Source organism: Ammodytes marinus (assembly GCF_949987685.1).
Source record: "Ammodytes marinus genome assembly, chromosome: 8".
NCBI classification, from domain to species: Eukaryota; Metazoa; Chordata; class Actinopteri; order Uranoscopiformes; family Ammodytidae; genus Ammodytes; species Ammodytes marinus.
The window spans coordinates 10818677-10919929 of record NC_137212.1 but is presented as its reverse complement, the minus strand read 5'-3'; the positions used below and the strand labels follow the sequence as shown (position 1 = coordinate 10919929).

Sequence of the window (101253 nt, the reverse complement as noted above, 5' to 3'; positions counted from 1 at the left end):
GGGTTGTCAGACGCAATTGCAAGCTGGGTCTCCTGTTGAACCAAAGAGGAAAATATCTCACCTCTTTATCAGAATATAACAGAAGCTAATATTATTAGTAATAAGTGGAAACAAGCTTTGTTATGGTATTTGATGACAGAATCAAAAATGTTTTTTGAGCATGGCCCCTCTCAGCTTCCAATCTGTATATGGAATGATTCACACAGGAATGATATAGAAAGATATAGTTAGCTTTCATGCTATGTTGGCTAGATGTATTCAACCAGAAAAGCAACATACAAAGTTGGACAAACTTTAAAAAAATTGAAGAAATTGAAGAAAAATATATTTTTTTAATTATTTTATTATATTGTCTCTGGTTCTGGAAAGACAATACAGGTGCAAGTTCTTTATCCTATCAACCACTGACTCTACAGCGATCGATCACTCACACTTTCATACCACTGAAACCTTTATTAGATTCAGAGCAGAGCATCTCTTTCTGCTGATGTCAAATGGAAAACAGGATCTATGTCAACCTTACACCCACAGGCCGACAACAGTGTGGTATATGTGATTATTAACACACACACACACACACACACACACACACACACACACACACACACACACACACACACACACACACACACACACACACACACACACACACACAGCTATTATTTCCACAACACAAAGGCTTTTAGTTAATGTTATTTGTTTAGCTCATAACGTACTTCTAATTATCAGCTATTAAGCAGCTATCTATTCATTAATGTATCATTTACAATGATAAACAATGTTACCACATGATGTATTCTGCTACAGACAGCATAAGGCAATTTTTTCCTCTGCAGGTCACAATGAAAACATATGCACAGTGACAGAACACCAAAATGCAAAGTACACAAACAGGGCATGATATACAAAACAAAATGTATGTCTGCAGTGAGTTTATGTTTGACAAAATAAAAGCAAGGATATTAGTTGTACACAAAGCCAAGCTAATGCCATGTACAATCAAGGGTTAAGTTTTAATTTAGCTTTAAAGGAATGGTTATGTTATATTTTAAGCTTGTTGCATCACTCTCAGGTCCAAGACTAGGTGACAGAAACTATTATTGTGTGTGCATTTTTGAAGCGGACATTTTTCTGCACAGTTTTCATGATAAAACCATTGCAGATGTGCTTGTCAGTAGGTCAAAGGCATGTGTTTTTTTCCGGACAGTGCAGTTGCACTGAGAGACCTTTAGTTGGCACCAAAGTCCAACAAATGGAAAAAGTTACATATTGTTGCTTTAAAGCCATTGATGGAACTAGAACTCTGCATGTCGTCTGGTATCTACTTTTGGCAATTTGATAATTGAAAATTAATCGTTTTACTCGTAATAATTAAGACACAAAAACGTACACAACATTGATTATTATTCATTAATTCAATGGCTGGATGCATGGGACATTGTGGTGGCTCACAGGGTAGAGGTCATACCATTAAGGCCAAGTCCTATACAGCAGGCTCAACTGTGGCCCAGGAGTTTACTGAATGTATTCACCAAGTCTCTCTCTTCGATTCCACCCTGTACTGATGGATGGATGCTTATTACAGCAAACTGAAAGAGGTTGCTGATTCAATCTTAACCTGGGGACCCATCAATGGCTCAAAAGATGTTTGGAGTGATAAAATGGTTATTCAAGTGATAAAAGAGAAGGAATATAAATCTTTAGTATGCAACCGTGCATTTATTGTTAATAGTGTATGTGCCTCTAAGAATTCTTCAAATGAAACCAAGTAAAATGGAAAAAAAAACGTTTGTCCTTATCTGCATTCATCATTTAAATGTTGCTGTTTGGAGATGCAACAGCTCATGGCCCGGTAATGCAAAAGCAAGGTTTGTTCATGAGAAACCTCAGCACAATGCAGGTGGGTGTTATGTTTATGTTTGCAAAGTACAGAGACATTATGTGTTGTGAACAACGGTTCACTTGAGTTTTTATCACTTTTATGAAAAATGGATAGTGGCACAGAAATTAAAATCCCCCTTTACTGTAACTTGGAGATTTGCTTATGATGCTTGACCTTCACTGTAGGCTATGAAATCTGAGACATCTTGTGAGCAAAAATTAGATTTAGAAGAAAAAAGTAGACGCTGAATTTGTGTATTCATGGATTCAGCACTTTTTGACTAAGTGATTAAAACTTGTTCTTGTTGAAATACATTATAATGCAGCAGAAACATACCAAGCAAGCAACATCTGTGGAAGCAAAAAACACATGGGAGTCAAATTTATAGAATGTTGATGTTTCAATTGAGGTACTTATTTTATGCCAAGTTTATGTTCTAGTTTCACAAGGTGATGTATTGTTTGCCCACAGCAAAGCAATATTAAAAGCTGTTTATTTTTCTTTCAATGGGATGTTATTACTTTCACCCTCTGCAAGAGATATGGGAAATATTGGGAATACTATTCTCTGTGTGATCAGGGCCAGAGCCAACTGTTCTTCAACCCAGCAGTATTTCCTTTGTACAGCCTGGCTCATTTGCAGTGTTTCAGTTAATTACGCATTTGGTGCGTGTCACCAAACAAGCGCAGTTTTGTCATTATGTGAGATGTTGTAACTGACATTTCCTTTTGTTTCCGATGTCAAATGACTAACGGACATATCAAACTGAAGTAAAGTGATCTATCTCCTTTATTACTTTCTAATATTCTTATATTTCCTGGTGTGTGCTGCTTATCCATTTATGAAACCCTGGTACACACAGAGACAAAGAGGGACTTGACAGCTATGATTTTGGGACATTTCCTTCAGGACACCAACCATTTCACAAGCTGATCATGCGGGAATACTTTACTATTATGACTAAAATCCGCTGTGAAGCATGCATAATGTGTTTTTACATCATCACTGCCATTAAAGCATAACATGGTTTCTGTTACTTACATGAGAATCCTGGGTAAAATAGTGATGGACAAAGGACATCATGCAGACACATTTTTATTTAGTTTAGTGCTGTATTGACATTCATTTACTAAAATAGCATGTGCATTTCAAGGAGAAGCAGTTCAGTTGTATGTAGAACAATAACATCAGACAGTATTAATAATAATTGTGTCAACCTAAAAATTTACATTCCTGAGTAAAAAACAATTTCCGGATTCATTTTTAGAACCGCTTATCTGGAGAACAGAGGAAGTGGGTGACTTTTACTCAACAAAAAACATGAATAAAGCACATAGATAATATCAATATATGGCACTGAGAACATAAAACAATACTTTGTCTGACAAATCTATAAAAACATCAATAATAACCTGCCAAAAGAGAACTTCAGAGGCCATGCAGTGGAAAAAGGCAGCGAGATAGTGTCAGATAGTTGATGTATGTGTAACTGGTGTGACAGTGTCAAACTGTCCCCATACAGTGAATGGAAAATTCCACCTGTGAACATCTATGAACATACAGTACTGTTTAGCCGTTAACGGTTTTCTAATCTAAAGATAAAATGTCTCCATTTCCTAAGACTGTTTCATTTCGCCGTTGGTTCTTAACAAAACGAAGATGATGAGTCAAAATCGATGAAAAACTCTGACAGAAAAGATGAAAAGGACTAAACCTGATTCTCAACGAGAGCTTGTAACGATAACATGGCTCCTCACTTGGGATACAAAAATATCAATAAAACATAAATGTCAATTGGCTTTCAAGATTACATGCTGGATATTATAATATTGTTAGTCATCCGTCATCGCCCCACACCCTCAGAAGGTTATTTATACATTTGATCGACATTTTTAACTGCTGCTTAAAGGTTATAAGACAGGTCTTGCTCTATATGTCTAGTTATTATCAACAAACCCAATGAAAAGCACAAAACCAACCTTACAATTCTTCCAGACCTCCCTACTCTGTCTGCGGCCCCAAGCCAATTCAATCATACTTAAGACATACATTTTTTTAAATTATTATTTGCAGAAGCGTATTAAAACCCATTTTTGGTTCAAATGACTATTTACAGTCGCAGGTTCAGGGGGTTGTGGGACTGACTCAAATTCAACTACAGTTTCCATGTTCTTCATAATGATGTTTTTTTTTTACATTTATAGAGGACTATAACATATAGGAATACTGTATAATAGAACAAATACTGAAACATTTAAAGAGCAGGCATAAACCAAAAAACCTGTAACAGTACATGGGCTGGATTGTCGTTTACCACAGAAACTCTCAAGACCACCAAGACAAAACTTATGGCCTGCAGGACGGATAAGCTATAAGCTGTGAGGATGCATCATGGTTTTATGATGCACTTATCACACTTACAAGAAATACATTTTTTATATTGTATAGAAGTCATCTATAGAATGCCTTTACTCAAACCAAGAAAGACTGGTTTACATTCGGTTGTATGTCACACTCTATGTTCAGGGAGATAACTGACAGCAGCGTACTCCGTATCACTTGAATTCATCGCCAAACCTGCTGGAGGTCTTTTAGGAAAGTCTAAGACGCTGTAGACCAGTGAGGGTGCAGGCACATTGTTGGATGACACTGTTTCCTGCAAAGACGACCAGAGTCAACCTGATGCATTACATTTTTACACTGATTGCACAATTTTAAGGCACTTAGAGCTCACTCATACTAGGCTATTCTTCCTTCTAAGGGAAAAGCCGGTTCTTACTTGTATTGTGGCAGTAGAGCTTTCTTGCGGCGGTTGTTGCTGTTTGTCTGTATGAGAAGCCAACATAGAATCAGGTGAATTATTGAGTCAGTCAGGCAAATAATCAATATCATCACGACATACGTGTCTATTTGAGGTGGAGAGAGCAAGAATATGTGGCATTGAACATGATCACTTTGAAGGAATATTCCCACATTCAAACAAACACAATGTAGGCTATTACATTTTGTTTTTCAGTAGAGATGTAAAGATAGATATTGCAGTTATTCCAAGAGTGTTGTCATTTAAGTGTCAAGTTTGGTATCTAATGCAAAGCTTTCCGCAATTGAAATTGAAAATATAAAGATAGGTATTATTTAGCGAGCATTAGAGGTGCTAGCACAAAGACCCCATGGAAGAACACAATAGAGGAAGAGTGACCCTGCCCGGAGGAAGCCCGGGGCCCCCGTCTGGAGCCAGGCCCAGAAAGGGGGCCCGTCTGCGATCGTCTGGTGGCCGGGTCTGCCACGGGGCCCGGCCGGGCACAGCCCGAATAACCTACGTGGCAACACACTCCTCTGCAACTGATGGGTGCGCTGCCTTAAGGGTGGCAGTGAAGGGCGGGGACCACGACGGACCAGACCCGGGCGACCGAGGCTGGCTTTGGGGACGTGGAACGTCACCTCGCTGTGGGGGAAGGAGCCGGAACTGGTGCGGGAGGTGGAGCGCTACGAATTAGATCTGGTGGGGCTTACCTCCACGCACAGTCTTGGCCCTGGAACCGTACTTCTGGACAGGGGTTGGACTCTATTCTCCTCTGGAGTTGCCCAAGGTGTGAGGCACCGGGCCGGTGTGGGGGTACTCACGAGCCCCCAGCTGGGCGCTACTACGTTAGAGTTTACCCCGGTAGACGAGAGGGTCGCCTCCCTACGCCTCCGGGTTGTGGGGGGGAAGACTCTGACTGTTGTCTGTGCGTACGCACCGAACAGCAGTTCGGAGTATTCGGCCTTCTTGGAGACCCTGAACGGAGTCCTGCATGGGGCTACGGTAGGGGACTCCATAGTTCTGCTGGGAGACTTTAACGCGCACGTGGGCAATGATGGAGACACCTGGAGAGGCGTGATTGGGAGGAACGGCCTCCCCGATCTGAACCCGAGTGGTCGTTTGTTGTTAGACTTCTGTGCTGGTCATGGTTTGTCTATAACGAACACCATGTTCGAACATAAGGATGCTCATAAGTGTACATGGTACCAGAGCACCCTAGGCCGAAGGTCAATGATCAATTTCGTGATCGTATCATCTGATCTGAGGCCGCATGTCTTGGACACTCGGGTGAAGAGAGGGGCGGAGCTGTCAACTGATCACCATCTGGTTGTGAGTTGGGTCAAAGGATGGGGGAAGACTCTGGACAGACCTGGTAAGCCCAAACGAGTAGTGTGGGTGAACTGGGAACGGAGGCCCCTGTTCAAGAGATCTTTAATTCGCACCTCCGGCAGAGCTTTTCTAGCATCCCTGTGGAGGTTGGGGGCATTGAACCCGAGTGGTCGATGTTCAAAACTTCCATTGCTGAAGCTGCGGCAGGCAGCGGTGGTCTCAAGGTCTTAGGTGCCTCAAGGGGCGGTAACCCTCGAACGCCGTGGTGGACCTCGGTGGTCAGGGAAGCCGTCCGACTGAAGAAGGAGTGCTTCCGGGATATGTTATCTCGGGGGACTCCTGAGGCAGTTGCAAGGTACCGACAGGCCCGAAGGGCTGCAGCCTTTGCCGTGTCAGAGGCAAAGCAGCGGGTGTGGGAGAAGTTCGGAGAAACCATGGAGAAGGACTTTCGGTTGGCACCAAAGTGTTTCTGGAAGACCGTCCGGCACCTCAGGAGGGGGAAGCGGGGAACCATCCAAGCTGTGTACAGTAAGGATGGGACGCTGTTGACCTCAACTGAGGAGGTAGTCGGTCGGTGGAAGGAGCACTTTGAGGAACTCCTGAATCCGACTAACACGCCCTCTATGTTGGAGGCTGATGGGGGATCATCGTCAATTTCCCTGGTGGAAGTCACTGAGGTAGTCAAACAACTCCACAGTGGCAAAGCCCCGGGGGTTGATGAGATCCGTCCAGAAATGCTGAAAGCAATGGGTGTGGAGGGGCTGTCTTAGATGACACGCCTCTTCAACATTGCGTGGAAGTCGGGTACAGTGCCGAAGGAGTGGCAGACCGGGGTGGTAGTTCCTATTTTCAAAAAGGGGGACCAGAGAGTGTGTGCCAACTACCGGGGTATCACACTTCTCAGCCTCCCCGGCAAAGTCTACTCCAAGGTGCTGGAAAGGAGGGTTCGGCCGATAGTCGAACCTCAGATTAAAGAGGAACAATGCGGATTCCGTCCTGGCCGTGGAACAACGGACCAGCTCTTCACTCTCGCAAGGATCCTAGAGGGAGCTTGGGAGTTTGCTCATCCAGTCTACATGTGTTTTGTAGATCTGGAGAAGGCTTATGACCGGGTTCCCCGGGAGATACTGTGGGGGGTGCTGCGGGAGTATGGGGCAAGGGGGTCCCTTCTCTGGGCCATCCAATCTCTGTACACTCAAAGCAAGAGCTGTGTCCGGGTTCTCGGTAGTAAGTCGGACCCGTTTCCGGTGGGGGTTGGCCTCCGCCAGGGCTGCGCTTTATCACCAATCCTGTTTGTAATATTCATGGACAGGATATCAAGGCGTAGTCGTGGTGGGGAGGGGTTGCAGTTTGGTGGGCTGAGGATCTCATCTCTGCTGTTTGCGGATGATGTGGTTCTGATGGCATCATCGGCCTGTGACCTTCAGCTCTCATTGGATCGGTTCGCAGCCGAGTGTGAAGCAGTTGGGATGAGGATCAGCACCTCTAAATCTGAGGCCATGGTGCTCAGCAGGAAACCGATGGATTGTCTACTACAGGTAGGGAATGAGTCCTTACCCCAAGTGAAGGAGTTCAAGTACCTCGGGGTCTTGTTTGCGAGTGAGGGAACAATGGAGCGTGAGATTGGCCGGAGAATCGGAGCAGCAGGGGCGGTTTTGCACTCGCTTTACCGCACTGTTGTGACGAAAAGAGAGCTGAGTCGTAAGGCAAAGCTTTCGATCTACCGGTCGATCTTTGTTCCTACCCTCACCTATGGTCATGAAGGCTGGGTAATGACCGAAAGAACTAGATCGCGGGTACAAGCGGCCGAAATGGGCTTTCTCAGGAGGGTGGCTGGCGTCTCGCTTAGAGATAGGGTGAGAAGCTCAGTCATTTGTGAGGAACTCGGGGCAGAGCCGCTACTCCTTTGCATTGAAAGGAGCCAGTTGAGGTGGTTCGGGCATCTGGTAAGGATGCCCCCAGGGCGCCTCCCTAGGGAGGTGTTCCAGGAGCGTCCAGCTGGAAGGAGGCCTCGGGGAAGACCCAGGACTAGGTGGAGAGATTATGTCTCCACGCTGGCCTGGGAATGCCTCGGGATCCCCCAGTCAGAGCTGGTTGAAAGAGAAGTTTGGGGCTCCCTGCTCAAGCTGCCGCCCCCGCGACCCGATTTCGGATAAGCGGTTGAAGATGATGATGATGATGATGATGATGATAGAGGTGCTAGTGGGCTTACAATCTTCACGCTAAACTAAGCTAAACTGAGCTAATTGTCACCTGAGTCAGTATGTCTATTTAACTCTCAACATGAGAGTTGCATTGGTCTTCTGATCAAACTCTCTGCAAAAATGCTAATATCAATAATTATACATAACAAGGTTGAAGTAAACCCATCTTGTTAGGGTTTGATTAAGTCGGTTTTATTTCCCTTTTAACACTAATTTGCAACACTTGTAGCCTACAATTAAAATGATCTTTTAGGAACTGGCAGCGCAAAATAACAAGGCGAGAGAAGAGGAGAATGTAGTTTATCTGCCACCATCTGTCATTTTGCTGAGCAGCTATAGCCCTGTTTGAGCAGCACTATCTGATGACAAAAGTTGGACCCGGGTAGCAAAGTCAGCAAAAGACTGCATTTGTATACATGTACGGGAAATCCTCGATTGTGGTTTCTGAGGTCACATCACGGGGCAAGTCAGAGTATTTCAGAGAGGCAGTGTTCCTACTCAAAGTAGGCCGAGGGGGTTGTTAAACGAAACCCAATCGGTAATACTGAACAAATAATGCTGGTACATTTTTTTTCACCCATCCCTCTTTGATAGTAGCATTTGCATGCGTGGAAGAAGGACTTATTTTCAAAAGCTGTGAATCATCACATGTATCAAAAGGATGTGAAACTGCAATCGGTTTGCATTTTTGAGCATCTTACCACACAACTGCACATTTTTTCCACACCATAACAATAATTATTCTCACCTTCACTTTGTTTGCTTGGAAATGTAGAGAACACTGACTATAGCCTTGCTATTGCTGACACGGTCAGCTCATTTAAATTAGGGCTCAAAACATTACTGTTTAGTGTCACACTTTCAATAAACATGGTTACACAACCCCCTATTGATCTGAAACGTTTTTTGCTTTGTTTTTATTGTCATTTTAATACAAATTGGTATATTATAATTGTATTATACTATTTTCATACTTTTATGACTATCTTTTGGTTGTTTTAGCCTTTTTTGTACTTTACTTCTAATTTAAATGCTTTTTTTTAATTATATATGTTTTCGTCCCTATAAAGCACTTTGAATTGCTTCAAATCTGAATGGCTATATAAATACAATTGCCTTGCCTTGAACAGATCATTTCACACAGTTTAAACAAATCCCAGTGATAACATCCAATAAAACATTATTTTAGATCATAATAATGAGCCTAAATTCTTATTAGAATTAGACTAGGGCCAAGACTATTTTGACTGTGGGTTTCTGTACCTCTGCTTCTCACAACACACCAGATCAACCAGGGAAGTGCTGCAGCCAACAGCACGACAGGTGAAACCACAAGGACAGTGACGATGTGGAAGGAACTGGAACTTCCACTGCCTTCACTTATTTGTTTTGGGATGTTATCTTGCATTGGAGGAACTGTAGGAGTAAAAGGAAATTATGAAACTGTTGGCCTGTCTCTGTATATGTGTATAATAAGTTATGTCATGGCAACAAGTGTCCAAAAGATATTAAATTAATATATAACACCATGGAAACTATATTTTCCCGGTACAACTAGAAGAGTACAACATATACTGTATTTTTTAAATTAAATACAAAGTAGACAGAATACACAGTAAATTTTGAAGTGTTAAAATAACACTAAAAGAGTTACATTTAACACCATTTCCGAGTGTATTTGGTCCCACTCAGAATTGGAGTTAAATTAACTCTCTTCAAAGTGTTACAATTTTAGAGTTAAATTAACTCAAAATAGAGTTAAAAATACACTGTATAGTGTTATTTAAAGCCTTATAGAGTACTTTCTACACCCCGTTTTTAACTACCGAAATTGACACCAACACTAGGAGGCATTCTACTCCAGCTGTTGTTATATTAACTCAGATAGAGTTAATGGAGTTTGACACTGCATATTTAACACTGGGGAATTTACTGTGTAGTTGCGACGTAATACTGTTTTGACAGGCCATCTAAGAGGCCTTGAGCCTTTAAATGGCATTAACACTATTGAGAAACAAATAGCATCTCTGATACAAGCCAATTAACCAAAGTAATAATAATTCTATATTTTGTTTTTATCAACAATAGCTGTGAAATGACAAATGGTGAAACAAGGGAATGTATCATTGTGTTAACTGTATGCTGCATAATTTGCCCTGCACCGGTTTTTTTCATCTATTTTATGCGAAGCTGCCATTTTCAGGCACACACATTGTGGAAGTGGGAGTGTGTCTATGTTCCTACAGACCGATGGTCCCACATTTCTAAATAATCTAGCTATATAATAGAGAATATGTCTGTCTGTGTGTGTCAGGCTCACTCCTATTCTAATCTCTCCCTGTCCCCTTAACCTAACTCTAACCACCCAGCTGTGATGCCTGAACCTAATCTCCAATTTATGGAAAATAGGGCTGTGGGACCATTGCGATGACCCCCAAGCAGTGCGCGTACTACCCCACGTGAACATGCAGACGCTGTTTTCTTCCATTTCGATTTTCCAATTTCTATTTTAGAGTCGACTAAAGCGCAAGTCGAAAGTCGGTTCACATATTTGTTCACATCCCTATTAGTATTAATCTACCTTGACTGGGGTAATTTCCACATTTGGAGTGTGACCTTACCTGTGCTGCTTCTGTTAGCCTCTCGGACAATCAGCTGCACCGCTTTACTTGGTATGGGCGTCGCATTCATGAACAGAGTGGCTGAGTAATTTCCACTGTTATTAGGTTCAAGACTTGTAATGTGTAAAAACACAGAATTGTCTTTAGGGTAAGTGTAAAAAACATCTGCTTGTTGGTGTTTGCTTGGGTACTGTGCAATCTTTTTCGTTTCCAGGCCAGCTGTTATATAAACTGAAAACACACTGTCATTTCTGATAGTGACGTTAAACGGGAATTGAAGGGTGATGTTGGTGCCGAGGATCCCGGGGACCTCTGCTCTGCTAGGGCCTGTGTGGAGAAAAAACAAGATAGATTTGTCAAAGTAAGAAGATGCCTTTCCCATAGGCCTACTTCAAAAGCAAAAACTGAGTTTAAAAAAGTGGTCTAAAACCAAAGCTAAACCACAGTACCTAAATGTAATTACTGCTTGCTGGCTCTGTATTTTTGCCCAGGATGCAGCACACGCTAACATTATTTACAATAGCCTAAGCATAGCTGTTGAAATAGCCACTATCTTCAGCTTATGCTAAAACTTAAGTTGGTTTCAGGCTTCTCTGTATTTGAAAACTTTTAATTTCAAAAAACATCCTGGTAATTCAGTTTTTTTTAATCCTAGGTATTCACAATCAAATTCAATTGAATAGTAGCCTAATGGAGATTTATTTAGCCTGATTGAATTTTGTATTTATTATTGAGTGTTTTCTCAACGTGGTAGTCTATTAAAAAAAGTACTTGGTTGGCAAAGAGATAAAAACCAGTAACCAAGCTTGTATGGGTTTGCACATTAAGCTTTTAGTACAAATAAACTCAAGTGGGCACAGATAACCCCATATGCTTAGCTGACTAGTCATTATAATACTTCATAGTTTTAATAATACGTTTATTAATTCAATTAAGTTGCAACTCAAGCCTAACTGCACTCCGGTTATTAAATTACTGCTCTCTGACTTTGTATTTTGGATAGGGTTGCAGCACATGTTAACCTGATTTCAGGTTAGAGCAAGCTGCTGAGTAAGCTCCCACTAGCAGCAGCTAACCTTTAAACTTAACTACACGTTCAGGCCAATACCTTTTTTTTAAATATCCATTTGAATGTGTTATCCCACATAACTTAATGACGAAGTAGCTCCATTGGATCATTATGGAGATTAAAATCCTCATCCTGCTGTGCATAGACTATAATACAGAAATAATTTTACCTGAAAAAGCATTAAAGGATGCACTTTTTTGCAATGCATTAAACAATGAAAACATTTCGTGAAGAAAATGTCAAAAAACTCATGACGCATAGGCTACTTTTCTAAAGCAAATTTGACTCTTTTTAATGCCCAGTGGCCAAAACAAAAACCGTCACCAAAGCCAAACTGAGAACACATCCCCTCTGAAATAGATAAAATCATGGCTTGACACCATAATTCCTCAATACCAATCAATACAGTTCATTCATTAATTGCCCTGAGGATATCTAGGTACCATTAGCAGCATACAAACATGTTTTAAGAAAAAAAATATATGAAAGAAAGTTGGAGGAAGGAGTATAAAATGAACCTTAGTAGGTGAAACACCCCAAAACCTGAATAACATATCACCCATCAAAAGAAGAAAGCTTACCGTTGCATACAATGTGAGCCGCGATGATCAAAACTAACCCTATAGGCTTTGTGATGATGTTGTCAACCATGGTAGAACAGCTCTGTTGTTTTCAGGTCTGGCAAGAAGGTTCCTGAGTCTTTACTGATCTAAACTGATTTGTATGAGCTGCCTCTGCGTGTGGAATCCTTTGGTTGGATATTTCTGTAAAAGTTGCAGTAGCTGACAGGAGGAAACTGTAGACAGGAACTTGTACCAACACCGATGTATCTACCTACAGCATCACAAGCACCTCCTGTAGCAGAAGACTTCAAAGAGGTTCATGGACATGTGGTGCAGACTAGTGTGATGAACTGGCAACTCAAGAGGCTGTCACTCTCATGATGTGTGCAATTTCAGGAAGGAAGGTTTCCTTTACTTTCTAAGGGACATTTTGCAGTTTCAAAACTCAGCCAGGAGTGGATTTGGGATAACATTTTTGTTAGCTTTTGTCTATACGTCACTAAACATGTGCTCTAACCACTAGACTGTGAAAGATTGTCAATAGTTGTACCCAGTTTTTTCTTAACATTTTGTTTCACATGAAATACAAATACAAAAACCCCGTATTTTTCCAGCTATTCTTAGACTTGTAAATAGTTTCGGTTTTGTCTGCAGAGGTTGTGAGGTATCAGTCTCTGAGGCATTAAGTGAAACACCGGTGCAAAATGCAAACAACATGCTTTCAGAGCTACTCAAAATAAAGTCCTAACCTGACCTGATCATTGAAAAATAAATAAAATATATGAAGACATTAAAGAATCCAAGAGTAATGCCCAGACATCACTGTGAACAGTTTTGGGATTGAAACCAAAGAAATCGTCACAAATACAGCATGTCTTCATTCATGTTTTTAAAGTTAGTTTTCTTAGACCTGTTTCTTACTATCAATCAGAGGACACTGCTCAGTCAATTTAAAGCTGGTGCTCAGCTGGAATGTGTTTCCGTTTATTTAAAAATTAAGAGTGCACAATAATGGATAAAGGAAAAATTAGCTGCAAATTTTTGTTCAAATTGTATTTATATCTTCAAGTCACATTTGTTGATGCAATGTTATAAGTATTTATCCTCATTAATCTTCTTGTGTTGTTTTAAATATCTGGTGGTATGTTTTGTTTTGCAATGGTTGATTCTTGACATTTAAAGAATTAAAAATGAACCCTTTTTTTTAGTGCAAACAAAAACTAATCAGTTCAAAGTTTAGACTGCTAATAACATACATCGAAATATACTGTATCATACAGTATAGTTCGATGTTAATGGAGACGTCAGTAAAAATGTGGCACGTTTAGTCGCACACACAGGCAACACTTCAACCACAGCAGGAAGATGGGGGCTTTGAAGTAACAATTTGATGACTGTAAGACAATGCACTGTCAGAATGTATCTTGGGGGGATTTTGTTGTTTGTTTGATTTTTGGTTTCAGCGGTTGATGGGAGCTCCTGTAGCTCCTGTTCTCAGCTATCCCACGGTATCAACACTGCAGACCTAAGTGTGACTTTGTGCGGAGGAAGGAAGACCCTGTGGCTTAAACCACTAGAGCTGACGACTCAGCAGTGAGGGGCAAAAACACCATCTGTCACAATCATGATGTGGTTGTTTTTGAAATGTAGAACAGAGATTCTATCTAAAAAATTTTTTTGTCAACCAGGGCCCTATGTGGTTGCTTACTTAACCAGCAATGAGAACCTCAAGGATGAGGAAAAGTAAATATTCTTTATAATCTTTTTTCTTTTTACTAAAATGATACAAGTAGAAGCAACGTTAAAAACTGGTTTGACAACAAAAAAATAGACAAACCAACACCTTGACATGTTGACACTCAAGTGTCTTAAAATCATTTTGGGGGATGTCACTTTGAGTAAGACTCTGACTTGGAATTTAAATGCATTTATTTGTTGCATTAGAGTCTGCATTGAGTCTGAAAGTATCAAACCCAACACTCCAATATCAGGACTTTGTAATGAGTATAAAAACAATCTCTACTGTGTTTCTACACATTTGACCATACTGATTCAAATGTGATGTCTTAGTGTAGTTTGTCTGTGTTTTGTTTTACTGCAGATTATATTTCTACATCTGTCATAAAGAGCATTTTCTGTCTGGTCACGTTCATTTGGATTGTGCATTTCTGTCAGGAGTTACTGTAGAGTGAGGTAGTGAAGAGATAATTGTATTTTGACGCCATCTTGTGGACTGAATAGAATGATGCAAATCACTTGGAAAAGCCCCAGTAACACGGATCACACACACAAACCCATCCCTTCCTAATTCTCTCACAGACACAAAGACTTGTGCAGATACACACAAACACACATGCTCAAACTTATTGCCGCACATTTCCCCCTGTTGCGATCCTCATTTCCTGCATCACAGCGTATTGAAATTATTTCCTTTGAGCATCTTGCACAGTGTTATGTTGCTGTTTCATTAGTTTAATCACTGTGGCCAATGTGTTGCTCTGGTTGCTGCTCAGCTTAAAATAATTGGTCAAATTATTTGTATATTTCAATCATTGTTATCGGTTTGTCGTTGCAATTTCCTTTCATTAGTTGTTAACTTTGTAATCTGGTGCAGCATCCATGATTTACTATGAACTCACTCTACTTCAATACAATTGCAGCAAATACACAACAGACGAGGTTGAGGTGATTTTGTATTGGAGCCAGTCAATCGAGACCTCAGGTTTTGTGCCTTGACTGAAGGCTGGAGCCATTATGTCAAAGTTTGTCTGTTTTATGTATGTGTGATGTTGCAGTTAGATCTGACTGATGGCATGCATTATCAGCTGATATTATATTACTGTGCAATTTACTCTGGTTAGCATTAATCCTGTATGTGCACAAGCTATTAGTCACATTCCTACAGCACCAATCTCCAGTTATAGTCTCCTCTTCTTTTTCCTCCCAATGCAGCAGCACCGACTGAAAGAATGCCTCACCTCACCCTTCTCATATTTTGGTGCGCAGTGAGTCTTCCTCTCGCCTGTTATTGAAAACCTTCAGTAGGCTATCTGTGGGTGAGAATGTGCGGCTGTCTTTAACGTTTCTTTTCAGAATCATGTTGCAGCCTTATTTGATGACACGTTGCTCCACAGCTGTTTCTGTTGTTTCAGAAATATGTGATATATAGCCTACTTACATGTTCTTTGCAACCATTTACTGTACTCTCTACAGCTTGTGACACAATTTAGGCCTACTGTTTTTTTTTTCAACCATGGTGGCTTCAGCAGCGAAGAAAAAATCAAACATGATGAAACAGCGTTTAGCTTTGCTTCATCTCACATCAGCAGAGATGGAAGCACACATACTGATGAAAAAGGACGAGCAGGAAAGCCCTCATTGCCATGGTAACTGGGAAACCGACTCTCCTATGACTTTCCTTTGAAATGCATGCTCTAAGAAATCAATTACCAAGCATTCAGGAATGGGAACCCCCCCCCCCCCCCCCCACACTCACACAAACCCCCCCCCCCCCCCACACACACACACACACACACACACACACACACACACACACACACACACACACACACTCACAACCACAACTCACTGGCTACCAACGAACCTCTGCACAAACCAGATCTCCTTCTGCACAAAGGAAAATAGGCCTACATTCTATAATTTCTTAACGTTGTTTTCAACCACATACAGGCGGCTGTTTTCAGAAACAAAGGTCTACAAAGCCACTGTACATCCCCTTCTCAACGCCAAACAGCAGATGGACAGTTAGCAACTTAAGCTGGCAAACATAGCAGAGCATTTAGCAACTAAAAAGCCAAATATGTCCCTAGGAGGTGGTGGCTGCTATAGTAGCCTACTGCTAGGCCTACTACAGTTAATAATAAACTATAATTGCAGATTATGTAAAAGTTATAATAACTAGTCAGTCCTATAGAGAGTCCTGCTGAACAATATATGAGAGTCCTGCTGAACAAGTCAGAGTATGTGTGTGTGTTGATCCCTGTTGCTAAGCTTAGGTCAAGCCCATGTCCTAGCAACCAGGCAAACCATCACCAGCTCCCTAGCAACCAGTACACTGGTGTCATCACCGTCGCAAGTTGATATTGGAGATGCAGGCATTCCACAGAAACCAAGCTCACACACGCGCGCGCGCGCACACAGACAGACACGCAAAGAGCCTATATGCTTGCAAATTGACTTTCAAGTGCAGTTATTGGACATCACAGACCCACCTGTAGGCCTAGTAGCCTATAAGTAGCTACAGAGGAAAATTGACTTCCAATCGTTCACTTGCAAACACACATAGCGTAGGCCCAGGCTACACCAACGCGCTCACACAACACACTCACATGCTTTGGGAAACGACTGCACGTGCAGAGACAAGCAGCAGCGACTTAAATGCGGATGATCAGTATGAATTTGATGTAGGCACACACACACACACACACACACACACACACACACACACACACACACACACACACACACACACACACACACACACACACACACGCAAGCACGCACACACACCGCGCGGCAGAGGGTGAGAAACGCATCCTGCGAGGCAGCTGTCTCGGATTGCAGCGGAGGTATTCCCCATGCCTCCTCATCACGACCAGCAGCCTGCAACTGGTTTAGCGACTATGCAAAGACCATATCCTATTCACACATGAAGCTGACATCTCACATCAAACAATACTGATGAAAACCTTTCACTGTGGTGTTAAACAGATGGAGAAAAAGAGTAAAACACATAGGAGTCATAGCATATAGGCCAACTTTAAATTATGAGAAATTGTGTTAAACGAGCTGACCAAGCCCCATTCCCCTTCCTGCTATGAACGCCGCCAAGTTTCCCTCCATCATCGCCCAACCTGCTGCCTCTGTTGACAGTCTGGTCACCCACCGCCAAAATTGATTTAGCCACCTCCCCTCAATAGACCCCCCTCCCCTACCCTCCCTTCCCCACCAGTCACATGGAAGTTTGCGGTGACCCGTCACTGCCTCGATTTTGTGCCAGTCGCTCTCCGGTGCGCATTGGAGACAGATCTAGATGCAAAAGCCAAACGCGTGCGGCTGCGCATTTTTTTGTTTTGTTGTTTGTTTATAAATGTTACTGCGTTTCCTTGTGGGTACTCCCACGGCACAATCTCCACGTCATCCGCTGAAGCCTCCGGTAAACGATACTCTGTCAAACAGGTTATTTATAGTCAGTCTACCGCATCGATGAGTGGCTCGAAGCCGGCTGCGAGAGCCAGCGGTGGGGCGCTCTGGTAAAGGAAGTTCCCCGCTCTGTGTTCAGCAAGAATGAAATCGAGGCGAGATAAACTGAAGATCCCCTCTCTGACTCTGGAGTAAGTTTGGCTTTTATTCATTTATTGTTTAGCCTACATCTCCTTGTGCATAGTCTATGTGGAACTGCAAGCTGCCACATTAGCCTGTTTTTTTTCCTCAAGTTGTAATAAGAGGAAAATAATAGTTGCCTATGATGGTATACTACAGCTATGTGCTCTGACTGGTAGTGTTCATGGTGTGGGCTAATCAAGTGTCAGCACAGACTTTTTCAACTCTCACACACAACCACTAATAGCTGAGACCTAACAGCCTGCCAGCTTGACATTTCCCCGAGGCTCAATTTTCTAGTTAACAGCTCAACTTTACTCTGGTGTGTAGTGGTTTGAAGACAGACACATCAGCTGAGAGAGGTTACAGGTGTCTCAGCGGTGGCCTGTTTCTTAATATAATTACAGTAGTATGGCCTAGTAAAACCCCCAGGCTCAAAGTGAGCAGTTTTCCAATTCATCTTTCAACTAACTGACACCACAGGATGTTCAGAAATCCATCTTTCCAACCTTGTACTGTGCATGCATAATTCATGTCTGGTTATTTATATTTATAAGAGTTATTTTGTCTTAAGGTTTTAGACACTTTGAATGTCAGCGGAATTACTCCCTTCACTTTGTCAACACTGTTTCACTTTGACAGATTTTTTAATCAGACCATGTTTAGTTTCAGAGGTACAGCTCGGTGTGAATTCTGTCCTCGTGATTTTTCTGTTATTTTTCCCAGCTCTGTTGTGTGTGTCCTTGTTTTTCTTCTTCTAAATTCTTCCCTCCACTCCTGGATTCCAGCATGAATCACCTGCTCCCCCATACAGACGGACGGCTTTCAGTCTTTGGGAGAACACATATTTTATGCCAATGTAATTGCTAACCCGTGAATCCTCCCTCCATCAAAGGACATGGCTGCGGTCTTACATCCGCCCACTCTTCCTTCAGAGCGAATCTATCCTTTGTGTGTGTGTGTGTGTGAGTGTGTGTGAGTGTGTGTGAGTGTGTGTGTGTGTGTGTGTGTGTGTGTGTGTGTGTGTGTGTGTGTGTGTGTGTGTGTGGAGGGGAAGAGAAGAGAGGAGAGGGGGGCTACCTGCTGCCCATAAGATGCTGATCCATAAGGCGTAGGAGCTTGTTGCTTGCACTACCCATTCTCTGATCCATCCATCGGCCTCCTCCGTGGATCACCTCAGCAGAGCATGTGCCGTTTTTTTTAATTTATTTTTGGTTTCATTAGAATTTTAAGCTCTTGGCTTCTACTGCGCAGAGATACAAAGGAGTTGAGTTTTTCTTTACACTGGGCGGTAAGGGAGGGGATTAGGGTTCTACCAGTGGCTGTTGATGGATGATGCTTCAAGTTTGATTGAAATCAAATCTATCACATATAGGGTTTAAGGGCTCTTTCGTCGCCAGCATTGCAAAAAATTACAAACATTTTTGTTTGCATTTAGACTCATTTATTATGTATGTGTGTCTGGGTACACAGCTCCATACAAAGTAAACATTGTATGCCTTGTTTGAATTTGGGGAAAATAATCTATTTAATCAAGTTTCCTGTTCCAGATTAAGGTCCTTGTTTTTGTGATTTCTTTTGTTCACGATTTAATTCTGCAAGTGAGGTGCAACTTGGGTAAAAAAAATATCTTGCAACAAACATAAACGTCTGACGACAATGCAACAATTGCCTGTCGTGGTTGTTATTGTTGCAGTAGAGAGACATACTGCTGCCGCCCTGTCACTGAAAGGTTGTAGCTGCCACTGCCCTGCATGTCAGAAGGTCCCTGATCTTCTAAGCAAAGCCCAAGCTCAGCGTGAATGTCACGAATGAGTCAGCCGAAGATTTTCTACCCAGTTTACACTCTGGTCAAAGAGGCTCCATGAAGTGCCAAACAAACATAAATGCAAAATGTAAATGCCAGACGATTACTCACTCAAGCACAGTCGACGGGCTTTGCTTTAGGGGTCTGAATGAGGAAATGTGTCCAGACTAAACTCAACATAATGAGTTGCGTACATTGGGCAATTATGAGACGACACTACAGACTGAGGTGTCTTTGTGCGAGGAGTTGTTTTTCCTCCCGTCCTCCCTGTGCATTACTATGACAACACGTTCATTAGGGCTTTGTTAGTCGGTGCCGTGTTTAGCACTGAGAAGCCTCTGCAGCACGGAGACAATAGCAGCACTGTGGAGCCCACAAGGCAGAGCTTAGCCTACATCTGAGAAGGGAAATCAATAGAACACAGCTCCGGCGCTGGGTCAGCATTGGGGAGATGGAGACCTTAGGAAGGCTGAACATGCATATTCTGATGCAAAAGTAGTGCATTATGATGTGAAAATGGCAGGTTCTTCTGGGGTGGGGTGCACAAGAACCCAAAGAACTTTAAAATACACAACCCTTCAAGCCTAAACTCAAGCCTGCATCAAAACCAAAACATGCAGAGTATTGCAAGATGCCAGGCACTCCGCTAGCTCCACTGTTGAAGGTTGCCTTAGATGTTCTGTAAACATGGGCAGGGCGATGAAACTCCCTTTCCGTCGTGTTGACAGCCGGCAGCCGACTTCCTGTGGTGTAACCATACAGTGTATGGGTGTAACAGCTCATGAGTGATTAGAAACTAATCAGACACCCCCTTGTATTGCATCCAACAAGCAACAAGTAATTCCAGCGTGTCTGTCACCGTTGGCTGTGGATGTCAACCAGCAAGGCAGCTCACACCTGTAACCCCTCGATCAAATCTCTGCTGCGGACTGACATCGGGTGCTGAGTCTGCTCACTAATCCATGCCAACATGTCTTGCCTTACAGTTTGTCGCCCTCATGCCAGAGCCCCACACTCCTGAGTCCATGCAGCCCTTGCAGCCCGTGCAGCCCCCTACAAACCCTTCATCCCTGGAGGTAAGGCATCCAGGACACACACAGACTGTCTCTATGGACTGAATATGTTTAGTGTCTTTAAAAAAAAGATCTTGCCTTGTATATTTGTGTCACAACTGGAACGAACTCCATCTTCTGAAGAAGATGGTGCTAAATGAAAAGCTGCTAAATTGGCCTTTTGGTGTGATTTATTTCACTAATTGAAGACCTGTTTTAAAAACATGGGAAGCACTCTAACCAATAGGCTACACCATGAGCGACCTCAAAGCTTTATGTTTTAACCACGTTATAAACCCATAACAGTAAATGCATCAGTGATTTCTGCTGAGTGATTTTTCCACAGAGGCTACGCTAGTATGAAAAAGCATTAAGCCTGAGTTGTCTTTGTATATTAAGGTGCTTGTGTTCTCTCCAGTGAAGACCTATCATTTATTGGTTGTCTCTAAGTCTACGTGGGTTGCTTGGCAACGGTGCTGGGTGGAGGAAGGCAACACTGCAAACAGAGGCGGCTGAAGCATGTTTTTGGTGTGTGAACAGCTCTTGGCTCTAAAAGCACACAGATGACGAATCTCATTTTTCTCTCTTTCTCTGAAAACAGTGCAAATTTCTAGGGGGAAGTCAAGAAATCTCTCATGTCCGATGGAATGGGAATTCCTAAACAAGACGCAGTTTTCATACTATTATTCTGATGCCACAGTATAGCAGATGACACATCGATGAGACCCCACCATCCAGAAACATGTTCATTCTCCTAAATCAGTCTATATTTTTTTGCAAGTACATTTCTTCCCTACATCAACCTTTGATTATGATATAATGACTGCACAGAGACTTTGCAAAATAGAAGTTATACACTTACAATGCAGGCTCGGTCCAAAGTAAAACTGACATTTCTAGAGTTCTCCTTGAATGGAAACAAAGGGCTCCACTTATTTTTTCACCTTTGTGACCAGGCTAGGGCGGGGAAGAGTAAACATTTGTTTGGGCGGAACGGGATGATAGTTGTTTTTCATAGAGAGGGATACCACAACACTCTGAATTTGGGAGCTAGACAGAATGGATTCATACTGCTGAAGAAATCTATGTGGTCTTGGAGAGATAAAAATGAAAGAATCGGGGAGGGGATCATTTGACAAAATGAACTTGACAAAATGATTGCATCAAATAAGGTTTATACAGTATAGAAGAAAAAAGCAGAAGCTAAAAGTCAGTGGCTTTTGCAGTGATGTTTATGTTCATAAAAGGATATTAATCCTCTTTAGAAGCACACAGACCTACTGTTCTGCTCACTTTGTTAATACATCAGCTTTAAAAGCTAGTAAGCATCATCTATGCTCTTTTTAATTTAGGCATTTACACATTTTTAATGTGTCTACATTAACAGTGAAATAATACATTAAAATAATAGGCCATTTTACTCTCAAATTTAGGATAACAAACACATAAATACATTTAAATAACATTTCTTTAGATGTTGTGTGCTGGTGCGGTTTGTAACTATATGGACTAAAAATAGACTACATAAACAGTTTAGGTGCTTCATGCAGTGGAATGTACCACTGTTTAAAAGTTTTGCTAGGATCCTCCCTCTACCAGACTCCTCTTGGTATATTCCAACAACATATTAGGCTGCTTTCATGTCCTGTAGGAAATTGTCACTACAGTAAGAACGCATAGGCGACCAAAGAGATAAAAGTGAATAGTGTTTCAATGGCGTTGACTATTAATAACTTTGACTCGATAGTCTGCACCTTTACCACACAACCAACCATTACATCATGGTAGTGATACGCCATGATGTGACATTTGTTTTTATTGAAGATTTGCTGCACCTTTTTCAAACTAGGCTATTGCAACAGAAATTGAACATCAATCAATTTGAATCCGTCACCCTTTGCCATTGCCATTTTTCAACCAATTATCTGAGTTTATCATTTTCTGACACTTTTGACCATTAAATGGTACTCAGCCTCATTTAGCAGACTAATAATTCGGCAGCAGTGATAAATCCGACGTAACGAGCAGCACTTGAACGCAGCGTCAGTTTCCAGCTTCTCTCAAATCGGATACTTCACGCAACCAGGAGCAGCGTCTGTCTGGTTTTTTGTCCCATAGGCTGCTTTGGCCAAAAGTGTACCACGACTGCTGCTGTGTTGACGGTATTACTCACGCCTAGCTTACCGCCATGGGTGCTGTGTTACTGGGACGGTACCGGGATGAGAGAGCCGACCGGAGGATGTAACAGCAGCTCTGGAACCGTTGGCACCACACGAGGCAGACGGACAGACTCGGGGTGAATACAAAGGAACCGCCGAGGAGGAGAGACGATGGTGGGGACTGGGGAGAGCGGGTTTCTCGGTGCCCTAAGGCTTTAGTTTCCTGAAAACGAACATTAACTTTGAAACGGAGGTGATACCGCTCTAGCATGTCGGACCCCAGTCACTCGTCCGCGGCCCCGAGCCAGAACAAGTCCCATTTTGCTCCTGGAGCGTTGCTGAAGCGCTCAAAAAGGTAGTTATCAAGAGTTGGTGGGGAGTATGGAGGTTAAAACTCAAGCTAGTTTAACTGTCTGTGTTTGGCTTTTGTTGTGTAAAAATGCTTATTGTATCGCTCACAGCGGGTCTTCGTCTGATCTTGCTCGTGTAATTTAAATGCGTTAAAAGAGAAAATAGCATAACCAACACAAGCCAGCTCACTTCTGCTTCGCTCGGATCCTCTATCTATGTCTATCACATAGCCGATTGTTCCGACGCCAGTTTAACGTTTATCCCGTGTTTGTTCGTCTATTCGTCTTTTGTCCACTATAACCGGAAGTTCCTAACACAATTTGTCGACAACATTTGCACACAATGAATAGCCTATTCTCAAAGGTAATACCTCTAATATCAGTTTTCTTTGTTTATGTTGTAGATGTAGAATTACAACATGTCTAATGTCACATCTAGTCGACCCATAGGCCTACATACGTGTGCATGGAGCAACATTTATTGTCAAACTTATTTGTATGTGAGGAAAAGGCGTTTCTCTGTTTATATAAGGGGTTGATGGTGTGATGATAATTGCCTGGAGGTCAGAGAGTTGTTTGTTATGTTTACTGAAAGAGGACTGGAGATAAAACCTGCAACTGTTCAAGTAGACACTGAATGAACTGAAATGTGGCATGTTCAGTGAGACTTATTGTTGCAACTAATTATTGATTTAATCCACTCAGGCTATCTCTTTGTTTAGTAGGCGTTCTGTCCAACATGCAAGTGGAAACACTCATATGTATTCAAGTGTCATGCTATAAAAAAATAAAATCCGCAAATATTCCCATATGAGAAGCTGCTGGAACCAGACAATCCTTGGTATTTTGCTTAGGTATTAATTGACTTCATCATTTCAGCACCATTGTGGAGTGGACTTTTCACCCTGGTGTCACAATAGTTTAAAGTTATTGCCCCCAGAACCAGAGGATTATTCAGCAAGCCCTCCCTTCATACACACAAACAGAGGCTCGGACATCTGTGGCTCAAGATGGGCTTGCCTTTGCGCTCCCTGCAGCCCTGAGTCTGTTGACAGGAGGTTTCCTCTTTGTTTTTTGGCTCACGTCCCGTTTTCGCTCCTTATCTGACACAGCTGTGTCGGTGTGTAGTGCCTTCTCCGGCAGGTTACAGTTGTAGTTACATAAACATGTCTCAAGGCAGAGATGCTCTGAAGGCGGATATAATCTCATCGGTTGAGTTAAATCTAAGACAAAGAATTCCCTGCTCTCTAGCAGTAGATTAGTATCATAGGCCTCATCTTTACTCTGCTGTGAAATGTGTTTTTTTAAAGAAAATGTAATGGCTCAAAAGAGTTCCCGAAATGTTTCAATTAGCACCACTAACTCATCGTATTGGACACATTTTGAATGCCAATCCATAGCACTATTATGGTAACGATGTAGCCTACTAAATTTTGATATTTTTCACATAACGTGCATAGTTATTTACATCAGACTGACACAACAGCTTCAGTCTTCCATACAAAAGTAATGTTAAGTGCTCTGCGGAAACTGTAGTCAGTATTCATACATTTGACATTGATTTTTCAGACGAAACAATTAATTGAAAACATTATCGTTGAAGGAAAAAATTATGAGTTGCACTTGCAGCAGTAGAAAATCGGAGAGCACTGACTGCCATGTATCTTAACAAAACACAATTGAGTTTGCAACAGAGCCAGTCTGCCATTGCCAAACCTGTGTATTTAGGTATCAATGAGGTGCAGCACACCTTTGTTTACCTGGTGTAAACCAGCAAAATCTGTCCATCTGGAGGTAAACTGGTTTGCACGCTTGCAGGACCACTGTCTGCTATGCACCCTCAATAAACCTGTTTATTATTTTAAATAACAAAAAAAAAAACATAAACAAAACAAACATTATGCCAATCTTTCTGTCTTTCTCTTTTGGACTTAATAGCCTCTTGTTTAAACAAGGATGTGATGCCTTTGTCAATAGTCAAGTGTCTTCTTATTCCCTGCCCCATGTTACACTGTTATAATGTCTTCAAGTTCAATATACATACTCAATCCTCAGACAAGTCAAACATTTAATCATATGTGGCTAAACCAAGTACCACAACGAATCAACTTACAAAGTTAGAAAACGAGAACCTTTAACCGAAGCTCTGTTACGTTATGTCAGTGAAAACTGTAACACTGCAACCTATATGGCAAAAATGGAAGACCGTTTTCATCTTGAATTTTACAACGTAGCTCACTTGAAATACAGGATACACCTGCCAAATTGGGGGGGGGAGGGGGGAATAATCACAAGTGGCACTGGTGACAATCACTCACTATGCAAACAAACCACAGAGAGGTTTTTCACGCAGGTTGCGATGAGGCATGCAGATGAATGATGCGGGCTGATGTCTGGGCAGTCTTTTGAATCTCTCTCTTTCCCTCTTTGTGCTCCAGCTGTCGCAGCAGCAACAGGAAGAGCCTCTGTGTCGGAACGCCGTCGCCCACACTGTCCCGGCCACTCTCCCCGCTCTCCCTCCACACTGGTAAGACCTATTGCCATGTTTCTGTTAACCTTCAACCCTGACAAGTCCCAACAGGAGCCTTTGCTGCTAGCTGGATCTGCAGCGTCTTACAGCAACGTACTGCATTGGCAAATCAAATGAATGCAATGGTTTGTATTTTAAATGTGCTCTCTGGAAACATGTCCACACCCAATGCAGCCCATTGCAGAGTGTTTCCCCCGATACTGGCGATTGTAATATAAACTCGGCATGATGTACTTCTCTGTGCTCGTCTGCATCTTTTGTTTAACAATTGAGATAATTATGCACACATGAGTGATTTGATGTCAAACCGGCCCAGTGCGACCACTCACTCAAAATCAGCGTAACACAGAGTACGGACAGTTATCGGATCGTAAGGATCTTGACAAAGTGATTTTGTCAACAAGCATTTTTCCAGAATCGCTGACTCCACCATTTGATGTCAACGCAGAAAATAAAGCTGAAATCTATAAGGGAGTAGCCTTACAGATTCAGATGTTGATATCTGGGGAAAACTATTGGCTGGTGATAAGGTATCTTGTTATTTTCATAAAATAAACAAATGATCTGATTAGGTGTCTCTCCCTCTTGTCCTAATTGGTACTCAACCACTCGCATGTCATCGAGCCACAGTCTTTGGTGTAATGAGGGTTTCTGTGTAGACATGATGTCATCCTTTTTCGGAACATTTCCACTTTGAAATGAATGGAACCATGTGGTCTTCTCTCTTCTATTTTCATGAGTTTGTTATTATTACAGTTGAGAATAGAACCAACTGGATGTAACTTTGTCTTTCCTGTTTCAGCCGCAAGCAGCCCTCTAGACAGCCCTCGAAATGTGTCGACCGGTGCCTGCCTCAACTTTCCATTCGCCCGAAGGTATGTCGACGCTGCTCTTCTGAATACTTCTCCCCCTGGAGTATTACATTTGTTTGATCACATCTAAAGGATCTCTGGTTCCGATGACACTTGAATTTACAGATCTTTAATTTTCAAACGTCTTTTTTGATGTTGTTAACATTAACTTGATCTTTGTAAATTCACTATGTGAGCAGTTCAGGAACTACGTTATCGCTCGTGCCCCAGACAAATCTGACCAATGATTGAAATTAACCTTCTCACTTGGCTTATGTTATACCTCTGCATTTTAGTGCACTTCGCCCACTAATACAGACCGATTCGGATAGACTAAACGATAGGTGTGAATGAGAACTGAAGGAGGAGCACAGCTATAGAGGGTATCCCCCCTCCCCCCGGAACCCGCTGGCACATCATTCAGCCCTAGTTCCCATGGCAACAAACTCCCATCTCGCCCCAGGCATGTGTAGGATACGAGTGAGGCGGTGCCTTGAAGCAACAATGAATAGTTGCTGAAAACTCATGAGCCGCTCAGGTGCTTAGTCCTTAAACTAGACAGAACATTTTTACCTACTATACTCTGAGAAAATGACTGCTGGCATTGGTGTAAAACACATCATCATCTGCTTACTGTCACGGTTAAAAGTAATCTATGAATACAACTTTAACCTCGAACATTCAGTGTTTTCTCTTATGAATGAATTCTACAGGCAAATATACCACCATGCATATATTGTGCTGAGGATATATTTTCCACACTGTCTGCTCTAAAAAAAAAAACATTTGGGTCACAAACTTCCTCAAGGATTCCTCATATGAACATAACTCTAAATATCTAAAATAATCAGTAGTAGATGAGTGTTGATAAATAGTTGTTGCTTTTTTTAAGCCCTTATTGAGGACTTGATGATTGAAGTGGTCTTTTTAAACAACACAGTGAAGTTGTTCTGGTTTTATTAAACATCACTCATCACTGCAAATGGATTTCATCCTGAATGTGATGAAGCTGTTTGAGCCTTCATTCAAACTTTGATTTTCTTTTGGGAATTCTTTCTCTAATAATTTCATAAGAGTTTCCTTTGCTTGCCAACAATAATGCATTTTTTGTGTTATTACATAAGTATTAGTTGCTCTTGCAAAATCCATACTGGAGACACAGTCATGCCGACGGTTACACGTTTGAAGTGAAATTTTGTTCCTGTTATGTAAACCATATCCTCATATTCATTAAGCTTCCTAGCTACTCTTCATATCTGGACAAATGAAAACTGGCAAGGCATGCAACATTGTCAGTACTAATCCCTCAGCTGAATGCCAGGGGTCACAGGATCACTTTCCCAAGATTACCAAAACTCACTGAAGCTCTTTCTTTGCTTCTCTCTTTGACTCTTCTGCTCTCCTGATCCCAGCCACCTGGCTCGTGCTGACAGGTAGCTTTTTTTTTTTAAAGAATCTTGCACCATATCTGTTTGCTTTTGAAGCATCTATGTGTTTTGTGTTTTATATTTTTTATTCCCACAAATAAATGCTCCTCCTCAAAAGATAGCTTTGATGTTCATTATGCAAAATAGCCTGGACACAGAGCCCTTTTTATATCCGATTTTGAGAGAAGGACATTCATTTCACGCTCTAATAGTCACAGGGCTCCTCCATCGCAGCCATGACACTAACGGTTGCCCGCTTGCCCGGGGCAAGTGAAAATAATGTTCGGGCAGGTTGAGATTGCTTTTTGGTTGCCCGGACGGGAAAGTGGATTTTAGAGGGGATGTCAGTAGTCTAGGCTATTTATTCATGTGTTTTAGAGTCAGCAAAACTATTTTTTTTCCCGCTAACCCACACAAAATAGATATGCTTTATTTGCAATTGAGCAGCTGCGCACGGCAGCCAGCAGCATCACGCTCTCTGTCGCGCACTCTATCTCTCTCTCACACACACACACACACACACACACACACACACAACAGCCTGTGTGCGCAGTTTCGCTGTCTACGTTCCGAAAGCCGGCTCTAGTTAGGCTATACAGACCTGGTTGGTTCCGCTATATTCAAAACCCAGAAATCAATAGGCCTAACGTTTGAGCTTTCGATACCGCTATGGAGTCCAGTAGGGCACATGATGTAATTTTAAATATTGAGTAGAGTTGGGCCATCTTCAACTAAAGTGTTGTACCTTCGACTGTGTTGAAGAAACTCCTTCAACCCGCTTCAACTCTGTCTCCAAAAAAAAAAGAAAAAAAACCCATCCGCTGGCGTTGCAGACGGGCTCGGCACCGTCTCATTCATTCAAAACCGCGGTGATCAACAAACGAGAGACCATTTAGCAAGTCCCTAAATCCATATTAAAATCTGCAGGATAATAACTAGTTAGCTTAAAAAAATTATCGCAAGCGTTCAAATGTGATGTGTTCAGGTCGGCTCAGTAAAATGATTATTAGGCAAATGTCAATAAAAGGACATCATGATGTGTTCAAATGTAACCTCAAGAAAAAAGAATTTTTAGTTTTTCGCGAGAAGCTTGAATAATACAGTTTGGGTGAAAAACTTGTTTTCCCAGCAATATAAACTAATTAGTATGCCTAAAAATGGAATTATGACATGTTTAAAGTCCTATCCTTAGCTCTGCTCATCTTATAAGCAATTAAAGCAATAATACCAGTTCTCTTTTAACAAAATAGTAGAAAAGTATCAATAAAGATTTGGTTTGTGGAGTCTTTCTAATGGTATCAATATGAAAAGAAATTAATGATCCCCCTCCCTACTTACAGTATAACTGGGCAATAGCTTTAACATGGTGGACTTTAATAATTTTATGGCAGACGATCACTTTTTGGCACAATGTGACCGTTTTGAATAAGTAAAATAAGTCACATTTTTCTGAACACATTTGTGTGGAAGCTAACATTCAGCTTGACTCTGAGCTAGACTGAGTTTTCTGAGCCCCCCAAAACCAGGCCAGGTGCATGGCAAAAAGAGGCCCTTTCAGGATGCTGCGGCAGGACCAAGCTCTTGGCTGTATGTGTGATGTCATGATATCTAGGCTTATATGAATTGTTGTTGGTTGTATGTGGTCAGGATGAGACAAGTAAGCAGTGTTTGCATTTAAGAGATAAGGTTTGCTAAAATGTATATTTTAATAAGCATATATCACTGTTTAACATTTGTTTTTTTGGGGCAAGTGAACACGACATTCGGGCAAGTAAAACATGACCTGTACTTGCCCTATGGGCAAGTGCTTTTGAAACCTTAGTGTCAACCCCTGCATCGTCTGTTATGTAAGGAGCTTAACATATGAAATGCTAAATGCCAATGAAGCCGAGGCTTGTGTAACATGCATGTCCATCTCTCTCAGAGCTGAGGGCCGGAGATGGTCCCTGGCATCCCTCCCCTCGTCCGGCTATGGAACCAACCCGCCGAGCTCCACTGTGTCGGTAAGTCATCCCAGAACATGGCACTGTCCTCCCCTGCTGATGAACGGCGGCCAAGGCAATTCTCACACCTCTCTCAACCCAAATAGCACGTTCACGCTTATGCCAAGCCCGAGATGACAGACTGCTAATTGTTTTCCTCCATCATCTGCTTGGATTAGTCATTCCCCCAGTCTGTGGGACTCGGTGTTAGATGTGATACACACAGTCTGTCTGTATGCATGTTAATGACGGGATTTCACATTATATCACATTATTTTATCATGCTTTGAACCAAATCATCAAAGTACATATTTTCACATTAACAGCTAGACTAAAACATTCATCAACTATGATGGCTATGTTAACGCTGCCTTAAATATGATATTTTCTATTTAGCGTTTTGAAAAGATGATTGTCTAAATAGGGAGGATGAATGTCAAAATATATTTAAATGATTTTCAGACCCTGTCCTTCCATAACCTTTGTTACTTAAAGTCCTTTCAAAAAGAGTGTTTTGTTAATACATCAATCAGTTGTCTTCTTACTTTTAGAAGGAAGCTGTATTTGTATTAGTTTTAAAGAATGACGTGCAGTGAAGTTGCATTCAAATGAGCAGTGAGAGGGGGAGTACTGCTAAGTCCCTTTACTGGGTAGGCCAGGCATAGGCCCAGAGGTCAGGAGGGACAATAGGGCTCTTCAGTGGCCCTCAGTTCCCTCCTTATTCTGAGGCATTCGAAAGGGACTTCACAGATGCTGTCCCTCTGGCCCTCTTCTGTTCAGCACACATGGGCTGCACAATTTAAAACGATTGCCTATAAAGTACACGGTGTCCCGTTTCGTCTGAAAAGAGTTTTCTCATCGTACCAGCGGACATGGAACATAACTCATTTGTGTAAATAATGATGCCTCTGTGGGCTTACCTATATTTTACATCGTCACCCGGATAAATATTTTAATTGTTGGCTAGACATGTGTTAAGATCATTTTCAACTCTTTGACTAACAATTTTAAATGTATACATGAGCTAACTATTTGTGGCTCATTTAAAACCTCAACAGGTGTATGATTAGGACAACACCAAATGGGGAATTGTGGAAGCCACTTTTATATTGATTAGTTTAATTCTACTCTTGTCTCTACATTCATTGTTTGATCATTGTATGAAGTGTATTTTCTATCATCTTGACTACTGATGTATCCTGTCTGGAGTTTATATTGTAATTAAATCAGTCTGATGGGGGCTGACACCCTAGGTGTTGGCCATCCTGGAAGCTCCCAGACTCAGATTAGCATTGATGTCATCAAGAACCAAACTTGATTGATCCATTGTTATTCTACCTATCTGACCATGTCAACCAACCAAGCAGCTCATTTTGTGTATACAACAGACAAGACCCTGGCATTGCTCTGAGTAGGAGGCTCTGGTCTTCTCTCCATGCATGCATGCTGACCATAATCATCTGTATTGTCTTTTGAAACCAAGTAAAGAATTGTTTTCATATTGGATTGGGCTATATTGGACTATAGTGAAGTTCTTCACCAAAAAAAAACTTCTTCCACAGTAGTCTTTAAAGGTGCTACACAGAACATTTAAATATTTCTGAAACTGTCTAATTTGTCCTCTGATCATAAATGACATGTAACAGCAAATGAGACCAGCAATGCAACAAATGCTATTTTTATATAGTTTTTCTTAATGCCTTTGTCATGGGTATGCTCACCAAGGGATTAAAGCTGGAGCAGTAAAAACACTACCGCTTTTGTCCAAAGGGGATGCAAGAATGAACAAAACCTGAAAGTTCCTCGTGGCACCTTTTTAAGTTTGTATACAACATATTGAATATAGAAATGACCTTATTTTCTCATTCCCTTTGTTCAGTCCTCCTCATCATCCCAGGAGCGCCTTCACCAGCTTCCCTACCAGCCGACACAAGACGAGCTGCACTTCCTTTTCAAACACTTCCGCAGCGACGACAGCATGACCGACGAGGACGGGCGGCCCCCCACGGTCATGCGAGCTCGGTCCCGAAGCCTCAGGTAGCTGATCACAATTTCACCACCTTGTGTTTGAATGAGTCTCAAATAGACAGTTTCCTTCTATAGTTCTACATAATAAATATTGTAAACAAGTGCGTAACGGATAGTTTAAGATTTAGACGATTACATCTTTTTCTCAGGCAATTTTTCCTGATCCTAGAGTTTGTTTTTCGTCGTTAATAATAATAAAGCAGAAGGACACTAAGAGTTGAAATATGATACTGTATATTATAAGTCATAATGACAATGTTTCCTAATTTTTAAGGCTTTGTCAATATTGATCAAAGGCTCTCAACTTGTAAACTTTGACAACTGTTTTTAAACGTTCAAAGACTTGGTCCATGTTTACTCAGTCTTTTCAACTTCAAAACAAACACAACATTTTCCCTTTTTGTGGCTGTCCTTTTGCCATAGATCAATTGTGATTACCATCAAAACTTATTTCACAACCCAGCCTGAACCAAAATCAAAACATCTGTTTTATATTATGTCTTGGCCTGTCATTAAACTAATGAAAGTCCCATTTTATTCCGATTAAATGCAGTAAGCCTCCCTCAGGGATTAACCTTTTTGTTGCGTAAATTGACATTTTAGATTAAGTGTTCTTTTAAGAGGAATTGCATGTTTTGCACAGTTCAGCAGTTCCCTGGTGTCATTATGTTCTGTCAGATGTCTGTGCACCGGTTTGACCAAGACAAATTCACAAGCAAACGTGGCATTTGGCGCCTAGAGTGCCTTGAATTTGATTACTCATGCCAGTTGACTGCAGAGCTGTGTGGTCTTGACAAGTTTTGTCTGTTGGCTTTGCTCTGCGCTGTTTGTGAGATGCCTGAGTGCTCTGTGTTCTGGCACCATGGTGTGCTGTGCGTGGGCAAGCTAGCTAACAGAGCGCCTCAGGGATCTAGCTGATGAACTGTAGTCGAGGGCGGGGGTGGATCCGGGGGATGGGGGGGACTGATGCAGAGAGCCACGGTGAGCTGCAGCAGTATGCGTTGGGCAGCAGCCATCCAGTCTAACAGAGGCGTCTTTCATGACAAAAATGGCTTAGGGAGCCTGTTTTGCATGTGATAGCTTTTTCCTCCATCTGTTTTGTTTGAAGCTTCATCAAGCAAGATATTTTTTGTTTAGTAAATTGGCCTGAATACTGAAGTGATGTTGCTCTAAACAACTGATGTTGATGACTCGCGCGTTTTGGCAAGAAGAAACCTCTGCTGTAGATGTAGAAACATCTAGCAGAGAAACATAAATACCAGACGATGAAATCCACTCTGATTATAGCTTTAAAAACTGAAGAGCTGCTCGAAGCGAATGTTGGCTCACAGTATTGCTTTTGGCAGGTTGATATCAAAAGTACAAGTGTAAATGTTAAGCTAGAAAAACCTCTTTCGTGTTAACATAACCTATGAGTTTGGAGTTGAATAACTTAAAGTGTTATTTTATCCCCATTACACTATGATTTCCAACTATTACACTTTTTTATACTGTGTGTGTCTGAACTGAATCAGCTTTTGGTAATCCCTTCATAACAGCGATGCCCTCGATGACATAATCACATCCCATCCCATCTTAATGGCTCAAATGAGTTGTATTGCCAACAATTATGCCAAAATGCATTTGTTGGTCCAAAAAAGATACTGTACTGTCATCATTATTTTACTCAGATATTTATTAATTCTTTAACATGCATCAATGAATCCTTTTATATTGAACTCGTAAGCAACTGACCCCCCCCCCTCCTATTTTTATTAATTTAATTTCTTCATTATAACTTATTTATGTATTTTAACTTTCAGATTTTAATTATTTTTTTTTAATTTTTTTTTTTAATTATATAATTTCTGTTTTGTTTCTGTTGCAGCCCCGGCCGGTCAAGTGTCTCCTTTGATAATGAGATTGTGATGATGAACCATGTTTACAAAGAGCGTTTTCCAAAGGTACATCCTTCCCGTTCCACTTTGTTGCACACATGTGTTGTCCCACCTTACTAACATAGCCTAAGCTTGGAAAGCTACAAATCACAGCATGTGGCTAGGTGACTGTTAAATCGTCCATAATAATACACAACTATATCAATCCACCCACAGAAACAAAATGCACACTTTCATAATGACAGGTCCTTTACATGCCTGAACTGTGCGCTTGTCCTCTCTGTAGGCCACAGCCCAGATGGAGGAGCGCTTGTTTGAGATTATCAACCACTGGTCTCCAGACAGCTCCCTCCCACTGGCTGACGGGGTCCTGGGCTTCATCCAGCACCAGTTGGTGGAGCTTGTCAGAGACTGTCTGGACAAGGCCCGGAAAGACCTGGTTACTTCACGCTACTTCGCTGAGCTGCAGGAGAAACTGGAGAAGCTGCTTCACGAGGTAAACAGCCAGCTGATGATGTGGGTCAAAATAGGCTTTTATTGGTTGCCAAAAACATTATGGGAGATGGACTTTTAAGAGTGTACTACAGCTTTAAGCATCAGCTGATGAGCTATGTGGGAATGTTAATGCTTTCTCTAAAGTTATGAAAGGGGATTGATTGAGCCGGAACAAAATGTGCATCATCAATAACCGTCTGATAGCCAAAGGCACACACAATAGATCCGGTAGTGGAAATTGTCAGCAATGGTGAAAGCTACCTTTGTCACAGATCTTATCTCTGTGTTGTGATTTAAAAAAAAAATCAGTTTCTATAGCAACCCTTTTCCCTGTTCTTCGGCATGCTGTCAGACAGAAGGCATGGCCGACCTGCTGTGCCTCCAGCTGAACTGATAAGTCTGTTCCCATACAGTGGAAAATGTACACACACACACACACACACACACACACACACACACACACACACACACACACACACACACACACATAACAGTTTGTTATTTAAAATCTCTCTTTATCTTTTTTTTTTTAACTTTACAATTTATTTTTTATATACGGTAGCTCTTGCTTTGGAAATCTACTTGTGCGCCTCTCTCCCGATCTCTACAACAAAATAAACTTTTAGCGAAACATTTTGGCAGGTACAGAATCGTCAATCTCATGTCATTGTCTAAATGCCTGTGCCTCCTCTCTCCTGGTGCTTTTCTCAGCAGCCCCCCGACAGCTCCACTTTGACCTTTTTTAAATCAAATAGTTTGAACAAACATTTACCTTGGTCCAGGCCGTAAGTGCAAATCACTTTGAAACAAATGCATAGTATACCGTGCAGTAACTGTTTCACAAGTACAAAGTCTTACTCCAGTCGTCAACATAAAGGCGGGAGCTGACTCATTAAGACTCAACTAACCCACCCACCTACTGATTATTCTTATACTTATAGAGTGATGTCTTCTCTGACGCAGTTCTGTCAGGCAGCGTCTGTTTTCTTATTCCTCCTAACGTCGTCCCCATCTGCTTCGAAACAGGAGTCTTTTTTTCAGGGGTGGAGGAAGTGGCATTAGGTGTGCTACTGCTCTTCTCTTTTTTTTTTTGACATGTTTTCATCTCTCGGGGCTTCTACTAAGAGCTAGTTGGTTAAGAGTACAGCATAAATGAACATGACAATTTTTCCCGTACTGTTTCTAAGGCCTACGACCGTTCTGAAAGCGAGGAGGTGATCGTCATCACCCAGATGGTGAGGAAGATCCTCATCATAATCTCACGACCGGCTCGCCTCCTGGAGTGTCTGGTAAGATGACGAGGAGGAAATCTCTTCCTGATTTGAAAATGAGATTACTTTGATTGAAATGGGTTATGTAAATTCACGACAAAAGTGGGACTGAAAGACAAACCTGACCTGACTTTATTCTCTCTTTTAAAAAAAAGTGGATTTCTGTCACCAGAATGTGAAACATTTTGGATGATTTTTTATTAATTTCCTTTGTATTGGTCCATAGCAGATATCTCAGAGGCTCAAAGATAAAACCAACATCATCTGCACTAATCTTTGAGTGATTCAAAGGGTACATTAATTCAAACCACAAAGATAAAACCAAATAGTTTCTTTCTTTGTTTTCCTTCTGTACACTACACGATGGTTGGATAACCCAATTTAAATGGGTGTCCAAACATCCGTTTAATTAAATCACCAAGTCTGATTACAGGTCTGATTTTAGGATTAGGGCTTGAAGCCTGTTGGATGACAAGCTAAACACTTTCAAGGCTACAGTTACCTTTTGATTTGTATCCGTGTCAGGGATTAAACACTTGCTTCTGGCTTTGAGTTCAGTGCTACAGGACCTTTGCGTTACATTAACGAGGCTTGGATGCTTGTCGGCAGGAATTCGACCCGGAGGAGTTCTATCACTTACTCGAGGCTGCAGAGGGTCATGCCAAAGCCGACCAGGGAATCAAGACGGACATCCCGAGGTACATCATCAGCCAGCTGGGTCTGACGCGGGACCCGCTTGAAGGTAAAGGAACAGAAATGAAATGAAAAAAATTAAAGGTATCTTCATCTTGACTCTGAGAATGTCACTTTGAACCATTGAACTTACATTGTAGGATAGGCTTGTATGAACAATTTCTTCTGTGACTGCGATTCAAGAAACAAACCAACACGTTTGACTCTTAATTACTAGCTAGCTGGTTCAATATAGACAGAAAATACAAGCACATGCAGGATACAAGGAGAATATATATATACTGCCAGGACATTCTGGCCTCTTGATTATATAGTCTGGTCACTCTAAGTCTCCCAAAGAATGTTTCCTCAAACCCCGAGTCCATGAGCATCCTACAATGTATGGTCCTTTACATCAGAGCATCCTGTGTCACCGGCCGGTTCAACCACCATATGTGGTCAAGGTTGACCCTGGTTTTACTGCAACATTTAAACAACAATTTAACATTTCAACATGTCAGCCATCAGATGGTCCAACGGCACGGGTCCCCTAACTATGTCTGAAATGAGATTAGCAGTCACGGAGGAGGATGAGTTAAAGGTGGGAGCTGTAAATTATTTGCAGAAAAATCAAACACTGTCTGTCTCTCTGTTATTTCTAGACATGGTGCAGCTCCAACAGTATGATGCCAATCCTTCAGTGTCAGTGGAACCAGACGCTAATGTGGAGGTAAACTGTCACTCTTATCATTACTTACAACCCGTAAGTACACACCGTACGTGATGTCTGAAGAGGACATTAGTTTAAGGGCGCACTCACACAAGGCCCAGTTGCCCCATTCCCCCGCTGGCCTGTACTTAATTAAACTGCTCCTAAAGATCCGGACCTAGGCATGATTGCTTCCTGCCAATACGTCTTAACACTCGCATGTTTTGGAATTTGAATGTAATTGTATTGTTTTTGAATATTTTTATCCAGCAACATTTGCAGCAAACATTCCACATGTCAGAAAAACGCGAACATGGTTTTAAATGTCCTATGCGTGTGTCGGCACATTAGCATATGTAGGTGCCTGAATACACCTCTCCCAACTGTGCCGGAGCCGAGGAAGTGTGCCAACAGTGACCTGACTTGGGCACTGCACAGATGGCCTAGTGTGAGTGCGCCCTAAGATTAGAAAAGATGAGAAAGGATGCACGATAAACACACACTTTCTTCATGTTTTTAAATGTCTTCTTTGCCCACCTCTGAGTGCCGTGCTAAATGTGTCTCCAGATGATCAAGACTTCCGATTTCTGTGACCCATTTTTGTGTGAAAGGATGCCATTAGTATTACAAGTCAGATTGTTATTTCTTTTCTCGGTTTCTTCACTTCTAGTGTGTTTTATTTTGAAGTTAACTCATTCAGAGCCAGTAGCATCATGTTTCTGCTTCCTCTCTACAGAACAAGGCTCCACAGCCGCTGACACCAACTCGAAGGAAACCTTTTGAGAGTGATTTTGAAACCATCAAACTCATTAGTAACGGAGCTTATGGGTAAGAAGAAGGGCCTATTGTTTCAGTTTTATTTGCTTTTTTCATGGCCATGATGTATATTAACTTTCCAAAAGATTTGTTGCAAACTTTATGAAGGTCAAAAATGATCTTTGCGGAAAATACTGTATATCTCTTAAGCTTAATTAACACTTTAATTTTAGTTTCCAGTGGGAATATACCTGAAAGTCTTTTTAAAGCCTTTTTTTCAGTTTATTGTGAACACAATTAGTCTAATGTTGGCGCACATGGTTTTTCACAGGGCCGTGTATCTGGTTCGCCACAAGGAGACCCGCCAACGGTTTGCCATGAAAAAGATCAACCGTCAGAACCTGGTCCTGAGGAACCAGATCCAGCAGGTTTTTGTTGAGCGAGACATCCTGACGTTTGCCGAGAACCCCTTCGTCGTCTCCATGTTCTGCTCGTTCGAGACCCGACGTCACCTCTGCATGGTCTTGGAGTATGTGGAAGGTAAAGTAGAGGAAGAGACGGCCGCGAGTGATGGATGTTGAGAGACTTAGACATTTGGCTCTATCTGATCTAGGTTAACAGTGAATGATTTCAGTTGAACTAGAAAAGGCTTGGAAATGATCCCGGGCCACAGAGATTAAAAATGAGTGCAATGTTTTCGTTCATTAAGGTGGAGATTGCGCCAACCTGCTGAAGAACATGGGGCCACTGCCTGTAGAAATGACCAGGTTGTACTTTGCTGAAACAGTCCTCGCCCTGGAGTACCTTCACAACTATGGCATCGTGCATCGGGATCTCAAACCTGACAAGTGAGAACATAAACCAACACCAGCTGTTACTACTACTGTTTTTTTATACAAATACTGTCTTTTCTTTTGGAGCTGAGTATGTCCAAGCTCTGAGCCATTACTGAATATTGAATTAATAATCAGACTGCTACTCATGTGCTGTTCTGTCTGTAGGAATTTTCTTTAGTCTCCCTTGTATATTTTAATCTGGGTATTAACATCTGATAGCAGGATAATCCATTCAAAAGCGAAACACACTTTTGAATAAAAACAGTTTCTGTTCATATTGATGGATATATTTTTTCATTTTAATCCACTAGTTTGTTGATAACTTCCATGGGCCACATCAAGCTGACGGACTTCGGCCTGTCTAAAATTGGCCTGATGAACATGACCACTAACATTTACGAGGGTCACATGGAGAAAGACACAAGAGAGTTTATCGACAAACAGGTGAGACTGACGAGTAAACACTGTTTCTTCGACAGCAGCAGTTTATCCCCCCCCCTCCCAAACTCACCTGTGTTGGTTTGGTTTGGCTTGGCTTGTGCAGGTGTGTGGCACCCCAGAGTACATAGCCCCGGAGGTGATCCTCAGGCAGGGCTATGGGAAGCCGGTGGACTGGTGGGCCATGGGCATCATCCTCTATGAATTCCTGGTCGGCTGCGTTCCTTTCTTTGGAGACACAACCGAAGAGCTTTTTGGACATGTTGTCAGTGGTGAGTGCAGAACTGAGAAGGAGATCATTAGAAGAAGTAGAGGGGTCATATGCACATACATATTATATTTATTTGTGCAAATAAAATAATGACATGTTGAATGTTGTCATAATTTACCAACAGAGTTGTTCATCTGACTCAGTAGTTCTATTTTTTTTTCCATTTTTTTTTTCAGATGAAATCATTTGGCCAGAAGGAGACGACGCCTTACCGGCTGATGCCCAGGACATGATCACCCGCTTGCTGAGAACCAGTCCTTTAGACCGACTAGGAACTGGTACTGCTCAGTCTACTGCCGATTAACACAAGAAAAAGCGGCAGACGTTTAGCTTATTGAACTGTACATATCTCATATTTTAAACCTTATCCATTGCTCTGATTGGGTGTGTTTTGTAGGCGGAGCTTCGGAAGTCAGACAGCATTCTTTCTTCCTGGGTTTGGACTGGAATGGACTCCTGAGGCAGAAAGCTGAATTCATCCCTCAGCTGGAGGCGGAAGACGACACCAGCTACTTTGACAGTAGGTTACAGAGATGATATACATTTCCTTCTAATGAGTGTAACATCATGATTCCAGGCTTAAAGAGTTGGTTTTCACCTACATTTAAAAGCCATTGAACCAAAATACTTTATCTACGAGTGTGACTGCACACAACAGCATTTGGGATAGCTGTTAAAGACTCTGATGTGATGTACACATATTACATTTCACAAATGCAGTGATGTGGGGGCGCCTTTAGCTCAGTCGGTAAGGCGTCCCCCTCCCGGGCCGGGCCCAGCAGCAGACCCGGGTTCGATTCCCGCCCGTGGTCGTTCTCTGCATGTCACTCCCCTCTCTGCCCCATTTCACCTCTGTCTCTCTGCACTTTCAATAAAGCATAAAAATGCCCAAAAAATATCTTTGAAAAAAAAAAATGCAGTGATGCAAACATATTACTTTTTTTCCTAAAATCACTGTTGTGAAAAAAAATAAAATTAATATTATATATAATTTCAAATGCGCCTCCTTCCCTAGGGGGTTGCAACTTTGTCACCTTTTTCACCCCTGATGAGTTTAAATTCCTCCAAATGGAAATTATTATAATTATTATTATTATTTTAAACCGTACTCCCAGTGGAATTCCTCTATGAGACTTTGAAGGACTTCTCCTGTGACTGTTTTCAGCTCGTTCAGAACGTTACCATCATTTAGCGTCGGACGAGGATGAGGAAACCAATGATGAAGAGTCTTCCTTGGAAATAAGACAGTTTTCTTCCTGGTCGCATCGCTTCAGCAAGGTAAGGGCTACGTGTGTAGGAGGACTTTGGAAGTTCATAAAGCCTCTGGTGCAGCTGCTGGAAGGCGCATTACATCTTTTGGAAGCTCTTAAACACTCAGTTCGGCCCTTTGCCTAACCCACTCTCTCCTGTTCAACCTCACAGGTTTACAGCAGCACCGAACATCTGGCAACACCTTCCAATCTGAGCTTCTCCTCTGACCGCAGCCACAGCGAAGACAAGGAGGACCGCGGGGACATGACAGGCCCCGGTCCCTCCCCGAACCCAGCAGAAGGCAGCGTGGAGCACAGGCATTCTGGACGCATGGCCAGGTAGGCACACAAGTGAAATATGTTATACTGTAAATAGAATAAGCTGCTTTTATTCCTGTCATAGCTATTTGGATTTCTTTGAGGTAATCTTTTTGTGGATTTCTTATCTGGCTTGCATTTTGTTGCTAGGTTACGTGTAAAATCGCTGCTTTAAAACTGTATGACATTAAGTTAAAGGTGCCCTGTGAGCATTCAATTGAGTTTGTGTTAAAGTAGAATGCAGTCAAAACAGTGTTGGTGTGATCACTTGGACACTTGTACCCGTTGACTTACCCGTCCAACTGGTCTGTGGTTGTTTGTAGCCTCCGCCCTCGGGCCTCCTCCAGCTCCTCCCAGTCTGAGCGGAGCACCAGTCCTCTGGTGATGAGCAGCACCCACAGCCTGGAGACCATGCCCCGCTTCGCTCTCTCCACCGACGACGAAGGTAAATCTACACTGACATGGCTCCGGTGCTTCTATTAGAGGCATGAGCATTGAGCATATTCCAACAGGTTGCTTTTTTCTGTTCTTTGAACCATGTGACCTGTAGCCGAGGTAGCAGTGTCTAACCTCCGGAGGATCAGAATGCGCAGCAACAGCACCGGGGCCAAGCACTCGTCTCCTAAGGAGCCGGCCGGCCCTCCACGCTTTGGTAACCAGCTGGAGACGCCCGACAGACAGAGGCTCCCCTGCGGGGGGAAGGTCCCCAAGTCGGCCTCCGTCTCAGCCCTGTCTCTCATCATCACTACAGGTACAGAAGGCCATCAACAACCCCACAAAGTCAAGCATTTACATTTACATTTTCATCGTATTTATAGCACCACAATCACAAAGTCTTATAAAAAGCACTTTCTGAGGAAAGAAGCTATGGAGCGGTCTGTTGACACATTCAAAGAAAAAATCCGTTGGCTTGTTTCAGATGATTCCCCCGGCTGCCTCCAGCCCAGTCCCATCTCCCCGCGCTCTCTGTCTTCCAACCCTTCGTCCCGTGACTCGTCCCCCAGCCGAGACCTGTCCTTCAGCCCCGGCAGCCTGAGGCCTCCCATTGTCATCCACACGTCTGGGAAGAAGTACGGCTTCACCCTGCAGTCCATCCGGGTCTACATGGGAGACAGCGACGTATACACGGTGCATCATGTGGTGTCGGTGAGTGTCGCCATGAGACTAGAAAACCCGGTGTCTTCCTAACAAGGCACACAGCTTTAACGAGTTGTTGGCTGTTTTGAATGTCATGTGTTCGTGTGAAGTATTTGCCATTACGGGTGCTTTACTCCCAAGACACAAAACCAAAAGAGAGGTTTTTCGAAGGTGGTTAGGCAATGCTCAAGTCTGACTCCACTCCTCACGCTCGCTGTGTTTTTAACAGAGTGTGGAGGAGGGCAGCCCGGCTCACCAGGCAGGTCTCTGCACTGGAGACCTCATCACCCACGTGAACGGAGAGTCAGTCCAAGGCCTGGTCCACCCTGAGATGATTGAACTGCTGCTGAAGGTACAGCACTCGATATCTTATCGCTCACTATAAGTTTGAGTTGCACTTGCTTTGTCCTGAAGCCAAAAGTAATCATTCTTTGCCGTATTTGCAGTGTGGCAACAAGGTGGCTCTTCAGACCATAGCACTTGAGAACACGTCAATCAAAGTGGGTCCGGCTCGAAAGACCAAACACAAAGGCAAGATGGCGCGACGCAGCAAGAAGAGCAAGAGGAGAGATAATTACGACAGGTGAGAATCTGAGGTTTGGTTTGACTTTTTATGTAACTTACTGCTGAGCTGCAGTGTTACTCATTGCTTGTTTACTCGGTGAGTTTGGTAACTGGTGGATGACGTCAGAAAACTACCAACCTGCAAGAGTGAATGCGCTGTCTCCCTCTAGTGTTCGGCGCGTTAAATTGATGTAGCGACGCAGTATTATTTACATGACATTCATCAGTAATATATGTAGGAGCTGCTTTATGTTTTTGTTTTATTTTAAATAGTCTTGTGATTATCAATAATCAAAATGAATGCAAAAACATTTAGTGTCTCTGCTGACCTCACTAAATTAGACAGTGCGACGTAACTCTCTCTGTTGTTCTTCCACCAGGCGACGAAGCATCTTGAAGAAGCTTTCCAAGCAGAGCACGGTGATTCACAGCAGTCGCAGCTTCAACTCAGGTCTTCACCACTCCGTTTCCTCCAGCGAGAGTCTTCCGGGCTCGCCAACACACAGCCTTTCCCCCGGCCCGTCCACACCCTGTCAGAGCCCCGCGCCCGACCATCAGGCCCACGGTGAGCTGGGTGTGGCTCTAGAAGTTCTTATGGGGTTACTAACTTATACATTAAACCACAGAAAAGGGCGTCAGTAGAGGTTTTATAGCTGCATAGTTAATCCCATAACATCTACCAATGGTGCCATTGTGAGCATCTTTTAGAGAACTGGCTTTGTGTTTGTAAAAGCTATAGTCTGTAACTTATGTTAACTTATGTTTTTTTAACCTTTTTAAAGTGAAATGCATGAATCTGGTGCACTTTGAGAGGAAAATTAAGAGGCTAAATCTGAGAAATTGTGTGAACAAATAATTTGGAGACACTGGGTCAGATAAATTAGAAGCTATTGAAGAAGGACACATGGATTTTCCATGAAAATATTAATATTAATATAAAATAAAATATTATGGAGGGTCCTCTGGGTTGGGCTTGGAGCTCTTTTTCTTTTACGGGACATATTTCTCTGTAAAATAATGAATGCATTTAAATGCAGTGAGAGGAACGAAGCAGAAGAACTCTGTTGTCCAGCTACTGTATCTTTTTTTCCACAGACAAGGCTGAAATAGGCTATAGACTATACACAGTGCATGGGCAACTGAGGGCAGCCCCATTTCCAATTGTTTTTAAATAAACTCAATACACACTGTGCATGGATGTGAACGTGACATGATCAGATAATTTCTGATTACCTCCCAGATGAACTAATTACCTTTTTAGGCTATTAAAGCGGCAACGAGTAACATTTAAATATCTTTTAAACAGCCTCATGTTTCCTCTCATAATCATAAATTACCTTTAACAGCAAACGAGACCTTCAGTGCAAAGAAAGACGTTTTTATATAGTTTTTATTACTGCATTTGATCTGGTCGTACACCCAGTCCGATTTTCGGTTCACGCGTGCATGCTCTATGGTCACATATCCGCATTGGTCGCAGATTTCAGTGTGGCGCAGCAACGTGAATTGAGAAGCCTATGGCTCCAGGTGAGGGAAGGGGAGCGGGAGCCTTGTTTGAGACAGTTGTTTGTAGTCATAATGACTGATAACGGGGCTGAACCATCAAAGAAAAAAAAGAAAATGCAATGAAGCAAAGCTAAAAGGGAGAGTGATAGGCGGGCGGGAGGGCGTTGCCAAGCAACGTATACACAATTTCACGGAGCGAACCTAGACTGCAGTGTTTACTCCTAAATGAATGAGCGGTAGCCTACTAAAACACAGTTTACTTTGCCTCACCAGCATCATCAGATGACCATTATTCATCTGAAATAGTCATTATTTACAACAACATAAACACATTACCTCATCGTGATCCATAGACTACTAACTAACTGCCATCTCACGGACACGGACTCGTTCAGCTACGTGAGAGGTGACAATGCATTAACTCATTGCAATCAGGTGTGTGTTTAGCACTTACTGGCATTAGTTGATGCTGTGTCACTAACCACTCTCTGGAAGCCGAAAAGAGTCCGGTGCCCTCACACTTTCAACACACGGACACGCACCATATTGCTTCCTGATTATTTGAATCTTGCTCTCCCCGCACGCGTCGTAAAAATACTACCGCTTACTCGTAGTAGCTTTAATTATCTAGACCAAAAAATGTTATTCCTTTTTTTGTATGATAACTCACATTTGCATAATATGCAGGGTTCGTCAGGGCTGCCTTTACCTGCCACTAGGCCCCGGGGCTGAGAGGTTTCGTAGGCCCCCCCGGGCGGCGGTCTTACAATACAGATGCGTTAAAGCCACGTTTGTCTACACCACAATATCTCTATTGATGAAATACAAATACTCTTAAGGTAACATGTACTCAGGCCCCCAGGATGCTGCCTTCTCCGAGCAGCCAGCATGGACTAGTGGCCAACCCATTAGTACTGCATGCTGTGAATGGGAGCTCATTTTCATGAAAGCCCTTTAGGCAGATTTTCCCGTCCACACCAATACAAGCGGCGAACAAGATTGTGTCGCCGCAAAATTTTTCTGGATATCAATCATAGGCTCAAACTTATCTTTAGACCATATACTATTACAACTGAAGTGTTTTCATTTCAAAACGCCACATCAAGCGTTTTATTAGCCCAACGGCTTTTAACGGCTTTCAGTTTGTTTTCGAGGGAGGAGGAGCATGGTGCCAGGGCTCTCATGAAAGCAATATGGCAGCTTCCTTGTTGCTTCTCTGCGCCAATGAGAAGCTTTCATAGGAATGTATGGGCGCCATTTTTCAATACGGTGTCCATTTCTTTATATGTCCATGCATGTACTTTAACCCCCTTCCTGGTCTAATGACTTTTAATAACCAGACACACATGCTTGGTTACAGTGTTTTTTCAAGTTATTGAGGAGACCACGGTGGGGACCCAGGACCTTCTAGGGGGGTCCGGGGGCATGCCCCCCCGGAAGAAAAAATGTAACCTTTTAAAGTAAAATGCATCAATCTGGTGCACTTTGAGAAGAAAACTAAGGCTAAATCAACTGTGTCCTATGTGAGCTATTTTCTGGAATCATTTGGAGACACAGAAATACCAAAAAGCAGAAACAAAAATATACAGGTTTAAAAAAATCCAGTCATTCAGCATTCCATTTTTTTTAAATAATCCCTTATCCTAAAGCTACTTCTCTCTTTGAATTCTTTGTTTTGTTTTTAATGGCTCAACTCAATATACAGTATCTCACAAAAGTGAGTACACCCCTAACATTTCTTCAAATATTTCATTATATCTTTCCATGCGACAACACTGAATAAATGACACTTTGATACAATGTCAAGTAGTCAGTGTACAGCTTGTATAACAGTGTAAATTTACTGTCCCCTCAAAATAACTCGACACACAGCCATTAATGTCTAAACTGCTGGCAACAAAAGTGAGTACACCCCTAAGAAAAAATGTCCAAATTGGGCCCAACGTGTCAATATTTTGTTTTGCCATCATTATTATCTAGCACTGCCTTAACCCTCTTGGGCATGGAGTTCACCAGAGCTTCACAGGTTGCAACTGGAACCCTCTTCTACCCATTCATGACGACATCAAGGAGCTGGTGGATATTAGAGTCCTTGCGCTCCTCCATCTCCCGTTTTAGGATGCCCCAAAGATGCTCAATAGGGTTTAAGACTGGAGACATGCTTGGCCAGTCCATAACCTTTACCCTCAACTTCTTTAGCAAGCCAGTGGTCGTTCGGAGGGGTGTTTGGGGTCGTTATCATGTTGCAGTACTGCCCTGCGGCCCAGTTTATGAAGGGAGGGGATCATGCTCTGCTTCAGTATGTCACAGTACATGTTAGAATTCAATGAAATGTAGATCCCCAGTGCTTGCAGCACTCATGCAGCCCCAGACCATGACACTCCAACCACCATGCTTGACTCTAGGCAAGACACACTTGTCTTTGTACTCCTCACCTGGTTGCCGCTCCACACTCTTAACACCATCTGAACCAAATAAATGTATTTTGGTCTCATCAGACCACAGGACATGGATTACTGCAACCATGTCCTGTGGTCTGATGAGACCAAAATACATTTTTGTTTGTCTGTTTGTCTTCAGCACACTTTTTGTGGGGTTTCTTGTGCATCATCTTTAGAATAGGCTTCCTTCTGGTATGACAGCCATGCAGACCAGTATGATGCAGAGTGCGGCGTATGGTCTGAGCACTGACAGGTTGACCCCCCACCCCTTCAAGCCCTTCAGCAATGCTGGCAGCACTCATACGTCTATTTTCCAAAGCCAACCTCTGTGTACGACGCTGACCATGTGCACTCAACCTTCGTAAACTGGGCCGCAGGGAGGTATTGCAACATGATAACGACCCCAAACACACCTCCAAGACGACCAGTGGCTTGCTAAAAAAGCTGAGGGTAAAGGTTATGGCCTGGCCAAGCATGTCTCCAAACCTAAACCCTATTGAGCATCTTTGGGGCATCGTCAAACGGAAGGTGGAGGAGCGCAAGATCTTTAATATCCACCAGCTCTGTGATGCTGTCATAAATGGGTGGAAGAGGGTTCCAGTTGCAACCTGTGAAGCTCTAGTGAACTCCATGCCCAAGAGGGTTAAGGCAGTGCTGGAAAATAATGGTGGCCACACAAAATATTTACACTTTGGGCCCAATTTGTAAATTTTTTCTAAGGGGTGTACTCACTTTTGTTGCCAGCAGTTTAGACATTTATGGCTGTGTGTCGAGTTATTTTGAGGGGACAGTAAATTTACACTGTTATACAAGCTGTACACTGACTACTTTACATTGTATCAAAGTGTCATTTCTTCAGTGTTGTCCCATGGAAAGATATAAAGAAAAATGTGAAGAAATGTGAGGGGTGTACTCACTTTTGTGAGATACTGTAGGCCCTTGATCTGCGTTGCCCCGAACAATGTTAATTAAACAAAAATGTACTGGTGAATGATAGGCCCCTTGATCTTCATAGGCCAAAAATAATGTGATTTTTTTTCCTTTTTCTTTACTGGTTCATGATGGGCCCCTGATCTCCGTTAGCCCCCCCCCTACGAAGATTAGGGGCCTATCATGAGCCAGTCAATAATTTATTGTTTTAAATGACAATGTTCGTGGCCTTCTTAGATCAGGGGCCTATATTGACACAGTAAAAAAAAAAAAAAAACATTTTTTTTTTTTTTTGGAGAGGCCCCCTGATCTTCGTAGGCCCTGGGGCTTCAGCCCAGGTAAGCCCGTGCATAAAGGCGGCCCTGCGTACAGATGCTTGAAAGTCTGGAAAATGCTTGATTTTCAATCGAGTGTTTTCAAGGTTTGAAATGTGCTTGAAATCTGAACACTGTGCTGGAAAATGCTGGATTTTCTCTTTATTGACCAGTGTCGTAATTCATCAAATTCTTTCATTTTTTTATTCTGTAAATTAAAAAAAAAATCTGTCGCAATGTTTTCTTCGCCGCCGTCTTGTATGCACGAGTGCAGTTGCTCCCCGTGTTTTCTTTCCTGGGACACGCGCCACACCTGGCGATCGCTCCAGGAATTATCCAGAACCACGAGTCGCTGCTCATGGACCTATTGCTCCCGATACTTCCATATCAGATATCCGTTTCCATTTGGTTATGACGAGGCCCTAATAACCGACAGGCATAGGCTACTGTACGGTCTGCTTAAAGTACCTCCAGCTGTACACAATGGGGGAATCGGCACTTAGAGTTCCTGCCAAAGGTAATCAGTTGAGAATTTTTTTTCGTTAAAACGTATCGGACTATGTCACTCTGGTTGACTGTTCAATCATGTTCTTCTTTGCAAGTTACACCAAATCCCGAGTTTGTATGTGTAATTGACTTGTTGATACAAATAAATAGCATGCTAAATGCTATTTTGACATATACATCTCATAGAGCATAAGATTCTGAACATTTCAAAAAAAAAGTAAGTCTCTACCCCATTCCTGTGATGAGTTATGGTCGTTTAAAGAAACCACCGAAATTAGCTAAAACGGCTAAAGCTAGCTAATACTCCGCTAGCTAGCGTTAGCTCTATAGTGTTCTGTCTTTTTTTCACCGCATCATGTCATCGGCACTCACCCAGACAGATCCGGAGCTTCTCCTCCTGAGATCTGAGCTCAAGTCAGTGGAGAGTCTCATTCACGATCTCCTCCAGCGGCAGTCCTTCCTGGTCTCCAAATTAGCTGTGCTTGAAAAAGCTCCTCTTTCAAGTTCTCAGGCACCGGTTAGCGGCGTTTCTACTGCTTCTGCTGCCCAGCCTCCCGACGCTGCATGGACGTCTGTTGTGAAGAAGGGCAGACGATCTTCTACACGATCTTCTCATCCTCTTCCTCCTCCTCTGCTCTCCTCTCCATCTCCTCCTCCTGTGTTGACGCGCAATCCATTTGCTCCGCTGGAGGTGCTATGTGGAGCTGCTGAACCTGCGGCTCGTGTTGCCGGCTCTCCATCTGCTTCGCCGGTCCAGACCTGCTCCAGGGTGGCACGTGGACGTCGGGGTTCCACTTCCCAGTTTGGATGTCAAGATCGCCGCCGTTTACCAGCTCCATCTGGAAGTGTGTTTCCCTGTGTGCACCCCTCCGTGCCTCCTCGAAGTGGTGCCCCCGATGTTGACATCCGCTGTACAGGTGAGGCTCTCTCTCGCGGCTGTGCCCTGCCCTCACCTCCTCCCCTCTCATCGAAGCTGTCTCTCTACTGTGGGAGCTGCTTGAATCGCCAACCTGAGATCCTCATCATCGGTGACTCTATTGTCAGATTTCTTTGTCTCCCTGGTGCTTTCACCTATTGCCTCTCTGGAGGAAAATCATCTGACATTATGGAGCTAACACCTGCCCTCGTTGCCCTCCACCCTACTGCCCACACAGTCATCCTGCATGTTGGAACTAATGACGTAATGAATAAACGGTCATACCAACTATTTGACAATCTTCAGAGTCTGGCCCTCACCCTGGAGAGCCTGGGGAAATTCTGTATATTTTCCGGCCCCATTCCCACGTCATCCAAAAGCCCTGAGCGCTACAGCCGTCTTTTGGATTTCCATGAACGGCTGGAGTCCTGGTGCTCGGGCAACTCTCTGGGCTATATTAACAACTTTGACTCTTTCTCTAGACACACACTACTCAAATCTGACGGCCTCCATCCCAATGCCAAAGGTATTAAAGAACTTACTAATCACTACATTCATCACATCGCATCTTGGCATAATTCGGACTGATATTTACCACAGCACGACCCTACCAAATCATCCCCCATTAAAAAAGATCTCCCCAGGGATCCTGCTGAAATATCCCCCAATTTAACTCATAACAACACCTCAAATTGTCCTTCATTCATCCCAGACATCACTGACCCCCTTTGCTCTAAACTAAATTCCCCACAAATTCTTAAATCAAGAAAGGGCTTGGGTTTTCTTCATCTAAATATTAGAAGTTTATTGCAGCATGATAAATTAGACCATGTAAAGATTTTAGTGTCCCAGGCAGATCCAGATGTCTTGATTCTGACTGAATCCTGGTTAAAGAAGAGTACAGATGACTCTATTGTGGCAATTAATGAATACAATTTATTCAGAATAGACAGAAACGCAAGGGGTGGGGGAGTGGCTGTATATGTTAAATCCTGTTATTCTGTAACACTTTTACATGCTGTCTCTGTTCCAAATTGTTTTGAATTTATCGCGCTAGAATTATCTTTATCATCAAATGATTGTTTTGTTGTAATTGGTGTGTATAGGCCCCCTTCTGCTGTTACTAGCTCCTTAAACGATCTAGCACATATGCTCTCCAGTTATGTAAATAGAGAGGTAATTGTGATGGGTGATTTTAACGTTGATTGGCTTTCTGGTGCCTCTGAACCTTTCAAAGAAATCTGTAGCAACGTTAATCTTACACAATTAATAACTGAGTCCACAAGACCCAATCTAAAAAACCCAGCAAAATCAACTTTAATCGATTTAATCCTATCAAATAAAATAAATAAAATAGTCTCAGCTGGTGTTTTTGAGCTCGGGATTAGTGATCACTGCCCAGTGGCCTGTATCAGAAGTATTCATTTAAAAAGATCTCAACCTAAAATCATAATTAAGCGTAATTTTAAAGGGTTTAATGAGCAAGCCTTTTTAAGTGATCTCCGTCATAGTGACATTCAACTCACTACGGAAATTTCGGATGTTGAGTTAGCCTTAGACTATTTCATCAATAGTTTCACCTCAATTATAAACAAACATGCGCCCCTTAAAAAGCATAGAGTAAAAAATAGATCAAACCCCTGGTTTACAAGTGAACTGTCTGATTTATTTTCTGAAAGAAATAAAGCATGGTCTCTAGCTAGACGCTCTGGAGATAATACCAATTGGACTATTTTTAGACAATTTAGGAATAAGTGCACAGCCATGGTCAGGAAAGCCAAATCCGAATATTACCTTGAATTAATCTCCGACTGCTACTCTAACCCTGCACTATTTTGGAAAGCTGTGAACTATAATAAAAACAATTCTAGCACAGTTCCCACTCAGATCAAATTAAATGGTCACACTCTCAATGATCAAAAAGAGATTGGCTTAGCTTTTAATAAACATTTTGTAGCTGCTGGTCAACTCTTTCAAAATGGAGGTTGTACACCTTCTACAACCAGTAGTAACGTACCGCCTGTCTCTCAAACTCCTATTTTCAGCCTTGATCTTCTTCCCACAAGTGTTGTTGTAGATGCGCTCCTCGCCATCAACCCCAAGAAGTACATGGGAGAGGACAATTTGGACCCGTTTTCAATCAAGCTTTCGACACATATAATATCAAAACAAATAACCCATATTTTTAATCTTTCCATCTCCTCTGGAATAGTTCCTAAAATTTGGAAAAAAGCTCACGTAATTCCTTTACATAAAGGTGGTGACAAAAATAATCTTAATAACTACAGGCCAATTTCCAAACTCCCATGCCTGGCAAAAATTCTAGAATCACTTATTAATAATCAGTTAAAAACATTTCTAACTAGTGCTTCCATTTTGAGCCCATTCCAATCTGGTTTTAGGGCAGGCCACAGTACTGTCTCTGCTGTGACTTTGGTTGTAAACAACATTGTTACAGCATTAGACAAGAAAAAGCACTGTGCAGCACTTTTTATTGATCTTTCAAAGGCCTTTGATACTGTTGACCACCATTTGCTTTTACAGAGGCTGCATGACATTGGCTTTGATCATTCTGCATGTAGCTGGTTTAGGGATTATCTCTCTGATAGACAGCAGTCAGTTAAACTCGGAAGATACCAATCTGAGTTTTTAACTGTTACAAATGGTGTCCCACAAGGCTCAATTTTAGGTCCAGTTCTTTTCACAATTTATATAAATAACATTGTTTCATCGCTAAAAAACTGTCATGCCCATCTATACGCTGACGACACAGTACTGTATTGCATTTCCGATTCGGTGCACCAATCTATTCAGAACCTACAAAGCTCTTTTAACACCCTGCAGGACTGTCTAGTGGACCTCAGGCTGGTTCTAAATACAGACAAAACCAAATATATGTGTTTCTCCAGAGCAAGAACTACAAATTTGAATGATTTTAATATTTTTACAAATAATGGATTTTTAATTGAAAGAGTCACAGAGTACAAATATCTTGGCATCTGGTTAGATGATAAACTCACTTTTAATTTTCATATAAAAAATCTTGTTCGTCGACTACGACAAAAAATTGGCTATTTTTATAGGAACAAAACCACCTTCCCTTTATTTAGTAGGAAAAGGATTATTGAAGCAGTTTTCATGTCTGTCCTTGATTACGGTGATGTGGTTTACCGGCATGCATCACATTCATGTCTTAAACTCCTGGACTCTGTTTTTCACTCTGCTTTAAGGTTCATCACAGGAGATGCTTATGACACACACCATTGTCTTTTATATGAAAAGGTTGGGTGGTCCTCCCTTAAAGAGAGACGTGACGCACATTGGCATATTTTAATTTACAAAGCCTTGACCGGGAAGCTTCCTCGTTATTTAACTGAATTGCTGCAAATCTCAGATGGGCTTTATCAGACCCGCTCCACTGACATGCTTATGCTTTATGTCCCACAAGCCCGGTCTGAGCTAGGAAAGACAGCTTTTAGCTTCAGTGCCCCTGACTCCTGGAACAACTTACAGCAACAAATTAAACTAAATAACTTCATATCCTTTAACCAATTTAAACAAACTATTTTAAATCTGCCAAACTCTACCTGTAACTGTTTTAATTAGGCTATATTGTATACACTTAATTTCACCACTGTGTAAATGTTTCAATTGTTTTTCTCTTCACCTGTTGTGTATTTGATGTATTTGCGTTGAATATTGTTAATGTATTGTTGTTTTTCCTTTGAATTTGTTTGAACTCGACGTCATTGAAAATGAGGGTCACCCCTCAATTGGTCTCTCGAGGATAAATAAAAGTTAAATGAAAAATGAAATAAATTGATGCTCAACACCGTTAGCAATTAGCTGACCAGCTAGTTTTCAATAATGTATTGCTCCAAATTCATGTTGTTAGCTAGATAACGTAAGCTTGGGGGTTACTTCATTGTAACGTGATGTTACACCATGTGTTACACTCATGCGAGGAAATTGAGACCTCCGCGAACGTTTGGAGACAGTTTAGAGACTCCCTCGCGACTGCAGTCTCCAACTTGTCGCAAACAGTCGCAGCCCAGTGAGATACGGGCTTAACAGACATGAGTGCCGTGACTTCCTCTTTCTGAACGCGCATTAACGTTATACTTTGATGTGCACTGTGCATTCGAAGCGTGAGGCGAGCCCCCTCCCTGCACCTTCTCTATGTGTGTTGATAGCGTGCCAAGTTTCCGCTGATAAGAATTGTGTCCCCGCCGGCCGGTGAGCGCGCAATCGCGCATGCATCAAACATATTAACGCTTCAATTTCACTCTAGTAAATTCAGAAGTTCTTTGGATCGTTTTGTACATTGTTTTTGGTACATTTGTTTGAAAATTAGGTTTGCAAAGTTATTAATGGCTCATCCGCCAATAAAAATGCTTTTATTCTTCTGTGTAATTAACTGTATCCTATGTATTGCACATTTATAGCACTTTTCATAACACAAATTAAGGTAGCATAGAGGAGGGAGCCTACTAAAATAAAATATCTGGGTTGGTCCCCAGATGTTTTTATTTTAGTAGGTTGGTTTGCATTGGTGTTGAACTGTTCCCTACTTGTTTTCTTCTTTGAATAAAGCCTAATGCTGCTAGTAAAATACCACCAGCCACTCAACCCTCAATAGTAGACATGATATAGAATAATTACCTTTATTACAGTTTAACCAAATGTTTTAACAATAGGCTACAGGAGATATTTGAAAGCACTACACATGCATTGTAGGCTATTCAATTAAATTTGTGTCAGCGGAACCGTGAATGTTCTCCTTTTTTTCATTAAAATGAATGCAGAAAAGGCACACATTGCTTCATAAAAATTCACCAGAATGCAGGAAATTAAGTGTTTAATGCTCAAAGATTTTTGGGGGGGACCCCCAGACCTCCACTTCTAATGTGTCCACACCCAATGTTTACTTAAAACTTGTCCTACGACTTTGCAATTCATGAATTAGTTTATTTTAATAAGATTTTTGATGTTTTATCACATTTTCCAATTGTCTTTATTTCTGATTTATTATAAACAATATGTAAACTTGCAGGACACTAGCAAAAATAATTGGGTGGGAGAGAGGACACTGCAGCAGCACTGATATAGAGTGACAATATGCTCCATCTCATGTGATATTGCTCAAGTATAGTCATGTTGTTATTAACCTGATAGATGGTCATTTTTGGCATATGAACTAAACTGATAAAGGTCTCCTTAGGGCCATACTGCAATTTGGTGATTGTCCATACACATTATATTATGAACACTCCCATTTTACAGATAAGGCAATGTATGAAATCATAAGCATTTATTTATATACTGTATATATTTAAAGCTTCGGCTTCCTTGAAAAAGTTGACATTGTATCTTGAAAGTGCTGGAAAAGTGCTTGAATTTTACTCTTAAAAAGCTGTACGAACCCTGAATATGATGTTAATATCAAACCCACAAACTAAAAAGGGGGCCCAACTGGCGGCCGGGGGCCCTAAGCGACCGCTTAGTTCGCTTATGCCTCGGGCCGGCTCTGTATTGGACTGTTATTGGGATTTTTCTGAGCTCCTGTGCCATTGTAGCGATACATCACACCAGTTCACACCAGTTTATAAACGCTGCCATACTGAGAAATACAGGGAGAGTTTGGTGGAGCTTATAGGCTTTGTCAACTTTTTTGGTGATATGATTAATCTAAAAAAGCTACACACTATAGCTTTAAAATATAACTTATGATGTTCAGCTTTTAAAAACCGTTTTATTTCTGCCTCCCAGAAAACAACTCGCCTCAGAGCACGTCTCCCTGCTCCAGCTCTCCCAGTTCCCCCGCTGCACACATCCGACCCAGCTCTCTGCACGGCCTGGGCTCCAAACTCAGCACGCAGCGCTACACCAAGGCTGGCCGCCGCAAGTCCACCAGCAACATCCCCCCCTCGCCCCTGGCCTGCAACTCCTCCTCATCCTCCACACAGCCTCTTTCTCCACAGCGCTCTCCCTCTCCGCTCTCAAGCTTCGCCAAATCCCTTCACACCTTCCACGGCAAAACCCTGTCCCCGCCCACCATAGTACGGCACATGGTCCGGCCCCGCAGTGCCGAGCCCCCCCGATCTCCCCTCCTGAAGAGGGTACAGTCGGCTGAGAAGCTGTATGGTATGCATCACGGCGATAAGAAGTCATACGCCCCCCGGAGGCACACGCTGGAAGTGCCGTTTTACGGTGAGGCGGACCTGTCATGTGACTCGGAGGCAGACGGTGCCTTTGGAGTCTCGTACATTGGGGCCGACCACAGCCGGCTGGGCGGATACATGGGCAGCCAGAGGATGAGGGACTCTGGCCTTGAAAGGTCGGAGCAGCTGGTCGTGATGCGAAAGCTCAACCTATCAGAGCGGCGAGACTCTTTCAAGAAACAGGAGGCGGTGCAGGAGGTGAGCTTTGATGAGCCAGAGGAGAAAAGCAGCACCACGGTCACAGTGACCACCACGGCTCCAGGAGCCCAGACACAGTGTATTCAGCAGCAGCAGAACAGGATGGACTGGATGCTCACTCAACCCCAAACCAGTGAGGAGGTGGAGCTGGGGGTGAGGAGGTTGGTGCCTCAGATCGCCGTGCAGGGCTCAACAGAGAGCGAGCAAGATGAGTGGGAGCCCTGTTCGGATGAAGAGGAAACCGAAAACAAACCTGAGCTGGAGATGAGTGTCGCTTCACTTCAGCCACAGCAGGCAGATCATCCTCTCGCAGACAGCAGCTGCAGTCAGGCAGCAGAAAGCAGTCAGGCTGGTCCTCAGGTGGGACCATCAGCAGGTTGCACAGAGGAAACTCCACAAAGAGGGCAACTGAGAAAGTGACAGCTCACCACTTATTTTGAGTCTTTTGGAAAGTTGTAAACTCATTTACATACTTGAGTGTGGGAGAAGATTTTACTTGAAATTTGTGAATATTTTCTTCAAGGCGTTACGGACCTTCTGCGCTGATGAGTTGGTAACAGGGAAAGAGGGAAGTTCTCATTGGTTCAATAGCCAAGGCGCAACATTTTTGTATCCATAAAAGGTGGTTTCATGTCTTTTGACTGAATTTATTTTCTTTTTTATATATATATATATGTCTATTTTTTAAATGTATTGCTGCGGTACAGAGAAGTTTGATAAAGCTGCTCATAATTTTTGAATGGATCAAAAGGTACGAGAAGCTCTGTTTTTCTTGTCTGTCAGTTAAGATCTAAGAAGTTTAATGCTGCTTTTTTTAATGGATCTCCATAAACCTAAGAATGACTGTCTGTTCACACTGTGAGAAACATGGTTGATTTGTCATTTTCTGTCAGCCGCACTCGGGAGTGCAATATACAGCAACACTCCACATTTGTTTTGGCCTTCAATAGCACTACACTGGACAAGAAAAACGTTTTTGCTACCAAGAACAAATTAGAATGCAAGAAATAAATACTCCAGTTTGAAAGTGGCTCAAAACAGGAGAGCTATGCACAGTTGGAAATCTTCCATTTTGCACTTGTCAGACAGCTATTGTTCATGAAACAATCACATTATTAGGGAAAGGAAAAGCACGGAATTACAGCCGTCTGGAAAACATGAAAAGTTTATTGTGGTGCAGGCCCATGTTTCAATAAACTTACTTCCATTGACTCGTTGATCATGTTCCTTGCGGTGTGAATTCATGATTACAGACAGTAGGGTAACATTGCACGTTGAAGCTGTTTTACGCTCTACAACTTTCATGAAGCCAGCTTATAAATGGTGTTATGATGTGCAATGATATCAGCGCAGAATCCTCTAAGCCATATCTTTGAATTTTTAATTTTTGTTGCGTTGTTTGTACCGAATCTCGACTTGAAGACGTTTCGTCAGTTTTTTTTCCCCCACTGGCATCTATTAACTTGAAGACGTCTCAAGAAAAATGTAGATAAGGATGAGGAAGTTCTGGATGTTACATAACGTGCCGCACTCTGCTTTGTGGCTACCTGATAGAAACTTGTGCGATGCCATATCAAACCAGTACATCAAATTTAGTTTTGATTTGTTTTTGTTTTACTGCCAACACCTGTAAACACTGACTCGGCATGTCTCGCTGTATAACTTGCAATTTTGCAGGAAAAATATTGTGAAGCCAAATTCAAGTCTATTGTCGTCTTCAAAACCTCAAAGGATTACATCTTTTTTTTGTAGAAAAAAAAATGTGGTATTCATTTTCTTGACCTCTCCTTGCTTATGTTTACAAGACATTGTGTACCTGGAAATGTGTTTATTCCTAGTGTATTTTTGGAGTATTTTTTTTCCTTTTAGTGTTTTCACTGATCGTTTAAGATACACCACGCCTGAAAGACTTGTTCCTTCCCCGTTTACTGTGTAGTGATGTTTACATACAACATATTTTTTGACATGAATTTTCTAAGTGAATTCTGACGGTTAACTGAAAAATGGCCCTTGCGTCGAATCCAAACCCAGGGCTTCATTGAACAAATGTTTTATGTCTTTGTATTGTACATATATTGATGTATATTTTGATAACCAGGATGTGTATAATTCCAAATGTTGAAGGACAATATGCACGATGACAATGACTAATAGGATTTTGGAAAGTCTAACTTGAGGGAATGAGCTTTTTATATATATATACTGCATATGTATATAAAACCTTGTTGGAAATCAGAACAGTAATTCATATCCAGCACAGTCACTGGATACACTTCACCTTTTTCCGCTACAGCGACAACGTTTTGATGTCTTTTGTTTTATTTGTCAGTGGCTATTTTGCCTTTGTACCAACTTTCTCTAGAGTCTTCTGTTTATAAAGCATCACAGTTTTTTATGTGTTCCTTAAGTCCTCCTTCCTTTTAAAAAAAAAAGAAAAGAAAAAAATCCTCATCTCATGATGATGTCGACCTTACAGGATGCTGTCATGTCAGTGAACAGGCCCCGATTATGTCACTGACGGAAATGTTTACAATGAACGAACATGCTATGTACTGTACAGACATTTTTATATCCTGTGGCCGTATATGATGTAAACCTCTTTGATACCGTTAAAGAAAACTCATAGAAGTAACATATCTGACTTATCTATGGTTCTTTTTGAAAAACTGTTCATGAAGAGTAATTTAGCACCAACCAGAGAAGCATTTGGCGTTTCTGCGCACACTGAAGTCTACGCTTTATCGTCAGCTTTTTGAAAATAGGCTACGTGTTTTCGTATAGGTTTTATAAAAAGGAGCAACATGGTTTTGGTGACACTGCAATAACTTGATTTATTGGCCATTTGTAGTCTACACTTAACATTTAACTTACATGTGCATAATTGCGTGAAAAGATGTAATTCAGGGAAAGTAATAATTACAGATGTTACCCGGAGGTCCGTTCATTTAAATACAACAGTCAGACAAAATATAAATCGGATTCAAAACTATGAGTACAATTCACAGCCAAACGGTCAGGGATCATTTGAACTCTAAACGCAGTCTCTCTTCCAAAATGATTCAGCAGAAGGTTCGGGTCAAACCTTTTTGCAGTGCATGTTTACAATATTTCGCCAATTAACCTGGTCCCTTGTGTGAATGTAGTCAATGCTACATGATGTTAAAAAAACAAAAACTGGAGGTCACCAAAGACAAGATTCTCAGCTGGTGTTCAAGTTACTCTTTAAAGGACAAACTTGCAGGTCAAACTGTTGTACAAGTGCATGTGTTCTCCGGTGAACTCCTCTGTTCAGTGCATGCTGCATGAGACACATCTGTAATACTTGATGGCATGGTATACCGGCGTCGTTGCCCTGTACTGTGTTTTCTTGTGCAACAAATAAAAAATGTGTATTTCTCTTCGACTCATCCTGAGTCCAATTCCACTTGTTGAGTTTTATGTTCTTGGGAACATTATAGTTTACACAGATAATTTAGTTTTTCCACTGCTCTTACAGCTACTGGGGCTGTTTCAAATTTGAGGATATTTCCTAAAAAAAAAAATCATACTTTGTACATACAAATTTAAAGAGACATTAAAATAAATTTGTAGTTAAGACAACAGTTACATGATGACATTAGCGATTAGCTTTAGCCAATTTGTTAAAAACAGGCCCCACGATCATATGATACAATTACTATATGCACTTAAATAAAATGAGGCTGGAAAACTGAGAGCAAAAATGTTAAAAGATGGGATATTTTTAAATTAATATTGTATAAACACATACTTTTATTTTTCAAAAATACAGATAGCCTACATGTTTCTGCTTTTTCAACAAAAAAAAATATTCAAAAGTAGAGAAATAGGAAATTGGTAAAAATTACAGTCTATACATTACTCACAAAAAGTTAGGGATAATTGACTTTCGGGTGGAATTTATGGAAAATGCAAAAATGTCATGCAACAGTGATAGCCTATTTATTATATCATGAAAGTAGCGCATTTTTCTTAGACTGTTGCAGTTCCTAGCCCACACCGCGAGGGGTCGGTCACGTGCTGAGATACTTTATTTCAATTCACAGAAGAAGTCTTGTGTCCTTCACAACAGCAAAAATGGCGACAGCGACTAAAATCGTCCAAAGGATCAGAAATTTCTTATCTGGGGTAAGCAACACAACAGCAGACAATACCTACTGTAAAATAAATACGCTAGGTTTATATTTGCATTTCTCGTACTTCCTTGGTAGCCCATTATAGCCCATTATAGCTGTACGAGCTAGCTCTATGATGAAGATATGTCTGTGTTAGTGTAAACGATGAACATAATTAGTCTGTTTTGATTGTGTGTGTTATATCAGCAGATTTTAGTACGAGTAGTTAATCCAGCGTTGTGTCTTTTTTCAGCATGACCTACAGTCCAAACTGCAGCTGAGATATGGGGAAGTTGCAAAGAGGTGAGATTTATTTTTACGAAACTATTACTGCTTCCCGAATCCCCACTCTGCTGCTACACATTGCACTAAAGACTGATTTATGTCTCTGTTAACACCAGTCAATAGCGACATTTAAGTGACCAGAGAACAGGGCTCCTTCAGTTCATTACAAAAATTAAAGGCTAAATGAATTAATCTAAAAATGAAGCCTTCATGTCGGTATTAAATGTCTCAAATAAATATTTCAAAAGTTTTTTTAAATGCTCACAAATGAGTAGTGGGATTTTTTTTTCTCATGCTGCATTTAAAAAAAACTTTGTAATTGGTACATGTATTTATTTTATAAATGTATTTTTTTTATTATTATTATTATTATTTACAAATGCCTCTCACATCACACAGAACAGCATGGTGTGATCCATCTGATATGGTCACATTGTTGTGACCCCTAAGTGATACATTATTATAATTTTTGGGCTTTTTAGTTGCGTATTTTGAATGACCCGAAACAAAACAATGACACACCAAATCAAAAAACATTATTTTTAACATTTAAAGTATGTCTTCTTTCTTTTTCACTGGAACAAAGATGAATTCATGTTTTATCTAAAAAAAATTCTAACCCAAAGTCATCTATTTTGGATTTGTTTGCCTTCAAATTTCAGTTCTGAACAAACAATTTTTTCGACAGGACGCAGCCAGCACCAAAACTGCCGGTAGGCCCGAGCCACAAGTATGCCAGCAACTACTACTTCACAAGAGATGGTCGCAGGGAGGCGGGTCCCCCAACTGTTGTCATGTCTGCACAGAAAGCTCTCACCGCTGGCAGGTAAAGAATCACTCAATGCATTGAGCTGGGGAACATTTTAGGGGACGGCATTTGAAAATTTAAAATGCTTAATTTTTGCTGCACTAAGCACCTACCTCTCCTCATAGAACCAACCTGTTACTTATGTAAAACTAATACTGTTACATGTTCAACCCCATGATGAATTAAAAATTATATTTATATTCAATGCTTAATTATATGTGGTATTTTTTGACACTTCTAGTCAAGTTGCTGAAGTCCCAAAGCTTCCAGTGACCCCGGGCGCTGTATATAAGGAGCCAACACTGTCCACAGACCAGCCGTACCTCTGAGCAGCAGGATTAACCCCTTCAGCATCAACAACCTAATGTCTCCATCCATACCTGCTGTAGAGCTCTGACCACTGCTTGTGTTGGTTGAATCCTGTACGATAGAAAGTGTGAATAAAATGTGTTCTATTTAAATGTCTCCATGGCTGCTTATTCTGCTCATATTGTGGAAATGTGAAATGGATCCGGAGACTTCAGTGTGTGAATGCATGTGAAAGAAAGATTTGAAATACTGGCTGCAAGGTGAGCGGGGATAGTGGGAAGGACCAAAGAGATGTGTGCCAATTTAAGACCTGGATCCTCCATGGACCTAAAGGGCCCGACTGACACTGATCCCTCTCCCAAAACCAGACAGTTCAGCCATAAAGTCCAAAACTAAAGATGTGCTCAGTCGACACAATTTGGGGAAGCAGACTTTTTTACTTTTGATTCCCCTTAATTGGTGGACTTGAGCGTAAACACCCATTGGTAAACACCCATTACATGAAATGGAAAATCCTGCATATCTCATGAGGGATTCAGATCTTTTTATCTCCTGGTATTTTAAGTAATTCTGTAATTTAAGAGAACTGTAATAAAGTTCATGATGAACCTTTAACCCCTTCTTGCAGGGTTTCTGAAGATCTATTTTAAAAAAGTGCTTAATTAGTTACAAAAGAAGGCTTTAGTTGGTGTTAAACTGTTTTAATCAATCTGTTAAAAGTCTCAAATATTCAAAGCCATGGGGGAGTATGTTTATGTTAAAAATGTTTACAGTTCTCACTGCAATCAAAAATCTAAAAAAAAAATGTTAGCATCTAATTTTTCAATAATGTAACAATATGTTCATGTAACATAATTGGGACCTGTGAGTGATTTAAGGCGCATTGTTTTTGCCTTTTTAGTTGTGTAATTAATTTACTGATATTATGTAACATTTAACATTGGGCATAATTGTCCCTAACCACCTCAGTAATAGTATAGTCATAGTAACAGATAACAACAAGTGAGACTCTAGCTCTGTCTAAAGGAACAAGTCAGTGTGTTTGTTTAAGAAAAAAACAGCTATCCTGAATAATCATCACATAAAATATTTGAAATGATAAAAACACGCTAACCTCAAGACAATAAATTGCTTTGCATTGTTACTGTGTAATGACAATACTATAATCTAATCTAATACATTGACGATTCAGCAAGAGTGTATTTCTAACTGCAGACATACATTTTGCTGCTTATAGATATCTTATGACATATGGTAGTTCCATGGGTAGTTCGGTATGTTACGTCATATTTCCGCGCCGTCTGCGCTGCAGCCGTGGTGCCGTGGTGGAGGACATTCGTTGAGTATGGGACACCTTGGAGGGTTATTTCTTTTGATTGCAACTCTGAAGTGTTGCTGTGTTTGGGGTAAGATGTTTGAATTGTTGCGTGGGGTTGTATTGAGAGAGCTGCTCGTTTTAAAACGTTATCAGAATACCGAGGAGCAGAGAGCCCCCGGTCGGTTTGAATGAAGTCTGTTTACCATGAAAACAGCAGCGATTTTGCTCTTTGACTTGTTTATGTTTTTCTTGCTTTACTGTTGGTTAACACATATATATAGGCTAACGTTGCGGGAAGCTGAGTTGCATCAGATACATTGAATAATTATACTGAAATTACAGAAAACTAGAAAAATAAAAACACATGGATGTCATTTGACTCCTCCTCCTTTGCGGTTCATACTGAGCAAGGTGAATAATACACTTGCTCGAATTGAATATAGTAAAACAAAAAGATGAGATAATTGATGGCATACTTTGGTTTGATGGGAATGCATTTTGATTGTATGCAGTTTTCGTCGTTTTATGACACAGAATATGCTGGGGAAAAGTTTGTTTGGTCCATTTATGGAAAAGTTGTATGCTTTATGTCATCAAATGACATAGCATAGTGTAGTTTACAAAATAACTCTGACAAAAAACTGAGAAGATGAAAGTTTTGCTGTAAGAATTTTATTTTTAAATAATTAGCTTGTTTGGCATTGCCATATGCTATGTGTTTAAATAGAATAATCAGTGTTCACAATAATCTATAGTATCCCCCCATCCCTATTGATGACATGATAGTATTTAGTCCTCTATTATGATTTTGACTTGTCATCTCACCTCACTGACATTATGCACAATGATTGTAAACTGTCTGCATTTGTTTCAGGTGCTGCAGGTCACTCTCTGCCCGCCTGCCACGAGCCGCTGGAGTTCAGGTGTGGCGACGGCTCATGCATCCCAAGACTGAGTGTGTGCGATGGACACACACACTGTGAGGACGGATCAGATGAACACCGCTGTGGTGAGTGCAGTGTGTAGACAGCAGGATCCCCATCCCAAACGATACACATGCACGCTGGCTTTAGGGTTTCTTTTGGGCAACATACACCTCTAAAACAGATATGAAGTGCACTATATCCACATACAAAGCCAAATCCATGCTGGCTGTGGCTTTAACAACACATTGGATGTCAACGGGTTCAGTTAATAACTGTGTTTAATACCTATGCCCGTTTACTTACACTTGTTGTTCAACATACAATCAGCTGATTATAACTGGCTTTAAAAGCAAAGTTATTTTTATTCCACCTTTTTTTGCACTGGTAAATGTGAAACTTCCTAACAAAGCCTTGATTTGATTAAACTAATGTCAATCTTTATGCGCCGCCTCAAAATCCACTCATTATCTTGCACTGTGCATGAGAATTACCACTTCAGAGTATTATTTCATAATTCTTATTAGAGACTGCAAATTCCAGAGGGATTTGGTGGTTCAGCATGTCCCACAATCTGCATACTGTTTTGCATTGGAAATAAACCTAGAGGCCGAAGTATTTTAAAAGGATTGAAAGTGATTAAACATTAACATTGATGTTGGGACTGGGAGTAATGCCAGCTGGTTTGAATATTGACAGTGTTGCTTAGAGGTTAGAGACACATGAGAAGCTCTGGTTTTACTGTGGGACAAATGGCAATAGAGCAAGTGGATCAAATAAAGGAGGAAATGATGCAATGAAATTTCAGCCAGGTTGACTAATTGAAAAAAACTCAAAAGACCAACAAAAGTTAAATATTTTGTAACGTCACAAACTATTAAACTTTTTTTGTTGCTCTTATGAGTTTCTCTGAAACATCACATATACCGGTATTACAAACTGAAACCTGAATTATTTGCCGTAAACATTCTTATGTCGAAGCCCTTCATATTATCTTTGTGGTGGCGCCTCTTAACTCCAAGACTCTTAACAGGCTTAATTATTGCTGATATTGTGACTCTTCTCCCATTCACAGATGGCCAGTGGTGTGAGAAAGGTGAATTTGCCTGCCGCAGTAGACGCTGCTTATCCCTGCATTTGCTATGCGACGGCGTGGACGACTGTGGCGACGGCAGCGACGAGTCTCCCTGCCTGAACTGCAGCGCGGCGGGGTTGTTCTCCTGCGGGCCGCCGGATGCCTGTCTGTCCAGGGAGAGGCTGTGTGACGGACAGGCAGACTGCAGAGACAGGAGGGACGAGTCTGAGGAGTTGTGTGGCCTGCCTCGCCCACGCCCGCACACTTCTCCCACATGTGCCATGTCTGAATTTCAGTGTGGAGACGGGCAGTGCGTCCGTCAGACCTGGAGGTGTGACGGCTCCACAGACTGCTCCGATGGCAGTGACGAGGAGAACTGTGGTGAGTGATGCGATGTGCCCTTGAAAGAAGACATTTTGAGAAAAATCAGTGGAGTGCACCAGCAAGTATAGCAGACACTGTCCACATGCCTTTGGTCTAAGGTTGTCCCGAATAAAGTACATTTTAATTCTACAGCACATAAACCCCTCCGACCTTGTGGCAACAGTTTAGGGGAAAGGGCTTTTCTGTTTCATCATGACAATGAATGGCCACATTAAAGGGCTTTAATACTGAGGTTTTACTCACCAGCCAGCAGAGGGCTGTAAAGCCACTATGGAGAAGTGCCTTTACAGGCCTCTGCTGCAAAGTCTTTCTGGCATCTTGGTACACAGACCCTCAGGCTTCTTCTATCTGTGTGCCAGGGTCATCAACTAATGTGCGTCCTCTATCATTTGCCACTGCCATTCAAGAAGTTTTCTAATAAATCTATGTACAGGTGCTGCTCAATAAATTAGAATATGACCAAATAGTTGATTTATTTCAGTAATTTCATTCAAAAAGTAAAAGTTCCATATTTTCTAGATGTATTAGACATAGTGATATATTTCAGGCATTTTTCCGGCTTGCAGCTCATGAAGATCAAAAATCCAGCATCTCAAAATATTAAAATATTCCAATATTCCATAAGGCCAATCAAAAAATTAATTCATATATAGTTGGTCTGGGGTCTTATTATTTTGCAGGAATTATTGCATTAATGCGGCATAGCATGGTGACGATCAGCCTGTGGCACTGCTGAGGTGTTATGAAGCCCAGGTTGCTTTGATAGAGGCCTTCAGCTCATCTGTAGTGTTGGGTCTGGTGTGTCTCATCTTCCTCTTGACAATAACCCATAGATTCTCTATGGAGTTCAGGTCAGGAGAGTTGCCTGGCCAATCCAGTACAGTAATACAATGGTCAGTCAACCAGTTACTAGTGGTTTCTGGCACTGTGGGCAGGTGCCAAGTCTTGCTGGAAAAGGAAATCAGCATTTCCATAAATCTTGTCAGCAGACAGAAGCATGAAGTGCTCTAAAATCTTCTGGTAGATGGCTGTGGTGACTTTGGACTTGTTAACACAGTGGACCAACAGCAGCAAATGACTTGATACCTCAAATCATCACTGATCCAAATAAAATGTTGCTTTTCATTTGGAAATCAAGGTCCCACAGTCTAGAGGAAGAGTGGAGAGGCACAAAATCCAAGTTGCTTGAAGAGCACTGTCAAGTTTCAATAGTCAGTGATGATTTGGGGCACCATGTCATCTGCTGGTGTTGGTCCACTGTGTTATCAAGTCCAAAGTCAACACAGCCGTCTACCAGGAGATTTTAGAGCACTTCATGCTTCCGTCTGTTGACAAGCTTTATGGAGATGCTGATTTCCTTTTCCAGCAATACTTGACACCTGTCTACAGTGCTAGAAACTACTAGTAACTGGTTAGCTGACCATGGTATTACTTGAATGGCCAGACAATTCTCCTGACCTGAACTCCATAGAGAATCTATGGGTTATTGTCAAGAGGAAGATGAGACCAGACCCAACAATACAGAGGAGCTGAAGGCCTCTATCAAAGCAACCTGGGCTTCCATAACACCTGAACTGCTTCATTACCTGCCTGTCTTCGCCCACTGCTAATGTTTGTTTTTGCAGGTCAGAACGAGTGTCTGGTCAACAATGGAGGCTGCTCTCACACGTGTGTGGACCATCAGCAAGGTTTTCTCTGTGTCTGCCCTGACAACATGAGGCTGGTGGATGACAGCCAGTGTGAGGGTGAGTGGCAGCCTGACGGAGCGGCTCCAACCCTGCTAACAGCTTCTGCATTTGAGTTTTACATCACCGGTTATAAAAGCTTTGTCCACTCCTGACCGATCACACAAAACGCCCTCACTGTATGTGATGGAGGATTTTTGGGTTGGCTATTAAACGGGTTGGTTTAATTTCCACACATCAAAACTCCGCAGCCTTGGCGACGGAGCTTTCTCCAGGGCAGGAACAGCCTCCCCCAACATATCTGTGACTCTGAGTCCCTCACCATCTTCCAGTCCCACCTCAAGACCCATCTCTTCTCCTCCGCCTACCCCTAGTTCACCCACCAACCCAAGCCCCATCAACTCTACATGTTCTTTTTGTTTGTTTATTGTTGTGTTTTGTAAAGCGCTCTGAGTGAGAGAAAAGCGCTATATAAATAAAATGTATTATTATTATTATCTTGCATCATATTTACGCATCAAATAGACCGTAAACCATGTTTGCTATATTTAAACAGCAGCTGGGCTTACATGTGCACTATTTTCGAACACATTCCTATTATGTTCCATTGAAAACTACTCTTCACCTATGCGTGCGTCCTTATAATCTTAGATGTGGACATGTGCCTGGAGAGTGATGTGTGTGATCAGCTGTGCGTTCACACAAACAACAGCCTCACCTGCGACTGCCACAAAGACTACCAGATGAATCCAGTAACAGGAGAGTGCCAGGCCAATGGTGAGCAAAATAAAACATCTATGTATCTAGTAACCAGCCGCGGACAACATAGATGTTTTAGATGGTGTTTAACTTCACCACAGAGATCCTCGGTGTGATCCCAGACTTCCTGCTTTTTATTTTTTGTATTTGTATTTGTATTTGTAGGGCATAAGGATAACATTCATATCACAGTTTTTTGGCCAGAGACTACAGGAACATTTCTGTTGACACATACAGTATGTCTACAAAAATGGATAACTGCCCTGTTTTGGTTCAAAACTAAAATATTCCCAAAATAATAAACTTCAACTACATGCAATTTCTCCTGGGTAAAACCTCTGTCCAGCTTATGATAAACATTAACTTGGATACCAGACTGGGACTGATTGAGCTGTTTGTCTCCATGTCCCCAACTTGATAAACGGATCAACACGTCAGTTTCTTGTCTGACTTTTTCTATTATCACTGAAGTTACTAGTTATAGTGTGGGTTTGGAGCTATTGGAAGGAGTTACGCAATACCTGCAATGCCAGAACTTCTTGCAAGTCTGCATTTCCTGACATTCCAGTGCACTGCACCCATTTCTGTTGTCTAAGTCTATGTGACGCAGGATGGGCAGGTACCAAATATTTCCGCTTACTCGGGATGCACTTAATGGCATTACATTTCTCTTCGTGCTTCAGGTCACTCTGCACTCTATGCGAACGCTTCATGGTGGGAACAGTATCGCTTGTTGATCAAGCCTTTGTTTAAATTTGATTGTGAATTGATATGGGTGTTGTCCTTCCCATTGTATAAGCAAATAATAGTATGTTGGGTATCATTGGATTTTTCTATGTAAAACTGATATGATACCTGACTTTTGGTACAGGTGCCAAATACATGTGTCCACTTCCACTGATAACCCCCCCTGTTTTACATTAGCCTTGCCTTGGCTGACAGGTTCGGCAGCTTCCATTTGCCAAAATAACATGTATCATTGTCACTTGATACATGTGAGAACAAGCATGGATAAATATGTCCAAAACAATCTTTGAGTGTGTCAGGGTTAAATATTTGTACCTCTGATGCTATCCACGTATGTGTGTAATGCGTCATGACATTTTATAATTTTTATAATAATGAAATCCTGTTTTCCCAGGAAATGTGGCTCAACTGGTTTTCACCTCTTCTAAAGGAATGCGACGATTGAGCATCTTTGGCAATGAGTACAGTGAACTAGCTCAACATTTGTCAGGGCCAGGACAAGTGGCAGTACTGGCCACTAACCGCACACTGTACTGGGCTCGGCAAGGACGAGGCTCCATATACAGGTAACTTGTCCACTTCTGCAGACAACAACCCACAGTGTTAATAGAACACCGTACACGTCTCAAATCCATGATGGTGTCTGTGTTTGGATATGTCAGGGTTTTGAAGTTATACTCCACAATTTAGTGTAGTATTAATAACACTGTCGGACAGTTTAAATAATATTTTTTTATTTAGAGAAATCATATTTTTTTTATTATTTAACTTTTTTTTAAAGGTCAAAACCTGGTGGCTACATTACCCACAATGCACAATGTTCTTGGAGTGTTATGCAAGTAATATCAGATGCTCCTTTAGCCCTTTTCATCTGTATTCCTGAGAGCATGTTATGCGCAAGATAACATTTACGGAAAGTGAAAAATAGGAAGTATTTTTTTTTGTCCAAATTAACATATGAACAGCTTTCAGGTATCGTGTCTATCAGTTTGAAAATATAAGATAAAACCATCAGGAATTCTAGTTTCCACCCTCTGCCAATTTTTCAGGGATAATTTCGAGGGTGGATGGTAATCCCGGTGCCATTGTTTAAATAATGTTTTTGTTTTTGTCCTTGCCGTGCACCATTGTTTTGTTTTCTAATGATTTGATTTGATGGGCTCCATGCCATGTGCTATGGCCGTGAGCCGTAAATAAATAAATGAAATGAAATGTTATGTTAACATCCACAAATCCCCACCTTTTTATTATTGCTTTTCCTTTCCACCTGCATATTTGTCAGGGTCTCCATGGATGGAAGTCCACACCATTGGGTTTTGGTGCTGAAAGTGGAAGGTTCAGTGTCAGGCCTGGCTGTGGACTGGATCCACCAGCTCCTCTACTGGACCAGTATGGAGAGCGGTTCTGTTAGCGTCGGCCTGCTGGACGGTTCGGCACAGCGTCCGCTTATCACCAGACTGGACCAACCATCTGCAGTAGCTGTTGATCCACTTCAAGGGTAAGAGGGCCCAGGCGTTTACCACACCTATTAGATTAATGGTTAACAGCATCGTCAAAGAGGTTTATTGTACTCACGTCAGCAGGTCTTGCAAAGAAATTTAGAAATTATTATATATTGTTACCTCCTCCTCTTCAAATGACAGATCCTGCAGGTTTTTATGAGATAACTCGATTACACTTACAGTGAGAACTTTATGTATAGCTGGCAGCTGCTCAATGAAGAGAGCTATTTTATTTTATATATATATTTTTTTAATCAACTCAAATACATGTCAAAACCTAAACTCAAATACATGTGGGCTTGGGCCTATTCATTTCACATATCTGTTTATTTGTAAAAGCAAAGCAAAAGCAACCTTTGTTTTGACATCTTGAAGATAATAAAAAGCACACTCTGAATAACTGTTTTCTCAGGCTTCTCTTTTGGGCTCAGTGTGGCAGCGCCCCAAAGATTGAGAGGTCTAGTTTGGAAGGTCGGAACAGGACGGCTCTGGTCACCAGCTCAATACGCCACCCTGTCGGCCTCTCTCTGGGTATGTTCTGAATATAGTAGATGGATAAGCAATTAATGAGAGAGTTCAAGATCTCTGTGGAACTTGCAGAAGGTATTTAAAATCTGCATGATCTTTCGAAATTCTTAAGTTTAGTTTCAAATGTGGAAAACCCCTTGGCTCCCTTTTTAAAATAAATAAGTAAAACATTTTTATATATGTATCTTTTGCCCTTCCAGCAGAAGTAAAGTGGCCTCAGTGTTGCTGTACATAATGCAGGTCTTGTTTTGGTGTGATTTTCCCCCCTAGATATGCCACGCCAGCTGCTGTACTGGGCTGACCAGGGAACGAGAAGTATCTCCAGAGTAGATCTAGACGGCCGTCATCGTAAAGCAGTGGTAGAGTCTAACGGCTACCTGGACCGGCCCTTCGGACTGGCTCTGTTTGAGGTAAAACAACCGTTTCACAGCTCTATGACGAAACACTTTAGACTGCTGTACCCAATCCTGTCACCCAGTCTTTCGTTAATAAGGCTTTTAGTACATTTTTGCTGGAATTAACAGTTTTTTGAAATGGTTGTTTGATACTCTATACCATTATTAACAAAGCAAAGACCTCAACTACCAGAAAGTATTCTAAGAATTTTATAAATGCAAATGAACACAGTATACTGTTTAATCTGGAAACCCAGTTTAGAGCTTTCAACCCTGTGTTTGTGTGAGTGCCGCTTACTTCCCTTAGGAAGAACAGGTTGTCAGCTTTGAAGAATTTAAAAAAGATATCGCTGCTGAAAGCAAAACTATTGCTGCATAACAAGGCAAGAGTCAAGTGCTGTCAGACAATTGCTAAATTATTACATTATTTTGCCACTCACTCTCCCTTACGGATTTAAACACTAAATATACAGTATATTATACTTTGTTTAAACACTATAGTCCTACTCAGAATTTGCATTTAGGTCTGACACTGTCCCATAAAGATACGTGGGAATAACTTTTTGGGCTACATGAAAGTGGAACAGATTTTATTGATTTGAATTTTATCTGTGATAAATAGCAATAGATTCATTAATTACAAAGTCTGGGCCGTTTATATATCAGATAAATGTTAATGTGCAGCGGGTTTAGTGAACCTACAACAACATGTAGAGCAGTTCAATTTCTTGTTAACACATATAACTTATCAGCCAATCACATGGCAGCAACTCAATGCATTTAGGCATGTAGACCTGGAGAGGACAACTTGTTCTTTCTTTCAAAGTTTTTTTTATTAAATGTTAGTAACGAAATTGTAGCACAATGAATACAAATGTTTTCCCCTTTTTTTTCCCGAAACATACCCCACCCACATCCCACCCTCACACCCAACAACACGAAATATACACTACAAGAAACAGAAATAAACAATCAATATGAAAAAAAAAAAAAAAAAAAAAACACATAAAGAAATAAAATTAAATCAAATAAAAGAGGGGGGGAGGTAGCTACTCTTCTATAGTTGTTGTTGGTTTTTTAAAATAATTTAGGAAGGGGCGCCAAATTCTGTCAAATTTATTCTCGGATCCCTGGGTAGTATAACGTATTTTCTCTAAATTCATACATGCCATAATGTCTCGAATCCAATGTGAGTGGGAAGGAGGAGCAGGATCTTTCCACTTGAGTAGGATAGCCCTACGAGCAAGTAATGAGGTGAAGGCTAGTACCCTCAGCTTCACTTTAGGTAAGCCCGAATTTGGAGCAATGCCAAAAATTGCAGTGAAAGGGTTTGGCTTAATTTGAGGCTGAAGTACTTCAGAAATTGTTTGAAAAACTGATGTCCAGAACTCAGTCAAGGTGGGACACAACCAGTACATGTGAAAGAGTGATGCCGGTGCGCTCTTACAACTATCACAGGTCGGATCTACATCGGGGAACATACGAGCTAATTTAGTTTTAGATATGTGGATAAGATGTACTACTTTAAATTGCACAAGAGCATGTCAGGCGCACATAGAGGTAGAGTGTATCCGATCCAGGACTGAATCCCACATGTGATCTGTGAAGGCAGAACCTAGGTCCTGCCCCCACAGGGTTCTTATAGCTGCTAATGAGGGGCTATGCAACTTCGAAATAAGGTTGAAAAACACAGAAATTGAGCCTTTTAATGTGGGGTTTACAGAAAGAAACAAATCGACATGATTGGCTGGCGGTTTATAAGGGAATTGGGGAATTAACTTCTGCGTAAAATGCCTGATTTGCAGAAATCGGAAAAAATTAGTCTTTTCGATACCAAAATGTTTTGTCAATTGAGAAAAACTAGCAAATAGATCATTAATAAATAAATCATCGATGCATTTTAAGCCTTTTTTATGCCAGATCTTGAATGCACCATCCACCGTCGAGGGAGTAAACAAAAGATTAGCTGCAATTGGGCTGAAAAGTGAAGAATTCTGCATTCCCAAATTCTTCCTAAATTGGGTCCAGATTCGAAGGGAGTGCTTAATCACGGGACTACTGTTGGGAATAGCCGAAGAGAGTGGAAGTGCGGCGCATAAGAGGGCAGATAGAGACAATGGGCTAATAGCGCTGGACTCCATTGTTACCCAGACTGGGGCTGAGTCGTCAAGGTGAAAATGCACCCAATACACTAAAGAACGGATATTAGCAGCCCAGTAATAGTATTGGAAATTAGGGAGGGCTATTCCACCTGTTTGTTTGGGTCTTTGAAGAAAAGCTTTCCGTAACCGAGGGTGTTTACCATTCCAAATATAATTTATCATTAAAGAGGACCTATTATACTACTTTTCTGGTCTTAATTTCTTTTTTTACACTGCTATAGAGCAACCTGACACGAATCACATCACAAAAAACTATGTAGATTTTCGGGAAGCTCTTTCTCTTATTTTGGCGATCCAGCACGTCCTGTCAACACTTGAGTGTGTGTGCTTCGGCAATCTCCGCTCCCTCCGCCTGTGCATCGGCCATCTCCGCTACCCTCCCCCCCTCCTGCAAACCCCACTCCGTTGTGATTGGTTACCTTCCTTCCGGAACACTTTCAGTGGCGGGAAGCGCGAGCATGGACCTATAAGGGCGCGAGGCAGACGCGAACAGGGAAGTGACAGCATTACCATACATGGAAACATCCGCGTGGTCACGTCACAAATTTTTATGCGACGTCACGAATTATGAAAGGGTAGACCGCTTTGAAGACGTGACTTCTCGACTGGCTAGAATAGTGTTTAGTGCTCTGCACAGACACCCCAGACGGTCAGCAGGGAATACGTCGAAATGCATGTAAGTAATTATTTGATAATTTAGTATGGTTAAGCATGACTATGAATCATCATAACAACGTTTATAGGTCATAAAAGTCAAAAAGCATCATAGGTCCTCTTTAAAGAGTCGAGGGCCTGAAAAAAGGATTTGGGGAGAAAGATGGGGAGACATTGGAATAGATATAGGAACTTTGGGAGTAATGTCATTTTAATTGAATTTATTCTACCTATAAGAGAGAAAGCCAGAGGAGACCACTTCGATAATATTTGCTTCGCCTGATCCAATCATTTGAGGAAGTTCGATTTAAATAGGTTTTTAAAATTTCTGGTAAAACATACCCCAAGGTAACTCAGATGATCTGTCACCACTTTGAGAGGGAGAGCTGTATAATCAAGTTTGAGAGCTTCTTTATTAATCGGAAAGAGTTCGCTCTTACTCAAGTTAAGTTTATAGCCAGAAAACTGACTAAAGACCTCCAACACAGAAAGTGCCTCCGGTAAAGAGGTGGCTGGCTTGGCGACAAACAAAAGTAAGTCATCGGCGTATAATGATACCTTATGTTCAATTCCTCCTCTCCATATCCCCTGAATCTGTTTGTTACTGCGAATGGCAATTGCAAGTGGTTCGATTGCAATAGCAAAAAGGAGCGGGCTCAAAGGACAACCCTGCCGGGTCCCACGGTGCAGATCAAAACTACTTCAGTAACGGCTGTTTGTTAATACTGAGGCAGAAGGGCAATGGCATGCATATAATAATTTAACCCAAGAAGTGAAAACAGGACCCAAACCGAATTTTTCCAGGGTGAAAAACTAATAATTCCATTCTACTCTATCAAATGCTTTTTCAGCATCCATAGAAGCGAGGCATTCTGATTCAATATTTCTGGGGGAATATAAAATGTTCATTAGCCGGCGGGTATTATAAAATGATTGGCGTCCCTTCATAAACCCAGTTTGGTCAGGGGATATGATAGAGGGGAGAGCATCCTCCAATCTATGGGCGAGAATTTTAGCAAGTATCTTCACATCCGTATTTAATAGTGAAATTGGTCGGTATGATGCACAATCTAGAGGATCTTTATCCTTTTTTAACAACAGGGAAATACAGGCCTGGTAGAACGAAGGCGGGAGTTTACCTTAGTCAAATGAGTCTGAGAATACTGAACATAAAAAAGGCGATAATTCGGCTGAAAATGTCTTAAAAAAGTCAGATGGAAGTCCGTCTGGACCAGGAGATTTGCCTGATTGCATAGATGTTATTGCTGCAATAATTTCCTTCTGAGTAATAGGTGCCTCAAGGCTATGTCTCAGGTCTTGAGAAAGGGAAGGCATGTTTAGGTTACTGAAAAAGGTTTCCATCACCGTTACGTCTACTGTACAATCAGAACTATACAAATTTTAATAGAATGTTTTGAACTTTTCGTTTATCAATTTCTGATCTGATGTTGTACACCCACTGTCTGTCCGTATTCCAGGGATGAGTTGCTTCGCTCTAAATCCGCGCAGTTGATTGGCCAGGAGTTTACCAATCTTGTCACCATTACAGTTACACTCTCTCCTGTCCACCCATGTTATTGTCATTGTCTGTATGTTTCTTGGTGGAGTGTGAACTGGAATGTAATTTCGTTGCTCGGTAACGGTGCAATGACAAATAAATTTGATTCTGATTCTGATTCCATGCTCGTAAAAAGTACTTCTGCTCCTAAGCAACTGGTCAGCAACTTGACGAGAGGAAAGAAGGTTGAATTCTGTCTGAAGTTTTAAACGTTCTTTGTAAAGTTCAGATGAAGGTGAATTAGCATATTGTCTGTCTATGTTCAGAATCTGATCAGCAATTTCAGTTTTTTGTATGCTGCAAATGATATAATTTGAGAGGACAACTTATTGAAGTTAAAATCGAGCAACAGAATGGGGAAGAAAGGGTGTTTAAGTGACATTGAACATTGCAATGTCGAGGGTGCCAGACAGGCTGGTATGAGTATTTCAGAAACTGCTGATCTACTGGGATTTTCACTCCAAACCATCTCTAGGGTTTACGGAAAATGGTCCGAAAAAGAAAAAATATCCAGTGAGCGGCAGTTGTGTAGTCGAAAATGCCTTGTTGATGTCAGAGGAAGATGTGCAGGCTGGTTTGAGATGATAGAAAGGCAAAAGTAACTCAAATAACCACTCGTTACAACCAGGGTATGCAGAATACCATCTCTGAACGCACAACACGACCAACCTTGAAGCAGATGGGCTACAGCAGCAGAAGACCCCACCGGGTGCCACTCCTGTCAGCTAAGAACAAGAAACTGAGGCTACAATTCACACAGGCTCAGCAAAATTGGACAATAGAAAATTGGAAAAATCCTGCCTGGTCTGATGAGCCTCGATTTCAGTTGCCAAGTTCAGATGCTAGGGTCAGAATTTCGCATAAACAACATGAAAGCATGGATCCATCCTGCCGTTGACCATCAACCATGCTATGTTCAAAGCAGGGTTCGTACAGATGCTTGAAAGTCTGGAAAATGCTTGATTTTCAATCGAGTGTTTTCAAGGTTTGAAATGTGTTTGAAATCTGAACACTGTGCTGGAAAATGCTGGATTTTCTCTTTATTGACCAGTGTCGTAATTCAACAACATTTTTTATTATGTAAATTTAAAAAAAATCTGTCGCAATGTTTTCTTCGCCACCGTCTTGTATGCACGAGTGCAGTTGCTCCCCTTGTTTTCTTTCCTGGCGCACGCGCCACACCTGGCGATCGCTCCAGGAATTATCCAGAACCACGAGTCGCTGCTCATGGACCTATTGCTCCCGATTACCATACCAGATATCCGTTTCCATTTGGTTATGACGAGGCCCTAATAACCGGCAGGCATAGGCTACTGTACGGCTGCAAAAAGTACCTCCAGCTGTAGCAGGCTACACAATGGCAGGGTTTTTCCTGGCTCAGAATGGGCCTTTGGGGGGTCAGTACGCGACCGACTTTTTTTGGGGTCGCGACAGTAAAGGCAAACGGTTTGTGTATTTTAAGAGGGGTGTTGGGTTGGGAGAGGGGAGTTTCTGTCCAGCTCAAGAGCATTTCAGTCAGCCTGTCAATCACTGCGTTACCATGGAGCTCACTGACACTTATGAAATCACAATAAACAACCTGTAGATATGAAGTCAAAATACTAATAATGACTAGGCCTACCTGTTTAATACTTTAATTGATCTAAACCATGGAAGAAGTTAGGGCTGCTCGATTATGAAAAAATCATAATCATGATTATTTTGAGTAATCACATTGTGTTATCACTATTATTAAAGACAGTTAATCATTGATTTAAGAACATTATGCATTTATTTTACTTTTAACAAGGTTTTTTTCTAAAAACACCATGACTTTGGACTTTAAACAAAGGCCTAATTGAACTGAAAACAGGGAGAATAGACATAGGCTAAATAAGTGAAACATATTTTTAATAATTTAATAAAACTATGTCAAAATAAAAATAACCAGTTGTAAATGGTGTTGATAGGGCACGTCTTTTGCTAGCATTGAATGTAAGGGCATGATGTATTTATGTCATGGAGCTGGCTGGATAGGCAGTTGCATTGTAGTGTTGACAGTTGTGGTGGCAGGAGTTAAGGAGCTTTAAACTTCCTGTGTTTTTATTCATTGATTGCTTGGTCATAGACCACTATGACTCGACTTAAAGTGAATAAACAAATTGGTCGGGATGTTTAAAGGTGCAGATCAGGTCGTAGGCCTATATCACTTTTCTTTTTCTCTCTCTCTGTCTCTCGGTCGCGTATGTCATGTTACTCGCGTGTCCGCGCGTGACAAATCTTGCACATTATTTTAGTTTGTTGTGAGTCTGAAGTGTTTTCAGACAACACAATTAGTTTTACCTTTATTCTCGTCATCTAGAAGTTTTTCAAAACACCCGGCAATGCGCAACATCTCCCTCGTACTCTCTGGACTAGCCGTTGGCGAAACTATCAGGTGAGGGAGGGGCCGAGCGGAGCTCACGGCTGAAAGGGTTTGCTGCATTTATAAGCCTGCATGCCCCGGCGAGCGGAACAATGATAGTTTAATAACGATTATCCCCGACCTGATTTTTTTTTTTACAACTGAGATTGCAAGTAATATGACTGGAATGGCGCGGAAATGGAAACATATTTGGAGCCGTTTTAAGTAGATTTTTATTTATTTATCTATATATAAAAAAAAAAACACTTTGGCGCTGAGGATTTTCCTTTGGGGGGTGCTAAAATTCCTTTGGCGGGCGCCAAAATTTTTTGAATGCAGGAAAAACCCTGGAATCGGCACTTAGAAGTCATGCCAAAGGTAAATCAGTTTAGAATTTTTTTTCGTTAAAACTTATCGGACAATGTCACTCTGGATGACAGTTCATTCGCGTTCTTTTTTGTAAATTGCACCAAATCCCGAGTTTGTATGTGTTATTGACTTGTTGATACAAATAAATAGCATGCTAAATTGATGCTCAACACCGTTAGCAATTAGCTGACCAGCTAGTTCTCAATAGTGTATTGCTCCAAATCCATGTTGTTAGCTAGATAACGTAAGCTTGGGGGTTACTTCATTGTAACGTGATGTTACACTCAGCGGGGTTAGCTCGATGCAGCTCCCATAACAAGTTGTATAACCTAATCCATTAGTCACACTGTAGTGAGATTAGTTACAGAACCAAGATCCAACATTTTAATTTTGTGAAGTTGTCGAAGTCGAGAACGGTCTTTGCTGTCAAGTGATTTCAGTCCACAGTCTCAGCATGTTAACGCTATGTCGCCATATTTGTACTGATGCTTTATTGGACCAGAGCCCACTTAGTCCCATTTACGTTCTGAAATCATGGACATATATTGGCTTAAATACCTTTTTTTATTTGACTGAAAGCCCTTTTTGGGAGGATCACTTTTTGGCAACACACCAACATACACAAACTGTAATCTGGAAACCTAGCAATATTGAAAATGTCTGGTCATACACAAGCTCAAGAATGTATTTAAATATATAATATCCAGGCATACATTTATACATATTGTTATAATTCAGCCCGGGGAAAAAAGGGGTGCAAAGGCTGTATTTGCCCTTTGTTATTCTTACGTGTGTGTGTGTGTGTGTGTGTGTGTGTGTGTGTGTGTGTGTGTGTGTGTGTGTGTGTGTGTGTGTGTGTGTGTGTGTGTGTGTGTGTGTGTGTGTGTGTGTGTGTGTGTGTGTGTGTGTGTGTGTGTGTGTGTGTGTGTGTGTGTGTGCAGGGCCGCCCATAAGGGGTAGAAAGTGGGAAAGCTTTCTAGGGCCCAGCCCTTGGGGGGCCTATGGTCTTCAGAGGCCAAGAACCTAACTGAGCCTAACATTATTTTTAACAGAAATATTCACTATAACCATTTAAAACTTGCACAACCATAACGACAAAACAAACATTTTAAATATTGTAACTTGGGTAAAATGCCAATATCTACTCCTCTGCTTCATGTCCGTCCTGTGTGCACGGCACGCTGAAAAAAAGTCGCTAACACCAATTTTAAAAAGCCTGGCTCAGAGCTATTAGCTGTTTATATTTACGATTTTGACATTTCGGGGAACGGGCTAGGCGGGGCACTGGCTCTGAGAGACACATTAACGTGGTTAGTAAACATAAACAAACATTCGCCAAGTGTTCGCTAGAGATTAGCTTTGCCTTTTAGACATCACAACATACTCCCCCACCCTTACCCAGGGCAGGTGGACTGGGTACCACAAAACTGAGCTGAGGGGGAATGGAGGCTGGCCAGGGAACTTGTATAACTTATAATTTGACCCCTTATACAGTAAGCCTGGTTGGCTTCCCACCTAGTTGTAGTAATGTGTTAATCAAAAAATAAATATCAATTTGTTCTCCCAGGAATTTTAGAATCTTTCAGCCCAGCCTCCATTTAATTTGAACTCTCAAAAAATAATCTAGTCTTGAAGAGCTTTTTTAAGTTTGAGCTACAGTAAAATTATTTCCTTGATTAATTCAGGTGTCTCCATATCAGATAAATGTAGTTCTTTAATGTATTAATTTCCTTTACTTTTTTGTGCCATATGGTTACAAAATTTGGTTTTGATATATTGTTGTACAGTTTTGGCTGGATTATTTTACCTGAGTCGTCCTGCTACTTGTGTCTGGGTGTTATTCTATGAATTGTGAAAAGTATTTGGACCCCTCAGGTAAAACAGAAAACATTCTTATAAAGTTGACAAGGTAATTACTCTGTTGTTTTCCTGAGTCTACAAACAGGTTTAACTGTCTTAACGTACATTTTTGTGTTAAAGAATTTCCCTTTGGGGACAATAAGGTCCAAAGTCTTTGATCTATGACCCTGTTTCCACCTGGCATTAACATCTGACTTTTTGAATCTGGTTACAAGTGGACAGCTCTCAGTCCGTGTGTTCCCACTTGTATTTTCAAATGTGACTTCTCTGTCTACTTGTGATCGGATTCCATTTACCCGCGCTGTATTTAAATCAACACGTTCATCATTTCCGTTTGCATTGGTGTTTTTAACCGGTGGGGTTCAAACAAGTAAACATACAGGGCTGTACAGTGCCACAGTTTTAATCGCATTTGCTATTAAAATGCATTACATGCGAAGATAATTACCAGTCTAGGTTGACGAGATATGCTACTGTCTCATTTAGACAAGGAGGCGCGATGCACAACACTGCTTAGAGGGCTCTCGCCAAATGCGGGAAATATCATAGATAGTATATAAAAGTAAAAACTCTTAGGCGAGTAAGTTATTACACCTCTTTGGCTGGTGAAAGATGTTTGCGGGGCGCCTTTTCTAACGTCTGCTACACTCTTGTCACCAACACCAGTAGCATACACGGGCGGCTTTCTGTATGAAGTTAAGATACTGTATGCGAACAGAATATTTCCTGTGCGCCTTCACATTAAAAGCCTGTTACTACCCAAACGCGAGTTGACTTTTATTCTTAAGCAGATAAGAACAGGAAGTCGTTGCCTTGCAGCTCTCCAGTCAATAGCAGCGATTTCCGTGTTTTCAGATTTACGCAGTGAAATGAAAACAGAGGAGTAGTCATTTGCAACTCGTTCATGAGGCTTCTATAAAAGCTGCATGAACGCCAGTGATGCATTTTCAACGTATTTCCGCCCAGGCAGGGGGCAGCAGTTGAGTAGGAGGTCCCTAAAGTGGACAGGAGTCACATTGGTGTTTCCACTACCAAATGAATGCGAACACAAGCGACACAAGCGACGTAAACCACCTCCGAATGTGGTTTTTGTGATCCGATCTCAATGCGTCTTGAGAGTGTTCTCACCTGTAGTTAGAGCTGTATTCATGTGATCGGATCACAAAAACCACATGTTAATGCCAGGTGGAAACGGGGTCTATGTCTTCAGGTTGACGCCAGCAGCCAGGTACAATTTGAAAAATGTTCCATGAGTTTCATGTCACATACTGAACGTACTGCATAGACAACCAGACCCAGGTGTCACACCATAAGGATGTCTGACCAGTTCTTTACTGCACCTCAGGGGTGGCCCGCAGCATAGGCAATGTCTGTAATAGTGTCCTTTGTTGTTGCCTGCTCCTGTGATAAACCTAGTGAATACTCAAGAAAACCAATGTTATTTTGTAAAAATCTGTTGAATATTAAGCAATTGCGTGAGTTTTAGGGTATTACAATAAATTGGTAAGTAAGTCAGAAATGTGCTACTATTTTTAAAAACATATACAGTATAATAATCACAAAAGAGTCCTTTTTCTCACTTGAGCTACTGTTCCCCAAACTCTCGCTGCATGTCCCTAGTTGATAAAAAATGAATACTTTATTCCGGACTCAAAGTTCCATATAAAAAGACAATACAAATACAATACAAATACAAGTCAACACAGATTAAAATACATACAAGCATCGATTCCAATGTTTCCACAGCCCAGAGGAGTACCTTGTATCACTCTGTTTAGTGTCAGTGAGTGCAATTATTACTTTGTTTTTTGACTCAAGAAGTCGACACATAAATGTATACATTAAATTCCTCAACACAGCATGAAAGGTGGGGACATTACTTGTCACAAACAAGGAGCTAGCACTAGTCCACCTTGGAAGCTTAAGGAGGATCCTAAAGGCATCGTTATACGCTACCTGCAGCTTCCTCAGTTTAGCTGTTCTATATTTACACCAGAGGTGAGCTGTGTAAAATGGGGTACAGTAAGCTCTGAAGAGACTAACTTTCACATCTTCTGTGCACATATGAAATTTGCGTGCCAACATATTGGCCTGAGCATAAAGTTTACAGCACTGGCGCTGGACATCATCATCATCACAAAGATCATCAGTGATGATGTGACCTAAATAACGTACCTTCCTAACCACCTCTAGAGTACAGTCTGACAGTGAGAATGAAGGAAACGTTAGCTTCTGATCCTCCTTAGTTTTAACAATCATAATAACACTCTTCTTTGGATTGAACTTAATGTCATATTGGATGCCGTAACTAGAGCACACTTGAAGCAGTTGCTGTAGCCTGGCACTATATGGCGACATGATGACCAAATCATCAGCGTAGATGAGGTGGTTGATAATACTCTCTCCCACCACACACCCAGTCTTACACTCTTGAAGTTGCTTAGAGAGGTCATCCATATAAACATTAAATAACATAGGAGACAGAATTCCTCCTTGCCGCACACCATTGCTTACACAAAAAGGAGCAGATAAAACATTGTCCCATTTAACGCAAAAAGTTTGATGGGCATACCAAAACACTAAAATTCTTACTAAAAATTTAGGGGCACCTCTATCTAACAGTTTTACAAACAATTTTTCATGATTTATTCTGTCAAATGCCTTTGATGCATCAATAAAACATAGAAATACAGATGTGTTCAGGCTAGTGTACCTGAACACAATCTCTTTAAGAGCATAGATACACAGGTCAGTGCCATGTTTTCTTTTGAACCCAAACTGATTGTCAGTAGTAAGAATATACATTTCTAGCTTATTCAACAGTATTCTCTCCAGAACTTTAGACAAGATACTGGCTAATGCAATAGGTCGATAATTGTCAATACTGTTGAGCTTACCAGCCTTGTCTTTAAGCACAGGCACTAATATTACAGACATAATAGCATTTGGCAGGACACCATGAACCAGACAACCATTAAAACACATGGAAAGCAAAGGGCAGAGCTTATGGCTGGCATACTTGAGGTGTTCTGCAGATATACGATCCATACCGCAGGCTTTGTTGTTATCCAACATGTTAATGGCATCATAGATATCTGCTGCCCTGACTATCATATCTGGTGAGATATCACTATGTTCACGATTGATCCTAACTGGATTACTTTTAACACAATTAAAAAGGTTACAGTAGTGCTCACGCCAAAGCTCAGCAATTTTTTCTGGGCTACTAACACCTTCAATGTCAGACGGAAGAGGTGTTTTGTTATTATTCATTACTTTGACCTCTTTCCAAAAGTCAGTTGGGTTGTTGTTCTGTAAATTTCTGGCAAGCGAGTCCGCTCTCATTGTGTTTTCATTTTTCTTAATAAACCAGAGTGCATACTTAACTCTAGCATTTGTACGTTTTTTCATATCTAGCAAAACCCCATGTCTAGGCCTACCTGCCTCTGACCAGAGTCTAAAGGCCTCTCTTGCCTCAGCGTGCTGCTCAGCTACAAACTCATTCCACCCAGGTCTGATGTTGCGTACCTTACATTTACCTTTATTAAAAGGTTCACTGGAGGCATTGAGACATTTCACAATAGTATCATACATGGCACAAAGTTTTTCAGCATGCTGTACGTCCTTACAATTCATATCAGAGCACATTAGGGCCTCATGAGGCAGAGCAATATTATTTAACTGCTTGTCAGTACGCAGTGAGTATCCAGCCACATCCTCTCTGCTCAGCTTTAACCAGTCCAGTTTACTTGAGGAAGCAGCATTATTATTTCTGGACAGCAGAGGAACATTCTCAACATTTAGCAGTGCAGCAATAGGTATGTGATCAGAGGTGGCAAGTTCATAACAAACCTCCACATTTACCAGCGAGGCATGAGCATCAGCTGTGGTCACAATATGATCTAACCAAGAAGTTGTGTGCCACGCTTCACTAACATAGGTAAAACTTGTGTCAGGCAACAGAGCTTTACTCGATAGAAATAATTTGGACTCATTGCAAAACTGCTGCAGGTGTGCTGCAAATAAAGATTTGCTATCAGACATGTCAGCATTAAAATCACCCATGACATAAACACAAGTTGAGCTGTTTTCCTCTATGAAGGACTGAATAAAAGCTAACCTATTCAGAAATTCATCCTCGTGCTCATACGAATAAGATAGTTAGTCTATCTACAAATACATGTATGTGTTTATTTAGGGATGAGCGCACACACACACACACACACATTGATACAAGTGAAGTATGAGTAAGGGGGGCCCATTGACAGGAGGTTTTCAGGGGCCCAGCCATTTGTGTCGGCAGGCCTGTGTGTGTGTGTGTGTGTGTGTGAAATAAGTTATTAATTAGTAACCATTTCCTACATCTAGACCTATTGATTATCATTATGGCATTTTCAACTGAATCACAGCAGCACTGATATAGTGACAATATGCTCCATCTCATGTGACATTGCTCAAGTAGGCCTACAGATGAAACTCGAAAAATTTGAATATCGTGCAAAAGTTCATTTATTTCAGTAATTCAACTTAAAAGGTGAAACTAAAATATTATATACTCATTACATGTAAAGTGAGATATTTCAAGCCTTCATTTGTTATACTTGTATTTATTATGGTTTACAGCTTATGAAAACCCCAAGTTCAAAATCTCTGAGCATTTTAATATTACATAAAAATCAATGAAAAAGGGATTTTAAATACAGAAATGTCGGCTCTATATAAAGTATAATCATCGATATGTACTCAGTACGTGGTTTGGGCCCCTTTTGAAAGAATTCTGGCCTCAATTCCAATTCATTTTCCATGATATTCTAATAATATGAGTATCACCTGTATAGTCATGTTGTTATTAACCTGATTGATGGTCATTTTGGGCATATGAACTAAACTGATAAAGGTCTCCTTAGGGCCATACTGCAAATTGGTGATTGTCCATATACATTATATGAACACTCCCATTTTACAGATAAGGCAATGTATGAAATCATAAGCATTTATTTATATACTGTATATTTAAAGCTTCGTCTTCCTTGAAAAAGTTGACATGTTATCTTGATAGTGCTGGAAAAGTGCTTGAATTGTACTCTTAAAAAGCTGTACGAACCCTGTCAAAGTCACTTAAACCCCCTTCTTCCCCATTTTAGCTATTGTCTATAAATTATAAATGTAATAAAAAAAAAAGTTCACTAGTTCAGTTAGAGCAAGAACACCTGAAATTGATATTGACATTTACATCAAAATGTCTGTTCAAATTCAAGGGACAATAATGTTTCTTTTGATTTCCAGATATTTCACTGATTAACAGTTTATAATAGTAAATTATAAAATATCAATATAGATAGAACAATCAATCCTGTATCTACAGTGAAAGGAATGAAGTGCAAACTCCGTTATGTCCGTTCTGCTTCAGGGTTTTGTGTACTGGAGCGAGGAAGTGACACACTCCATCTGCCGAGCTGACAAACACAACGGCAGCAACCTCAAAGTACTGCTGTCAAACGTCACCTCACCGGGTGGTTTGGTCATCGTTCAGCCTGTTCTTCAACCAAACGGTATGAGCAGTCAAATGAATTCAACATGTCATGTGTCCTTTTTTTTGTTTATGTTAAGCCCTCAAAAGTTTGTGAGGAGGTCAGAGGTTCAGCGGCTCATTCAAGTATAGATCAAGAGAGGACAACAGGACACTGTTGGTGATGCTGACCTTTTGAGACACAGTAATGCAGTCACTGATTCCTCTCAACTGATTGTGCATTTCCCTGGTTCTTAGAGCCGTCTGAATGCGGACATAACATGAAGATGTGCCAGCACAAGTGCGTTGTCGACCTGCTGTGCAAGGTTCCTGCCATTTCTCGAACAGTTCCTGCGTCGACTTTATCTGATCCTACATATGCTGGAATCCTCTCCCTTATCAGTAAGAATATTTATATGTCCTGTTTGTTCGGGGAGGAGGGGGGGACAAATCCTCATCTCATGCTTGGAAAAACCTACTGCGCTTAAAGCCCCTGTAAAGTTTAAACCCAAATCCACAAAATCCTAGTTATTTTATTTAGTAGCATAATGGTAAGAATCTGAAAAGAGTTCAGCCGGGTCGTATATTGTTTTTACCCGTACAGAACTTGTGTTGTTGCTGACAATCGGACCGTACACTGTGAGCACATACATCGTGAGTCTATAGATCGTATGCCTACAGTGAGAGCTGGAATTAAACAACAAGAGGTAGAGCTGCAACGATTAATCAAAATTTTTCACCATTTTCTGACATTTTACGGACAAACACTAATCGATTAATAATCGATTAATCGAGAAAATAATCGACAGATTAATCGATTATCAAAATAATCGTCAGCCCTAAAGAGGTTGTACAATGTATGCACAGCTAATGACAATATCTTAAATTTGGATTGATAAATACGCCTAGTTTGATCAACTTTACAAAAAATCGGTTTAGATTAGGCGGGCTATTGATTCTTATGGTACAATAAGTATTTTCAACCAATCAGGGCAGTTCTCTGTCCAAACTTTCTTTGAAAACAATGATTGTTTCCATGGAGACGATTTGATATTGTCATGCCCTGACCGTCTGGTCACGGTCTAGACGTAAAATGTCAGTTTTATAATAGACACACAACGTTTATATCGTGTATATTGATTTTTTTTCTATTTCAGACCAGGTTTGCAGAGGCTTTAACTGTATTTTGTATTGGCATAGGCAACACATTACTGTTTAAAAATAGCCACTTTAACCATCACATAGGCCACATTGATGTCAATTGTGTTAACATATGACTCCAGAAGGTGATCCAATTTGTGTGTGTGTGACTGTGTATTTCCCAGTGGTTCTCAGTGTGCTGCTGGTTGGAATGGGTCTGTGGTGGTGGAGGGAGCAGTTCAGGCCGTCCAGGTCACTCACTGAGCAGAGCATCCGGCTCAAGGAGTCCCAGGACCCGCTCATCTCCCAGGGGCCACCCATGGGTTCAGGCATAAGTCTCGTCAAGGCAAGTCAGCCTTATATATTGTTACATGATGATTAAACTTACAAGTATAAGTATTATACTGGCCTCAAAAAATACAGTATCAATCGGACTCACTTTTGTGATTGAGACATCAAAAGTCCGCAAGCTTCCCAGATAAACACAGCTTGACCAGCATCACGTTTAAGGCTTATTGTATGTAGTATGTTGACATAGCTGTGTGTTTCTTCACCACCAGGACACTCTGCTCAAGCTGGACTTGGATAGTGAATGAATAATGTGTGAAAGATCTGACCGGGGCTCCACGGTACGGTCCTAACCCTGCAGTGGCCTCAGGGCTGACAGGTCGACCAGACAACATACCCGGCTAATCACCCTGTTGTGTCCCTGTTCCCTTTGGAGGTTCAGGAAAATGACACGGTGGTAAATATCAGAGTTCAGATGGGGCAAAGGCTTTCAAATAACTTCTGATTTTGAAGAAGCACTTTTTTTTTTACCAAGTGGCTCCAGAATTCTTCTTAGTTGTTCGATGAGGACGTTGCTGTTGCATTTTTTTGCCTTATTAATCAGTGGAGAATGCAGAGTGTATGCACATTCAATTTGAGAAATACTTGATATCTTGATACTTTTTCTCCTGCTCACCAATTCCTTAGATGAGAAAAGTGCTATTTATCTCCATATCTGTACATCAAGAATCAAGCAAAAGCCAACTTGGACCCTGCTCCCAGCCAAGAAATAGTCCAGCGCACAACCCCTTTTACAACATGTCTACACTTTGTTTAAAGAAATTGAAAATATACTGTGTTAATTATAAGCTTTGGGGAGCCTTTTTTGGGGAAAAAAGGTTATTTTTGAACACCTTTGAAGCCATGCTAGCTTTTACCCTCTTTTCAATCTTTATGCTAAGTTAAGCTTTATGGCCGCAAGCTCTTATTTCATACCTACTATACAGATATGAGATGGGTATTAATCTTTTCCTCTAAATAAAGCAAAAATAATAATAATCATTTCAAATAAACGATTTGAACCCTAAAATTTGTTTTGTCAGATGGAGACCTGGTAGAGTTTAAACTTGAACCTTTTTCCAACCTAATTGAGTTTTGGGAACATTAACCCAGTGTGCAGGACATTGTTTTTCCTTCATTGAATATGTAATCCTGCACCTTGTTTAGAGGAAATATAGGACAAGGGTCACAGAACTACCTGTAACTTTTAAAGTATTATCTAAGCGTCATATTGATCAAGGCCGACTGCAGAATAAATGGTGTCTTTTTGCACTCCAAGAGTTTACTTGAAGTGGCCTCTCACAGTTGGTTCTGTCAGAACACATACATAAACAAGTCTGGCACAGTGGCATCGTTTTGATAAAATCCTCCATAAGCTACAGATTACCTCATTGTTACACTGAAACCTTTTTTTTTTTTTTACATTATTTTGTGGAGCATTTTTGCTTTTATTAGGTTTTGGAGAGACAGAGTTGAAGTGGGGAAGAGAGGGGAAGACATGCAGCGACTGATGCAGGCCTGGGCCCGGGGGGGGGGGGGGGCAACTCTCTGACCACTGCGCCAGTAGGGCCCCCTACACTGAAACGTTTAACTGAATGCTTAATGGACTACTTCTGTTTTTCTGCTCCAGCACTAAGATTAATTGAGCTTAATTCATGATTTAGAAGTTTTTTTAACGTTGGAATTAATAATAATATTTGGAATAAATTATTCTAAATAATGATCTTTATTGTAGCCATTTAGTTTAGCCCGAAGACTGGAAACAAGAGGAAAGAGCTAACCTTGCTCTGTCCAAAGTAAGCAACTGCCTACGAGCACCACTAAAGCTCACTACTCAACACATTTCATCTAGTCTCTCTTTTATGTTTCTTGGCTGAGAGTTACTTTCTAAAGTATTTGTTGGCTGCATTGCACAAAACATTGAGAACAAGATCCATAAGGTCACTGCACATTTACAAAAACCTGTCTGACACATAACATGCTGTCAAACAAACGCAATGTAGTTTTGACACTCCCTTTTATACAGATTAAACAAACAACATGCAATCTGTTAATTATGGAAGTAAATGAGTGTCATTGGATTTTGAAAATAAAAAGCCATTGAATTTTAAGCACTGAATATTTATGCATTGAAATAACGTATCTGAATTTCTTGCAGCATTGAAAAAATGTATCAAAATGTTTGCCCGCATTGAAATAATGTATCTGAATGTTTTGCCTCTGAATTTAAGTCATTACATTTTAAACAACAAATTTTCACCTTTATTTTACAATGTTCTCAAATTCAAAATCTAATTTTCAACGTTAAAAAATTCAACATGCCAAATTCAACTGAAAAATCCCATGTATGAAATTCAGAGTAAAACTTTCGGGACCCAAGGAAGAGCAATCGATCATAGATAGTAGATTGCGTTCAACAAAGAGAGCAAGTGGGAAACAAACATGTTTCTATATATATATGCTAGCCATTATATTCTTCCCTATATAGAAAAATGTTTGTACTCACCCAAGCACCATCGTTACTTGTGTTGCCGTTTGACATGGCTAAAACCTGATTTGCCTTCCTGCATCAGTCAGGGGTATCCAAGGCAACAAGCTAATATTCCCACTGGCTCTCTTTGTTTGAACGCGAATTTACTCTGAATTTCATACATGGGATTTTGCAGTTGAATTTGGCACGTTGAATTTTTTAACGTTGAATATTTAATTTTGAATTTGAGAACATTGTCAAATAAAGGTGAAATTTAGTTATTTCAAATGTAATGAGTTAAATTCAGAGGCAAAAAATTCAGATACATTATTTCAATGCGGCAAAAAATTCTGATACATTATTTCAATGCTGCAAAAAATTCAGATGCGTTATTTCAATGAATAAATATTCAGTGCTTAAAATTCAATGGCTTTTTATTTTCAAAATCCGATGACACTCATTTACTTCCATAGTTAATCCATGAGAGCTACAATTGGGCAGGTAGACCGGTTTTGGACTAAGTTAGCTGTTTTTCCCCACGTTTCCAGTCTTTATGTTATGCTAAGCTAACCGAATGTTGGTTTTGGCTTCATATCCCTGTACAGATATGGGAGCAGTGTTGCTAATTGATTTTGTCTAACCATAAGAAAGTGAATTTCTCTATAACAAGGATCAGTGTGGGTACTAATATTAGAAAAAAACTGCCTTGTCTCATTGCAATAATACTGTAACATAGTTAGGGTATTCTGTGTCAGAGCTTTTTTTTTTGGTTGCAGTTTTGGTGGTTTGATGCCTTCTGAGAAGTGGTGCTACACTTGAAGCAAATGTATTTGATTTTTGTTAAATGGCTCCTTGAGGTTTCGGTTCTTGTGTACAGAGCCTGGTTAGTGAGGTGAATGTTTGGTTGATGGACCTGCCTTGTTTTGAATTCTATTTGTGTTATTTCTATTAGTCTATTGAAGTGATTTAAATTCATCAGAGCTAATTGGGAGAAAATTCTTTAATTTGTGCTCAAACTGCTGAGTTGTGTAGTTGGTATTTATTTTAAAAAATGTATTTTATTTATTTCAGGGCCACATCACAGATGAACCATTTATTAAGCTGTTATATACTGTAAATCAATCAAATAAAGTATTTTATGTTTTTTTTTTCTCAAACATATTTGTTGAGTCTTTCCTGCGACACATTGACATGTGTCCGTAAGTGAAAAACCATTGTGTGCGGTACTGGTTGTATTACCCACTGGAAAAAGCAGATAATTGAGCTATTGGAATTCGAAATGTATTCACTTTATTTGGTGTATTGTAGCAGTTTTCCAAACAATATTAAAAAGTGTGTTTCAATGAAACAATGCTATGTAACAAATGGCAAATATAAAATTAAAACATAATTCTGGCAACACTTCATTATTTAGTCTACCTTAGACTTTACAATCAGAATATTTACATTAAATACATGGTTAATATCAAACTAATATATGAAATATAGTTTTAAGCATATATACGTGCTTATTAATCCACAAGTCCAGTCTGATGTATAGACATCATGGGTGAAAATATAGTAAAACACAAGAATAATAATAAATATGTCTTCATATCAAGAGAATTTGTAATGGTTGACAAGTACCGCATAATAACACACTTGATATGTCCTCATATGTGCATACTGCTACATTATAGTGTTATCATTATGCTTGTAAATTAAAATTAGTATTGTTTCACAAAATAAATTAGCAGAATATGCTTAACCCTTTTACCCTAAGAGCAAGTTTTTTATTGCTCCCTATGACAAAAAAATTGTCAAAGGATTTTATGTATCAAATTCTTTAATATTTTGATCTATTCCTCCAGGTTTTTTTTCTTTTTTGTTTTTATTTAAATATTTTTAATTACATTGGTCAATCATAACTAGCTTCATTACTAACTGTAAACCCACCACTGTAATCTACACTTAACTGGACATCAAAGCGGAAGCATTGGTATAAATTCTTCTATCTATAAATCTATGCTTGGACTGCTCTACTGCCCATCTATGTTATATGCCGACATGCTGACATGAAAATAACACAAACAATGCAGCTATGGACTTTTCTCTCAGAGTTTTATTACTCTGTATGTCACCTCAGTCTGTACAGAGTTTAATAAAAAGGCCATATCCTACTCTGCCAACTCAACCTGGAACAAGCTTCAGCAGGGACCAAAGCGGTCTACCTTGACTCCTCTATGGGATTTTAAACTTATTTAATGCATGAATTCATTCATGTAGTAGGGGAGAACGGGGTAATATGTCACACGGGTTGGTTGCCAGAATCGTTATATCTCGGAACCAGAAGGCGCTGTCTGTGAAATTTTGGTAAGTAAATATCCAGAATTGGGATCAGAGGTCACCTACATAGTCTTCCTTGGAGTTAGACTGCTGAATTTGAGGTGAGAGGACTGTTTGTGTTTTTCATGTCAAATTGAAAATATTTAGCTCCGCAGCATTTTTCTTCTAGGCTTTTACACAATGGGTTTATAACAAAACACTTGTTACCCATAAAAAGTTTGAAGGCTAAACTATAGTTTAGATTGTGGTTAGCAAGCTAATTAGTTGTCAGATGGTTGTTGGCCTTGATGCTAGCAAGAAATTCAAGTCGGGGTTGGTCGTCACATTTTTTGGGGGGTTGGTTGTCACATGTTATCCAAAGGCTGCAGCCAGAAAATGAACCCAATAACGAAAGAAATTGTCAAGCTGTATCCTCACTGACACCCCAGAGAAGGAAAGAATAGAGCAGGAAAAGGCAGCTAGCATGCAGAAGAAAAAAGGGCAACAAAATCTAAACAACCCAGTGCATCCCAAACTAGACCAGCTGCCAAGGCTACAGTAAGGTATGTATGTAGGTGTCAACTTGACAATGCAATTAAACTTTCAAATGTAGCTCTGCTTTCTTGCCTTCTTTTTAAGATTATTCCCATTAAGATAACATTGTGACAAACAACCCCATAGTGTGTGACAACCAACCCCTTGATGGGGTTGTTTTTTTTTACCATTGTTCCCTAATTTTACTGTAATTGTTTCTTAGTTTATACTGACACACTGAATTGCTTGAACTGCAGTCCTACCTATTCATTGTGTTTGTTTGAAATGGCAAAATAAACTATTTTGCAACATGTGTGTTTGCATTTGGCAAAAACTGTAAAGTATTTGTTGTTACTGTAGGTGAAAGTGTATGAACATGCAAAGGCATAATTCTACTGATAAAGCATTCATATAGTGTCATATACTATAGTGTTTTCCATTCTGCACACCAGTGTTCAATGAGTGCTAGAAATGTCTAGTCATATGATGTATGTGTTTGCCATTTGAAAAGAAAATCACTGCCAATCAAATTTCTAAACTCAAAAGGCTTTTGTGCAGTTAGAAGGGTCAGAGATGAGCTCCTGTTTGCTGTGATTTACAGTAGACGGTACAAATACAGTTTTTGCCGAATACTGTAAACACTCAAAGTGACTGCTATGACCACAGCATCACAACCTCTAACTTTTGTAACCATGCCCTAAACCAAAGCACCAACCCTACAAACACGATATACATGTATGCTTTGCACTGTGTTTGAAATTCTCCAACCCACATCTTGAAACAAATTTAAACTAATTGAATTCCAATCAGTCTAAACCTTAGCACTACAAATAGACCCCAGGTGAGCTCAGCTCCTTTCTGAGACAGTAAGACTCAAGGGAAGAGGAGGAGAGAGAGCGACAGGAGGACGAGGACAAAGAAGGCAACAGACGGAGACACATACAACCGGGACATTATGGTGGACCATGTTATAGATCATGGCCTATCAATGAGGGAGCCTGACAGAGAGTGCAGCTGAACCTGAGTCGCTCCATAATTAGGAGATTTAGACTGGATATCAGGTGATAATTTCTCAAAGGATGACATTGAGTGCGATGTTGATGAGGCGATGTGGCCAGACGCAAACAGGAGGCGGTATCCATAAAAGGATTCATAATCCAACCACCCAATTCCTTACAACTCTGTTTTTTTACCATTGTTCCCTAATTTTACTGTAATTGTTTCTTACTGTAGTTTATACTGACAAACTGAACTATAGTGTTTTCCATTCTGCACACCAGTGTTCAATGAGTGCTAGAAATGTCTAGTCATATGATGTATGTGTTTGTCTTTTGAAAAGAAAACACCATTTAGTGAAGAGTTAACACTGTTTTGAGGGTAAAGTGTGCTTTTGCAAGAGAAGTGAAGGATTTTGCATTTTGTGTTTGTGTTTGAGTTTTGAAATTTGTGTTTAGGGTTTTGAAAAAGTGAGGTAGTCTATCAGGAAATGTGTTTAAGCAATTGTGAAAAACTGTATATAAAGTGTTTCCGACGTGCTCTTTTTCTGGCACAGGTGAGGCAGAGTTATTTTGGGAACTTGTTTAGCTTGGTGGGCTGCATTGTGGTTTAGCCTGCAACTGGGTTAATAACAGGCTCCGCCCAACATAGCCAGGGGTCCTTTTCAGACAACTACACTTACCATCTTTGTGGCCACAGAGACAGAAGAGAGGATCTATTGCCGTAGGGATAAGCAGCTGGAGGAAGTTTCTGAATTGAAAGTAAGGGACATTTTTATATTCCTCAAGTCTTAATTGATATATTATTGATTTAAGTAGGTATATTCAATTTAATAGGAAAGTCAGGAAAATAAACAATTGTTATTAAGTAATTTTCTTCACTCATTTATTTAGTTAGTCCTCTTTCACAGGGGCTAGACAATTATACATGGGATGTATACATGTAAATATGAGTGACCTTAAAACATTTTATGAAGTATATTTTCACACCATGATGTATTTATTTGGGTCATATAAATAAATTAAATAAGAACAGGAGGAAAGGAAAATTATGTTTGGCACAACATAATGTTCAGTATTGCATTTATTTTGACCCCGGTGTGCTTTTTTAATTGAACTTTCAAATATTGTATTGTATAACTACAGATTGGTGTTAATATTTTGATTAACACATTATCTTGTAAATTACTTTAACTGGTGGTAAATAGATATTCAGATTATTCATTTACCACACATCCCATACAACAATGTAATACAAATACTCAATAACAACCAGTGGCGGATTCAGAACGTAATTTATGGGTAGGCCTAGGAATATCTGGATGGGCCTTTCAAAGATTAAACAAACACGTAGCCTATAGCCTAGATATAAAGTGGAGAGAATGTGCAGATCGGTAGTAGGCCTAAATGTTAATATGCCTTTTACTCATGTCAGAATATCACATAATAAAAACACGGTAACACTTTACAATAAGGTACACAAAATTGTAGTAGCTACTACATACCTACTACATAGATATGTGTTACCTACTACATAGGGTTTATTTTTTGTGCTACCTAACACATAGGTTTTTTTTTGTGTTACCTACTACATAGGTTTTTTTTTGTGCTACCTAACACATAGGTAGCACAAAAAAAATAAAACCTAGGTGTTAGGTAGCACAAAAAAAACCCTATGTGTTAGGTAGCACAAAAAAAAAACCTATGTGTTGGGTAGCACAAAAAAAAACCTAACACATAGGGTTTTTTTTGTGTTACCTACTACATAGGTTTTTTTGTGCTACCAAACACATAGGTTTTTTTTGTGCTATCTATGTCTTAGGTAGCACAAAAAAAAACCTATGTAGTAGGTAACACAAAAAAACCCTATGTGTTAGGTAGCACAAAAAAAAAACCCTATGTAGTAGGTAACACAAAAAAAAACCCTATGTGTTAGGTAACACAAAAAAAACACATATCTATGTAGTAGGTATGTAGTAGCTACTACAATTTTGTGTACCTTATTGTAAAGTGCATAGCTCACGTTATACTAGTGACTACAACCCGAATATGAATATGGATCAAAGAATCGAATTAATTAATATTCAGAAAAGAACATTCAGAAACAGCAATAATGCCACGGCGGGCAAGCATACAAAAACCATAGATAGTGACACAAGGCGGAGTCTTATATAGCCTACCTATACAAAATGATGAAGTGGAGAGAACTTGCAAATCTGTAGTATTTTAATATGCCTTGTAAATCCGTGTACCTTCCGTTCAATCCATATCCGTTTGGAAATCAAAAGACGAAAAACGAAAAGTGACCTGTTTTTTTAATAATCATCCTCTCATCTACATTAGCCTATATATTATACTAAAACACGTTTTCATCCATTTTTAATCACAATTCATGACCAGGATATTAAATATGAGAATAATGGCCTAAATGTTGATTTTGAAAAATACATGTTTCAATTTAGTGAAATAAGTGCGTGCGCGTGTGTGTGTGTGTGTGTGTGTGCGCGCGCGCGCCCGAGGCGAACCTCACCATTGCGCAAAGGTAGGCAATTGCCTTGGGTCTCATAATCATCTAATACATGTTTGTTTTACTCTTCATTCATTAATCACCGATTACGTGCGGACGTCAGCATCGCACTGGGAACTGAGGGACACATCCTACATTATTAGGGGGCCAAGCCCGAGAAGGGCCTGGGACCGCGTTTTGCAGAGCAACGCGGTTCCATAGCCCTGCTGGGCAGGGAACCCTATTGTTTTTGCTGGGAGGGAACCCTATTGTTTTTGCTGGGATTATACCTTATTATTCTTCCATGCGTAAAAGTGGTGCTGCAGCCCAAACCGTAAAGGGTGGCTTATCCAGGTCCATGGTACGTACGCAGACGAAAAAATTCAGACATGTCGGCCACTAGGTGGCGCTACAACAAAGGAAAACGCGTTTGGGGCTATAACTCCCGCACCGAAAGTCCGACAGTCAAAAACTTCATATCCACACATGCACACAAGTCAGATGCATCTTTTGAGATAGATCACGCCCATTTGCGTATATATATACATTTTTCGCTACATCGCAAAAACTGTGTCAGTCTCCAAAACATACTCCTCCTAGAGTTTTCGCCCGATTTGGACGAAACCAAAACCATTATGCTCTACTGACTCCCACGAGCAAAAGTTGGTCAAATAATTTTCTACGACCATCGGAAGACCAAACGGTAGCGCTTTAAAGATTTGCGAAAATCCGTAAAAAAAAAAAAAAAGAGGGATTTTCTTGAAACTCAAGGGAGACTATCATGGGGCATACATGAGTCTATAAAAAAAATATGGCCAAGAAATTCTTATGTATGCCGGACTTATTAAACAAATGAGTTTTTCACTTTTACTTCCTGTTTCGAAGTGTTTTGGCGGGAAAATTAAAAAAAGTGTCTTTACAATGGATAGGTTGACAATTTGATTTTGCTCATAACTCCCCAACCAAACATCGCACATTCAAAAACTTGACATCCACTTGTTTGGTAAATTGAGCTGCATCTTTCTATCTAACGTAGTTTTGCGAATGTCATCCATAGGGGGCGCCAAAACCACAAAAAGCAAATAAAACGTGTTTGGGGCTATAACTTCCACACCGAACATCCCACAGTCAAACACTTTATATCCACAGATGCCCACAAGTCAGCTGCATCTTTTGAGATAGGCCACGCCCATTTACGTATGGGATTTTCTTTCGCTACATCGCAAAAACTGTGTCAGTCACCAAAACACACTCCTCCTACAGTTTTTGCCCGATTTGCACGAAACCAAAAGCATTATGCTCTACCGACTCCCACGAGCAAAAGTTGTATAAAGAATTTTTCTACGACCGTCGGGAGACCAAACGGTAGCGCTTTAAAGATTTGCACATTAGCTACCTTGTACCAAACTGCTCCTAAATCCAAAACGATTCATCCTATTAACACCAAACGTCACACATGTGTTTGTCCTATGGTTCTCAGGTTGGTTCCATTTTTCCTTAAATTGCTCCAAAAGGGGGTCGCCAAAAACACACTTGAGCATCTTTCTCTGCGATTTTTTTGCCTTTTGGTCTATAACTCCCAAACCAAACATCCCACATTCAAAAACTTTACATCCCCAGATTCCGTGAAGCGAGGGGCCGGAGCCGCGGATGACGACGCCCGATCCCGAATCGCGTGGGAGGCTTGGCCCCCGTTCACAACTGCTTGCAGTTCTAGTTGATAATGTTATTGATAGGCCTACTCGTGATCAGCTGAGGCATGAGCCCCAGTGCAGACGGCTGTATATGAAAGCATTTTTATTGGTTAGGTCCACGAGTGAAAATTGCGTCTGAGGCGATCGTCGTCACTGTCTCTCTTTTTTCCCTGTCTTCACTTCACTTGCCGAGTCAAAGTGGGCAATCGCCCAGTTTAAGGGGGCGCACGTGTGTGTGTGTGTGTGTTTGTGTGTGTGTGTGTGTGTGTGTGTGTGTGTGTGTGTGTGTGAAGAAACTTGTCTAGGCTATATTTTGTCCACGTTTAGGCTATAGGCTATCTGAATTGAGCTTTTTGTAAAATAAGGCTCTTGATGGTAGCCTATGACAATGACATAGCAGCCTTTGGCAGCCAGCCAAAATATGTTTCCCCTCTCAATAAAGATTAAACATTTGGTGGTTTGTCCCGTTTTGATCTGGATCAACTGCTGTATGTCTGTCGCTGTTTCCTCTGAGCAGCACAGTTCGGTACGGTTCGGCAGGGTTACCCTACTAGATCTGCCATGCGTTTCCACTACCGACAAGAGGCTTTAGCCTATTTACAGTTTTTCTCTATTGCTTAAACACATTTCACGATACTGCCCTCACTTTTCACAAAACTCTAAACACAAAACACTTTTCTAAAGCTACGTAAACACAGCCTCACAGTCTCTTTTCAAAACCAACCCTTCACACCAAAACAGTTGCTCATATGCTCAAAAGAAAACTCTGACACCACAATACCGCTCAAGGTCTGCAAAAATGTAAACACTACTGAGCATCATTAACCACATTACCAAAAAAATTGAAAACACAATTTTCAGAGTGTGAGACAGTTCTTTTTACAGTTTCACAACTGCCAGGATCTATTTGAGCCACCCTTATTTATTCTCAAATATGTATTGGGCATTTACTATAGATTTGTGCTTTTCATGGGAATAGTTACATAATGCAGAAAATGCAGTTATAGTCACAACTCAATGCAAAAATGAGTACTGTAAACTCCATGGAGGATCCATTACACATAGATACTACAGTACAGTAACAATTGAAAACACAATTTTAAAAAGTGACTCAAAGAGAGCTGTTTAACCATTGCTAATTGAGGGTGCTATCTGATAGTGCACGAAACCGCCATCCGCTGTCTGTGTCGACCATGATTTTGCGTAAAGACTTCACTGGACAGAACTAATGAGTACGAGAGGGGTTTCTGAATATTATTATATTTTGGTAGCTACTGTCAATATTTTAAATTATAAATGTATTCAAGAAAAAAAAATATATTGTATGAGACACTATATGAATGCTTTATCAGTAGAATTATGCCTTTGCATGTTCATACACTTTCACCTACAGTAACAACAAATAATTTAGAGTTTTTGCCAAATGCAAACACACATGTTGCAAAATAGTTTATTTTGCCATTTCAAACAAACACAATGAATAGGTAGGACTGCAGTTCAAGCAATTCAGTGTGTCAGTATAAACTAAGAAACAATTACAGTAAAATTAGGGAACAATGGTAAAAAAAACAGCGTTGTAAGGAATTGGGTGGTTGGATTATGAATCCTTTTTAGGATACCGCCTCCTGTTTGCGTCTGGCCACATCGCCTCATCAACATCACACTCAATTTCATCCTTTGAGAAGCAACAGGGAAATGATCACCTGATATCTAAAGGTGTCAGTCTAAATCTCCTAATTATGGAGCGACTCAGGTTGGGCTGCACTCTCTGTCAGGCTCCCTCATTGATAGGCCATGATCTATAACATGGTCCACTATAGTGTTCCTGTTGTATGTGTCTCCGTCTGTTGCCTTCTTTGTCCTCGTCCACCTGCTGCTCTCCTCCTCTTCCCCTGACTCTTACTGTCTCAGAAAGGAGCTGAGCTCACCTGGGGTCTATTTGTAGTGCTAAGGTTTAGACTGATTGGTATTCAATTAGTTTAATTTTTTTTCAAGAAGTGTGTTGGAGAATTTCAAACACAGTGCAAAGCATATATCGTGTTTGTAGGGTTGGTGCTTTGGTTTAGGGCATGGTTACAAAAGTAAGAGGTTGTGATGCTGTGGTCATAGCAGTCACTTTGAGTGTTTACAGTATTCGGCAAAAACTGTATTTGTGCCAAAATGTGCAGTCTACTGTAAATCATAGCAAACAAGAGCTCGTCTCTGACCCTCCTATAGCTAACTGCACAAAAGCCTTTTGAGTTTAGAAATGTGATTGGCAGTGTGTTCTGTGTGAATACCAAGAGAGAGAATTCAGGAAGAGTGTGCAAGATATAGAGAATTGTGTGTAGTGTTGTGAAAAATGTGTGTTTTGGAATGAAAATATGAGTCTAAGGCAGGAAATGTGTTTGGAGTTCAGCAGAATTGGTTAAGCAGTTGGTAAATTAGTTTCAGATTGTGCACATTGCGTCTGATGTTCCAAAAAATGTGTTTAAATAATTGTGAAAAACTGTAAAAAACATCCCCCTGACTGCTTAGACACAAGTGTAGATAGTTGATTGAGGTGGTGTATTGAATAAGATGACTTAGCTGACAGGGACACTGGAAACACAGATACTGGAAACTATGCAGGGAAACAAGACAGTGAAACCTGATGAAACGGACGAAGACAAATAAATGACATAGACATAGACATGAATATACTAAGACAGGGGAGACAATGGGCACAGGTGAATCACACAAGGGCATGTCCAGTCATCATTAGGCAAACCAACTTGACAGGATATGAGATCAGACAAGACAAGAATAACACAGGAAACAGGGAAGCATGAAACAACCGACAGAATAACATAGAGTCATGACATAGCCTGTCATTGAAACCAATGGAATACAGTATGCGAGAAAATGGCACAATCTAGTAAAAAACACAAACATTTCAAGTGCAGGGAAGCAAAATAATAATAAAAAATCTTCTATCATCTATTGGCAGGGGTGGGGGGAATCAAAAAGGGTAGTTTTAATGGGCCAAAGGAGTAAATTAGGTTACAAAGTGCATTATAGGGTTAATATACGAGCCGAGATTGAAATTCCAAAATTGTTCAGAAAACACTTGCCTTTGCCAAGTGTGATGCCATATGCATGAACGAGCCTCAAAAGTTGCAAGGATTAAACTGGTGTGGCTGTTCAATGTTTAATCACAAGATAATCCAGACGGGTCGAGGGGAAATGTCCCTTTTTGGCCATGGCAAAAACTCATAGACATCTGAAAAGTCACACGTGGCCACAACCAGACACTGCAATCTTATTATATCTTCTTTTATCTATAAAATACAAATCTGACAAGAAACCATATCCGTCAAATAAATGAAGCGGAACAAAATGTTCAGTATTTCCAGTCAAGTGTTGCGTAGTAGATGTATAAAGTAACATGAAATAGATTTACTCGGACTACTTCAGAATTTTACTTTTCTACATTTCTTGAGTAAATCTACTTTACCTGCCACAGCTGTTTCTAAATTGATACTATCTTTGTTTCCACTTTCATGTAAGGTGAAGGTTGTAAGGACAAAAAGTGACTGCAGTAAATAAAGGATTACATCAAAGAATATCTCAAAAGAATAGAAACTGAAGGCTTTGTCTACAGTGTCAGTCTGTATCACTGGATTATTATTACTGATTTGTTTCCATGTTGGCCAGTAAAAGGCCAGCTGGTCAAAATTATGGCTTTATCCTGCAGTTTTACTTTGTTCCCTCTAACCACGTCTTTCTTTATAGATTCCTGATCAATAAACAACACTGCAAAATTGAATTATGAGGTAAGGAGAAATGTTTCAAATGATAGGTTGACACTATTAGACTACTGGTACTTAAAATGAATAAATTCGAACATCATCATTGACATCAGGACAGCAAAAAGTCTACACATCTTCCCTTGCATGCTAAAGACACACCTCTTCTTGGCTAAGAAGATGGTCATAATGGTCAAAATTAAATAAATTGCACCTACGGTTGGCACTTTGTAGTTTGGCTTATTTAACGCCAATGTATGTTCGTGATCCTTGCTGTTCTGAGTTTGGGATACACGCTTTAACTGAATAAAATGTAATGTTTGAGCTGCTTTTTTCATAAAACCCAACAAAACGATTCTTAACGCCTTGAACAGCACATTTCATGACCTCAGTACCCATCCCTTGCTGCCAGCACAGATTGCTAAAAGGTTGATGGTACATCATCACTGATATTTACCCTTACACAATTTACTCATTGAATTTGAACCAAATAGACATGCGCTCATTTAACTTATGCATGCACAAATTCACAACTTTTAAGTC

General features: G+C 40.9%; 3 protein-coding genes across 4 annotated transcripts; all 3 read left to right on the top strand.

Moving 5' to 3' along the window:
• Positions 1–17704: 17704 nt before the first annotated feature.
• Positions 17705–58983, top strand: mast3b (microtubule associated serine/threonine kinase 3b). 2 transcript variants are annotated; one of them, XM_080033200.1, is made up of 27 exons: positions 17705–17825; positions 20608–20697; positions 25621–25709; positions 26515–26587; positions 29915–29993; positions 31852–32009; positions 33868–33943; positions 34164–34373; positions 35560–35661; positions 36253–36385; positions 36978–37045; positions 37761–37852; positions 38112–38320; positions 38490–38628; positions 38928–39060; positions 39161–39326; positions 39502–39603; positions 39723–39845; positions 40491–40603; positions 40748–40914; positions 41217–41338; positions 41444–41644; positions 41813–42039; positions 42260–42382; positions 42477–42613; positions 42975–43159; positions 54978–58983. In XM_080033200.1, the coding sequence occupies exons 1-27, from the start codon at positions 17779–17781 to the stop codon at positions 56045–56047; spliced, it is 4434 nt and encodes a 1477-aa protein (XP_079889326.1). In that variant the 5' UTR covers positions 17705–17778; the 3' UTR covers positions 56048–58983. The 2 variants fall into 2 exon arrangements, with proteins under 2 accessions (XP_079889326.1, XP_079889327.1); XM_080033201.1 differs by lacking the exons at positions 17705–17825; positions 20608–20697 and adding an exon at positions 22820–23187.
• A 701-nt stretch (positions 58984–59684) lies between these two features.
• ndufa7 (NADH:ubiquinone oxidoreductase subunit A7) lies at positions 59685–61318 on the top strand. Its single transcript, XM_080033355.1, has 4 exons — positions 59685–59773; positions 60014–60063; positions 60734–60871; positions 61095–61318. Exons 1-4 carry the CDS (start codon positions 59723–59725, stop codon positions 61180–61182), a joined length of 327 nt encoding a protein of 108 aa, XP_079889481.1. The 5' UTR covers positions 59685–59722; the 3' UTR covers positions 61183–61318.
• Positions 61319–62495: 1177 nt separating this feature from the next.
• Positions 62496–86766, top strand: LOC307254270 (low-density lipoprotein receptor-like). The gene is made up of 13 exons (XM_080032571.1): positions 62496–62568; positions 63355–63489; positions 64479–64859; positions 66488–66607; positions 67199–67324; positions 68448–68619; positions 69336–69551; positions 69968–70086; positions 70354–70493; positions 84875–85016; positions 85232–85375; positions 86299–86459; positions 86674–86766. Exons 1-13 carry the CDS (start codon positions 62508–62510, stop codon positions 86707–86709), a joined length of 1953 nt encoding a protein of 650 aa, XP_079888697.1. The 5' UTR covers positions 62496–62507; the 3' UTR covers positions 86710–86766.
• The last annotated feature ends 14487 nt before the right edge of the window (positions 86767–101253 follow it).

Bases quoted from the DNA above. Each gene is read 5' to 3' on its own strand.
- mast3b (XM_080033200.1), top strand. From the start codon at position 17,779: ATGAAATCGAGGCGAGATAAACTGAAGATCCCCTCTCTGACTCTGGA. The intron at 25,710-26,514 runs GTAAGACCTATT...TTCCTGTTTCAG, and splicing joins CCCGCTCTCCCTCCACACTG to CCGCAAGCAGCCCTCTAGAC. The intron at 39,846-40,490 runs GTAGGTTACAGA...GACTGTTTTCAG, and splicing joins CGACACCAGCTACTTTGACA to CTCGTTCAGAACGTTACCAT.
- ndufa7 (XM_080033355.1), top strand. From the start codon at position 59,723: ATGGCGACAGCGACTAAAATCGTCCAAAGGATCAGAAATTTCTTATCT. The intron at 59,774-60,013 runs GTAAGCAACACA...GTCTTTTTTCAG, and splicing joins TCAGAAATTTCTTATCTGGG to CATGACCTACAGTCCAAACT. The intron at 60,064-60,733 runs GTGAGATTTATT...TTTTTTCGACAG, and splicing joins TATGGGGAAGTTGCAAAGAG to GACGCAGCCAGCACCAAAAC.
- LOC307254270 (XM_080032571.1), top strand. From the start codon at position 62,508: ATGGGACACCTTGGAGGGTTATTTCTTTTGATTGCAACTCTGAAGTGT. The intron at 64,860-66,487 runs GTGAGTGATGCG...TTGTTTTTGCAG, and splicing joins CAGTGACGAGGAGAACTGTG to GTCAGAACGAGTGTCTGGTC. The intron at 69,552-69,967 runs GTAAGAGGGCCC...CTGTTTTCTCAG, and splicing joins GCTGTTGATCCACTTCAAGG to GCTTCTCTTTTGGGCTCAGT.